General features: G+C 38.2%; 1 protein-coding gene and 3 pseudogenes across 7 annotated transcripts; 1 reads left to right on the top strand and 3 right to left on the bottom strand.

Moving 5' to 3' along the window:
* Positions 1–31,765: 31,765 nt before the first annotated feature.
* Positions 31,766–106,110, bottom strand: FABP12 (fatty acid binding protein 12). Of its 7 annotated transcripts, none has more exons than XM_035277087.3 (6): positions 45,396–45,486; positions 43,229–43,375; positions 42,181–42,352; positions 40,034–40,206; positions 37,583–37,684; positions 31,766–35,849 (listed from the first exon to the last, which is right to left on the bottom strand). In XM_035277087.3, exons 3-6 carry the CDS (start codon positions 42,251–42,253, stop codon positions 35,775–35,777), a joined length of 423 nt encoding a protein of 140 aa, XP_035132978.1. In that variant the 5' UTR covers positions 42,254–42,352; positions 43,229–43,375; positions 45,396–45,486; the 3' UTR covers positions 31,766–35,774. The 7 variants fall into 7 exon arrangements, with proteins under 7 accessions (XP_035132978.1, XP_078209751.1, XP_078209752.1 ...); XM_078353625.1 differs by having other exon boundaries at positions 42,181–42,317; XM_078353626.1 differs by having other exon boundaries at positions 42,181–42,292.
* Positions 106,111–117,776: 11,666 nt separating this feature from the next.
* LOC100393598 (calponin-2 pseudogene) lies at positions 117,777–118,242 on the top strand (annotated as a pseudogene).
* Positions 118,243–119,249: 1,007 nt separating this feature from the next.
* On the bottom strand, positions 119,250–120,648 carry LOC103788563 (magnesium transporter NIPA2 pseudogene; annotated as a pseudogene).
* A 547-nt stretch (positions 120,649–121,195) lies between these two features.
* Positions 121,196–128,414, bottom strand: LOC100393242 (inositol monophosphatase 1-like; annotated as a pseudogene).
* Positions 128,415–128,637: the final 223 nt, after the last annotated feature.

Below are 128,637 nucleotides of genomic sequence, written 5' to 3'. Positions count from 1 at the left end.
CATCACCACACCCAGCTAATTTTTCTTTTTGTATTTTTAGCATAGATTAATTCATTGTTAGATACACGTAATTACATATCCAATAAAATGCCTGAAGGAAACCATTCTTAGATGGATTAGTGAGAGTCCACCAGCATGCCTGTAAAAAACAACAAAAAAAAACTTGAAGAATATTTGTGGGCCAGTAGCATCATCTTCTATATCAGCATATGCCATGTCTGATCATCCCTGGAGAAATGGTGTAGTTGAGATTTTCTAGAAAGAACTACTGGCTCTTTTAATGAGTTCATATAAACAAAAATGGTAGTAATCTATAGTAAAGGACCTTGGTAACTTAAACAGCAATGAGAGATTTAAGATAGAGAAGGCAGTTGAGTCCACAGGAAGACATTTAATATGATCATTTGTTAAGAGTAACAAGGCTTGGCAGAGTTTCTTACCTGAAGGAATATTACCCTTAAAAGCAGCTCAATGTATATCCTAAACACATGGAACATGTTGTAGAATACTAATATTCTTACTCTGCAGAGGTCCACTAAGTTATGTCTTGTGTAGGGTAGAGAACTCTTTCTGGATGATAAGCTTTCCAGAAATTGAATGCGGAGAATGGGGTAATGGAATGAGGTAATGGAATGAGACAATGGGATAGCAGTGAAAGAAACTAAGAAGAGCTGTAAGTGCCTTTTGTACAAAACATGCTGATATCAAGAAGACTATGAAAACAAAACACTTTTAAAATGGCTTTGTATATTACTTTGGTCCCAGGCTGGTAACTAGAATGGGAACATGGATTACAAAAGAGAGACACAACTCTTTCTGGATGATAAGCTGTCCAGATGCAAATCTGCTCACAAGGCAAGAGTTAAGAGATGCAGGCTGAGCAAGGGTAATGGAATGAGACAATGGGATAGCAGTGAAAGAAACTAAGAAACAATATAGAAAGTATATAGGATGCTCCTTCCCTTTCGGAGGGGCCTACTAACTCAGAAACAAGGTGCATAGGAGACGATTTGCCTTTGACCATGAAAAGAATTCCCACAGAGGTGACTATACTTTTATTCACACCTACCCTAATACAGCATAGACATGCACACACCAGGGCAGAGTGTTTCCTTAGCGCTGTGGAAAGGGATCTTCAGTAGCCAGAGCTTTGCTTTGCTTCGACCCTAGACCCTCAGTGTTTAATAGCCCTGGCTCAGGCCGTCTGCCTTGCACTTTGCTCTCCTATGGACAGCTTCCATGGAATGCGTCCCTCTGACCTTTGCCTGTGTTTATTTCTTTTGGAGGAAATGAGAGTAATTTTTCTGACAATTTTTAAGTTGAAGAGGAAACATACCCACTCTCTGAATAATGAGGAGTAGGGACAAAGCCCTGATGAGGGGGGGTGTTTTTACAGCATGTATGTAATAGGTTAAGAAAAGGTCCATGCTAAGGCTCTCCTTTTATTTGAAACAAAATTCCTTTCTTAATGCATTATTAGTATCAGTGTTTTGGGTTTTGTTAGAATTTTAAAATGAAACTGTAATAGGAAAATCAAGCATATTTTATTTTGTTCTCTCTCTCTATGGACTAGTGGGAACATTTAAGATGAGAATTATTTTACATTTCCTACCCTAGGTTTAAGAGGCAGAGTAAAGGTAGCTCTGTACAAGTTTGTGTGCCATTTACTGCACAGTGAGCGGTCACTGATTCTTAACTCTAACTTCAGAATGGTGACAGTTTTGGAAAGAGTGAGTAAGCCATAGGCTGTGGATCAGTTATGGGGTAGTGGCTAATTATGCACTTCGGTTGTGCCTTGAAGCTTGTTGCCCAACACTTCACTTGCCCTCTTACTCATTAAAGGAACTCTTCATAAATAGTGTAGTGGGTACAAGAAGGAGCTAACAAAAGAGCTAGCAAAGCACATTCTGAATATAAAGTAGCATGCCCTACTTTGCCTTTCTCTAATAAAGCAGTCCTCATTATAAACTGACTGTAGGCCAAAGAGAACAAACCCCTAGAAAATGTCCAAGGGTGGATCACGAGGTCAAGAGATTGAGACCATCCTGGTCAATGTGGTGAAACCCCGTCTCTACTAAAAATACAAAAAAATCAGCTGGGCATGGTGGTGCGTGCCTGTAATCCCAGCTACTCGGGAGGCTGAGGCGGGAGAATTACCTGAACCCAGGAGGCGGAGGTTGCGGTGAGCCGAGATGGCGCCATTGCACTCCAGCCTGGGTAACAAGAGTGAAACTCCGTCTCAAAAAAAAAAAAAAAAAGAAAAGAAAATGTCCAAGGAGACAGACAGAAAAACACACACACACACACACACACACACACACACACACACACTTCATATTTGTTTTCTTCTTTGTATTCATGTAACATTAAGTTATTCCCCTTCTAATTCCCAGGTGTGAGGTCTCTGGGGATAGGGGATATATCTTACGCATCCTTGTATCCCCAAGGTTTATGTCTGACATGTGGTGTCTCCATCTAGCTCATTGTTGGAACAGGATAAAGTCAATCAGCTTAATTTAAAATCGCATTGAGGTATAAATGGCAGATGTACGTATTTGCATTTAAATCCTGAATGACCCCCTCCCCAATGTTGTTTGTGACAGAGTCAAGGGAAAAATTTCAGGTGTGGCCCTCCAAAGATGTGATAGGATTTAAACTGCTATTTGTTTTTATAAGAATTGTTTTCAATCCACAAGGAAGGAACATACCCTGGCTCTTCCAAACTTCTGTTCATAACCTTGTTCTTGCCAATCTCAGCCCATTTACATTTAATCTGCTTTTTAGAATAGCATACATGTGCTGTAATTTAAATTACACAAATAGAGCTAAATGCAAAGAAGACATTCAGCCATGTACTTACTAAATGCCTAGCAAGTGCCAGTCACTGTGCATGATGCTTTGGTCCAAGAATAAATAAAACAAGTGGGAAAAGGCACATGAGGACAACTATGAGGTCAAAAAATTGTAAGTTCAAAAAAAAAAAAAAAAACCACACACACACAGGATGCTATTGGAGTGAAATAGTACCTCATGCAGCCACGATCAGGGTGGACAGGATTAGCAATGACTTCCCTAAGGTCTGACATCCAAAATAAGGCTGAAAGATGGCTCAGAGTGTACTGGGTAAAGCAGGGTTCAAGAGGTACAAACTAGGTACTCTTAGCTCCCTAGTTGTACATAGGGAGAAGAGTTTATGAGGCACCTAGAGGGAGTCTGGGAAAGTGAGGGAGCTCTGCCTCATGGCAAATGGAAAAATGCTGAGTGGCAAGACTGTGTATGGGGCATTAGAGAATGAGACGGTGTTTAGAGCAAGGAGGGGCTCATAAGCTGGGCTGAACATTGTGGACCTAGTTAAAGAGCAGTATGGAATAACTGAGGAATTTTAATGAGATAGTGGCATGTTAAGATTTGAGTGTTTCCAAGATGATCTTGGCTGAAGAGTAGGAAATGGATTGACGTGGGACTGGGAAATTGGTGGAGAGATTTGAAAATAAAGTTTACTAATAAATACTTATCCAGAAGTTACCACTGAACATTTTGGTATACATTGCCCAGACTTTTTGTATATATTCATATGCTATTTTCTAAATGGCATTGTAGTCCACACTGCTTTAGAACTGACTTTTTCACTTAAAGAACATTCATAAAATGTATTTAAAATCTCTTATATATCGAGCAGTATTCTAGGTACTGAGAATACAGCTACGTACTCTTTCATTCTGTATCCATATGTATACTGGTACTATACCATTTTTTTTTTTTTTGAGAGAATTTTGCTCTTGTTTGCCCAGGCTGGAGTGCAATGGTACGGTCTTGGCTCACCACACCCTCCACCTCCAAGGTTCAAATGATTCTCCTGCCTCAGCCTCCTGAGTAGCTGGGATTACAGGCATGCACCACCATGCCTGGCTAATTTTTTTGTAATTTTTAGAGATGGGGTTTCTCCATGTTTGTTAGACTGGTCTCGAACTCTAACCTCAGGTGATCTGCCCGCCTCAGCCTCCCAAAGTGCTGGGATTACAGGCATGAGCCACCGCACCTGGCCCCCATACCATTCTTAATGGCTCAAAAGTATTCACTGATGGAATGTCTACCATATTGTATACCATATATAATCAATATTCTACAATAAAACATCTTGCTTGTTTCCAGGTTTTTTTTTTTTTTTTGCTGTGATAGAGAAAACTGCACCCCAGTGACCATCACTATGCAAATATCAAAACAGAGATTTCCAGTGATATTCTTAGGATACATTTTTGGAAATGAAAATGTTGGGTCAAATAAATAGATATTTTAAGGCTTTAAAAATGTACTGCCAACTTTCTCCCCAAAATGTTTGTACCAGTTGCTGGTCTTCTTTCATGTGGCTGTGTGTCCTAAAAAACATTCAGACTCTTTAGAATTCAAGAAATTTCAAAATATTATAGGTAGAAAATATCTTATACGTATATAGTGAAGTTAGTTTTTCATGCAAAAATGGGCCAAGGTTAGAAAAACAATAGCGACAGAGTTGTACTAGTAACCAGGTTTTCTTCTTCTTCTTTTTTTTTTTTAGACAAGGTCTCACTCCAACTGCCTGCACTGCGCTCAGGTCACTGCAGCCTTGACCTCCTGGGCTTGGGTGATCCTCCCACCTCAGCCTCCCTGAATAGCTGGTACTACAGGCACATGCCACTGCAACTGGATAATTTTTTTTTAATTTTTAGTAGATACAGGGTTTCATCATATTGTCAAAGCTGGTCTTGAACTCCTGGACTCAAGGTATCCAGGTTTTCTGAGACCATTACTCTTCATGAATCTGTGCTCCTCCTTCCAGAAAGGCTGGAACTCTTAAATCAATAAGCAAAGCAGTTTTTAATCACATCATAAACTTTATAAGAGTGTGACATTCAAATGAATTTAAGGAACATCAGATTTTAGTTCAATTTCTCTCAAGTGTCATAATTCTTCTATGATCTCATAGCACTTTGACTATCAAAACTATACGTGGTTATGTTTCTGACCTCCAGACTGTGAGCTTCTTTTCTTTTTAAATTGAGACAGAGTCTTGCTCTGTTGCCGAGGCTGGAATGCAATGGTACAATCTCAGCTCACTGCAACCTCTGCCTCCTGGGTTCAGGTGATTCTTGTGCCTCAGCCTCCTGATTAGCTGGGATTACAGGCGCACACCACCACACCCTGCCCATTTTTGTATTTTTAGTGGAGACAGGGTTTCACCATGTTGGCCAGGCTGATCTTGAACTCTTGACCTCAAGTGATCCACCCTCCTTGGCCTCCCAAAGTGATGGGATTACAGGCATGGGCCACTGGACCTTGCCTCAGACTGTGAGCTTCTTGAAGGAGGAACTGTACATTCAGAGCGTTTCTGGCAAACAGTAGGCAGAGTTTCTGGCTCATAGTAGACACTTGGGAAATAATGTTTGAGAGAGAAAGAAATGAGGAAGAGAGGAGGAGAAAGAGAAAAGGAGAAAAAAAAGTAAAGAGGAATGAGAGAGGAAGGGATAGCATATTGGGATGAAGATACATGTACCCTAATGTTGCAGGCAAAGTGAGAACTATGTGCTAGAATTAAAACACCAGATAGCAGCAGATGCTACAATAGGCACTAACTGTGATGAAATGCTGAAAAAGAAACAGAATAGGAGCAGTTCATCCAGGAACAATTTTGATTACAAGGGAACACTGAGTATTCTTGGTGAGAGGCACTTTTGCTGTGAGATTTCCCCCAGTGAACTCTGATCGAGTAAGAAACCACAAACGTCAGGCATCTGTGAAATACATTTGCCCTCTGGGTGTTAACTTCCCTCTTGACGAAAATCCTCTCTCACTGGGTGAAATGTGTATTCCTGCGTTTATTCTGTGGTTTGCCAAGATTTTTCATATCTAGATGTTATTCCTTCGTGTTGCTGATTCTATGCTATGAAGGGACTATCATTCTTTACAATTTTGTCGTTGTTTTAAAGCTTATATTCAATGGACATGAACATACCTGTGACATTTTCTTGGTTGCCTTATAAACTGTCTTATAGAATAAAAAGATCATGAGCTCTGGCATTAAGACATGTTGAAATTTGATTGCCACTATTTACTGGTTTGCGACCTTTGGCAAGCTAGTTCATTTCAGTAACACTTAGCTTTCTCATCTCTAAAATTGAAAAACAATGTTTTATCGTTATTGTTTAAATTATCAATCTTAAATGCTAAGTATTTTGCATGTTGCCTGGCATATACTTGCATATGTTCCTTAACATATACCTTACTCAGGTGGCAGCTCATATTAATAATAGTAGTAATGATAATAATATAGTCCTAGAAGACAAAATCACAAACTTGGGGTTGTGAGTCCTGGGCTGGGAAGAATTAGAAAATATTCTCTGATGCAGAATTGCCTTTCTCAGCATGATTTGTGGTCTCTCAAAACACTGAGCTTTCTTTAGCAAGGATTCTGGAGTGAAAGTTTAGTCTTGAGAGCAATCTCAGCTATAGAAACTCATACAATTCAAAATGAGTTTTCTTGATATCCATGATTCAGAACAAGAATTTTTTTTCAAGAGATAATACCATGCTAACACTCTCTTTTTTCACGGTGTAAAATTTTCTCCTCTAACTGAGAATATTTTTAATGTTTTAAAGATTAATATATACTTGATACAAAAATTCAAACTATATAGAAGAGAAAGTAATTGTTCCATTCTTCCGTGATCATAAGATTTAACAATTCCATGAATATACTTTTTAGTCCTTTTCAATACATATACAAACATACATATGGAATACGACTTTTATGAAAGACATTGGATAATATCATGAATCCCAAAAATCTGAGACAGCTCTGTTAGTTTAGAAAGCCTATTTTGCCAAGGTTGAGGATGTGTGCATGTGACACAGCCTCAGAGGTCTTGAGGACATGTGCCCAAGGTGGTCAGAGCACAGTCTGGTTTTATACATTTTAGGGAGACATGAGACATCTGTCAACATACACAAGATGATCATTGGTTTGGTCCAGAAAGGTGGGACATCTCCAACAAATGCACAGGACAACTCTAAGCAGGGAGAGGGCTTCCAGGTCATAGGTACATAAGAGACAAATGGTTGCATTCTTTTGAGTTTCTGATTAGCTTCTCCAAAGGAGGCAGTCAGATATGCGTTTGTCTCAGTGAGCAGAGGGGTGCCTTTCAATAGAATGACAGGCAGGTTTGCCCCAGAAGTTCCCAACTTCACTTTCCCCTTTAGTTTAGTGATTTGGGGGACCCAAGATTTTTCTTTCACAATATCAAGACTATGTATATATGCACTCTTCCATTACCTTCATCTTCACTTAGTAATACACGATGGTTGTCTTTTCATGTCAATGGATGTAGATATGTCTCATTTTTAAAAAAATTGCTGCCAAGTATTCCATTTACATATGTGCCACATGTTAACCAACACTCTGGCTTATCATTATTAAAAATTGTTTTAGTAAACATTCTTGTACATATATATCTTTGTCTAGTTGTATAAATATTTTTCTATAATTCATGCTAGAGGAAGAATTGATGAACCAATGGTGATATACATTTAAATGTTGACATATACTTAAAGTTTTAAGTGCCCTCCAAAGAGATCATGTTCTTTAAACTCCCCCCAATAGATGAACTATTTTTCTCTCAGAGTAACTGGCTTAAAATGGGCTTTGTTTTCAATGGGACTTATCACTTAAAATAGCCAAAATGGGCACAAAGCAAGTAGATTTAAAAAACATAAACTTGAGTACTAGACCAAGAGCCAGAAGCTTGCACAGGCCCTGGTTCACAGGAGTCAGTAGTCACTCGACACATACTTGGTGACAGACTGAGTATCTAGCTATCTATCATCAAGGACCCAGCTTGAGAAAGGGAAAAGAATTGAATGAGAAAATAAGTCACATTACATGTAAACATTAGTATTCATGGTTGTCTGCTAAAAAGTAGAAGTGTGTGAGTGAAGAATTTGAAGCAACTTCTCTTGAAAAGGCTTAAAGCAGATGATGGGACATTTTCAAATTTCAATCAGAGAGAGGTGAAGTATGCAACCTTCAATTGTTGCATATTTTCATCTGCTTCTGTAATAATGAGGCATATAAATTGCTGGGACTGTGTCTGGGTCATAACTACTTTCTCAAGACCACTCACGACCTTACAGCAGGGCATGGTGGCTCACACCTGTAATCTCAGCTACTTGGGAGTCTGATCAGGAGGATCACTTGGGCCCAGGAGTTCAAGACCAGCCTGGCCAACATAGCAAGACCCCATCTCAAAAAAAAACCCAAGAAACAAAAAACAAAACAAAACAAAAAAAAACAGACCTTATGAAGTATGATGGGGAATTTGCATCGCTCTCAATGCAGATGTTTTTTTCTCATAGTAAATATGGGAAACAGGTTTAAAATATTACATTTTTTCTGAGATTAAAAATACATTGTGATTTTCATTCTCTTTTAATGTTGATTCTCTTAAGTGTATTTATTAAAAAGTCTCCTACATGTACTAAAGACTATGCTGTATGAACAGGTTTATCAGTCAGGGACCTAGGTCGCCTAATCAAATGAAGAGCTAATCTGCAATAAATATACAACAATTAAAGGCACACTTAAATAGTACAGTACTTCCTTAAACATGGAAAACCCAGCATACAATCTGATTTAACCTTCAGGAAATCATTGTTTGTGTTTCCTAACATTATGATTTCCATGACAAAGAGTGTACCTTTGGAACTCTGTGTCCTTTTCATAACCCTCCCATGGTTCTGTGCATCATGAAGCTGCCTCCAGTCATCAGTGTTGCAGAGAGCAAGAAATTCAACCAAGAATAACTTGGTTTGCCTAAACAAAGTATCAATCATTCTTCAGAGGTATATCAATGAATATACATGCTTAAAAATTTCTGTTGATAATTGCTACTAGTGTTAAATAACAATGAATGAAAATTCTAGGTAGCAGCAGTTTCATCTAATGCAAATAAAGAGAACCTCTTGATTATTTCTGAGTAGATTAATACTGCATGTTTGTATAAAGAATCATGCATTAATTTAACATGAATTGATTTTTTTTCAAGGATTTCTCGTATGTCCTTTTTTTCTGGGGAAATAATTTAATGTTTTGGCAAAAAAATTATGGAGGTTGTAAGTTTGTATGTTGAAGCCTGTGCTTTTTCATATAATCATTGAAATTTAACTCTACATTTTTAATATTTGTGTTCCTGCTCCAAAATATTCCTTGGAATATACTTATATTCCTTAGAATTGTCTTAATTATTTATTTCTTAAATTCCAAAAGGAAGGAGTTCTGGCTTAGGGAAAATATCTAATTGGAAATGCTTTTTTCTTTGCCCTAACATGTCTGAGTTTTAGAGACTGTGTTTCTTTTCCTTTAGTGGTTTAGCCAAAGGAAAGAATCAGAATCCTTTTATAAGATTATCAGGCAAGACTGTGAGCTTAAATATTCCCAGTAATTCCAAAGTGAAATTTCCCTTTATCCAGGTCCCTCTGGGGTTTTGATTTCTAATTGCCCTGGAACTTGGAAGCAGTAATTCCAGCCCTTGCTCTTTTTCCTAGTTGTCTTGCCAAACTCTGCAAATGTAATTCTTACTTTCTCACAAATCAGACCAAGGGACATTTTCCTCACTTCTTTCTGGATGGCTTTTTTTCCCCCTTGCCCTATGACATACTTCTGAGTTCCTCTGAACTCCAGAACATGTACTAATTTATATCAAGTCGATGACACACTCTCATTTCCCTTTTCCATGTTTTTTTCTTAAGAAAATGTATTGTCTTTATTTAAAAATAACCCTTGCCACAGAAATAGTAATCCAGAGTATAACATAATTATTTCATAGCTGCAGAAATATCTGCAACATAAAACTTCAGTGAACATATACTTTTAAAAGTACTTTATTTAAATTCTTATATACTTGTCTAATATGATTTGAAAGTGCAAATGAAAAAATTTAAATACATGGAAGAAGGCATATGATAATTTTATGCATAGTATGTAGGCTTTACCTTTTGCTGTTTTTAAGTGAATTTTTCCAAAATGTTATTTTTCCTTCCTATGAAGTATAAAGCCTATTGTTGTTTATAAATGTACTACTTCTTGCTGTTCCCCTAGATTCCTTCAATTACTCAAATTTTATAATGACACCAAGAAAATAGTTTTTAAAATCACGGAATTATGCTGCTGTTATTGACCTCCAGTGAATTTTCTTTATTTTATGGGTGAGAAAATAGGGTCCCAATATGTTATTTGGTGTGTTCAGAGTCACACAGATACTGAGTTAGCCAGTTTCAAAACAGAGTTAACTTTTTATGTTCTCTTCCATACTGAAACTTCATTTTCTTAGTGTTTTTCTGTTTTTCCTAAATTATAGTCCAATGTACACTTAGTTGGCAGTTGTAATATTCACCCTCTGTACTGGACTTATTTAAGCATCTACTTAATTTTTCTCATTGTTGTTTCTTGGGCCTTCATCTATTTCCTCTGCCAGGGCCTCCACAGCAGCCAAAACTGTAAATCATAAATAATACTGCATTCCTAAAAGAAATGTAGAGAATAGCATCATCATTATCAAAGACTTTAAGAATGAAGGGATTGTGGTCCTTATCCTATTCCTATTCTGTTTACCTGTCTAGCCCCTGAAAAAACTAAATAGATCATGGCAGATGGTGAGAAAGTACCATCAACTTAACCTGATGAACTCCCTAATCTAAGCTGATGTGCCAGACGTGGTACCTTTAGTAGAATGCCAAGCACATTCGGAGACCCAGGTGAGCAGGCACTATTGGGTGGGCCTGTTATGCACATAGCAGGATCTCTAGGACACAGCACATTTGGGACTTGACCAGGAGTCTGATTAACAGCATGAGGCCAGACACGGGGGTGAGACAGCAATTTCACTCTGGATCTATTACCTAAAATGGGCACCTGCTCCCCCAAACAAGAAGAAAGCTCAATTATGAGGACCAGGACGTTAATGCCTTGGAGCCTGGGCTGTAAGATCAGAGGGCGAGATGAGGCTGTCCCTGAGTGAGGACTCAGGCAGACTTGGATTTCCCCAGGACAGGGCTTGTCCCAGAAGTGGAAGCAAGGCTAAAATGCCAGAAGGGATGGAGTGGCCTCCACCATGGGGAGGGGGACACTGAGTGACCAGGGCATAAACAGGTCAAACTACCATGCACGGTCCCGCCCTCCTTCCACTGATTTAACTTTTAAGGTCCTTTTTTTTCGGTGTATTTCTTCACACATGAATTTTATTTCAATATCTATCTTCTAGTTTTCTTTGTGAGCCTCATTGTTGACAAAGCAATTTTTAGACAGAAAAAAACACACTTTTAGCACCTCCTTTTTGCTCTCTCTGCCAATAGAAATACTGCCCAAGAAACCCCTGCAGATCATTTGTTAGTAGCAACAGCCATAACTTTTTACTTAACAACTCTTCTGAAAACTTGACATCATTTATTCATTCATTTTTTATAACCAATAATTTATTCATTCAACAAATGTTCACTAAGAGCCTACTGAATACAAAGTGCCTACTTTGAAGGCAGACAGACCTGTTGTCTAACACTGACTGGCTGTTTTTTATGGGTGGTAGCCATTTTTAACATGGTAAAAGGATTAAGTGAGATAATTCACATAACTTACAAAGCATCGAACTTTGCCACAGTAATTAGCAATCACTGAATAGCTACTATTATTACTTTTATCCTTATTTAAATATTAAGTATTAATATTAATGTGAATAAACATTAAGATAAAATAATGTTAAAACATGATTGCAGTCTGTTGTACAAAATACACTTTAAAATAAATAATGGTAATACAGAATAATAGGTGCTATGGCACAGGTACAAGATTCAGAGAGAAGAGTAATTCTACTCAAACAGGTCATAGACGCCTTCATATGATGAATCATGCTTTAGGTTAAGGTTAAAGTTGAAAAGTCTCTCGAACAGTCATGGAAAGCACGTTGCAGGTAGAGGCATTTGTTCATGCTATTTGAATCAGCACAGAAGACAAAGCTGGAGATATACAAGAGGCCAAATGACAACTGGCCTGAAATCCTTTGCAGAGGAGTCTGGATTTGGTAGGGAAAAATTATTGTGTATGCTTGAAGAGTGTTAAGCCCTAGAGAAACAAAAATTAATTCTAGTAACAATATAAAATTTGGAACTGAAATCAAATCAGGAAAAGGGAGGGATGCAAGCCAGGAAGACATTGCAGGCAAGGCTGGTGAGGGGCTGTTACAGCAGATAAGGAGGGCAAGGCGTGAATGTCTGCCTGGTTCTGTGCCTTTAAACAGCAAGATACATCAGGAAGAGCCCCACTCTGTCCCCACAGTTGTCTTCTCCAGCCTCATTCTCTCTCTGGTACTGGTGTGTATAGATGCAGTAGATGCGATATTTGGAGGAGTGCTCTGCAACTGGCCTTGGAGAGACAACAGCTGAGCCTCACAAACATTCCCTAAAATGAGGTACAGAGGCCACTTGTTTCAAAAGCACCTTGACAGCTTGTTAAAAATGCCTATTTCTAGACACCACCCAGCAATTAGAATCTCTTGAAGTTGGACATGAAATCTGCACTTTTTACAGTCTCTCAAGGGGAGACTGATGTGAAGAAGCCCTCCAAGAGGCCACTAGATAAGTCTTTCTGAAACTGCACTGATGGTCTAACCAGCTAGGGGAACTTTTAAAAAATAGCCTTTGAGATTCCATCCCTTTAGAGATCTGAAGGCCTAGGGTCGAGCAGGGAATCCTGACACAGCAAGAGTGCACCTGGGGTTGGATGCTCAGTCAGATTTGGGAGCCATTGCCCAATGTAGTCATTCTGATAAATTATCCTTCTGCTGCTTGAATACATGAAACAATTAGTTCACAAACCTTTCCTGTGTAACTACAAAGGGATACCTGAGTTATAATTTTACTGAATTGCCACAGAAAGATTTGGAAAAACAAAGAGGCTAAGATGAAAGGTCTTAATAAGCTGTGAGAAGGTCCATCTCACAATTTATTGCTATTAGGAGGTGGTCTTGAGAAGGAAGAGCTACAGATGGCCACAGCACTTCTTAACGTTGTGCACTGCAAGGTGTGCATTATGTGGCGCGCCACCTGACATGGGACAGAGAATTCCCTTGGATCTAATCACTTACATGAGGCTCTTTTCCAGCTCCTCTCTCATTTGCCTCAGAAGTCAAGGGGTTCCCTTTAACCATGTTATGCTTGTGTTTCCAGTTTAGAAAGCAAGGATCATCATCTTTCCATTGCTCATTTGCTAGGGAATGTGGAGTTAATTGAGCCTAAAAAGGATCTAACACAATCATGGACCTGCTTGGGACATGGGGGTAGGAGTTAGGGCAGAGGAAGAATTTTGGATGAAGCTGCTTACACAGATGAGAGTTATCAATTCCATGGTCATGTTTCCCAACCCTGGCTCCACATCAATGACTTAGAAAGCATAAAACCACAGCAACAAAACAGGTTGCTGGGTCTTGCATACAGTGTTAGAACCTAATGACTGCCATACAGGTTAAAATGAGATTAAGGAGTTGGGGTGGAAAATCCTACAGAAACAGAACATTATGCCAGTGAAAGTCGATCTGGCTCCACTATTTATTTTTTTCTGGTTTAATGACTCCTCCATGATTGTGCCATTCAAGATTTTTGCTCAATAAGAAACTGTTGAATGTATTGAAGGGAGATTTTACTGGTTTGTGAATGGGGATGATGAAAGGACAGTCTTGAAAAGTCTTTCAAATGAGTAATGGTAGCAGCCCAACATTTTTGCTTTAATTCACCATGATGGGACAAATAGGTAGGCTTCCAGCAAGAAACCTTTCAGAACTTGCAAATAGGAAAGAGGATGACCTCCCTTCTATGGTGAAATGTGAGCCTTCCCATAATTCCTCTTGTTTATACACATTCATGAAAAGAGAATAGCAGAATACAACTGACCGATCCCTTCTACCTCCAATGAGAACAAGAAGAGAATTAACTTTGAAGGCCAGACCTGCCAGTAATAGGGCTGCTCTCCCATTTTGCTGGGAAACTCCAGGAGGGTCTTTAAAAGATAAATGTCACTACAATCTAGATGCATTTAGTCCAGAATTATTAGGGAAGGGCCAACTCCATCCAGATAGTAGAAAAGAATTCCCTGAGAAAGTGTCACTTGAGCTAAATGTAGAAGGATGAATACATACAAGCTTGCCAGGTGGAGGAGGAGAGAAAGGGCATTGTAGGGGCCAGAAGGAAAAGAAGTGTAAGGAGGCTGGCAGAGAGGCAGGGCAAGTGCATGGGCAGAAATAAGAAAAAAACAATCTAGTGCTGAAAGTGTGCTGAAGGGTGGAGGTCAGGGAGTGAGGTGTCAGTTTTTGGGGACAGGCAATCTTATAGCTATAGGTCATGCTAAGGAGTTTGTCCCTCAGCAAGAGAGAAGTCATCAAATCTTGCCAGTGAGAAAAATTTTTTAGGAATCTGGTTGAAGTGGTTTTTGTTTGTTTGATTTTTACGGGGGGGTTGGTTTGCTTTTTTCTTTGTTTTTGAGATCAATTCTTGCTCTGTCACCCAGGCTCAATTGCAGGGGAGCAATCTTAGCTCATTGTAACCTGTACGTCCCAGGTTCAAGAAATTCTCCTGCTTCAGCCTACTGAGTAGCTGGGACTACAGACACCTGCCACCATGCCCTGCCAATTTTTGTATATTTCTAGAGTGGGGTTTCACCATGTTGGCCAGGCTGGTCTTGAACTCCTGATCTCAGGTGATCTGCTCACCCGGGCCTCCCAAAGTGCTGGGATTACAGGAGTGAGCTACTGTGCCTGGCCTGGTTAAAGTTTTAACGAGGTTAAAGTTTTAACAAGCAATTTCTAGTTACAGAGTGGTTTAAGGAGCAACTGGCAATTGTGACTAGGAGACAAAATTAGAAGGATACTAAAATAATAAAATTATTCAAAAAAAGATTTGTGCAGTGTGCAGAATGTAGTAAATGAGGTGCAATTATTGGTAATTGAAGAAAATAATGAAGACGGGGAATTAGGATGGGGATGAAGCAGGCACCAGAAGCTAAAGCGAGTTGACACACAGAGAGAGAGGTTTCTTGACTTGCAATCCTGTGATTTTTCATACTGTACTCCCTTTATTACTGCATCATAATGTGCTATCATTTGCTGTTTTTAAATAATGTATGTCTTCTTATCTCCTGCAACCACAAGACCACCACTTCTCCCTTTTCTGAAATATCATTTCCCTAAATCATTCTAACTTGCAACATTTGTAAACTAGTTTGAGATAGGATGTACTTCTCTGCTTTGAATCCAGCTTTGGATGTAGCTGTCTATCTCTCTGCATAGGATCAAAAAAAAAAAAAAGAACATTAAGTGGGGTGCTTAAGCCAAATGCGTTCTTCTGGGACTCAAATTTTTGCAGAACTTTTCAAATTCCTGGGCACTGATGGCAGGCCTCCATTTTTCAGCTGTGAAAGAAGTTTTGAAAACTAGGAAAATAGATAATGAATACCAGCAATGAGATAAATCAAATATTTGTCAACTTATCAGGATTATTCTTAACGTAGGAATATGGCACAGGATGTTCCCTGGCTGTCTGTAATATCAAAGCACCATCTCCCAAATGAGTCTCTCACTTTGGTGACCATATGAGCATCATGAAAAATGGAAATCCGAGGCCCTAATCCACCTACTGAGTCAGACTCCCTAGGGTTTTAGCTCAAAAATCTACCTGTTTAAAAATTTCTGTAGGTGATTCCTATGCAGTAAAGTTATTTTTAAAAATCACTGGACTAAAGACTTAGTCACTTAATTTAACTTCGCCAGATATTTCGTCCTTAAAATATATTTTTATCTGCAAAATGAGATAATAAAATCTAACCTCCTTAGAACCGAGAGGCTAGATCTGATGATCTCTTCCTGTACCTCAAGGTTCTAAAACCTGCCATTCAATTATTTACTTTTCTCATCAGCCACTACTGGCGATTCATTTCCATTTCCTTGTATTTACACCATCTCCTTCACCCAAATTTCCTCATAAAATCTCTTCTCTCACATAGGATTCATCCTGTCTGTGAAATTGTCCTCGAGAGTGTTCCCACTCTCGAGGACAATTTTCTCTCTTCTGCAAATCTTGAAGCATTTTTGGTCCGAGCACTCATTTGCCCAGTGCAGCAATTGCCTTGTGGTGACAGTCTTTGTTAAGTCCATGTTATGATTGCCATTGTGGAGAATAAGGACTGTCCTTGTTGATGAACGTGATGTTGACCAGTACTGGGTAAACTATCATTGCAAAACAATTTATTTTAATGTGCATGGTCAATCATTGTAAAACACATCCTCTGACAAGCCTACTATGCACAGACTTCAAGCTTAGCTTCTGATAGATTTAAACTCATAGGAGTTTGGCTTTCGTTAGCTAAATGCAGTTTAATCTCCAGTGTCTAGCTCTCTAGACTCTTTAATTAAAAAAAATTAAGCCAGGTGTAGTGGCTCATACCTGTAATCCCAGCACTTTGGGAGGCTAAGGAGTCAGGAGTTCAAGACTAGCCTGGCCAACATGGCAAGACCCAAACTCTACTGAAAAAACAGCAACAACAACAACAAAATTAGCCAGATGTGGTGGTGCATGCCTGCAATCCCAGCTACTCAGGAGGCTGAAGCACAGGAATTGCTTGAACCCAGGAGGAAGAGGTCATAGTGAGCTGAGATCAGGACACAGAACTCCAGCCTGGGGGAGAGATTGAGACTCTGTCTCAAAGGAAAAAAAAAAAAAGGAAGTATAAATTATTTCCTGAAAACAAATAAATTTTAATTGAACTAGAAAAATACCAAGTTGAAATAACCAGTCTTTGCTTACTAGGGAAATAAATATGTTTGAAAGATATAATGTCAAGCATGAAAAGAAGGAGATAGCCAGCAAGATAGACCTTCTCAGTGTGCCCTGAAAATAGATGAGAATGGAGTAGATTTTATTTTTGACATTGAAACAGGCACCATTCAATTTAACCTCCAAACAACACCTCTATTTAAATCAGCGCTATTCATTAAATTATATTGAGCATCTCTGGTCATGAGTTTCCTTGATATAGGATTGCAAGAAACAGCCCTTAGTCTTAACAAAGTCAGTATGAGAAGATGCTTAAATATTATCTAATTGTCAGCTTTAATGTCTCTGGGGTTTTTTTTAATAAAGTAATCTGTGGTTCTCTTATTTTAAACTCAAACTCTTGAACTTTAATGCATTAAGGTTTGGAATTGGAAGAAAAGTAATCTCCTGAATAGATAATTACATAGAGAATTACTGGAGAGTTTGAGCAATGTGAAGCGGTCACACAGATTGGATGACCAGCATTTTCAGAGTGACCTGTGGTGTTTCTCTGGAATTTCTCTATGCATTCAGGGAAAGCAAATGTGGCAGGCAGAAAGAAATCTCATAAATCTTTCTCAAGGATAATTTCTTTTAAGTGGTCCACCATTACCTTAACTTGACCCTTTTCCATAATTGCTCAAATGGCTGAATATTGATTAAATTTGCACTATGAATTATTATTTGATCCCGTAATAGGTTTGCTTGATCAATTACCTGATACTATTTGGATGTTCTAGAGTGTGCTCTGTAGGAAAGGAAAGCAGGAAAGGGTGGGGACTAGGAAACAAATGAGGAGCTACAAAAGCAAGTGATACGAAAAATATTCTATTGGCTATGATTTAACAAATAACTAGAAAGCAATCAAAAGGTTAGATTCAACAGCATTGTTCTCCTCGGGAGATTACTAGAATTCACCATCATAAAAGTATTGCAACCAAAAATGTGGTGATAGTTAATCCATCAAACAATAGCAAATAGATTTAAAGACAATAAATCAATGCAGGGCAACATTATAACTTTCATGGGTACTTGCAATTTTTGCCTTTATAGGTCCTTCCCACCATAATATCAATATTAAAATTATTTTTATATAATTTTAAATATTTTAAATTTCTTTTTTCTGTTAGACAAAATTTAATAGATTTGTGTGGGCTCTAGAGCATTATATTTTTTATATAAGAAAAAATTGAAACCTTATTTGACCCTAAAATTTCTTTTCTTTTGGTTTTGAAAGAAAGTAAGATTTTCAAGAGTTTCTAAAAGTATCACCGGCTATGTGTTCTCATTGTTCAACACCCACTTATTAGTGAGAATATGTGGTGTTTAGTTTTCTGTTCCTGTGTCAGTTTGCTGAGAATGATGGTTTCCAGCTTCATCCATGTCCCTGCAGAGGACATAAACTCATCCTTTTTATGGCTGCATACTATTCCATGGTGTATATGTGCCTTATTTTCTTTATCCAGTCTAACCCTGATGGGCATTTGTGTTGGTTCCAAGTCTTTGCTATTGTGAACAGTGTAGCCACCATGGCACATATATAGCTATGTAACAAACCTGCACGTTCTGCACATGTACCCCAGAACTTAATATAATTTATAAAAAAAGTATCTCCGACTATATGCACTGTGCTACTGTGCCTAGTGGATAAGTTGGCTCTGCATCAATCCAGTGGAGATCTGCCCTCCTTAGCCACCATAATTTATGTGAGTAAAACAAGTCTTTTCTATTCTGAACTCTTATTCTGTCATATGTTACCTGGTACCAAAACCCCCTCCAGGGTAGTTGCTCAGTGTTGCAAAATCAAGAGAAATTTGGGATAATATCTTCTCTATAAACCTACTTCTTACAGGATTAGTCTTTCTAACTGACAGAAAGTCCCAGATTTATTTTCTGGGACTTTATATTAACTGGAAAATTAAATTTCTTATAATTATTAACTGGAAAATTATATTTAGTTATTTAATATAAAGTTAACTTTATATTAACTGGAAAATTATATTTATAGCACTAGACTAAGACTGTTTTCCAATGTTCTCTGACTCAGGCTAGCTTGTGTGATATTCTTGTGATATTTGACTAGCGATTATATTACTCACTGACCTTAGAGACCTGTTAACATTTTCAATGATTATCATTAAGTAATCAAATTTAGTGACTCAAGTAGGATTGATTAATGGTGAAGATGATGATGATGACCATGATGATGACCACAATCTTTGTGATTTTTAAAACACAAGTTTAATTCATTAAAGAAAAGAATACGGTATATAATTTTAGTTCATTTCCTCCTCCAGATTAATATACCTGTCTCTGCTTATTATTTAATAATCTTATTTCTATCTCCCAAAGAAAGAAAAATAAAATGCTTTTCTAAATTTAAAAATACTTTACACTTATTGAGCAATGATAAAATTGAATTAAAATGGCAAGAAGAATATGACATAAAGAGCACTGAAAATCTAGAGGGTTTGACCTTTCTTCTGCCACTTAAACTGTATTTGGGAAACTGACATGCCTTTTCTGGATTAAAGAAATTGAGAAGGATGGGAGAATTCTGAAGCTCCTTCCAATGCTAAAATGGTGTAAAAAAATAAAAGGGTTATTATCCCTAATTAATCAAAGTATTTATTTCAATATTGCACTTATACATATCTATCTGGATTGCAAACTCCTTTGAAAATTCTGGTTCCTAGACTGTAATCCATACCTTCAGAGGTTCTGATTTTTAACAGGCACCCTAGAGTTGGAAAACACTAATCTAAATACTAGAAATTTTTTAAATGTTTCTATTTTGCAAGAATTCTGGACTGTGTTTTAACTAACAAAGACAATGTTGAAGGAATTAATTGTATTACAAGGTTAGTAGGAAAGCGAGGTGCTTAACTATAGGAACAATTTACAGGGCTAAGGGTGTGACCAAAGTGATAAGGTCACAGTACATGGACAGAAAACTGCTTTTAAGAAAGAGACTATAAATGCTAATGTCAATTATAGATCAACAGAGTCAGAAATAAGATTTCTGAAAAAATACTAAATCTTTCCTGTCTCAAAATTGTCTCTAAAAATTACTTTTGAGATAGGAAAGATGTTAATTTCATCAAATAGTTTGAGTTCAGAATATTTAACTACCTATTCCTCTGTACCACTTGTATTTACTGTCGAGAAGCAATATTTTTGACATTGTATCACCTTAATCATAATTATAGGTAACACTTAAATAGTTCTTACTATATACCAAGTAATGCATTAAGAGCTTTGTGTAGATTAAATAATTTAATCCTCACAACAACCTCATGAAGTGGGCATAATCGTTATCCCAGTTCTACAGCAGGACGGACTAAGGCACAGAAACGTGTGGTAAATTGATCAAAGTGGCAAAGGTTACCACCAAAGGTATGGCACCAAAGTTTTTACATATAAACCCAAGTTAAGTGTAGACCAAGTCACCGAATATTTCCACTGAGAGTTACATAATAATATGAGCATTCAATTATTCTTTCCCCTGCTCTGAATACTTGCTAAACTCTACCAAATCCTTAATTATCATCTTGCTAACTTCAAAAAACTCTGCAATTCGTACAGCCTTTTGGAATAGGCCTACCACCACCATCATGTGCCAGGCATCAAGAAAAAGGAGAAGGAGAGGAAGGGGGATAACAAAGATAAATTATGTTATCTGCTCATGCAATAAGACAAAAAAAAGGAATAAAAGGTATGCAGATTGGGAAGGAAGAAATAAAACTGGTCTCTTTGCTGATGATATAATCATCTATGTAGAATATCTAAAAGAATTAACAAAAAAACTTCTGGAACTAAAAAATAACTATAGCAGGATACAAGGTTAATACACAAAAGTGAATTCCTTTTCTATTTACCAACAATTAACAAGTAGAGTCTAAATTAGTCACACAATACCATTTATATCACCACCCCTAAAAATGAAACACTTAGATAGAAATATAGCAAAATATCTACAAGAGCCCTATGAGGGAAACTATAAAACTCCAATGAAAAAAATTAAAGGAAACTAAATAAATAAAGAGATATTTCATGCTCATGATAAGAAGACTCAATATTGTAAAGATGCTGGTTCATCCCATATGGATTTATAGATTCAATGCAATTTCAATCAAAATCCCAGTGAGTAATTTTGTACCTATTGACAACCTGATTCTGAATTTTATATGGTGATACAAAAGACCCAGAATACCCAACACAATATTGAAGGAGAAAAAGTTGCAAGACTGACATCAAGATATACTATAAAGTACAGTAATCAAGGCAGTGCAGTACTGCTGAAAGAATGGGCAAATAGATCAATGTAACAGAATAGAAAGCTCAGAAATACACCCACATAAATATAATCCTCTGACCTTTGACAAAGGAAAAAAGGCAACACAATAGAGCAAAGAGTCTTTTCAACAAATGGTGCTGAAACAACTGGACATCTACATGCGAAAAAAAAAAACAATCTAGATACAAACCCATACCCTTCACAAAAATTAAGTCAAAGTGGATTACAGACAAAAATGTAAAATGCAGAAACTATAAAACTCCTAGAAGAAAACATAGGAGAAAAATCTAGCTGATATTTTGTATGGTGATGACTTTTTTGCTATGACTTCAAAGGCACAATTCATGAAAGAAATAATTGATAAGCTGGACTTCATTAAAATCAAAAAGTGTCTGCTTTGCAGAAGACACTATCTAGAAATGAGAAGACAAGCCATAGCTTTAGATAAAATATCTGCAAACAGCATATCTGGTAAAACACTGTTACTCAAAATGTATAAATAACTCTTAAACTCAACAATGGGAAGATGAAGGACTTTAGAAAAAATTATTTAGAAAATTTACTGCAGTTGAATCATGCTGCTCCATTAATACATAGAACACAGTTGCCAGTGGCAAATATCATCACTGCTTCTAAAGCATGAAAATGTTGATGTGTGGGTTGACTAACTGGTATGTTGATCCATGAGAGGCTGCACAGAAAACCCTGTGGCCAGAAGAAACATTGTCAATGGCATGTTTCTTCTTGAGCTCTGCCCATTTGTTCTAGGTGAGGGTTCTGTATAATGTAATGCTCCTATCTCGTAGCCCTATCAACATCCCTATGGCTTCTTTCACAAGATGCCTTGCCTAGTGGCTCTCTTGAGGCCAAACGAAGCCTATAGTTTTGAAGAGTAAAAATCCCTTTTTCACATTTGCTTTTATTCCTCTGATAGACTAGACTGGCTTTGTTTTGTTCCATAGAGGTGATTTTATTAGCATTTTATTTGTGTATGTACTGTATTCTATTTGTGTATCTCCTGAATCTGAATTTGTGTATTTCCTGAATTTAAATATCAGCTGAATAGAAAACACAAGAACAACATGGAAAAAAGAATTATCTGAGGTATCAATTAAAGATGCTTTTTATTCTTAAAAAAGATGGATTATCTGTGCTCATAGAGTTGACAAATATTGACTTATATTTGTTATGACAAATTTAATTGTTCTATATTTGCATTTTCCTGTGTTTAGATTGTTAGTTTTTCATGAACAATGTGAAAGAATGCACAATATCTGTGGCAAACCACTGCATCTGCCGCAGTGGAAAGAGCATACCACACATTTAGCTCCACAGAGCTCAGTCAGGTATTTGCATTTATGAGTAGCCTGAAGTCTTCACAGTTTTGTAGTGGGGCAGAAGAGAGAAACTTCCCTGATGGTGGGAGCTACATCAATAGCTGTAGACCATGAGGCTACTTGACCATAAGACGTTGCAAAACTTAAAACTCATCCGGTGTTAGGTAACAATTGGGCCTAAAGTAGTCCTTTTCCTAGTGGCATTTGGAACTCTTGAAGATAGAAACATTTTGAAGAGCCAAAAGGGAAAATATGTCATTGGAGATCTCCTGTTAGAGGAGAAGGGGAATGAAGAACAGATTTCATGATACCTCTCAAATTATTCCTCTTTGACATGTACTAGTCTCTCCTATACACAAGGCCAATACTTAATACATGGTCCTTCTGGTCTCTAGAGTCAGTCTTTTTGAGAATAACCCACCACAATTTTACTCCCGTAATTTCTTTCTTTTATTTTTTTGAGACGGAGTTTTGCTCTTGTTACCCAGGCTGGAGTGCAATGATGTGATCTTGGCTCAACGCAACCTCCGCCTCCTGGGTTCAGGCAATTCTCCTGCCTCAGTCTCCTGAGTAGCTGGGATTACAGGCACACGCCACCATGCCCAGCTAATTTTTTGCATTTTTAGTAGAGATGTTGACCAGGATGGTCTCGATCTCTTGACCTTGTGATCCACCCACCTCGGCCTCCCAAAGTGTTGGGATTACAGGCGTGAGCCACTGCACCCGGCCCCCTAATTTCTTAAAAGATATTTTCTTCATACATTTCACCTTTGTGTCTAATAATTAGGGTCAGTATATATAAGATTTCACAGAATTTATGAGAATCTGAAAATGTATCTGCACATAAAAGAACTCTAAAGTACACCAATAAGTGAATAGATAAACAAAGTATGGTATACTTATACAAAGAAATACTACAGAGAAACAAAAAGAAATGAAGGTTGATACATATAATCATGATGACTTTAAAAAGCCAGCAAAAAAGGGGAAAACAGTGTATGATTCCATTTACATGAAACTCTAGAAAATGAAAACTAATCTATAGTGAAAGGGAGGAGATCAGAGATTGCCTTCAGATGGGGCGGGGCAAATGACAGGGGGAGTGGCATGAGGTGGGACACCAAGGGGCAGGAGGAAACTTTTGGGAGAAATGCATATGCTCAGTATCTTAATCGTGGTGATTGTTTCACAGATGTATGCATACATCACAATATATTGAAGTGTGTAATTTATATATGTGCAGTTTGTTCTATGTCAAATATATCTCAATAAAGTTATTTAACAAAGAAACTGGTCAGCTTAAAATTTGACTGGACAATAGACATCTAGAAAAAAAACAAGAGACAGAGAAATGAAAACTTAAACATTAAATGTATCAAAGCCTTCAGATAAATCTTTCTATAATAAATGATGGGGATAGTAGATAGAAATAAAGCAGTAGATGTAATATCTTTCGAGAATTCTTCGAATGCAGTCTACTTGTAAAACTAGGTAGATATAAACAAGGGCAGAAAGGGGCAAGAAAATCAATGCAACTGACAATCCTGTAAGCCTCTGCCCACAAAGAACATAAATCTAAAAGATTGGGAAATCAGAGAGATGGAAAGATTTTAAAATTTATGTAATAAAAGAAAATTAATCAGATATCAAAGCTCTATTAGGAAAAAAAAATCAGTTTTAAAGGTGATCCCTTAAACTGTACTACACAGCACCACCTTGAGGAAAACAATCAAAATACTATTTTATGTTTAATACAGCCTAAGTGATTCACTGATTTATTCATTCAGTATTTATTAATACTTAGCATTTCTAGGTATACCAGATACTGTTCTGGATGCTTGGGACAACAACAAAGCATAAATGAAAGCAACAACCCAAAATCCCTGCCCTCTTAGAGCTTAGTTGTCAAGAAAAGTAGCTTAGGTTTTAAATAATTCATGGTTGTCTGTAAATTCATTTTACAAACGTTTAAAAAATGTGGTAAGAATTTAGAGGAAGCCTTTTGTATCACAAACAAAAAATACCATTGTGATTTTTCTTTTTAAATTAGTTTTCATAGAAAGCATTTGCATAAATCAGAGTTTATTTGTAACACTCCATAATTAATTCCAAGGTTTCTCAAAAAACAAAACCAATGTAGTGGATGCTGCCTTGTACTCCCTTATCCCATGTTCAAGGTGAGGCACACGTAAGCCCAGCTGCCAGGAGTGCAGGCTTCATAAGGCTGACAGCTGTGCCCTCATCCTGGAATGATGATACCCTCTTATCAGACAGCCATTGGGTCATGGCTGCCCTCCCTCTGGGAATGTATTTAAACTTGGGCAAGGGAGCTCTTTTTAGCCAATGGCATTTCTCAATCTTCATTTCTGTCTGTGCTTCAGCCTGGATTGATTCTACTGCTGCATTTTCAAGTTCACTAATCTTTTCTTCTCTAGTTTCTAATCTGTTCTTAATCCTATCCAGCAAATGTTCATATCAGATATTGTATTTTTTTATTTCTAGGACTTTTATCTTTCATTTATCTTTTCATTATGCACAAGTTAATTAAATCCCTGAGCATTTGAGCATATTTATATGTTTTAGTTTGTGTCTGCTAATTCCATCATCTCTGTCATTTCTGGGTCTGTTTCTTTTAAGAGATTTTATTTCTGATTATAGATCTCATTTTCCTGCTTCTTGTCTTGTATAATAATTTTTGACTGGATGCATGGACATTATGACTGCAATATTATTGAGTGCTTGAATTTTGTTGTCTTCCTTCAAATAGCATTGGTCTTTGTGCTGGCAGGAATCTAAGTTACTTGCAGATAAGCTTCTCCTTCCGATGCTTGTTTTTAAGCTTTGTTAAGGTGAGCCTAATGTAGCCTTTATTCAAGGATAGTTCAGCCATAGTGCCAAGATAATACCTTTCTGGGGCCTCTTCTGAATCCCCCAGTTGAAAACTGACAATCTCCACTCTGTCCACATATTCAACAACCCTCTGCCCTGTATAAGCCCCAGGAATTGTTCCATTGACAGCCCTCTGGCCATTCTTTCCCTGGCTCCAATGAAGTTTTACTCTATGCATGCACAGCTAAGGATTTTGCCAAAAAAAAGGAAGACTAGCCATACAGATTTCTAGAGGTCTTTATTCTGCAGAATCTCTTCCTTTCAACATCTCTCCTCACCTCAGTGAGGCCACAGTGCTCTTCTTGTGACCCTACTCCCTGCGTGGGGATATGCTCCAAGGCAGAAAGGTGGGAGGATGGTGGAGGTTCACCTCCAATGTTTCACTTTCCTAAGGCATTATGATCCTCCTACATTTCCTGTTCTTCAATATCTGAAAGTAGCTGTTTCATATATTTTTTTGAGTATTCTAGCCACTTAAGAACGAGGGTAAATTGAATCTTTGTGATTGAATCATGGTTAGAATCCAGTCCCAACATTCCTCTTTATGTCATCTCTGCATGCAGGGTACAAGTATTAATACAAGTTCATTTCAGTAATGCATATCTTCCATTTTTATAACATTGTTCTTTAAGAAAATGTCTTTGAGGTTCTAACATGTGAAGGTGGTGAAGATCAGAGCTTTCATCCCTTGTCAGTCCTGGAGTAGTAGGAAAAGAAGCAGATGTTGGAATAGAGAATTGAAAAGGGATATGCCTATAACCCTCAGTGCCACAATATGCCAACTCTCTACATTTCTATATTTGTATAGGATCTGGGAATCTTAGGTCAGTAACTGTCTAGGAGACAAACCAACAACGACAACAAAAAACAAAACAAAACAAAGAGTAGTATCACAAGGGAAGAAAGTAGCTGGAATCTAGACTCAAAATGATGCAGACTTGAACTGTTCTAAGTTGGCCAAATGTTTCCAAGTAGTGGCATTCCAGGACTTGATTATTTTGAAACACATTTTAGACTCCCTTCAAGAGAACAGACAAAGATTGCCAAGTATAAGATCTAGTGTCTTCCATGTAAGAACTTCTGTGTTCCACATTTGATAAACTTGTGCTTGGTGTTCAAAGGTCACCACAACCACCACTACCAAAACTCAAGCAAACAATGAGTCCTAATACTTCACTGTAGGCATTGAAATAATATTTATAGAATTCTTGAGGCCAACTTATTTTTTATCCCTTCCCGGCCTTTAATATATACTAGAGGTAAATAATTAGGAAGATATCGAAATCGAGCAGATCATCCAATCACGGAGGAGATTGCTACAAGTGCTTAGCTTTGGAATGCATTTTTATAAGAAGAGTTGCTCTAGTTACAAACTCGTTCAAATGAAATTTTTAAAGTGAATAGAAATAATCCTGGCTTTAGCCATAATCCTAGAAGTAATGCCAAAAGCCTTACTCTTTTTTTCCCCCAAAGCCCTTTGTCCAACTACAGTGTTCCTTAGTGATAGAGAGCAAAGCCTTTACAGTGAGACGGACTGCAATCCTGGAATTACCATAAATGTCATTATTTAACTTCTCTGAGACATAAATTTCTTAATTATGAAATAAGCATGGTTTTTATCTACTAAAGTATGTTTTACTGAAAATTTTTAAAATAGCATAAGTGACCTAGTACATTGTTTGACACATCGTAGGCATTTTATAGTGTCAGAAAGGTAAAAAAAAACCACACACACACACAAATTAGAGAGATTTTAAAACAAGGAAATGTTGAAGCTGGTATTGGAGAACTAAAAAAATAACACGGAGGTAACATGAAATAACAGCAGGACTCAGCTACTACCCATATGGCTGCAGGAGCAAAAGAAAGGGATGGAGTTTTAGAATGTAAAAGCTTGGAGGAGGTGTCCCAGGAAGCTGGGACTCAGACTTAAGAAAAGAGCATGTGGCTGAGCTGGTGCTGGTACTCCTAAAGGCATATCAATAGGCTATGCAGTGACTGAGCTCATCTCATTTGTTTGTCTTCTCTTGGGAATCGCTGTTATTTTGCGTGATATCCTATGTCTTGAAGACCACTGTTTTATACGATTTGTCCATTTTTTGTTGTTTCAGATGGAAGGATAAATCTGGCCCTTTTACTCCATCTTGGCCAGAAAGGAAAGTCTGTAATGCTTTCTAAGCAAGCAAGTTAGCCACTTTTTCAAGATGAGTTAAATAGGTTCTGTCTCGTGTTGCTTAGTTTTTCAGTGCACTTATAAAATCAGGCAATTGTTTTGGCAAAGTTTAGATATGATGCCCTTTAATGCCATGCAGCTTTCTGGGACTAAGACCAAAAACTTTTAAACCACTCTTAATTCTCTCCTGCTTTCAAATCCAATCCACCAATACATTCTGTAGCTCTAGCTTAGAAAGTCTTACTATTTATTCTCCCAACTATCATCCCCACTGCAAGGCACCATCTGCACATGCCTAGGATATTGTTGGGACTTCCTAATTGAGTTACTTCTGAGTTTTTGAACGCAACAGCCCTGATTCCCTTAAACTGTACATCAGATTACATCACTCCTACCCTAAATACTTTCCAGTGGCTCCTGTTTCTCTCAGAGTAAAAGTCAAAGTTCTTGCAATGGCTAATGACACACACCATAATCTGTCTCTACTATTATCTCTCTGCATTCATCTCATGTTACTCTCGCCCTTGCTGTCTGCTCCTGCCACACTTATATCTTGTTTTTCTTCGATCACAGCATGCCCCTACCCTCAGGGTCTTTATACAGTCTCTTCCCTCTGCCTGGAATGCCCTTTCCTGAGTTATATGCCTGGCTCATTTCCTAACTGCCTTCATAGTTTTACCCAAGTGTCATATTTTCTGCTCCCATCAGCATGACCTCAACAATCTTTCTCTAGGCTGCCAGAAGCAGTAGGTTGCAGTTGCTGCAGTTAATTTCAGTTCACAGTTTTTTATTTTCTCTGAGGCAGTGCCCAGCACAAACCATCTGGAACCCTCTCCCTCTTCTTATAGGTCTCAGATCCAACCCCACGGGGTCCCTTCAGTACCACAGGAGCAGTGCCACCTCTGAGTCTAAATTCCAGCTCTTTCTGGTCACAGTGGCTTGTGCCTGTAATCCTAGCACTTTGGGAGGTTGAGGTGGGAGGATCGCTTGAAAGCCAGGTGATCAAGAATAGCCTGGGCAACATAGAGAGATCCTGTCTACACACACACACACACACACACACACACACACACACACATATTCTTGGGTGTCACCTGCTTCCTGAAGTTGCTACTTGTGTGAAATCTTAGTGTTCTTTTTATGCCACATAAATTTTTTATACCTGTAACAAATCTCCATATTAAATTCTCTCTGTTACTACATAAAATAACTAGTTTGGTTTCTAAGTCCTGACTGAACCCAGAGGGATATAGAAATTAGTACAAGAAGTTTTTAAAGATAATGTCTGAGTCCATTTCCTGTTGCTTATAACAAAATACTGAAACTGGGTAATTTTTAAAGAAAAGAGTTTTTTTGTTTTCCATTTCTTTTAATTGATATATCATAACTGTATATATTTATGGGGTACATGTAATGTTTTGATCCATGCATGTAATGTGTAATGATCAAATCAAGGTATTTAGATATCCGTCACCTCAAATACTTACCATGTCTTTCTGTTGAGAACATTCAAAATCTTCTCTTCTAGCTATTTTGAAATACACAATAAATGATTGTTAACTATTGTCACTCTACTGTGCTATCAAACATTAGAAGTTATTTCTTCTATCTAACTGTCTATTTATACCGATTAACCAACCTCTCTTCATTACCCCATTCCCTTCCCAGCCTCTGGTAACTATCATTCTACTCTCTACCTCCATGAGACAAACGTTTTGAGCTTCCACATATAAGTGAGAACATGTGATATTTGTCTTTCTGTGCCTGGCTTATTTCAGCCTATATAATGACCTTCAGTTCCATCCATGTTGCTACAAATAACCAGATTATTTTTAAAGGCTGAATAGTATTCCACTGTGCATCTATACCACATTTTCTTTATCCATTCATCCACTGATGGATATTTAGGCTGATTTCATAACTTGACTATTGTGAATAGTGCTGCATTAAACATGGGCATGCAGATATCTTTTTTATATACTGAGTTCTTTTTATTGAATATATACCCAGCAATGAGATTGATGAAATATATAGATCTATTTTTAGATCTAATATTTTCGGAAACTTCATATTATTTTTCACTATTGTAGTACTAATTTCCATTCCCACCAACAGTGCACTAGCATTCCCCCTTCTCTGCATCCTCACCAGCACCTGTTAGTTTTTGTCTTTTATATAATATACATTTTAACAGAGATAAAATGATATCTCATTGTGGTTTTATTTGCATTCCATAATAACTAGTGATGCTGAGCATTTTCGCATGTGACTATTGGCCATTTGTATGTCTTCTTTTGAGAAATGTCTATTCAGGTTGTTTGACCATTTTTAATCAGATTATTTGCTATCTTGTTGTTGAGTTGTTTGAATTCCATAGATGTGTTGTTTATTAATCCTTGATGGATGAACAGTTTGCAAATATTTTCTCCTATTCTGTGGCTTGTCTTTTCACTCTGTTGATTGGTTCCTTTGCTGTGCAGAAGGTTTTTGGCTTGATGTGATTTTATTTGTCTATTTTTGTATTTGTTGCCTGTGCTTTTGCAGTTGACCCAAAAAATCTTTGCCCAGGCCAACACATTTCTCCAATGCCTTCTTCTAGTAGTTGTATAGTGTCAGATCTTATATTTAAGGCTTTAATTCATTTTGACTTGATTTTTGTATTTGGTGAAAGAAAAGGGTCTAGTTTTTGTTTTCTGCATATGAATATACAATTTTCTCAGCACCATTTATTGAAAATACTATCCTTTCCCCACTGAATATTCTTGATGCCATTATCAGAAGTCACTTGGCTGTAAATAGTGGATTTATATCTGGGTTCTCCATTCTGTTCCATTGGTTTATGTATCTGTTTTTGAGTTACTATAATAAACTTGTAGTGTAAGTCAAATAGTGTGATGACTCTAGCTTTGTCCTTTTCTTTTTGCTCAAGATTGCTTTGGCTATTCAGGGTATTCTGTGGTTCTTACAGTTATGGAAGCTGGAAAGTTCAAGGTTATGGGATCACATATGGCAAGAGCCTTCTTCCTGGTGGGTACTCTCTGCAGAGTTCTGAGGCAGTGCAGGGCAACACATTGTGAGGGGATTAAGCATGCTAACTCAGGTCTCTCATATTCTTACAAAGCCACCATAATTCACTGATTCATTAATTCATTGATCCATGAATGGACTAATCTATTCATGAGGGCAGAACCCTCATGACCTAATCGCCTCTTAAATGCTCCACCTATCAATACTGCCACATTGGGGATTAAGTTTTAACATGAATGTTAGTGGGGACAAACTTTCAAACCAGAGCAGATGAGATTTATGGTGTAAGTTGGTTGCATCCTTGGTCTTCAAAGTAGGCATGAGCTCCTTCCTAACAGAAAATGAAGTGGAAATGGCATCACATTTAGCCTAATTATCTGTAGTACAATCTGTACAATCCTAATTATCTGTGGTACAATCTGTAGCCACAGGCAATCTGTATTGATTGTGAAGAATGTATCCTGATGGCTGTAGCACTTGTCTATTAAGGCAAGAATGGGGTGGAATGACTTCTTCTGAATGCTGTAGAGCTCTTACCCAAAGAAAATGACAAACTCATATCATTATGCTCTCAGTTTAAGTCATGTTCAGAGAAATAGAAAGCATCTGCAGGAGCCTAAAATTAATATTTTTATAATGGCATAGCTGACTTTGCTGACAATGAGATGCAAAATTTAGTTGTGTGGGGTAGAATTACAAGGTAAGTTGAATTCATGTCTTCACTAAGTTTCTCACTTGAAAACTAGGGTATTCATTGGGAAAGAGTGAAATAATGACACTTGTAATGGGGACATCCGGGTGATCATAGATGAAGCTGAATATTTGGAGCTCTAGGATCACTCTGAGCCTCTCTTGACAGTAGAAGCCAACTGCCTTTCAGTGTCTGAAAAGATTAACCTGTCTTGCTTAATGGCCTTATCTGGAGCAGTTGCCTTGCAAGAAAGTGCCTTTCTCCCTAGGACTCACTGCAACCATACATGGTTGCCACTACACCCAAAATTAGATAAGATCTCCCCATGTTCTAGGAGGACAAGGGTGAGGTCTGACTCAGGAGGAAACAAATTATACTCTAAAAGAATTTAAAGATGCTCATTTATATTGACTGAGACCGGGGTAACATCCATTGGAATGGATTCTAAGGATAGTAAACCAAGGAGAACAAACTACAACACTTAATCAGTCCAACTTTATTCATAAGACTTCATTTGCCAGAGATTATTGATTTAAGTGTTAGTTTGTGCAGCTAGCAATTTATTCTAACAATCTGTCTCTAGCAATTTACTTGATTAGTTGACACTTGGGCTCAACAGTGAACTGCTATTTAATGAGACTGAGATTCTAGAATTTCCTTGGTCTGACATAGAGAAGGAATCTGAAATCTTAAGGAAATTCGAATTTGGGAATAGTTTATCATATGCTAGGCCCAGAAGATACTTCCTTCATGGAAGTATGAGAAATAAGTGAGTGACGGGAGCACAGATGTCCTTAAAGAGCTCTGTGGTAGTTGTTGTGTAGATGGGATACCATGGCGGGAGGTGTCCCACAACACAGGTGACACATTAATCAAGATTTGGTTGTTTTCTGCCTCTTAAATCTTTAGCACCAAAAAGTAACCTTTCTGACCAGTTCAGAGCATGAGAGTTTATCTAGGGTGGATTTCTCAGGCTTCATAAGTTCAGGTTAATGGTTTTAACTACACATTTATTTATCATATTCACTATTACATAAAAAGACTCTTTTAAAAAACCTCTAATAACAATGTTCCCGATTCCTGGAGATGCATTCTGGTGTGCTTCTCCAGAAATCAAGACCTAGTTTTGAAGTCTGGCCCTGGGATTGATGAGCTGAGCAACTTTAAGGAAACCATTTAACCTATCTGAGTCTTTGTTTATACTTTTACAAATATCTCACAGAGAAAATGAGGTTATGCATAGAGAGTTTAAACACAGTGCCCAGCATTTAGTAAGACTCAACAAACAACCATTATCATTGTTATTATTTCATTTTTCCATCCCAGGTTGTCAATTGACTTTTTCAAATAAAACATTATTTCCCAAACTTATAGACAGGAAATATTCAACATTAACTCTAGTGTTTAAATAAACCTAAACATCTTCTCTTTCTTTAGTGTTTTTAAAAATTTCTGTTCTAGCAATATTTTGGCTACATCTGAATCAAATAATATGATTTTATTTAAAACCCCAAACTTTTCCCAGCTTAAAAAGAACAGGTTATGCCTCATTAGGACTAACTTCATATTTCTTAAATATCTTGACTGATGATTGATGCTTGAACTGAATTAATGCAAACTGCACTGAGGCTGTGGTGCAGGAAGACAGATGTCATGACAAGGAATGGTAGGAGTTCATTCATGCTGATATGTCTGCGCCCAATTGTAATTGTCTTGCATCCTGGACAAGGCAATTATTCACCAAGAAACTGGTTTTAGATCTTTCCCTCCAAGTAGAAACATCTGTTTAACGGCCAGGTGTATAGCTCACGCCTGTAATCCCAGCACTTTGGGAGGCTAAGGTGGGTGGATCACCTGAGGTCAGGAGTTACAGACCAGCCTGGCCAACGTGGCAAAACCTCACCTCTACTAAAAATACAAAAATAGCCAGGTGTGGTGGTGCATGCCTGTAATCCCAGCTACTCAGAGGACTGAGGCAGGAGAATTGCTTGAACCTGGGAAGTGGAAGTTGCAGTGAACTGAGATTGCACCACTGCACTCCAGTCTGACAACAGAGCAAGATTCCGGCTCAAAAACAAAAAAAGAAAAGAAAAAGAAACATTTGTTTTATAATCTGTTGCTTATACATTCCTGGAGATTAGTGCACCCATGTGACATTTTTCCTGTATATCGCTTCTCTATGGAGTTGATCAAGGGCAGCAAACATGACTTAATTCTCCTTCTATCCCCAGCTCTCATGCAGTGCCTGGTGCACAGTAGATGTGCAGCAAATCCTGAATTACAACATCACTTTGAAGCAGTGGTATGTCTTGTTTGATTTGGTTTATTTAGGTCAGTTTCCCAACCATTCCTGAGAGATACTCACTTCCATCAACCACAGTGCATTCACTGTGACTTTCTACTTTAATGATTCTCAACTGCGTAAAGGAAATGAGAAGACTGGGCATGCTGCTCACCTCTCCCAGAAATCTGCAGTTGCTGTTGTTGTATTTTTGTGGGTTGTTTTTTCAGGTGAGTACTTAAACATCCCTAGATTTTATCAGATTGTTGACAAATGAAATCATATCAACATCTATATCCAATGTCGTGCCCTTGCTCATGAAAAACTCTAGCCCTTGCAAAGTCCATCCTCCTTCCAGCCCCTGGCCCCCAGGAGTTCCTGAGAGTCATCAGGGATACCTTTCCTGTGTTCTCTTGGTATCTGCTAACTCCTGCATTGATTCTTATTGCCTACAAGAGTGTCTCCATAACCACAGCAGCAAGACACCCTAATGTGAAATCCAGGAGCACTGTTTTTTAAAGTTCCCCTAGCCACTAACCCTGGAGGTGTCAGAGCCGTGCTGGGTTCCCTTCCGATAGGGAGACTGCTTCTCTCCTGTCTTTGCAGCAAGCTGTTAACCTGGGCCAACAGTTGAGCTGCTCACATCCACATCCATCCACAGGGCCTCAGGAAAACAGTTCCTTTGGTATCTGCCTCGAATTTTCTCTCTGTCCAGTCCAAGTAGCTTGGGGTACAGATATCTTTCTATGCCGTCCATTGTCCTTTTTGTCATTTCAGTACACCAAAAAATAAACAAGCACTTCTCCCACATCTACCAGAAGACTGAGATCCCCCATATATCAGTTCAGACAAATAAACAATGACAGGTCTCAGGTTCAAATAGTAAAACTCTCTGTACTCATCTGGACTTAGCTGGCATCCTGCCACACACTTTAAGACAAATGGAAGTTTGTTATTCACTAGTAATGTGATCTCAAAGAAAACTAGTTTCCTGTGAATGTGTATGTTTGTGTTCCCTGGAGTAGCATGGGAACTTGTTTTTAATACAATTCTGGGTATCGAATGAGATGAGAAAAGTCAGGGAAAAAAATAAGGAACTCAAATCCTTGCAATGTTCCTTGAGTATCATCTAAAGCAGAGAAGCTCTCTTCAATGTAAATAAATCAGGATGAAAATGGAAACATGTAGCGTATTTAGCAGAACCAGATATAACTTTTCCAACATTAATTTAGGATCAAAACTAAATGTTAAGTCCCTTCCCTAGGATCTACCAGGCACAAAGCAACGTGTAAGGGCTGAGCCTGGACAGCTGTGTTTGAGCCACGGAACTTCTGTGCCCAGGTCTCTCTCTTTCTCTGTCCAAAGGTGATTCAGAAAAAGCCAATTTGTTGGCTGTTTGAAGATCATTCTCATTCTTGAGAACAAGAAAGAGTATAATGTAGTATTACACTTGGTTCATAATTGTACACCATGAGTCTCTTTCTACTTAACAGTTTCAATCTAATTTCCCTTTGTTATGGTTGTAAGGTCAATAACTGGGCAACATGGATTCTGGTTCTAATTCTTCCTGAAACCATCTGAGTGATAGTAACGTGTACAATTAACTGACCTGGGCCTGTTTCTCCCATCCACATAATAAGGTGTTCAGTCCATACAATTTCTGAAATCTCGCCTAAGCAAAATAGTGCATGAGATTTTGTGCTAGTAAAACGGAATATTCTCTGAGGTGGCTTTCAGTGATGTTGGTAGTGGATATGGTGTTCTCTGTCATACCAGTTTGGTATTACGATAAAATATCAATTATTGCCTTAGTTCTAGACGTGTTTCTTATCTTTTCATATACAGCTAAGGTGTACCTGTGAGGTATGCCGTATCCTATTTATTAAAAAATATTATTTTCCCAATAAAGTGAAGATTACATTGAATTTAGAAGGTGGACATAAAATGTATAATAAGAGAAAATCAACATGAAGTGCCTCTCTGAAAATATTATCCCAGCCTTGCATTGAACAGGATATATCAACCTGGATTCTCATGCTCGCCAATGCCAAAGTACTACAGATACAGGCATGTTCAACTTGGCAAGCAAAACTGTTGATGCTTCTGCAAAGAAAGACTCTCTCCTATTAACAGTCATAATATTTTACTTTGGAGTTGTATTTGAACAACCTCAGTAGTTTGGAGGACAGCCTGAGAAAGCCTTAAGAGTTTGACACTGAGTTTGAAGATACTTTCTCGTATGTTCGTGTGCAGATAACATTGTTCACGGTGCTTTCCTATAAGAAAAGAAAGGTGAGGTATTTCAGTATAGTTGGGGAAACTGACATTTACTATCCATACATACATTCCTTAATATTATTGAAAGATATCTATATAGACTATAGATAGGACCTATCTGTTAGCTGGTTTTGCCATGTTCTATATAACCTGTATATGGGAAATCATATATATGTGGTATGTATAGGGTACATATCATGTTTATGTGTTTATAAAGAAAGGTGTACAATTTGGAATTGGAAGTTTTTATTTAAATATTTTATTTTATTTTTTATTGCATTTTAGGTTTTGGGGTACATGTGCAGAACATGTAAGACAGTTGCATAGGTACACACATGGCAGTGTATTTTGCTGCCTTCTGCCCCTTCACCCACATTTGGCATTTCTCCCCATGCTATCCCTCCCCAGCTCCCCACCCCCTGCTGTCCCTCCCCTATTCCCCCCAATAGACCCCAGTGTGTTTAAATGCCAACATTGATGCATTTTTGCTGTTTTACATACTCTACATTTTCTAAATAATAATACTAGCTTACATTGATGAAGTATTTTATGGTTTTCAGGGCACTAATATACACATGATGAAATTTAATTCTCTCAGAAAACCTTTGGCAAAGACATTGTCTACATCTTAAAGGCAAGGAATCTGAATTTAATCTGAAGAGATTAAATGAATTGTCCAAAGTCATATAAGTACTGAATGGCAGGGGTGGAGATTGACATCCTTGGATTCTGAGTTTAGTGTTCTTCCTAATGAACTATAAAACCTTTCTGTGTATTGGCTAATATCATTATAAACAGCAATAAAATCAATCATCCTTAGTCTTCCCCTTGTGACTTTATCAGGAGTAACATGTATTTTTCATTGTAGAAAAAAATATCATTGTATTAAGAAATGAGGTTAGATTTTTGTAACCTACATACATATCTTGCATATTCCCTTAGAACTATTTTATATTATGTAGAACATTACGTTTTTATTCATTTTGGTGTAAGTAAGGGTTTTGGAGGAGGAAAATTATGAACACACATCCCTCTACTCTGGAGAAGTGGGGAAGATGACTTGGGAGACCATCTGAAAGGGAGCAGGATGAATTCTATAAAATACAGATTTTTCAATGAAAACAACCTGACTTCTAATCCCAGTACCACCACATTTTTCTAGTTGTATATCCTTAGGTAAGTCATGTCTGAATCTCAGATTCCTCACTGTTAAATAAGCCTTACCTTACAGGATTATTGTGGAAATTGGAGAAATAATACATGAAAATATAGGAACATGGTAGTGACATGGGTTAACTCATTCATACACCAAAAAAAAAAAAAAAAAATCACTTTAGTTTCTTATCTCTGGTTTAGAATTCCTTTTCATGTTTTTGTTTGGTGTTGAGATGGAAAAACAGTTAACTCTGGCATGGAGTAGAGGATTGGCAACAACCTCCAATCCCTGCTAAAATCTTCATTGTACAAATACATGCTTTCTTTGATTTCCTTTGCATCAAAGACTTGGACTACATAAAATTTCATTCTCTTTAGTTTTTTAGTTCCTCAATTCATACATATTTTATATAATGCTTAGGATTATACATTTATCTCATGATTTTTTTCTCATTCTTATAAACTATGAGAAAGAGATAAATGGCATTCATTTTCATTGTTTTAGAAGAAGTCATTTGAGTGATTTTACGGTAGTTGTTGCAGAAGGTAGGAAGATAGAGAAGACCAGCTCACTCACCACCACCATTTTTCCATCCACCAGCTTTCTTGTTATGGTGGTTTCTTTGCCATCCCAGTCCTGAACTTGAATCAGGGACTCATTATCTAAGGTTACTTTATTCTGAAAAAAAACAAAAACAAAAAACTAAATTCAGATCAGATTGTTTTATTTCAACACTAAAATTTTATCAGTTGCCAAATTCTTTTTAGTTGTTATAATACTCTCAGGTAGTTTTAGAATGGTGTTGACAATCCCACTTATTTTAAGATTTTGTCATCAGTAAATTTGTTGGCTAATTCTGCTGAAGAAAAAAGGTTTTATAAGAGCAAAACTGTAATAATGTTATATTGAAGAAATGTTCTTTTTTTTTTTTTGAGCCAAAGTTTCACTCTTGTCACCCAGGCTGGAGTGCAGTGGCATGATCTCGGCTCACTGCAACCTCTGACTCCCTGGTTCAAGCAGTTCTCTTGCCTCGGCCTCCCGAGTAGCTGGATTACAGGAATGCGCCACCACGCCCAAGTAATTTTTGTAGTTTTAGTAGAAATGGGGTTTCACCATGTTTGCCAGGATGGTCTCAATCTCCTGACCTTGTGATCTGCCCACCTCTGCCTCCCAAAGTGCTGGTATTATAGGCATGAACCACCACGCTCAGCCGTGAAATGTTCTTTTTATCTTTGTGTAAGCATAGTATAATCTTTTTGCATAAAGAGTTACAAATACATTTTAACTTTCAAAATAAATATGAAACTCCAGCCTGGGTAACACAGTTAGACCCCCATCTCTACAAAAAATAAATTAGCCAGGTGTGGTGACATATGCCTGTAGTCCCAGCTACTCTGAGGAGGCTGAGGTGAAAGAATCACCTGAGCCCAGGGGGTTGAAGCTGCAGTGAGCCAAGATTGAACCACCACACTCCAGCTTGGGTAACAGAGACCCTGTCTCAATAATAATAATAACACATGTGAAACTAATTCAAACTCTCATTATATGAGCTTACTTAAAGAAGGCCTCTTTCCTCTTCTTACCCCAATAATATTTTCCATTGTGTTGTTGTTGTTGTTGCTGTAAATAGGGTCTCACTCTGTCAACCAGGCTGGAATGCAGTGGTGCAATCGTGGCTCACTGCAGCTTCAACCTCCTGTGCTCCAACAATCCTCCCACCTTAGCCTCCTCAGTAGCTGGAACTATAGGCACACGCCACCATAGTGGCTAATTGCTGTATTTTGTGTAGAAGTGGGTCCTGCTATGTTGCTCAGGCTGGTCTCAGACTCCTTCCTGGCATCAAGCACTCCCCCTGCTTTGGCCTTCCAAAGTGCTTGTATTACAGGCATGAGCCACTGCACCCAACCTAGTTTTTTTATTCTACACCCAACCTAGTTTTTTTATTCTAGTAGACTTTCAAGAATTTCACATAGAAATTCATATTAAGCATTTAAGTCAAAAATTTTCTTCCATTTTATATGGCTCAAGAACTTAAATTCTCAGATTCACTTAGTAACTATTACCATGTCATGACAGTTCCTTTTATCAGGATATTACCCTACATATAGTTTAACAATTCTCTATTGAGCTAATTTATTCAAATAACAAATATTTATTGAATGACTGTTTTGACCAAGCACTGTTTCTGTGAAACAGACAGGAAATCCTGTTTTGGATGAGCTTACATTTTGGTGTAGGGAAAAAGACTGTAAACAATAAGTATAGAAGTAAATTATATATTACAAATAAATAATATATTCCTGAGATATGTGCCCCTGGGATATGAATGAAAACTCTGTGTAGCACTTTCAGGGTGAGGCAGTAAAAAGCCGAGTGTCTCTATGTCTACCTTCGTGTTGGGGAAGACCACAATTTCCGCAGGTAAAGATACAGGGTAGTTGAACCTCTTTTAACCTGGATCCCTGAGAGATTAGGAGGAGCAGATTTCCTGTTTACTCCACTACACACACACAAACTTCCCCAACACCACCTGACAGTATGGATGTACTGTAAGTTAGAAATAAATCCCCATTGTGTTAAGTCACTGCAGACTTGTGTTCATCGTTATGGTGGCATAACCTTATCTATACCAGCTAATACAAGGTTTAGTCACTATAATTCTATGTGTGAAAAACGGCTACAAAATGGATAGGGAAACATTTGTTTCTGAGAGGACCAAACAGTAATCTAGGGAAACGATTCCAAAAATGTGGTCTGCTAAGCATGTACATCAGATTGATTAAAAATGCAAATTTCAGGTGCCTACCCCAGACATCAGAGCCTCTGGGAATGGCAGTGAGCAGGAGGCATTTTTCACAAGCGTCCCAGAAGATTTGTATCTTCACATGTGACCTCCTTAGACCTATGTTTTAGACAAAGTTTCTCATAAGGACTTTAGATATGTTTGCTAGAATTGCTGACTTACCTAGAATGATTTCTGACTAATATTCTTTTGAAACATGTCTGAAAGTCTGTCGTAGGCCTCACCTTTGTTTTGTGGCCAGCTGGTGTGACTTCCTCAAACTCTTCTCCTAGTTTAAAGGAGATCTCATTATTTTTAAAGATGCTTTTGGTTTTTATTGTGATGACATCTCCATCTGTACTGATGGTAACAGTGGGTTTTGCCAAACAGCCCAGTTTCCTGCTGGCTTTTCCTATACCTGAAAACCAGATAAAAGGAATGTTATCTTTTCACATAAAGAATTACAAATACATTACATTACAATACAATACTTAAATCTGTTGTTGACTCCAAAACTCAACACTGTCTGTGTAATTCTTTGCTAACTAGGAGATATGCCAGTTGAACAGATTTAATGCTGCATGAGTTCACGTATCCCACGCAAGCAGCTCCATCATTACATGTTAAAATAGACTATCTTTGCAGAAAAAAATAATCCGTCTTTAGTTTTTGTTTAGTGATTATCCTTTTTTACTAGTTCAGTAGTTATTAATTTTGTTGACTTTTGGACCCCTTTGAAAATCTCATTAAAGCTATAAACCATCTCCCTATTTTAAAATTGTATGCACTCACATACAAACACAATACTTCGGTGTGGATTTTTCCAGATACTTAGCTCTTCACTTATATTCTTACATGTATACATATATGGGTTTGTTTCCTCAATGATGTATGTTTTTATTGTGGTAAAATATTCATAACATAAATTTACCATTTTAAGTTACAATTCAGTGGTGTTGAGTACATCACAATGTTGTACAACCATCATCATTATTTATAGGATTTTAAAAAATATAAATGTTGTGTGGGCACTGCGGCTCATGCCTGTATTCCCAACACTTTGGGAGGCCAAGGTGGGTGGATCACCCGAGGTCAGAAGTTCGAGACCAGCCTGATCAACGTGGAGAAGCCCCATCTCTATTAAAATACAAAATTAGCCAGATGTGGTGGCGCATGGCTATAATCCCAGCTACTGAGGAAGCTGAGGCAGGAGAATCGCTTGAATCCAGGAGGCGGAGATTGTGGTGAGCTGAGATCATGCCATTGCACTTCAGCCTGGGCAACAGGAGCAAAACTCTGTCTCAAAAAACAAAAAAGTTATATCTATTGTTTTTCATTTTGCTTTTCCCCTTACCTATATGTCTTGAAAATTTTCCACGTCACTACATATAGACATGTACTTTTTCATAGTATATAATATTCTACAATGTGTATAGACCAGAATTTATTTTGTCTGTCTCTCTTTTGATGAGCAATTCATTTGTTTCTATTTTTGTAATTACAAATAATTATGCAGTGAACATCCTTGTATACATAGCTCTGTGCAGCACACATAGGAGTATTTTCAGTAGAAACAGATTTACATATACTGCAATACCTAAGTTAAAATTCTAAGGGAAGATACACTGGGAAAAGTACTATAATGTAGTTCATGGAATTCATATCATAAAACATGATCACAGGATGTGACAGATTGGATAATGGTTCCTAAGGATATTCACGTCCTAATCCCTGGAACCTGTGAATGTTACCTTTACATGTTAGGGGACTTTGCAGATTTGGTTAATTTAAGGATCTTGAGATGGGGAGTTTAATCTGGATCATCAGAGCAGACCTCAAACATAATCACAAATTTCCTTTTAAGAGGGAGGAAGAGGGATGCTGTACTACAGAAGAAGAGAGAGCAGTGTGAAAATGGGAGCAAAATTTCCAGGAGTGTGTAGAGTTTTTTTTAAAAAAAAGAAAATGGAAGCAAAGTTTGGAGCATTGTCACCACATACTAAGGAGAGCCAGCAGCCAGCAGAAGCTGAAAAATAAGATCTATTCTGAAGTCTATTCTGAAGATCCCTAAAGCTTAGAGCAAATGTTTACAAAATAATCATTTTTAAAAATAGTTGTGTTTTTTTGGTTTTAAAACATTTATTAAAATCACTTGCTGTTTAGTGTAAGGTACATGCTTCTTTGTTTATGTAAATTCATTGTAATTTATATGAGGGATTATTGTCAACTCCGATGTAGTTTTGCATATAACTGTTTCTTGGTACTGAATCAATTTTTTTTCTATGTGAAAAATTAGCAAGTCCAAGATTAATAATATTTTTTACAGAGAAAGTTCTGTGCTATCAAGATGGCCATTTTTACTGGATATGATATGCAAGTAAACATAGCTCACCCAGTTCCTTCATAAAGTCTTCAAAATTTTCACAAGAAATGGACTTCCACGTTCCTTGGAGCTGGTCAACCATTCTGTCTAAGTTGAGTTGATCTCAAAGAAAAGTAGTTTCCTGTGAATGTGTATGTTTGTGTTCCCTGGAGTAGCATGGGAACTTGTTTTTAATACAATTCTGGGTATCGAATGAGATGAGAAAAGTCAGGGAAAAAATAAGGAACTCAAATCCTTGCAATGTTCCTTGAGTATCATCTAAAGCAGAGAAGCTCTCTTCAATGTAAATAAATCAGGATGAAAATGGAAACATGTAGCGTATTTAGCAGAACCAGATATAACTTTTCCAACGCTAATTTAGGGTCAAAACTAAATGTTAAGTCCCTTCCCTAGGATCTACCAGGCACAAAGCAACAACGTGTAAGGGCTGGGCTTAGACAGCTGTGTTTATGCCACAGAACTTCTGTGCCCAAGTAGAAAAAGCCAATTTGTTGGCTGTTTGAAGATCATTCTCCTTCTTGATAATTTGAACTAAAAACCAGAGAGACAGGCCGGGCATGGTGACCCATACCTGTAATCCCAGCACTTTGGGAGGCCGAGGCGGGTGGATCACGAGGTCAAGAGATCGAGACCATCCTGGTCAACATGGTGAAACCCCGTCTCTACTAAAAATACAAAAAATCAGCTGGGCATGGTAGCGCGTGCCTGTAATCCCAGCTACTCAGGAGGCTGAGGCAGGAGAATTGCCTGAACCCAGGAGGTGGAGGTTGCAGTGAGCCGAGATCGTGCCATTGCACTCCAGCCTGGGTAACAAGAGCGAAACTCCGTCTCAAAAAAACAAAAACAAACAAACAAAACAAAAAACAGAGAGACTTCATAGATGGTACTTGACATTTGAAATAAAAAGTTAAGTTTCATAAAAGCTAGAACAACCATTTTAAGTCATGTGCATAATGAATAAGAGAATGGGACAGGGAAAAAAGGAAAGAGATTGTGTTACACACATGCACGCGCGCACACACACACACATGCACACGCACACAGCCTTGTTACTGACCCTTTTCCAGGTGCCAGCCCAACTTTCCAAAAGCTTAGAGAGCTGTCATTGCCACGAGAACACCAAATATATTCTAAGTCCTCTTTAATTTTGGCTAGTTTCTGTTTCTCTCAGCCTTGACTGTAACATCTCAGTGTCCACGGATATCTGTAAGTCCAAACAGGAGCCAAGGAATATAACAGCAAATACATCAGCTAGAGAAGAGGAGACTCCAAATGCCAAGTAAAGGACAAACATACCCTTATGCACTCCATCAGCCCCTGAGGACATCATTATTAATGCTAGGCAGAGCTTGATGTCCATAGGCTGACACAAAGTTGTTAAGAAAAATTGAAGTTATGCTGGGCACGGTGGCTCACGCCTACAATCCCAGCACTTTGGGAGGCCGAGGCAGGTGGATCACGAGGTCAAGAGATCGAGACCATCCTGGTCAACGTGGTGAAACCCCGTCTCTACTAAAAATACAAAAAATCAGCTGGGCATGGTGGCGCGTGCCTGTAATCCCAGCTACTCAGGAGGCTGAGGCAGGAGAATTGTCTGAACCCAGGAGGCGGAGGTTGCAGTGAGCCAAGATCGCGCCATTGCACTCTGGCCTGGGTAACAAGAGCAAAACTCTGTCTCAAAAAAAAAAAAAAAAAAAAAGAAGAAAAACTGAAGTTATAAAATTATTTTAAGATAGGAATGGGGACATAGCATCTTATAATAATTTCCATTAAAATGTCAAATTTCCAAATTTTAACACCAAGACCAATAGTCTTACTGTTAATTACTCAACTAACATTTATGAAGCAACTAGCATTATATGCCTAATATGAGGCTAAAAATTTTATCTATACTATTGATTTAATGTTCCGGATATGGTTGGTAAAGATACCATAGTTTGGCTGTGCATGGTGGCTCACCCCTGTAATCCCAGCACTTTGAAAGGCCAAGGTGGGTGGATCATGAGGTCAGGAGTTCAAGACCAGCCTGGTCAACATGGTGAAACCCCTTCTCTACTAAAAATACAAAAAGTCGGGCATGGTGGCATACACCTGTAGTCACAGCTACTCGGGAGGCTGATGCAGGAGAATCACTTGAACCCGGAACGTGGAGGTTGCAGTGAGCTGAGATTGCACCACCACACTTCACTGCACTCCAGCCTGGGAGACAGAGTGAGACTCTGTCTCAAAAAAAACAAAACAAAACAAAACAAAACATAGTTCATTGGTTGGTTTTCCTTTCCTAAGTAATTTGTACGACTATGCTCATTCAACTTAATAGGCATGAGGCTGAAGCCAGGAAATGACCCAACATTGAGGGTAATCTGGGCACTAAAATTAGGCACTGAAGGCACTAAAATTCCCAGGATTTTTCAAGAAAATGTCGAATGTGCTGCCATTTTTGTTGGTTGTACATTGATCCCCTCCCACAAGGAAAATCATTATTGAAGATCACCTCCTTGAAGAAGATGCCATATTGGAAGCAGTGTTTTTCCCTGTTGCTGGCAGATTAGACTTGCAGAGACATTAGTGCTGAGGTGTGAGACAGAGCCCATGCACGGCTTCTATCTCTGCACTGTGGCTCCTCTGCTCATGTACCTATCACATCAGTTCAGAGACTGCCTACTGTCAGCTGGCTTAGTCATTTTGTCTTCTTGGTTGGTCAGTGATTGAACAACCTTCTGTGATTGATGCTTTCTGGTGTTCATTCATAATGAGAGCCAAAAATCTTATTATGTTCACTTCTACAGGTTCACACACATTCTTTTCCCATCAAACATTCTTGTCTGCAATTTTTCAGTCCTTCTCCTCCAGGTCCCTGACCAGCTGTTCAGACAATTCACCTCATCCATGAGTAGATATATAGTCCCATCCCAAGCCACTGTGTCCTCCACATGAAATAGGGAACAGGTGCATGACTCTGAGTTTTGTCCACTGACATGATTTTCCTTACCATTTCCTCAAGTGCCCCACCCACCACCCCAAGTGTAATGAAACCACTGTCCATTTTTAACTTGCCTCCATACCCTGAACTGACCAGTACATTAAACATGCTCAGGCTTTTCCTTCTCCTTTAACTGGTCACATGGGACCCACATACTCTCAGGGGCATGTTCTGAAGGAGGGGTGCTGGTGCTGCAGTGGTGGGTGACATGGGGACCTGCACCACCTGCTCATGCAGTTACCTTATGACTTCTGGTCTTGTTTAGGCTTGATCCCAGATGGACAATTTGATCTCTGTGGACCGCTGCTGGACATGCCTGACTTGATGACTCTGTGAGTCTGACAGAACCCGGCCATAATGGGCAGTTCCAGTTACATTGTTACTTGGTATCCTGTAGTCAAGAATTCTGTCTCTATGGTGCCTCAGTAACACATGAGGCACTCTTCTTTAATAGGTGTATAAGTCTCTGTTACAGATGGCATGATCTTTCCCCACAACCCCAGACATTGGTGCTATGATGCACACACACACACACTCACACACACACACACCATACACCATACAGGAAAACGCATATTTTCCTCTCGCCAACACCTCCAGCAGCAGAGTTTACCATCACATGACCCAAGCATCAGGGCAGTTCATATCATAGCCCTTCTTTCCTGCAGAACCTTTCCTGCTTTAAGCTCCACTCAAAGCAGGGAGACTTTCATGCCATTCAGTATACAGGCTGCACATGTATACAGGCTGCCTAAATGTGCAATATGTTGCCACTGTAAGCCAAAGAGTCCCGCAAGAATTTTGATAGGAGAGACAAAATGCAGCAATTTGTCTTTTGAAAAAGATAACCTTACATGCCCTTGGCCATGCTGGACCCCTAAAAACTTTACAAGAGTAGAAGTCGCCTCAATCACCATCAGCTTTAGCTCCCATATTCTGTGTCAAATGTGTCATACCAAAGTCTCTAGCATACTAGCCACTTCTTGTTCATCCTGATTGATAACGTGACATTGTGCCAGATGTCCAGACAGCCCAGATCTCCTCCGATTATATTATGATAAAGAGTCGGATTTAACATAGCCACAGACAAAATCAATGGCTCGTGTCTGTAATCCCAGTACTTTGGGAGGCCGGAGCAGGTGGATCACCTGAGGTCAGGAATTTGAGACCATTCTGGCCAACATGGCAAAACCCTGTCTCTACTAAAAATTACAAAAATTAGGTCATGCTCACATCTGTAATCCCAGCACTTTGGGAGGCTGAGGTGGGTGGATCATGAGGTCAGTAGTTCAAGACCAGCCTGGCCAAGGTGGTGAAACCCCGTCTCTACTAAAAATACAAAAATCAGCCAAGCATGATGGTGGGTGCCTGTAATCCTAGCTATTTGGGATACTGAGGTAGAGAACTACTTGAACCTGGGAGGTGGAGGTTGCACTAACCCAAGATCATGCCACTGCACTCCAGCCTGGGCAACAAGAGTGAGACTCCAACTCAAAAAAAAAAAAAGTGTAAATATATCATTGTCTGTTTCATGTAAATGCAAATCATTTCTGATCTTTCTGAATTGAGGTAGGAAAGAATGCCAAATATGGTCTGACTCAACACCATGTACCTGACACTGTATCAATCTCCACTATCCAAGATAACACATCAAGTACAGTAGCCACCATTGGAGTTATTGGTTGATTTTTCCCTAGGCTAGAACTACTCTAAGATTCATTTGGATTTTGCAGTGATTAGACTCATGAATTAAATGGTGTTATGATATGAACCACCACCTTCTGCAGTCTTAAAATCCTTTTGACTAGCCCCAATTTCTGCTATTTCTCACTCCTCCCCTGCCACTAAATACACAATTTTTTATTCACCACCGTATCTAGGGCTGAAGAAAGGACAGCAGTGAAGAAGGTGGGAGTGTGAGGGTGCAGTTTCAGAAGCTTCCATTTTGCCTTCCCCGTTATACTAATTCTTGTTTGGTTAGAATGAGAAAGGTGGCGCTTAACTCTGGCAGCCAAGGATGTCAGTCCCAATTACGCATTCAGGGCCTAGGGAAATGACTACTGGAGGAATCCACAGACCTACCAGACCCACTGAGACCTAGACTTTGGCCAAAGTTCTGTTTATTACCTAGCTGCTGCATGCCTTCACTCTAACATGATGATTTGGAACTCTGAATCAACTCAGACCCAAGGCTATAAGAATACCTGGGTAGTCCTCTTTTCTCATTGCATATTTTTTCAAGTAAATAATAACAGATCTCTTTGGAGGAAAATGAGGAAAATTAACAGTTTATGATATTTCAGGGTTCTTCCTTCTGTGGGCTTGTCACCTATTGAGCCAATGGTTTCTGGGTCTGAAAATTGTCTCAGATCTGGAATCTGGACAATGGATCATGACTTTCTATTGGGGTGACCATCCTTAGTCTGCTGCCCATCCATTCTTGCCTTCTTTTGAATGTATATATAAAGCAGCACCCTGGTTGGCTATCCATCTATTTTTGCCTCTATGGATTCAATGTTATTTTAATCATCTCCATAATGCCTTTCAGGTCAAACACTCTTAGCCATGCCTTCAACCTTGCCCTATTTTATGGTAAAGTACAATCAATCCCCTGGTTTCTGGCAGTAAAGTGCTGCCATCTGGCCCAGGTTGTTTCAAATTCTCTTCATCTGCATTGCTACCAATGAGCTGAACTCTGACAATCCAACGAGAGCAGCCACCAAAACTCTTAGTGATGCTGTGTCCCCTCTCACCAGCGCAACCTTGATGGTCTGGTAAACATAAAACATCTTCTGGATTCTCTTATGGAATGTACTTAGCTGACTGCTCGTCTGACATGTATACATATACATATGCACACACATACTTTTTCTTTCTATAGAAAAGTATTGTGACTATATTTATCCATAACAGAAGTACAGGTCTCATAACTTTCCTACACAGTAAGAGAGGAAAGCCCCACCACCCGAGATCTTCCAGCCTTTTGGGATATTAAACTTGAGTTATTTCAGCAAAGCAATTTGAAGGGTATTGGAGCTGGATGAGACAGAGTGGGTGCTCTGCAGATATTGGTGTGCAAGGAGAACTCAGGCCTTACTCATTTACAACTAATTCAATAAACACTTGAGTGTCTACTAAAGGAAAGATCCCTAGGATAGGTCTTTCCCACTACTGAGCATATAATGGGGATTGAAAGAGACATCCAAAATGTCTCCAACTCTGTAAAAAAGAATATGAAACTACACTCAATTCCTTAGTGTTTCCATGTGGATATCTAGCGATGTAGTAGATAGCTGGAGAACAAACTGATTTTATATCATGGTTTGGCAAACTATAACTCATATACTAAATCCAGCTCCCACGTGTAGATAAAGTTTTATTAGAACACAACCACACTTATTCCTGTACATATTATCTATGGTTGCTTTTGTATTATGATAGTGAGACTGAGTAGTTATGACAAATACCATATGACCATCAAAGCCTGAAATATTTATTATCTGGCTCTTTACAGAAAAAGTATTGTCAACCCCTGTTTTAGAGTCTCAAGTGTGAGTTTTTAAAACTGGGGATAATAACTTAAAAACTACTATAGGCTTTCTTTTCTTGGGATAGAAGAATCGTGGATACCATTTTTCATTTAAAAGACTTTTCATCGAAAGACATTTTTATAATTATGTCATGAATATTCCCAACAGAAAAATTAAAATAAGGAGCCACGCTCTGGCATTTTATAAAAGTAATGAGATGGTTATCAGTCAAATATACGTGGAATATTTTTTAAATTACTCGAGTGCTGTAAGGCAGAAAAATACAAGAATCAAAAATTAATTGTGTAGGGAAATTGAGGAAAGAAACCTAGTTTAATAAGCTTTCCTGCTATCTGCTTTTTCCTGAGTCTAAACTCAAGTGATTAATGAGCCTGTCAGATTATAAAGTTTCTTCAGAAATAGCCCTCACTCTCTGTAAGATTCTTCTACTTTTTTCATCACCTTAGCGATGTTAAGCCTTCAAGGTTTCCATGTGGTTCTAATGCACTTGGATTAAAAACATGCTGCAAGGAAAAAAAAAATTAGTAACTTTTTAAAGTAAAATTTATTGAAAATAGAGAAAGTTTACTAGAAAAATTTAAGTGCTGTGGCAAACAAAAAATAGCTACCTAAATATCTGCATGATTCTCTTCTTATATAGGGCGGGTTTTGTAGTAAGGATGTTAAGGGAACTGGGTCAGCTCTTAGTATTTTCTGACTAAGAACGTCAGGAAACTTGGCCATTCATGAGGCTCAGGGTGTTTCTGCCTTGGTGCTACAACTCAAATGCACAACTGGAGGTGGGCAGCAGCCAGGAAGCTGAACTGAATGGCTGGGATGAGGCACATGGTTTTCCAAGAAAGGAGTAACATGGCACTGCTCCATGTCAACGTTCTTCACACACTTGACCAACATTTTTTAATAGGGTTGGGAATTGTGTTAGACCATTTTTGTGTTGCTATAAAGGAATACTTGAGACTGGTTACTTATAAAGAAAAGAGGCTGAATTGGCTCATGGTTCTGCAGACTGTACAGAAAGTGTGGTGCCAGCATCTGCTTCTGGTGAGGGCCTTAGGGAGCTTACAATCATGGCAGAAAGCAAATGGGGAGCTGGTGTATCACATGGCAAGAGCTAGAGCAAGAGACATGGGGAGGTGCCACACTGTTTTAAACAACCAGATCTTGTGTGAACTCTGAGCAAGAACTTACTCATTATTATAAGGGCAGCACCAAGCCATTCATGAAGAATCTGCCCCCATCATCTAAACACCTCCCACCAGCCACCACCTCCAACCCATTATTACATCCCAACATGAGATTTGGAGGATGTAAGCACCCAAACTATATCTGAAATTGTAATGGGTTGAACTGTGTCCCCTGCAAAAGAGATGGTCAAGCCTTAACCCCAGTACTGTACTTGTGAACGTGACCTTCTTTAGAAATGGGACCTTTGCAGATGTTAATTAAAGATCTCAGGATGAGATTGTATTGGATTTAGGCAAACTCTAAATTCAATATCATATGTTCTTATAAAGGATGGAGAAGGAGATTTAAGACACATGGAGACAAAGGAAAAGGTCACATGAAGATAGAAATTGAAGAGCTGCCATAAGCCGAGGGACACCATGGCTTGCCAGCAACCACCAGAGGCTGGAAGGGAGGCATGGAAAAGATTTTCCTCAGAGCCTTCTAGAAACTGCCAACACCTTGGTTTCTACCTCTGGCCTCCAAATCTGCAGAATACGTTTCTGTTGTTTTAAGTCTCTAAGTGTGGCAATTTGTTGTGGCAGCCACAGGAAAGTAATACAAAGAAAAACCTCATTTTAAAGAATCTTAGGGATCTTTATGTTTTATTTTAATTTTTATTACTTTTTAATATATTTATTGTTTTTGAGATGGAGTCTCACTCTGTCACCCAAGCAGGAGTGCAATGGTGCAATATCAGCTTACTGCAAACTCCCCCTCCTGGGTTCAAGAGATTCTCAAACCTCAGCCTCCCAAGTAGCTGGGATTACAGGTGTGCACCACCACACCCAGCTAATTTTTGTATTTTTGATAGAGATGTAGTTTTACCATGTTCATCAGGCTGGTCTTGAACTCCTGACCTCAAGGAATCCACCCACCTCGCCTTCCAAAGTGCTGAGATTACAGGCATGAGCCGCCACATCTGGCCACCTTTATGTTTTAAATAAAGAGTTTATTTTATTATGTAAAATACTATTTAAACTTATTTGAAATTGTTATACAGAATTGTTTTTTGTCAGTTAAAAGTGTGATGAAAAATGATTTTCATCATATTCACCAAAATAAAGATAATTTTTATAAGTAATGGTAATTACTATAAAGGAATAAAAGGCTGTATAATAACAGTTAATACTATATAGTAAAATTATATAAATTAAATTTTTCTGAAGTTCATGTAAGGAAAACATTTTTCTTACTTCTTTAGTTTTATTTTTTACGTTTCCCTCCTGCATCACCCCCTCCCACCAATTTTCTTTTGGAATCTTTGTAATCATACAACTTCTTTTGCGTAAATATTGAAGGATTTAAGATTTAGACAATAAAATAACTTAGTTGATGCTGGTAAATAGTACTATGCTATGCCTTAGTCTGTTTTAGAATTTCAGCAGACTGCTCACTGAAGGCTGGTCTTGGGGTTGAGTGCTGACCTGCTGGTGCTGTCTGCTTCTGAGCAACCATGTGACTCAGACAAATCAAAATAATAGAGAGACTTCCTGGAGGGATGAATAAAGACAGCAAGGTCAGACCCAGGCAGCCTGAAGGCCTGTGATTCAGACCCTGCTGGGTTCCCAGGCTCTCCCATCCTTTGCTTCCTACAGCTGGAGCTGCTGGGACCCCAGCTGCTGCCTGAGCACTTGCCCCCAGGCCCTTGGCCAATTACACTTTAATCAGATTATTGCAGGGTAGCAGTAACCTCATGGTTCTCAAGCCTGACTTGCGTTTGTAAAAATGCCAACTCCTATGAGTTGGCATAGGCCAGAATTGCCAAGGACAAAGCCTGGGAATGTATATTTCTAAAATTATTCCCAGGCAATTCTGACTCAAGTCTAAGGCTCCGCAATTAAGAACAAATTCTAAAGGAGTGGTTCTCAAAGCCTGGCCTTTGGACTAGGCAACATTACCATCCCAAAGAACTTTTTAGAAATGCACATTCTTGGGCCCAATCCCAGACCTGATGAATCAGAAACTCTGAAAAAAGAGCCCAGATTTGATAGGAGCTCCAAGTGACTCTGAGGCATGCTCAAATTTGAGAATCATTGACCACAGTTAGACTCACATCCAAAGAACAGAGTATGAAAAGGGAAAAATAATAACTTTAGTCACCTGGCAAATATCACATTAACCACGGGATCAGTAATATCCCCAGCATATAGTTATGCTGACATCACATACCCTCTGCTAGGATGCAATAAGAAGGCATTTCACTTCTGTGGCCTTCCTTAACACCCATAACCCAAATTTAATCTTCGTGTAATCTCAGATATATGAGGAGAAAATTGAGGGACATTCTGCAAAATACTCTTCAAACTGTCAAGGTCATGAGTCATAACAAACACCTGGGAAACTGTCACAGATTTGAGGGAACTAAGGAAACATGATCAACGCAATGTGGGGTCCCGAATTGGATCCTGGAACAGAAAGAAATGTTCGTAGAACAAATGGAAAAATCCAAATAAAGTCTGTAATTTAGTTGCTAGTATTGTAGCTTTGTTCTCTTAGTGATTTTGACAAATACACATTAGATGTTAACATTAGGGGAAGCAGGATAAAGGGAGTGTAGGAGCTCTGTACTGTATTTGCAACTTCTCTGTAAACCTAAAATTATTTCAAACTTTCAAAACAAATATAAAAAAACACACAAAGTGTGTTTCACAGATCTGCAGTATCTGCCTCACCTGGAAGCTCGTTATTCTTGCAGATGATCAGAACAAACTCCAGATTTACTGAATTAAAATCTGGATTTTTCAAAAGATTTCTTTGGTGAATTAAATATACAATAAAACTTGAGAAGCCCTGCTGTTTACCATCAGCCTGGTGATGAACATTAGCTCAATCTTGTCTGGACCTAAACTATGTATCGATTTTGATTATTGAGCATCTGTGTACTTTTGAAACCCCACCCCCAACACTCAGTTTGCAAAGTAGCTCTGACTGCTAAGCTTCTGAGCAATTCCCTTGGCCTCAGTCCTTGCATGGTAACACCCCTCTTGAGGCTCAGACCATATCTTGTGTTTGCGAGACATTTTCTTATTTAACCGAGTGGAGTTTTGCCTTTGATCCCTAACTCTGTGCCTGTGGACTTGCTACCTGCCACAGGGTTCCCGCTTGCTGACAGTCGACCTGCCTGGTATTTTAAGTACTGCCTTCTAGAAGTCTCCATGTGTCTCCCATGCTGACTAGCACTGAGATTTCCATCTATTGTCACTATAACCTCAGATGCTGTGCTTTACTTGCCAGATCCAACCATGCCTTGGAAGTATCCAGAGATGGGACAGCATGTAGAAAATACTTCCAAATCAACAGCTCTACAAATAGGACCAGACTTCCAGGAGTCCCAGTGCTTACCAAAAAAAAGAAGAAAAAGAAAATCTTTCAATAGGATCGGAGCTCAGAGGCAATGGCTAGGAGCCAATGGAGGTCTGGGAATAAAACCAGAAAGGCAAACGATTTCCTCTAGGGCCAGACTTTCTTTATTTTATGTCAGTGGAGTCTCAAACAAGAACGTACTGATTCTGTAAAGACAATTTGCTAATGGAGTGTTAAAATCCCAGCTAAAAGGGAAACCTCCCAGGAGCTGTTGGCCTTGATCTTCTTCTCCTGGGGAAAGGGAATGACATGAAATGCTGAAAGTTAAACCTCAAGAGAACTTATTCTTAAAAATCAAGAGAACTTACTCCTTAAAAATATTCCTGGCTCAGTCTGTCATAAGGGAGCCTGGAGGTTCTTCCTTTATATAAGGTAACACTGGGCACTCACCTTGGGGCATCTTGGCAGCTATCATCTTTGGGAAACATTGTCTGAACAGGACCATGGCACAGGGATTTTCCAGGGAACAGGAAGACCAGCACTCAAATGATTTGGGAGCAATTGAGGCAACCCTACAATGACCCGAAAGCTAGAACCAACTTGGTGAGAGGACATAGGGAGAAGGTTATGAGATTCCACATCTCTCTGAGTCATGAATGAGCTCTGGATGGGCAGGATACTCCCAGAAGTAGAGCTGCATGGATAACCAACATGCAACTCTCCAGGAGTGCAGAGTGTACTCAAGTTGCGGCAATCTTCAGACAAGCCTTTGGGTCACTAATCCATACTTACGCATGCACCCATTTCTAACTTTTATATGTCTGATTTCTAATCTCCTCTTTTGAAAAGATCTAATCTCGTTGCTGATGAACTGAGAAAAGATTTTCCCACATTTTGAGCAGAATAGAGATGAGATTAATACCTTTCACAACATCGATGATTAAAACAGTTGTAAAATTTGGTGAGTCAGGAGAGCTGGCAGGGGTGGGAAGTGATGAGGACAAAGGCTACATGAGAGCGTTGACCCCTTGCTGCTTTGGAAAAGGCAACCTGTGCTCTAAGACCTGACCTCAGTGAAAACTGTAGGAAGAAAGTCCACTGTTCTATCAAAAGTCTTATGAAATATTCTGATATAATCTCCCAATTAGGAACTTTAAGCTTAACATTTTGACACTTTGGAATCTAAAAACTACAATGAAATATCCAGTAGTAAAAGACATTGTCATTGAAGGCAGAACACTTCCTTCTCTGGCTTTGTGATCATACATGTGCTTATGAAACTAACTAACTTCAGGCTAGGCAGTACGTGAGTAATTTATTCCTCCCATATTCACATCAACTGTGAAATCTAAACTGAATGATGACATTCCAGAAACAATTGCACATGATAATTCTTCAGCAGGTTTGGGCAATGGAGAGTAGCTGTCATAAGAGACTACGTCATCTCACGCTATTTTAATGATTATGGCTCCACTGGAAGGAACACAAGGTGGAAAACTGGTTTAGTGCCTGGGCTCTGGTTCAAGTCAAAGTGAAGATGATGAGCAAGCACTGCTTTAAAATTCAGTTAGGAGATTACTTGTAACAGATGAGAAATTATGTTTCAGAGATCCTAAAACCAACACTGACAATTCTGAAAACAAGTGAGATGTCCTCATTAATCTATAGGTATGTAAAACTATCTACACCCTGATCACTAATATGAAAAATTGAATAACAAAATGACTGACATGAAGTGCATTCAGTGGTTAATGGTGATGGTCTTAGATGGTGAGGTTATAGGTACATTGTTTTTCTTTCCATTTTTCGATAATTTCAATGTATCTAAATTGTTATATAGTTAGAGGAATAAATTCTGTCCTAAAAAATATGTTCAATGAAGACTTGTGAAGCTGATAGGATTTAGTAGTTTATATCAGAAATTATTATAAAGTTCCCTCCAAATGGTACCAGGCAGAAAATGGGGCATCCAAAAGCAGTTTTATAGGAAAGAGAGAGAGAGAGAGGTGTATTTTCAATAGTCTACAGGATAATACGTTTACAGTGTCTAACAGAAAGTTAGTTAAATAGATATAGAGCACAGGAAATAAAGACCTGGATCACAAAAATCTGTGGTGGTCTGAAGTAGGTAAGTTAATCCTAGGTTACAGTGTAATGTAAGAGGAGCAGGAACTACGGGAAACTATGGGGAAAATAACACATAAGGAGGCATCAGAATAACAAATGAGGGCAACTGAAAAGGGAAGAGTTTATTAGATTCCTAGGACTGTTGTAACAAATTACCATTAACTAGGTTGCTTCTGACAACAGCAATGTGTTCTCTGGAAGTTCTATAGGGTACTCTAGACGTTCTGGAGGGTATAAGTCTGAAAACAGGATGTTGGCTAGGACATGCTCCCTCTGAATTTTCTCGTGGAAAATTTATCCTTGCCTCTTCCAGCTTCTGGTGGTTCCAGTTTCCCTTGCATGTGGCTGCATCATTTTATCTCCGTCTCCATCTTCACATTGCTTTCTCCTCTTTTATTTCTTATAAGGAAACTTGTCATTGGATTTAAGGCTTAAATCACACTCCTAGGTTCCTCCCATTAGAATGTGGACATATGTTTTTGAGAGTAACCATTCAACCTATTACAGATGGAGAGTGACCAATTGTGAGAACTATAAGGAACAAGGTTTCTCTTAATATCTTTGCAGGGGTCAGGCAATGAGAATTTCTGCAGTTAAAAAGAAAAAAAAGCCTGCTTAATTTTGAGTAACAGACCTCTCTCCAAATGCACTTGGCACTCTCTTCTCTCAACATAAATACAAAGATGAATAAGACCCTATCCCTGCCCTCATGGAGTCCAGTAGGAGAGAGAAGTATGTAATCAAAGTAACTGTGATGCACTGTTCAACCGCTAAAATAGAAAAATACCTGAAGTATAATGGAAGCCCAGTGAGAGGTAAACATAATTTTCTGCAGGATCAAAGAAGAGTTTGCTGAGTGTAAACTCTGATTTAAAAATGATATTGTATAATTCCAGAAGAGGTTTTATGGCCAATGGCTCAGAGGTCAGGAAGTACTTAAAGAGTGTTTAGGAAACTGAGAGGTTGGGTAACTGTTTTCTTTTCTTTTCTTTTTTTGAGACAGAGTTTCATTCTTGTTTCCCAGGCTGGAGTGCAATGGTGCAGTCTTGGCTGACTGCAACCTCTGCCTCTCAGGTTCAAGTGATTCTCCTGCCTTAGCCTCCCAAGTAGCTGGGATTACAAGTACCCACCACCACACCTGGCTAGAGGTTGGGTAATTCTTGGACATAAGTGAAAAAGAGATTGTGGCAGAGACTGGGACTGTCAGCAGAACATAAAGGTTCTCCATTCTAATCTAGATCTAGAAAACTAAAGGGAGTCCCTGGAAAGCAAGGGGATTCTTTCAAATAGAGAGGGACATGATTGGATTTCTGTTTCAGAAAGATTACATTATGTGGATGATTGATTAAAATGACAACTGGAGTCTGAGAGACTAATCAGTGTAAATAATGCAGCATTTTAAAAATGAATTCATTAAAAAATAGTCCAATGAAAGAGCTGGAACTAGTCCAGCTTTTTGAAAAGATTCGTGGTCAAATATGTTGAAAATGGATGAAAGCTATAAAGAATCCTGCAGTTTCATTTTCTATTTCAATAAGGGCCTGCTTAACTATATGCACTTTTCTCCAAGTGCATTCAACACTCACCCTCACAATGTAAAAAGACGACCCCCATTATTTCTCTTTTCTTTTTGAACTGTTAAAAAGTTTTTTCTAATTACTTTGAAAACTGGTCTTCTATTTTCCAAGATTCCAAATACTGTTTTAAATAGTTTTTGGACTTACACAAAAGACTATATTATAGGGATCTTGTAATCCCAATCCAGAGACTCATTCAGGCTCCCTCATTCTTTCCACGTGTTCCTTATCTCTAGCTTCAAGTTCATGGGCTGAATCAATCCACTTGGGAATCTTCTCTAGAAAGAAAGTTGTAGGTCCACTCTCTACCTGAATGCAGCCCACTCTCATCCCTGGAGTTATTCCTTTAGTCTGGATACACAGTGAGTAATATCAAGATCTCACAATTTAGTGGAAGATTGAAATGTCATGAATATCCTAGGGTTCTTGCTTTGCACCTCCATCAATTAATGACTTCAACATACACTGTCCCCTGTAAAAAGTTACTGTACTTAGTGGGGGTATGTGTAGATAATTTTTTGGAATGACAATTGTTCTTAGAAGTAGCCTAATCCTTTTACTTGTGTCTCTGTTATCAAGCCAGTCAAACATGGCCTGCTTTCTGCCAATCAATTTCAAAAAAGAGATGAAAACCTGAAACTGTTGTTTATGACACTGGTTTTTCTTTTCTTTACAAAACTAATACAGTAAATGTAGCAATGGAGTTTAGTTTTTTGACATTATAGGAATCTTAATTGTTGTGTTATAAATTTCAAAATATAATTTAAGGTTTAATTTATATAGTAGCCCTACATACATATTTTCCTGTGTCATTTTTTTCATCCAAGCAAACTTCTGTGAGAAAATGTCAACCGGTAAACCTTTCACGTTTTGTTTCGATGTTTTCGCTGTTACTGAATCAAGTTAGCCCAACACAGAGAGCTGTCTGTCTTCACACGCTCACCTCAAGCCACAGAACACCCAGGTTTCTTTTGAAGCTAGGCCCTGGGAGTAGAGCATTTCTCCTCAGGCTGTTATTACTTGCTCAAGCAGGTTCCTAAGAGTTCTTTGCAAAAACTCACTTGCTCCTTTTATGTTTATTTTTTGAGTAACATGAGGAAGAAAGAAAGGAAAAAAGTCAGAAGTTCCCATGCTTACAGTGAGAGAGAAGAAAAAAAGAAGTTGAACAGCTAGTGACAATTTAGAAATAAAAGTAGCCCTTCACCAACTCAGAGTCCTGACACATAAACCAAGTTTAATTCAACATTGTGTATGTCAAAGTGTGTTTCACCAAACTACGTGTGTTTGTGTGTTCACAGGCACACCACAGGCAAATGTGGAGTTCACACATACACACTACAGGCAAATGAAGGGACAATTCAAAAGTGTGCTCCTCTCTTCGTTCCCCTATTTAGTCCTAGCATTGTACAATGAACTCTAAGGTCTCTGATAGTCCATGAAAATCAAGCATGTTATTGCAAGTAAGGTTTGGGACCAAATTAGTTCATTTGATCACATTCCAGTTTCTTAATTACTTCATTGAGAAATTTCACATAAACTATAACTGCTCTTCTTTTTAGCGGGTACTGGCAGAAATATAGCATAAATAATTGCGACATATCCTGTGATTAATATTTACTGTTTTATCTCTGCTCCAGAGTGGGACAATGGAATCCACAAAGCCAACAATTAAAATGAGACATTATCATGTTTTAGTCCCAGATAATGTATCATTTAATTTTTCATAACTCATTCATTCAATACACATTTCACATGTATGTAAGTTTTTGTGCTCACAGAATTCTTTGCCAGTGTCAGAAATAAGATGACGACACCAATTCTGAAGGAGGAGTTCACTTTTGATGAGCATCTGCTATGTGACAAATAACTGGTCATCTTGTTTATTCTTCAAAACCATCATTACTATAAGTATTGTTATTCCCATTTTATAAATATGATGAACTGAGGCTTACAGAAGTCAAAGAACTTTTACAGAATTCATATAGACAAGAAAATGGTCAAATATTTGACCCACTACACATCTGGTACCGCCCTAGGTACCCAGGATACACCATGATACCAAAAGGACAAAAATTCTTTTCTCTCATCTCTTTTCACAGAACTATGATTCTCAGTCCTGGTTGAGAATACACTGGAATCACCTAAAGAACTTCTAAAACATGCCAGTGGCCAGTGTCTACCCTGGTAATTAAATCAGAATCTCTAGAAATGAAATCTGAGCATAAGGATTTTTAAAAACCCACTAAATGATTCTAAAGTGAATCCAGGATAGAGAATCTTTTTATGTATTAGGTTATGCAGTATACCAGGTCAGTACTCTCAAAACACACTGTACAGAAATGCATACAAATAGAATACACTTAGCAAACTGTTTTAAGGGGATATAAAAGGAAATTTAAAGTTGTGTGAGATATATTCAAAGTGTTGGAGTTTACAAAAGGAAAAATTACTTTTGGATTGGGATGAGATCATGCAAGTATAACTTTTTAAATAAAGGGAATGTCGGGAGGCCACTTGAATGTAGGATATACTGTTGACTAGAGAAATGTTTCTCAAACTTTTCTACCTATCAGAATCATTAAACTTGGTAAAATGCAGATACCCAGGCCCTGTGTTACTCCCACAAGTTTGGGCCTCTATTCTTTGCTAGCTGTAATGATTACAACACACACTGCAGTCTGGTAATCATCAGGAGAGAATTTTGAAGACATTCTTGGCAGATAAGAAAGTGGTTTTTACTGGGGGACAAAGAAAGGCTAGAGTGAGTATGGTGTGGATGGTGTGGGGGTAGGGCTGAAAATGTTAAAGAAATAATAGAAATAGAAGATGTGATAATTAATTTTATGCATCAACGTAGCTGGGCCACAGTGCCTAGATACTTGGTCAAATATTATTCTGACTGTTTCTGTGAAAACACTTTTTGGATGAGATTAACACTTAAACAGACTTTAAGTAAAGCAGATTACCCTCCACAATGAGGATGAGCCTTATCCAATTAGTTGAAGATCTTAATAGAACAAACACTGACCTCTCCCAAGCAAGAAGGAATTGTCAGCAAACTGCCTTTAGGTTTTGGATTATAACCCTTTCCTGGGTCTCCACTGCCAGCTTAACCTGAAGATTTTGAACTTGTACCTCCATGATTATGTGAGCCAGTTAATCTCTCTCTCTTTCCCCTTTACACAGACACACACACACACACATGCACATGCACATGCACACCCTGGTTGGTTCTATTTCTCTGGAAATCCCTAACGGAGAAGGAGAAATTAGAAAAATGACAGAATATATTGACAGAAGGCCTTGATGGACACAGTAAAGAGCATGGTCTTCATGTGATTGGAACTCCGGCAGTTTTCAGGTAAACCAGGGGAGCCTTCAGAGTACAGATGTTGCCTTTGGCACTTACAGAAAGAGCAAACACTGGTATATAGCATGAGTCAATCCCAGCTGTGCTTTTCTTTTTAAAACTGGCACCACAGAAAGAGAAGCAGCTATGTAGAATATGTAATTTACTAGAACAGGATTGAAAAATTTGTTAAACTGTGAGTTTTCTTCATTGTTATGGCAAAGAACCACTAATATATTCACAGGGATGAAATAGAAGTGAAATAGGGTACTAAAGAATGAGGCTGTAGATTTCAAATCCTTGACACAGGTCCCAACCTCATGATCTGCTGTCATTTTGTGAGATGTTAAATCTGTACTTTGTGATGCAGTAACCATGAAAAATTGCCTAGTGTTCTAAAAAATAAATCAGGTTAGACTTCAAATAATTTAAACAAAGAACACTAGAAATTTATAACCTACATTCCTCACTTTATTTTTAAAATGTTTGCTCACATACAACTTGTGTTCTGAAATAGTGCCACTAGAAAGACAGGAAAAGCTGCTGAACATGAATTTGTTTTAAAAAAAAGTGTTGTTAAAATCATCTATGCTTCTTATACTGTGTTATAGCTATGTAGTTAAGCAAATTTTCTCTGTTCTAGACCTGTAAAGAGTTTCTTATTAATTTGCCTAAAATCTGTCCATTTTCTTTCCAGTATTCTATACTAGGCTGTGTTGAGATGCTACTTCATTCATTCATATACCCACTTATCTTATTCAGCATTTATTAAAGAAATGTGTATTGAGTACCTACCCTTAATCCCACATAGTGGCAGCTATTGGGAATACAGTATTGATCAAGACAAAAGATATAACCTTGTTCTCATTATAGTCTTATAATATTTTTAAATGATGTCTCAAAATGAAATGGTAAATAAAATAAGGAGAAATGTTCCAAATGATACCAACCCAGTGACCTGGTGAAACTACATTGGCTTTGCAAAGATGTTGAGGTTTTCTTTGTTGGTGCCTGATTTCTAGAAACTTCATGGAGCAGAACTTTCAAGAGTAGAGATTCTAATAGACATAAAATTCTTTTCCAGGAGACTTTCAATGTGAAGTAGTTTAAAGCTTTCCTCCTTCCTCACTTCCCCAACCTCTCCTCTCTTTCATTGAATTAGTATGTTTGAATCTCTACTAACAACAAGGTTGGGTAAGGGTCTGGTGAGTGAAAACACAGTCTCTCCACTCCTAGAGCTTATAGTAAAGTAGAAGAATAAGGAAGGAATTTTTTTAAGTCATGCAAATCAATGTAAACTCTATTAAAAGTATGATATTGAAGGGTACATATAGAAATAACAGATGGAGCTCACTTAGTCTGGAGATTCAGAAAAATTGCCAAACATAGGTACCTTTATTTCTATTTACAGAAAATTATTAAGTTCTACTTATGCAATTGCTCAGTTCACTTAGTCTCAATCAATGTCAGGAATGATATGATTCTTTTGTCTGAAATGCTTTTAAAAAGGTCTGCTATTAAATATCCTAGAACAGGTTACTTTTCTTATTTGTATGGCCAGACAACTATTAAATAACTGTGAGGATGGTTAATTTTCCTTCCTAGTGGGTAAGCAGTATCTGAGTTGACAATGGATTCCCCCATCCGGCAAAAATAGACACAACCAGAGCACTCTCTGCTATAATAACATAAAATCTCCCTTCTGGATGTAGAAATCCAAGCAATTGCTATTTAATCATTACATATATTTGTCTTATGGGCTACAGAAATGGCTCTTTTTAGGATAACACAGAGAACTGAAATACTGACTCCTGAGGTTCATTTCTAGACATGTTGATAGGTTTATTTAACTGTGTTTTAGAAACTCTCTAAGAAATTCTAATGTGAAGCTCTGATTTAAAGTAACAGTGTAACAGGTAACAGTGATCTCACATCTCAGGTCACTGTTATTCTAAATGTGACCTATATTCTCTGTTGTATGGAACAGCCTTGCCTATTATTCTCAAAGTTTGGCACTCTACAAGTGTTTTGACTCCAGAAGGAGAGGTCCCAGCACTCTCAGAATAAGAAGCATTCTATGCCAATTACATGTTGTTGATCATCACTGGTTAATACATTTCAGAGATGAAAAACTTGTTTTATAAAAAGTCTCGAGGCAGGGAATGTTTAGAATACAATATGAAAAACTATGTGTGGGTTTGAAATGTATCTAAAGACTGAACCTCATGACATAAAGTGTAGTGGGGATGTATATTGAAGCATATTTAGCTCAACAGACATTTAAATCAAAACAAAAACATTCAGTTACAGTAATTATAAAGTTTGAACAGGAATGCTGAGAAAAATTTCTAACCAAATTCAACTAGACTTAAACTATAGTAATGATACTTAAGGCTACACTGTGATGTGTGTGTGTGTCATGCTGGACCCCTAGTGGTATCAATAGGGATGGGACTGTGTTAGAATGGCCTAATAGTTCTGGGTGTCTGCTGCTTCACATGTTCATCTCATTCATTCATTCATGTATTAATCATTCGTTCATGTAATAAATTTTTAAGGGTCTAGTCTGGGTCCCATACTGTGCTAGCTCCTGGGATGTGGCAGAGAACAAGGCAAACCAGGTCCGTATAATACAATGCTTATCATCTGATTTGGACCACAGACAAGCAGACAAGCAACAGCAGGAATCTGTGACTAACTGAAGCAGAGGTCTGACATGGGGCGTGAAGGAAGCTCAACACAGGGGCAATCACCAAACTACGGGTTGCAGAAAGGGCTTCCCTGAGAAAGTGACATTTAAGCAGTAACTTGAAGAATGAATAGGAACAGTAAGAAAAAGAAAAATGTGGGGAAGCCAATTCCAAGCAGAAAGAACAACAATTTCAAATGCACAGGGTCGGGGAAAGAGAACAACGTCCTTTAGCGCAGTTAGAAGAAGTTCAGTATAATAGGAGCAGGTAGTGCCAAAGTGGTAAGTGTTACAACTGGAAACCAGAAAGGAAGAAGGGTCAGGTCACAAATGCTTAAAAGAGATTAACACTCAGGCTACTGTATGGCAAGTGAGTTGGAGACGAGATGAAGAGACTTGTTAGACTGTCAATGGAAATAAGAGTGCTTGGAAGTAGGGTAATGACAGTGAGGTAAAGAAAACTGGATGCATTTGTGAGAAATTTAAGAAGAATTAAGAGCACCAATGCTTCATTTAAATTCCACAGAGGACAGTAGATTTTTTTGGTTTATTGTGTTCACTGACAAAATCTCAAATGCTTTGAGCAGGGCCTGGTACACAGTAGAAGATGGTGAATATAGAGTAGGTAACTTATAAGAATGGATTAAGAATATTATCCAGGTTGTGGGCTTGGGGAAACTGGTAAGCTAGTGGTTCCATTTACTGAGACAGGAAACAAAAGAGGGGAAGTTTAGGGGAGCAATGAGACCAGTCATGTTTTAGACATGTTTTGTTTGACAAAACTTTGAAACATGGAAATGTGAAGCAGAGAGTGTGAACTCAGGAGAAAGTTCTGGGCTTGGGATTTGTGAATCTTTAAAGTAATTTGAACTTCATCAATGGAATATTTAATGTAATCATGGTGGAGATGGCTATGTAAGGTATGCAGAGGAAAAAGAGAAGAGGAGCTAAGATGTACCTGAGGAACACTGACATTTAAGTGGCCGAGAGAAGCGATTTCTCTCTTTCTCCAGAAACCGATTTCCCACCTTCTTCATAATGAGCCACTAGACCTATCTCTTCCAGGAGCTCTTATTTTATTAACCTTGACTCAAGCAGAGAGAACATTTATATCTATAATTTCTCAAAATCCCTTGGTGTTCTAAAATTTATGGCTAGTGATCACTTCTTCATTTTCTACCTTAAATCTTGTTTTCAACCTCACAAACATTTTGGAGTAAGGCACAGTGCCATCGAACCAATTTATACTATGTTTTCACTTGATATGGTAAAGTCATAGTCATCCAATTTAATTGTAGTTATTATCATATTTTTCTGCAGAGCAGAATTATCAGATTCAGAAAGGGAAGAGCCTAGAGAAAGCACCTAGTTGTGCTTTTGTTTTACACAGGGAATCTGTACGTATTCAAGATTATTTAGCAGCAAAATGGAGATTCAAACACAGATTTTCTAGCTTGCAGTTCAGGCTTTTCCCACTATGCCACCCTGTGTCTCATACTTTTATATATTCTAGTTTCTGTGCTTATTTAGATTAAAACCCCTTGAAGTCAAGACCACATCACTTTTGTACTGTTTCTTCATCCTCCGTATACCTAGTACAGTGCTCAGATATACAGAAGGGGGCAAGGAGCCCTGGAGCTGATATTCTGGATGCTACAAAGTCACTGTTAAAAATGATTGTACAATTTCCTTGCAACATAGCAATGGTTTCTTTCACTCATGTAACAGTGTCAAAGATGCAGGCACACAGAAAATCTAAAGGGATTTTAAATCCTTAAGGTGTCACATTCCTTCAGCTCCAGTTAGGAAGACTTCTTAACTAACCTATCCTGTAGGCTAAATCCAATCCCTTCCACTTGCAACCACACAGTGTATCAAAATTAAGTATTATTTTAAAAATCAGTAACACATGCATATAATGCCAGTTTATGATGCAGCTATCGTGAGGGTGTCATTCTCTTTGCTCAGTTGTGCAAGACACCTGAATTTATCAAAGACATAAAACATAATGGCAAGAAAGTGTTGGGATATACAAACATTACCGTCTGTATTTTCGGACTGCATATTAAAATAACAATAGAAGCCACATCGGAAGGCCTACTATATGCAAAGCTCTGTACTAGATGCCTTGCATACATAAATTTATTTCAATCCCCTCAAAAACTGTGAGGTGCAGAAACCAAGAATCAGAGATTGTGGGGGATTTTCCTAAGGATACACAGTCTCTAAATGGCAGAGTCAGGATTTGAACTCAGATCTCTCTAATTCCAAATCCATTCCCCTCTCATTATGATACATTGAAATAACTGAAATTCAGCCTTCTGTGGATCTCTCAATAATAGTAAGGAATATTATTATTTTTTCTACAGGAGCCACATTCTACTTGTGTAGAGGCTGCGACAGTAACCAACTCATCCTGCCCTACTCACATTACTGCATCTTCAGGGATTGGCAACCATCAGCCAAGTCACTGGCTGCGGGGAAGAACCAGAAGCCACCTTGAACTATGATCTAAGACAGGGTGTTCAATCTTTTGGCTTCCATGGGCCACAGTGAAGGAATTGTCTTGGGCTGCACATAAAGTATACTAACACTAACGATAACTGATGCACTTTAAAAAATCACAAACACACAAATCTCATAATGCTTTAAGAAAGTTTATGAATTTGTGTTGGGCCTCATTCAAAGCCATCCCAGGTTTTATATGGCCCTGGGCCACCAGTTGAATAATCTTGATCTGTGATAAAGTGGTTCTGGCCCTCAGCCTAAATTTCTCTCATTAGTGTTGGAATGAGGTCAGGGCACACACTTTCATGTTTTCTTCCTACAAATTACTTGGATGAGAAATTTCCCTCTCAAAATACTAAAAAACTGAAGAGGAAAACAGCTACTTCACCCTTAATTCTGATCAAAAAGAGAAATTTGTGCACTAAAAGGCAGTCACATGTTCCTTGGGAAAGAAACAATCATATGATCTTTATTTAATTATACAGATAATAAAACTACAAATCAGTTTAGTCAAAATATATTTACTTATCCTCTGTTCTGCACCAGACATTGTTCTAGGAGCAGGAGAGGACAAGACAAAGGCCTGCAGCCTCAGATTGCTGATATTTCTACATACAGAGAAAAATAGGCAAACATTAAAAATTCAATGCTTATCCTAGAGTTTATAAAATCTGACTTTAATTATTTGTAGAAATTTTTAAAACCCAAAGTCCTAATACAAGACAAATGGTTCCGATTTTTCTTTGAGCTTTTAAAAAAATTTACAATAAGATATTTTGAAAATGGAAACCTGGTTTTAAAGTGAAAATGTATTCAGTGACTAATGAAACTTCCATGGGAACAGTGGAAAGAATACTGTCACAAAGGATAGTTGCCATCTTTTGGTTGTTACTTAAAGTCTTGAATATATTAGAAAATGTATTACAATTTTAAAATCAGATTCTTTGTTACTTTGTATCACTTTAATTAAGGCAACACCCTATTCTATAGAGAAAATACAGCTATTCTGTTCATCTCAGCTTGGAATAAAGTTTAAATTGCATTTTTAATGAAAAATTTAAAGAAGAGAACATGGAACAAAATTTAAAGTATTCAGGAAAATAATTTCATTCCTAGAGACACTAGAGAAGAAAGTTAACTCGAGTGACCAAAGACTCCAGATGTTCTAGTTGTTGTTTTTTTTTTCTTTTTAGAAAGTAGATAAATTTAGTTTGTGGAAAATTGCTAGAATGAATTCTTGAATATAGTTTGTGAGCATGTAGGAAATGAAATGGTGACTTTTAGGGGATCATGGATATCTTAATAACAAACTATGCTTTTTTAGTGAGCAGAACAAAATGTGCCACAAATACAGTGCTTGATATTTATAAGTCATTTTCCAAAATCTTTCACAATATCTATATAAACAAGATTTTTTTAATTGTATATATAACACTATAGTTAGCAAATTTTATTCCTGGTTCCACAGTAACACTGATCAGTGGTTGGATGGAAAGCCGGAAGGATGCTTTGTGTCTGCCCTGTTTAACATTTCTACAAGCGATTTGCTGAAGACACAGAGGGCATGTTATTGAATGTGCAGATGCACAAAGTTTAGGGTAAAAGTTAATGTGTTTGAAAAGAAAGGTTATATTAAAAATATCAATCACTGACTGGAACAATTGGAAAGGACATACTTGTCTGGGTACATGGACAGAAAACTCATTACCATGGTGGCCTTTTCATCGGGTTTGGTAGGGCCAGAATCCAAAACTCATTAAGTGCCTCTTTTCATAGCATAATAGCAATTCATTAATTATTTTCATTGTCTAGAAAGGACTAGACTAGAAAAATAATAATTATTGTCATTGTCTATCTAGAAAGGACTAACTTTAATGGTAAAAGATAGGCTTTTTGTCATCATTTTCTTCAAATGAATAAAAATATAAATTATTAAAGTAGGAAAATATCCCATAGAAATAATGTAATTTAGCTTTTTTTTAAAATAAAAAATCTTTTATAACATCCTACGTATTTGGCTAATCAAGCCTTTTTTGTTTTTGTTTTGTTTGTATAGTGCTGAAACAGTGCCTGGAACTTAATCACTCAAAAAGTATTTGTTGATTGAATGATTTTATGGAAGGGAAGTGCACACCTTTCTTTTTCTTTTCTTTTCTTTTTTTTTTTTTTTTTTTTGAGATGGAATCTCCATCTGTCACCCAGGCTGAAGTGCAGAGGCATGAACTTGCCTCACTGCAACCTACGCCTCCCGGGTTCAAGTCATGCTTTTGCCTCGGCCTCCTGAGTAGCTGGGATTACAAGTGTACACCACCATTCCTGGCTAATTTTTGTATTTTTAGTAGAGTCAGGGTTTCACCATGTTGGCCAGGCTAGTCTCGAACACATGACCTCAGGTGATCCACTTGCCTCTGCCTCCCAAAGTGCTGGGATTACAGGGGTGAGCCACTGCACCAGGCTAAGCTGACACCTTACTTAAGTACCACATTTCATTTCTAGAAGCTACTAATTTCTGAAATAGTCTTCCTCATTCTGAGTAAAACCCATTTTTCTGTAACTCTTTACTTATAAGACACAATTATGCTCTCTGATATGAACAAAGTAAATCTAGCTTTCTTCTAAATTTTTTAAGACAGCTGACATTTTCCCTTCAAGTATTTGTTATTTTTTCCAGGTAGAAGTTAACTAACTCCTGAACCTTCTTCATACAACATTGTTTTTTAACTTTTAATCGTTGTTATCATTTTCCTCTGAATGTGGGTTAAATTTTCAAGGATTTTCTTAAAATGTGGTGCCCTGAACTAAAGAGCTCTTGAGATGGAAGTTGAACATGATAGCACATTATTGTAAGATATTAGGTTTCATAGACAGCTATAGAAGTAGTAATTATTTCAGTCTGAAATCAATTAAAATCTTTAAGTGTTTTCTTAAACTACAGGGAACTACTAGCCAACATCTGAGTCAAACATGTTAACTTTTTTTAAAGGCAAAATTATACTTTCATTTTGTTTTCTATAGTGAGTCTTTCATTTTCTTATTTTCTTAGCAGGAAGATAAAAATGAAGCATTTATTATAAGAAAATGCTTTTCATTTTGTAAAATAATTTAAATTTGGTTTTAAAATCTCATATGTGACTAATCAGATAACACTGGTTTTTCTCTGTGTTCAGTCCTGAGCTTTCAAAGCCACACCCTGGTACTCATGGCCTTGGCCCTCCCTGGGCAGGAAGCCTGTGGAGGCCCTAGGTCAGCATGGGCACTTGGTGAGGGAAGTGCAGGAGTCCAGCTAGGCAAGAGGCCTCTGGAGCACAGAAGAGCCAGATTGCCCAAGTTTCCCTCTAGGCCAAACAGACACAAAGATTGCATGAGTATTATTAATGGCCAATAGGGAACCTTGCTTCTTTACTGTGTGCTCTGAAAGGAGGAAGAATGCTAGGATTTTTCCCTGGGAGGGAGAAAAGAGCACGTCAGGACACATTCCTCCCAGTCCTCGTAACATACTGAGTCTGGAATGAATATAAGTCATAGGAAATCTCTTCCATAGGGACCTAAGAGAGTACATAGCAATTAGAATAAGAATTCTGTTCATTCATCCTCAGGTAACAAATTTTGAGCAATTTGCAGGTCTAGGAAAGATAACAGTAGACATGAGAAAGACCCAGTCTACACTTGCAGGAGCCCCCTCCTCCACTTTTCCTGCACCACAGTGAGCCTGCCCTGCCTGCCCACTTTCCCTTCCAGGATGCTGCAGGCCCTGAGCCTGCTCCACGTGAAGGCAGTCGTGGCCAAACAAAACCAGTCTGCCCTCAGCAATCACACAGCTGAGATACTCTTGGCATTTAAGTGCATAGATGTTGGATAGGGGCTAAGCAGTGGCTCATGCCTGCAATCCCAGCACTTTGGGAGACCGAGGCAGGTGGATCACGAGGGCAGGAGTTTGAGACCAGCCTGACCAACATGGTGAAACTCCATCTCTACTAAAAATACAAAAATTAGCCAGGCATGGTGGCGCACACCTGTAATCTCAGCTGCTAAAGAGGCTGAGGTAGGAGAATCACTTTAACTCGGGAGGCAGAAGTTGCAGTGAGCCGAGACTCTAGGCTGGGTGACATGGTGAGACTCCAACTCAAAAAAAAAAAAGAAGTTGGATGAGTACTTCCAAGGGAAGGACAGAGGAGGACCTACCAACCTACTAGTGACAGGGAAATCTTTCTAAGGTACTGATAATTCCACTCCACCTCCAAACTTACACACTACACTCAGCCAAACACAAACTTGATCTGAGAAGACTCTTTCTCCTTAGAAGAGAGGCTAGCTACCACATCTTGTTCTCTGAGCATTCCCCTTTGGAGTCTTATCCCAAATTTCATCCATTTCAAGCCCCTTATCAATGTATTCCTTTAAACACCTAACAGTTCTCATCCTGAGAGGAATTCCAGTGACAAAATTTTCTGCATTCCAAAGAGGAACACAATTTTGCAAGTCTAGACCATGCATGCTGTTTGCTTCAAAGTAGCATTCCCAATGATGTTTTATGCCCCCCCGAGTTGTTAAGATATAAACAGCTTTTCTGAGGCAAATAAAACAAGGGTCTTGAAGAGTGGTACCTTGAAAAATACCCTGCTGGCCAACTGATCAAATATGAGATTGTCTAAGGCTAGATCTTACGTTCTTTTCATTTAGGGGTCTAGGCTCCACTTCCTTTTCTAGGCCAGGATGATCAGGGACTGGTCCAGATGGAGCCAACAGTGACATGATAGAAATGAGCTCTTTCCTTACCTGCTTTGCCATGTAGCTTTTGACCCTTGCCGTGAGTCTAGCTTTCTGCAACTATAACAAATCTGGAATGGCAGATCCTTGATCTACACTTTTCTGAGACCTCCAACGATGAGCCGTCCCCAGGAATATTGGCTAACTCTTTGCAAAAATTTCAGTGTCCAATGCTCTGTTTCTAAGAGTTCAAGAAAGATCTGGGTAAATGTTGCAACACTACTGGTCTCTAGACTGGGGAGAGATTCAACCCACTGGATATAAAAAGAGGCTATAATTTGTCTGCAGGATGAAGTGACCAACCTCTAGAGTCTAGTTCAGGAGGAAGAAATTTAATTTCTGAACTACTGAACCATAATTCACAAGCAGAAAGGATTTCCACATAGTTCAAACCATTCTTTGTAGGAATGTAATGTTCAAATATCACTATATGGAAAAATAATATGTTCTGTTTATTTATTTATTCTTTCTGTTCTTCCATCCTCATCCCCAGTCAAGCCAAAATCTTTTATTCTGAATTCATTTTGAGAAAAAATATTAAAATATTTTCCCAACAAAATAGTTCCTCACCATTCCCTCAGATATATTCACATATGGCTGTTGCAATGGTCTCTAGGTACAATGAGATAAAGACTTACAATAAAGAATGCCAACTGAAGGAAATGAACAAGTAACTAACCAGGCATCGTTGCCCTCCACTGCCCTCCCCCTTGGCAGATAATCACTCCTATTCTCTATTTTCCTCATACCTTTCTATGCTAAGGTGACAAGATTTGGAGAGACTTACCCTACCACCAAACTCAAGAGAAGACGCTGGAACAAAGCTCTAAACTTACAAATTGAAGAAAAAATTTAAATGCAACACCATCTTTAAATTTCTCATCTTATTTTCCTTTCTTTTTTTTTTCCCCCTACTTTTTGTGAACAAATAGCCTTGTTTTATTTGACTCAGAAAAAGTTGTTTTGCATTCTAATACTGGAAAGGCTATCCCCAGCCAGACAAAACACATTAGTGTATTGTATTCAGCCAGAGGAACGCTTTGCAAGTCTAGACCATATGTGCAAATTCCTTCATATTTTTAAAAATCTTATCTCTTTCTTCCAGGTTCCTCGAGAACTCTGTAGAAGACCCTGAATTAAATTTCATTAGAATCGTTATCTCATTTAATGTCCTCAGCAACAAGTAAGAGAAATGGTATCTCCATTTTATAGAAACAGACTACAGAGAGATTGAGTTCCCCCAAGAGCACACAAGCTGGTAGGTGGCGGAGCTAGGCAAGCATGCTGTGACTCTGAAGTCCATGCTCTTAATCCTTAGGCTGCACTGCTTCTAGGTAGTAAATGAGGAAAGCAAAAGTAACCTCCTTATTGAACTAACATTTGGCTGCTATATCTTCAGGATGCTACCGTGGCCTGAGGAGCCATGATGCTGTAGGGCAAAGGAGGGAGGGTGACCTGAAGACTCTTCCTTCTCCTCCTCCCACTCTATGTTTGTATCATGTCTTTTCTGAGAATCTCTCATTCTCTTTTCCCAGCCTCTAGAAGCACCAGGATTTGGTGGAAAACTAGCAGAACTTTTTCTTCCTAATCTAAAGAAAAAATTCTGCTAGTTTTCCACTAAATCCTGTTGCTTCTAGAGGCTGGGAAAAGGGAATGAGAGATTCTCAGAAGACATGATACAAACATAGAGTGGGAGGAGGAGAAGGAAGAGTGTTCAGTGTCTATTTCAGTGTCTATTTTTGATCATTGTGAGTGTTTAGGTCAGTTCTAATTGTTCTCAGTTTCAAATCCCTAAAACAGAGTAATTATCTCCTATTCTTTCTGAAACAATAAAATGATCACAGTGTATATGAAAGTACTTCATAAATGGGAAAATAATCTATATAATAGATTGGTTCAAGCTTAAATTTGAAAAGTTGAGAACCAACTAGCAAAATTCAAGTGGTATAAACTGATTTTTTTTCTCTTCAAGTATTGTACCAAAGGTTCTAAAATGCATTGGTGATATGGGAGGTGGAGTAAAATGGCCAAATAGAAGCCTGCACCCATTATTCTCCCTGCAGAAACACTAAATCGAACAACTATCCATACATAAAGTATTTTCATAAGAAGCAAAAATCAGGTGAGTGATCACAGTACTTGGTTTTAACTTCACTGAGATTTAATATCACTGAGAGAGGCACTGAAGAGGGGAGGAAAGACAGTCTTGAATCACCAATGGCACAGAGATGGTATCTGTGTGCATGGGGGAGGGAGGGCACAGTGATTGTGGAACTTTGCATTAAAACTCAGTGCTGCCCTGTCAAAGCAGAAAGCAACAGTGGAAGAACTCAGTTGGCGTCCACAGAGGGAGAACTGAGGCCAGCCCTAGCCAGAGGTGAATTATCCATCCCAGTGTTTAGAACCTGAGTTCCAACTAGCCCCATCACTGTGGGCCAAAGTGCTCTGGGCTCCTAAATAAACTTAGAGGCCAGTCTAGACCACAAGGACTACAAGTCCCAGGAAAGTCCTGGTGCAGTGCTGACTGGAGCAGGTGAACTTAGGGCAGAGGTGACCTAGTGAGATACTCGTCAGGGCCTCCAGAGGAGCGCTTGTGTCATGCCTCTTCCAATGCCAGGCAGTACAGCTCCCAGCCCCAGAAGGGATTCTTTCCATTTGAGGAGGGGAGAGGGAAGAATAAAGAAAACTTTGTCTTGCAACTTGGATACCAGTTCAGCCACAGTAGGATAGGGCAGCAGGCAAAGTTCTGAGGTACCTATCCCAGGTGCTAGCTCCCAGATTTACCCTGGACTAGAAGGGAACCTGCTGCCTTTAAGGGAAGGACCCATTTCTGGCAGGATTCATCACCTGCTGACTAAAGAGCCCTGAATAATCAGCAGTGGTACCCAGGCGGTATCACCATGGTCCGTGAGTGAGACTCAGAGATGTGCTGGCTTCAGGGGTGACTCCAGTCTTTTCTCACCTTGGGTGGCTATGGGGAGGGGCCCCTTCTGCTTGAGAAAAAAAGAGGGAAAAGTAAAGGGACTTTGTCTTGCAGCTTACCTGCCAGCTTGGCCACAGTAGGGTCAAGGACCAAGTGTGATCTTAGGGTTCCCAATTCTAGACCATGGCTCTTGGATGACGTTTCTGAACCTGCTCTGGGCCAGTCAGGAGCTCACTGGCCTGAAGGGAGATGCCAGAGTTTCACCTCGGCCATTTACCACAGCCTGACTGAAGAGCCCTTGGGCCTTGAATGAACATCAGTGGTAGCCAGGCAGTACTCACTGTAGGCCTGGGGCAGTGGTGGCCACAAAGAGAGACTCCCTTGCTTATAGAAAGGGAAAGAGTGAGAATAACTTCGTCTTGTGGCTTGAATGCCAGCTTAGCTGCAGTAGAATAGAGCACCAGGTAGATTCCTAAGGTTTCTGACTCTAGGCCCTGGCTTCTGAATAGCATCTCTGGACCTGCACAAGATCCGGTGAACTTACTTACCTGAGGAGAGGATGCAAGCCTGGTTGGCTTCACAATCTCTGATCTTAGAGCCCTTGGGCCTTGAGCCTTGAGCAAGTGTAAGTGGTAGACAGGCAGCGATTACAGCAGGACTTCAGTGAGACCCAGTGCTGTGCAAGCTTCAGGTCAGACGCAGCAGAAGCCCAGTGGGGGTGGCCACAGCAGTGCTTGTGTCACCCCTCCCCCAGCTCCAGGCAGCTCAGCACACAGTGAGGTACTTTGTTTGACAGAAATTAAGGAGAGAAGACCAGTCTCTGCCTGCTAATTCAGAGAATTCTTCTATATCTTATCCAAGACCACCAAGGTGGTACCTCTAGGAGTCTGCAATAGCCACAGCATGACTGGGCTTGTGATGCCCCTAATGCAGATACCGCTACAGTGACCAAACACTTAGATCACAGCACCCAAGTCTCTTTGAATATCTAAAAAGCCTTTCCAAGAAGGACGGGTACAAACAAGCCCAGACTGCAAAGACTATAATAAATACCTAATTCTCCAATGCCCAGACACTGACAAGCATCCACAAACATCAAGACCATCCAGGAAAATATGAGCTCACCAAATGAACTAAATAAGGCACAAGTAGCCACTCCTGGAGAGACAGAGATATATTATCTTTCAGATAAATAGGAAGTAGTAATTTTGAGGAAACAATGAAATTCAAGATAACACAGAGAAAAAATTCATAATCTTATCAGATAAATTTAACAAGGAAATTAAAATCATTAAAAAGAATCAAGCAGAAATTTTGAAGTTGAAAAATGCAACTGACATATTGAAGAGTGCATGTGAGCCTTTTAGCAGAACTGATAAAGCAGAAGAATTAGTGATCTTGAAGACAGGCTTTTGAAAATAAACATTCAGCAGAGAAATAAGGAAGAAGAATAAAACTGAAAGAAACACACCCACAAGATCTAGAAAATATCCTCAAAATGGTAAATCTAAGAATTATTGGCCTTAAAGAGTAGAGACTTTAAAGAGTGGAAGGTAGAAAGTTTATTCAAAAGGATAATGACCAAACTTCCCAAACGTAGAGAAAGATATCAATATTTTAGTACAAGATAGTTATAGGACACCAAGCAGATTTAACCCAAATATGACTACCTCAAGACATGTAATAATCAAACTCCAAAAGATCCAAGATAAATAAAGGATGTTAAAAGTGGCAAAAGAAAAGAAATAACACACAATGGAACTCCAATACATCTAAAAGACTTCTCAGTGGACATCTTACAACACCAGGAGAGAGTGGCATGAAATATATAAGTGCTGAAAGGAAAAAAAAACAAAAACTTTTATCCTAGAATAGTACATCCACAAAAATATCCTTCAAACATGAAGGAGAAATAAAGACTTAGCCAAATAAACAAAGGCTAAGGGAATTCATCAACCACAACTGTTCTACAAGAAATGCAGAAGGGAGTTCTTTAATCTGAAAGAAAAGGAAATTAATGAGCAATAAGAAATCACCTGAAGGTACAAAACTCACTGGTAATAGAAAGTACAAAGAAAAACACAGATATTATAGAATATTGTAATTGTGATGTGTAAACTCCTCATATCTTGAGAGGAAAAACTGAAAGATGAACTAAGAAAAAAATAAAACATCATTTCAAGAGATAGACTATACAATAAGATAAAAATAAAAGAAACAAAATATTCAAAAGTACAAAGACAAATGTAAAGTGTAGTTTGTATCCATTTTCTCTTCACTTGTTAGTTTGTTTATGCAATCAGTGCTAAGTTGTCATCAGTTTAAAATCGTGGGTTATAAGATGTTATTTTCAAGCCTAATGGTAACTTCAAATCAAAAAATGTAACAACAGATGCACAGAAAATAAAAAGCAAGAAATAAAAACATACAACCATAGAAAATCACCTTCACCAAAAGGAAGACAGAAAGAAAAAAGAAAAGGAAAGAAAAGAAGAAAAGAAAAGACAAAACTGCAAAATAACTAGGAAACAAATAACAAACTGACAGTAGTTAAGACTTTACTTATGAATAATAACATTGAATGTAAATGGACTAAGCTCTCCAATCAAAAGAAGTAGACTGGCTGGGTGGATTTAAAAGCAGGATCCAATTATCTATTGCCTTCAGGAGACACATTTCACCCATAATAACACAGAGTGAAAATAAAGAGATGTAAAAAAAAAAATTTCATACCAGTAAAAACCAAAAAAGAGCAGGAAAAGCTATAATCATATCACACAAAATATATTTTAGGAAAAAACTACAACAAGAGACAAAAAGATCACTGTATAATGATAAGGGGGCCAATTCAGCAAAAAGATTTAACATTTTTAATATATACACACCCAACAGTGGAACATCCAGATATATAAAGCAGTTATTTTTGAGCTAAAGAGAGAAATAGACTCAGTATTATGATACAGTAATGGCTGGAGAATTTAATATCCCATATTCAGCATTAGACAGAGCATCCAGACAGAAAAATCAGCAAAGAAACATTGAACTTAATCTGCACTGTAGACCAAATGTACCTAACAGATATTTACAGAACTTTTCATCCAATGGCTGCAGAATACACATTCTTCCTCAGCACATGGATCATTCTCTGGAATAAACCATAAGTTAGATCATAAAACAAGTCTTTAAAATTTCAAAAAAAAATGGAAAGTATGTGAAGTTTCTTCTCTGACCACAATGGAATAACAAGAGGAATTTGGGGAACTATAAAAACATATAGAAATTAAACAATATGTTTTGAATGACCAGGAGGTCAATGTGAAGAAATTAAGAAGAAAATTTAAAAACTTCTTGAAACAAATGATAATGAAAGGACAACATACCAAAACCTTTGGGATACAGAAAAAGCATTACTAAGAGGAAAGTTTATCAGTATAAGCGCCCACATCAAAGAACAAGAAAAACTTCAAATATACAACCTGATTATGCATCTTAAAGAATTAGAAAAGCAAGAGCAAACCAAATCCAAAATTAGTAGAAGAAAAGAATTAATAAAGATCAGAGCAGTAATAAATGATATTGAAATGAAGAATACAAAAGATCAATAAAAAGAAAAGTTGGTTTTTTGAAAAGATTAATAAAATCAACAAACCTTTAGTCAGACTAAGAAAAAATGGAAGAAGACCCAATAAATAAAATCAGAGATTAAACAGGAGACATTACAACTGATGCCACAAAAACTCAAAGGATCATTAGTGGCTACTATAAGCAACCATATGCCAATAAATTGGAAAATCTAGAGGAAATGAATAATTTCCTAAACACATACAGCCTACCAAGATTGAACCATAAGGAAATCCAAAACCTGAACAGACCAGTAACAGGTAGAAGATAGAAGCCATAATAAAAAGTCTTCCAGCAAAAAATGCCATCAGTTACCTGATGGCTTCACTGTGAATTCTACCAAACATTTAAAGAACTACTACTAATCCTACTCAAACTATTCCAAAAATAGAGGAAAAGGGAATACTTTCAAACTCATTCTACAAGGCCAGTATTATCTTATACCTAAATCACACAAAGATATATCAAAAAAAGAAAAATGCAGGCCAATATCTCTGATGGGCATTCACGTAAAAGTCCTCAACAAAATACTATTGAACCAAATTTAACAATACATTTAAAAAATCATGATAACCAAGTGTGATTTATCCTAGGGATGCAAGAATGGCTCAACATATGCAAATCAATCAATGTGGCACAGCCTATTGACTGACAGAAAGAAGGACAAAAACCATATAGTCATTTCAACTGATGCTAAAAAATGATTTAATCAAATTCAAAATCCCTTTATGACTAAAAAAAAAAAAAAAAGCCCTCAAAAAGCCATGTATAGAAAATATCTCAACATGCTAAAAGCCATATAAGACAGACCCACAGCTAGTATCAAACTGAATGAAAAATAACTGAAAGGTTTTACTCTAAGCTCTGGAAAGTGACAAAGAAGTGAAGAAAAAAGAACTCTTGTATACTGTTGGTGGGAATGTAAATTAGTACAGCCACTATGGAGAACAGTATGGAGGTTCTTCAAAAAAGGTAAAAATAGAACTACCATATGATGCAGCAACCCCAGTGCTAGGTAAATGCCCAAAAGAGAAGAAATCATTATATCAGAGATATCTGCACTCCCATGTTTATTGCAGTTCTATCCACAATTGCCAGTTTGGAAGCAATCCAAGTGTCTGTCAGTGCATAAATGGATAAAGAAAATGTATATATACACAATGGAATACTATTCAGCCATAAAAAAGAATAAGATCCCTCATTTGTAGCAACATGGATGGAAGTGGAGTGCATTGTGTTAAGTGAAATAAGCCAGGCACAGAGGACAAATTTTGCATTTTCTCACTTATTCTTGGGAGCTAAAATTTAAAGCAACTGAACTCATAGAGATTGAGACTAGTTTGATCATTTCCAAAAACTAGGAAGGGAGGTGGTGGATGGGTGGGGGATTGGGGATGGTTATGGGTACAGAAATATAGTCAGATAGGATGAATAAGATCTAGTATTTGATAGCACAACAGGGTGACTACAGTAAACAATAATTTATTGTAAATTTCAGAATGATGAAAAGAATATAATTGGATTGTTTGTAACACAAAAAAAGATAAATGTTTCATGTGATGGATATCCCATTAGCCCAGATGTGATAATTATATACTGTACACCTGAATCAAAATCTCATGTACCCCATAAATATATGCACCTGATATATACCCACAAAAAAATTTTCAAAAAGTATTGGTGTTTAAAATGTTAATTTAATCAGAGAGGTCTTTCATAGAAACCAAGATCATTGTCAAACCAGTTTTTTTACATTGTGGTTTATTGTATGGTTTTGTATTGTAGCCAGATTAAACAGTGATGAGGTTCAGTGGAAACACCCAGCTTTTCAACACCGTAGCTACAAGAGCTGGCATTTAGAAGAAACAGATTGATTCTGCACTGTTCTTAAGGGAGCAGGTGACTTAGCAATTCCATCTCCATTTCTTCCGTGGTTTGAGTTGAGCACAAAAAGAGAGCAAAGTCTGAGGTTATACTTTCTTTAGTCTGTATCTCTTATCAAAATGAAAAGAACAAACTGAAGAGACTGCAAACAGAGTACGTCCTCACTCTAAGATTGAATAAGCAGTTTTAAACTCTGACAGCCCACTCAGAGGGCCCAATTTATTCCAAAAAGTTTTGGGAATGAAATAGGTTCTTCACCTTTGTTTTTAAACCAGCAGCCTCTTAGTTAGTCATAAAAACATTCCCTCCAGGTAATAGCTATCGTTTTCTTTAATATTATTGTTATGGGCTCTTTGGGCCAGAAACCTGTGGCTGGTGGTGCCTTTGCTCGAGTTTTGCTCAGGCCCACCAGCCTGGCAGCCTGCCCTCAGTTCATGCTACTGGCCTGAATCCCAAGCCTCTAAGGTAGACTGGTGTCAGGCATGGAGCTGCAAGGAGCATGGGGTCTGGCCACTGTGCAGTCAGGCACTCCAGCTGCTGCCATGGGGTGAGCAGCTCTAGGTGCCAGCATTGGTGCCAGCTTTCTGCAAGGCTGAAGCTGGACCAGGTGCAAGCAGCTTCCCCAGCTAGCACCAGGGGATGTGGTGGCACCCAGAAGCCTGGAGATGCCAGGACCAGCAAGCAGCTTCCCCAGCTAGCACCAGGGAATCTGGTGGCACTCAGAAGCCTGGAGATGCCAGGACCCACAGGGACCCAAAGAGGGAATCACAGCCCTGGCTCAGGGAGCTCCCAGGTCTGGGCTCCCAAAAGGGCTGCTGCTCTTCTCTCCTTCTTTTTGCTTACATTGTGGCAAGCAAAGGGCGTGTTTCAGCCCTGTTTGTGTTATAGCAGCTCTTTAAGCCTTACCATTCAGCAGGTTCCAAGTTCTTGTTCTGCGACCAAGAAGAATGAATCATGCAGACAACTGAAGGGTGAACAAGGCAAAGAGGAGCTTTATTGAGTAATAGAACAGTTCAGAGAATCCTGTAGTGGGCAGATCCTCTTCATAGCCAGGGTGTCCCGACAAGTGTTCAGTTCATAGCAGAGAGGGAAGCTCCTCTCTGCAGGCAGGTTGTCCCAAGTTTTCAGTTCTCAGCAGAGAGGGTACCTCCTCTCTGCAGCTGGTTGTCCCATTGTCTGCAGTTCTTGGCAGAGAGGAGGCCCTAGATTGGCTGGCTCCTCTCTGCAGGCAGGTTGTCCCATCGTCTGCAGCTCTCAGCAGAGAGGGTAGTTCCAAACTCCCTTGTATTATTCTTATGCCTTTGCATCCTCATAGCTTAGCTCCCACGTATCAGTGAGAACATACAATGTTTGGTTTTCCATTCCTGAGTTACTTCACTTACAGTAATAGTCTCCAATCTCATCCCTCAGGTCACTGCAAATGCTGCTAATTCATTCCTTCTATGGCTGAGTAGTATTTCATCATATATACTATAGTTTCCCTACCCACTCATCAATTAATGGGCATTTGGGTTGATTCCACGATTTTGCAATTGTAAATTGGACTGCTATAAACATGCATGTGCAAGAATCTTCTTTAAATAATGACTATTTTTTCCCCTAGGTAGATATCCAGTAATGGGATTGCTGAATCAAATGGCAGTTCTACTTTTAGTTCTTTAAGGGATCTCCACACTGTTTTCCATAGTGGCTGTACTAGTTTACATTCCCACTAGCAGTGTAGATGTGTTCCATGATCACCACATTCATGCCAACATCTACTGTTTTTTTATTATGGTCATTCTTGCAGGAGTGAGGTGGTATTGCATTGTGGTATTGATTTGCATTTCCCTGATCGTTAGTGATGTTGAGCATTGTTTCATATGTTTGTTGGCCATTTGTATATCTTCTTTTGAGGACTGTCTATTCATGTCCTTAGCCCACTTTTTTATGGGATTTTTTTTTCTTACTGATTTGTTTGAGTTCATTGTAGAATCTGAATATTATTCCTTTGTCAGATGTATAGGTTATGAACATTTTCTCCCACAAAGTGAGTTGTCTGTTTACTGCTGACTGCTTCTTTTGCCCAAGAAAAGCTCCTTGGATTCTTGGTGAACCCAAAAGCAAACGCAATAAAAACAAAGATAAATAGTTGAAATCCTTGCCTAGCCAATATCTAGAGTGTTTCTCCAATGTTATCTTCTAGAATTTTTACAGTTTCCGTTCTTACATTTAAGTCCGTAATCCATCTTGAATTGATTTTTTGTATAAAGTGAGAGATGAGGATTCAGTTTCATTCTCCTACATGTGGCTTGCCAATTATTTCAGCACCATTTGTTGTAAAGGATGTCCTTTTCCCACTTTATGTTTTTGTTTGCTTTGCCAAAGATTAGTTGCCTGTAAGCGTTTGGGTTTATTTCTGGGTTCTCTATTCTGTTCCATTGGTCCATGTGCCTTTATTTATTTATTTATTTACTTACTTATTTATTTTATTGCATTTTAGGTTTGGGGGTACATGTGCAGAACATGCAAGATAGTTGCATAGGTACACATGTGGCAGTGTGATTTGCTGCCTTCCTCCCCTTAACCCACATCTGGCATTTCTCCCCATGCTATCCCTCCCCAGCTCCCCTCCCCTGCTGTCCCTCCTCTATTCCCCCCAATAGACCCCACTGTGTAGTGCTCCCCTCCCTGTGTCCATATGTTCTCATTGTTCATCACCCACCTATGAGTGAGGACATGAGGTATTTCATTTTCTGTTCTTGTGTCAGTTTGCCGAGAATGATGTTCTCCAGATTCATCCATGTCCCTACAAAAAACACAAGCTCATCGTTTTTGATTGCTGCATAATATTGTGCCACATTTGGTGTCTATGTGCCACATTATCCCAGTCCAGTCTATCATCGATGGGCATTTGGGTTGGTTCCAGGTCTTTGCTATTGTAAACAGTGCTGCAATGAACATTCATGTGTGCATGTGTGCTTATAGTAGAACGATTTATAGTCCTTTGGATATATACCCAGTAATGGGATTGCTGGGTCAAATGGAATTTCTATTTCTGGGTCCTTGAGGAATCACCACACTGTCTTCCACAATGGTTGAACTAATTTACATTCCCACCAACAGTGTAAAAGTGTTTCTTTTTCTCCACATCCTCTCCAGCATCTGTTGTCTCCAGATTTTTTAATGATTGCCATTCTAACTGGCGTGAGATGGTATCTCAATGTAGTTTTGATTTGCATTTCTCTAACGACCAGTGATGATGAGCATTTTTTCATATGTTTGTCGGCCTCGTGTATGTCTTCTTTTGTAAAGTGTCTGTTCATATCCTTTGCCCAGTTTTGAATGGGCTTGTTTTTTTTTTCTCTTGTAAATCTGTTTGAGTTCTTTGTAAATTCTGGATATCAGCCCTTTGTCAGAGGGGTAAACTGCAAAAAATTTTTCCCATTCTGTTGGTTGTCAATTCACTCTAATGACTGTTTCTTTTGCCATGCAGAAGCTGTGGAGTTTGATTAGGTCCCATTTGTCTATTTTGGCTTTTGTTGCCAATGCTTTTGGTGTTTTGGTCATGAAGTTCTTGCCTACTCCTATGTCCTAAATGGTTTTGTCTAGATTTTCTTCTAGGGTTTTTATGGTGCCAGGTCTTATGTTTAAGTCTTTAATCCATCTGGAGTTAATTTTAGTGTAAGGTGTCAGGAAGGGGTACAGTTTCTACTTTCTGCACATGGCTAGCCAGTTTTCCCAACACCATTTATTAAATAGGATATCCTTTCCTCATTGCTTGTTTTTGTCAGGTTTATCAAAGATTGTATAGTTGTAGATATGTTGTGTTGCCTCTGATGCCTCTGTTTTGTTCCATTGGTCTATATCTCTGTTTTGGTATCAGTACCATGCTGTTTTGATTATGGTAGCCTTGTAGTATAGTTTGAAGTCCAGTCGTGTGATGCCTCCTGCTGTGTTCTTTTTGCTTAGAATTGGCTTGGCTATGCAGACTCTCTTTTGGTTCCATATGAAGTTTAAGGCAGTTTTTTCCAGTTCTGTGAAGAAAGTCATTGGTAGCTTGATTGGAATAGCGTTGAGTCTGTAAATTACTTTGGGTGGTATGGCCATTTTCACAGTACTGATTCTTCCTAACCATGAACATGGAATGTTTCTCCATCTGTTTGTGTCCTCTCTTATTTCGTTGAGCAGTGGTTTGCAGTTCTCTTTGAAGAGGTCCTTTACATTCCTTGTTAGTTGTATTCCTATGTATTTTATTCTCTTTGTAGCAACTGTGAGTGGCAGTTCATTCTTGATTTGGCTCTCTTTCAGTCTGTTATTGGTGTATAGGAATGCTTGTAATTTTTGCACATTGATTTTGTATCCTGAGACTTTGCTGAAGTTGCTTACCAGTTTCAGGAGTTTTTGGGCTGAGACGATGGGGTCTTCTAGCTATACTATCATGTCGTCTGCAAATAGATACAATTTGGCTTTCTCCTTTCCTATTTGAATACCCGTTATTTCTTTTTCTTGCCTGGTTGCTCTGGCTAGAACTTCCAGTACTATATTGAATAGGAGTGGTGAGAGAGGGCATCCTTGTCTAGTGCCGGATTTCAAAGGGAATGCTTCCAGTTTTTGCCCATTCAGTATGATATTGGCTGTTGGTTTGTCATAAATAGCTTTTATTACTTTGAGATACATTCCATCGATACCGAGTTTATTGAGGGTTTTAGCATAAAGGGCTGTTGAATTTTGTCAAAGGCCTTCTCTGCGTCAATTGAGATAATCATGTGGTTTTTGTTTTTGGTTCTGTTTATGTGGCAAATTATGTTTATAGACTTGCATATGTTAAACCAGCCTTGCATCCCTGGGATAAATCCGACTTGATCATGATGGATAAGTTTTTGATGTGCTGTTGCAATCGGCTTGCCAGTATTTTATTGAAGATTTTTGCATCTATTTTCATCATGGATATTGGCCTGAATTTTTCTTGTCTTGTTGAGTCTCTGCCGGGTTTTGGTATCAGAATGATGTTGATCTCATAAAATGATTTGGGAAGGATTCCCTCTTTTTGGATTATTTGGAATAGTTTCAGAAGGAATGGTACCAGCTCCTCTTTGTGTGTCTGGTAGAATTCGGCTATGAACCCATCTGGACCTGGGCTTTTTTTGTGTGGTAGGCTCTTAATTGCTGCCTCAACTTCTGCCCTTGTTATTGGTCTATTCAGTTTCAGATTCCTCCTGGTTTAGGCTTGGGAGGACACAAGTGTCCAGGAATTTATCCATTTCTTCAAGGTTTGCTAGTTTATGTGCATAGAGTTGTTTGTAATACTCTCTGATGATGGTTTGAATTTCCATGGAATCTGTGGTGATTTCCCCTTTATTGTTTTTTATTGCATCTATTTGGTTATTCTGTCTTTTCTTTTTTATCAATCTGGCTACTGGTCTGTCTATTTTGTTGATCTTTTCAAAAAACCAGCTCTTGGATTTATTGATTTTTTGCAGGTTTTTTTTTGTGTGTGTGTGTGTGTCTCAATCTCCTTCAGTTCAGCTCTGATCTTAATTATTTCTTGTCTTCCTCTAGGTTTTGAGTTTTTTTGATCTTGCTCCTCTAGCTCTTTCAATTTTGACAATACAGTGTCAATTTTGGATCTCTCCACTCTTCTCATATGGGCACTTATTGCTTTATATTTTCCTTTAGAGACTGCTTTAAATTTGTCCCAGAGATTCTGGTATGTTGTGTCTTCATTGTCATTGGTTTTGAAGAACTTCTTTATTTCTGCCTTCATTTCATTGTTTATCCAGTCAACATTCAAGAGCCAGTTGTTCAGTTTCCATGAAGCTGTGCAGTTCTGAGTTCATTTCTGAATTCTGAGTTCTAACTTGATTGCACTATGGTCTGAGAGACTGTTTGTTATGATTTCAGTTGTTTTGCATTTGCTGAGGAGTGCTTTACTTCCAATTATGTGGTCAATTTTAGAGTAGGTGTGATGTGGTGCTGAGAAGAATGTATATTCTGTGGATTTGGGGTGGAGAGTTCTGTAAATGTCTATCAGGTTTGCTTGTTCCAGGTCTTAGTTCAAGTCCTGGATATCCTTGTTAATTTTCTGTCTGGTTGATCTGTCTAATATTGACAGTGGGGTGTTAAAGTCTTCCACTATTATTGTGTGGGAGTCTAAGTCTCTTTGTAAGTCATTAAGAACTTGCCTTATATATCTGGGTGCTCCTGTATTGGGTCTATATATATTTAGGATTGTTAGCTCTTCTTGTTGTATCGATCCTTTTACCGTTATGTAATGTCCTTCTTTGTCTCTTTTGATCTTTGTTGCTTTACAGTCTATTTTATAAGAGATGAGAATTGCAACTCCTGCTTTTTTTTGCTCTCCATTTGCTTGGTAAATTTTCCTCCATCCCTTTATTTTGAGCCTTTGTGTATCCTTGCATGTGAGATGGGTTTCCTGGATACAGCACACCGATGGGTTTTGGCTTTTTATCCAATTTGCTAGTCTGTGTCTTTTGATTGGTGCATTTAGCCCATTTACATTTAGGGTTAATAATGTTATGTGAGATTTTGATACTGCCATTTTGATGCTAGCTGGCTGTTTTGCCCATTAGTTGATGCAGATTCTTCATTTTGTTGATGCTCTTTAGCATTTGGTATGTTTTTGGAATGGCTGGTACGTGTTGTTCCTTTCTATGTGTAGTGCCTCTTTTAGGAGCTTTTGTAAAGCAGGCCTGGTGGTGACAAAATCTCTGAGTACTTTCTTGTTTGCAAAAGATTTTATTTTTCCTTCACTTATGAAGCTCAGTTTGGCTGGATATGAAATTCTGGGTTGAAAGTTCTTTTCTTTAAGGATGTTGAATATTGGCCCCCACTCTCTTCTGGCTTGTAGGGTTTCTGCCAAGAGATCTGCTGTGAGTCTGATGGGCTTCCCTTTGTGGGTGACCCGATCTTTCTCTCTGGCTGCCCTAAGCATTTTCTTCTTCATTTCGACCCTGGTGAATCTGACGATTATGTGCCTGGGGGTTGCTCTTCTTGCGGAATATCTTTGTGGTGTTCTCTGTATTTCCTGGATTTGAATATTGGCCTGCCTTGCTAGGTTGGGGAAATTTTCCTGGATAATATCCTGAAGAGTATTTTCCGGCTTGGATTCATTCTCTTTGTCACATTCAAGTACACCTATCAAACGTAGATTAGGTCTCTTCACAGAGTCCCACATTTCTTGGAGACTTTGTTCATTTCTTTTTGCACTTTTTTCTCTAATCTTGCTTTTTTGTTTTATTTCATTGAGTTGGTCTTCGACCTCTGATATCCTCTCTTCTGCTTGGTCAATTTGGCTGTTGAGACTTGTGCATGCTTCGCAAAGTTCTCATGTTGTGTTTTTCAGCTCCATCAATTCACTCATATTCCTGTCTAAATTGTCCATTCTTGTTATCATTTCCTCAAATCTTTTTTCAAGGTTCTTAGTTTTTTTGCATTGAGTTAGAACATGTTCTTTTAGCTCACGAAAGTTTCTCACTACCCACCTTCTGAAGTCTGATTCTGTCATTTCATCACACTCATTCTCCATCCAGCTTTGTTCCTTTGCTGGTGAGGGGTTGTGGTCCTTTGTAAGAGGCGAGGTGTTCCAGTTTTGGGTATTTTCCTCCTTTTTGCGTTGGTTTCTTCCCATCTTTGTGGATTTATCCACCTGTCATCTGAGTAGTTGCTGACTTTCCAACTGGGTCTCTGAGTGGCCATCCAGATTGTTGATGATGAAGTATTTCTGTTTCTTAGTTTTTCTTCTGACAGTCTAGCCCCTCCACTGTATGACTGCTGAGGTCCACTCCAAGCCCTGCTTGCCTGGGGAATACCTGTAGCAGCTGGGGAACATTGAGGGTTGCTACCAGTTTCTTCTTCTGCTATCTTTGTCCCAGAATGATGCCCACCAAATGTCAGTCTGATCAGTCCTTTGTGAAGTGACTCTTTGGATATATGGGGGTGAGGGAGCTGCTTGAGGAGACAGTCTGTACTTTATAGAGCTCAGTGCTGAGCTGTGAGCTCCATTGTTCTTTCAGGGCTGCTAGGCAGATATGTTTAAGTCTGCTGCAGCAGAACTCATAAAGCCCCTTTATTTCCTCAGGTGCTCTGTCCTGGGGAGTTAGGGCTTTATTTATGAGTATCCGTTGCACTGTCCTGCCCAGCAAGGAGGCAGTCTAGTCACTGCCTGCCTGCTGAGGCTATGCTGAGCTGCTCTGGGCTCTGCCCTGCTGTCGTGGGCTCCGCCCTGCTGCTGTGTGTAATTCCCTGTAGTCCTGTTTATGTGGGTGTGGTTAGAACTGCTGTGGCAATGGTGGCCTGCCTCTTTAATGGCGGACTCTCTCTGTTATGGCAGGTTGCCTCGGCAACTGCAGGCTGCGTCAGCAATGGCAGAGTACTTCCATAGGGGTGGAGCGCCTCGGTAATGGCGGACGCCCCTCCCCCACCGAGCTGCACCATCCTGGGTTCGGCTATGTTTGCCATGAAACTCTCAACCCCAAGCATTTCCAATTGCTGTTTTGTTTGTTTTTGTGGGGGTTCAACCCGCCAAGCCTGACCACCTGGCTCCCTGCCTCAGAGCCGTTTTTTATTTTTAAGTTGAATGGTTGACTCTCTCTCCCAGGTGTTCCAGTCGCCTGCTGAAAGGGCGCCGGGATCTGTGTGATTTCCCGTGCAGTGACCCACTGTGCCGGCTGAAACAATGTCGCTGCCCGGGAGTCTCCTGGCCTGACTTACTGTTTAAGCCCCGTTTAATCAGATGTATGTGCTAATCTGCCTTCCCAAATCTCAAATTGCCAGTTTAACAGGGCAACCAGATCAGTGTATTTTGTACAGAGTGCCACTGCACTGCAGTGCTAGCCGAAACAGCTGCGCCAGTTGAAACAGCTGTGCCAGGCAAAGCAGCCACGCTGGTGGCCCATGGGGCTGCTACACCTGGGAATCTCCTGGTCTGTGGGCAATAAAGATCCGTCTGAAAATGCAGCATCCACTCACCCTCTGCGCTTTCACTGGGAGCTGCAATCCTGAGTTGCTCCTATAGCGCCATCTTCTCTGGAAAGCGCCTTACTTATTTATTTGAGACAGAGTCTCACCCTGTCACCAGGCTGGAGTGCAATGGCACCATCTTGGATCACTGCAACCTCCACCTCCCCAGTTCAAGTGATTCTCCTACCTCAGCCTTCTGAGGGGCTGGGATTATAGACATGCACCACTATGCTCAGCTCATCTTTTGTATATTTAATAGAGGCGGGATTTCATGATGTTGACCAGGCTGGTTTCGAACTCCTGATCTTGTGGTCTGCCTGCCTCAGCCTCCTAAAGTTCTGGGATTACAGGCGTGAGCCACTACGCCTGGCCTGCTTTTGCAAAATTTTTATTTCTGTTTTAAAGTTCCCAGCCCTTTCCATCTTTCAGAAAATTTATTAAATTCTCTAATTCTTTTATAGCCCACCTTCCTGTCTACCCACATTACCATCATTTTACTGAGTTATCTGAAGGTCGAAACAAATGTTTCTGTTTATTTCCCATTTGAACAAAAACTATGCCATGGTTTTTTTGCTGCTGGATATCTCAGGTAGTGCTTGAAGAACTTTTTCTGCAAAGTGCCTGAGAGTAAATATTATAGGCTAAGCAGGCCATATGCTACCTATGACGACTACTCAAGTCTGTCACTGAATAGCAAAAGCAGCCATGGGGAGTACCTAAATGAATAGGCATGACTTTTGTATATGAAACCTTGCGTATGAACAGCAGGCTAGGTTTTTCCTGTCAGCCATAGTTTGTTGAGCCATGATTTTAAGACATGAAGAACTTTCTTGATAATGGCTATTAGATTTATATGCTTTCTAAAAAAATAATAAATAATAATAATCAATTCCCGTGAGCCTACATAGAAGAGGGCAGAAGCAAGGGAGTCCCAGAGACTGGTACAGTGATATATTGTACCTGACACCTAACTTACTTATTAACTGCTCATTGATTTACTTTGCCTTATCATTATTATTGAACCCAGTGTTCTCTACCAGGGGTCTCCAACCCCCAGGCTGTGAACCAGTACTCGTCCACAGGTCTGCAGCCTGTTAGGAAGGGAACCACACAGCAGGAGGTACGCAGCAAGCCAGGAAGCATTACTGCCTGAGCTCCTCCTCCTGTCAGATCAGTGACAGAATTAGATTCTTAGATTCTCATGACAGCCTGAACCCTACTGCACATGTGAGGAATTTAAGCTGCATGCTCCTTATCAGAATCTAACTAATTCCTGATGAAATCACTACTCCCTGACCCCCATCCATGGAAAAATTGTCTTTCACAAAATTGGTTTCTGGTGCCAAAAAGGTTGGGGACTGCTCTATATAGCTAATCAGAAGCCTTTATTTAAAAACAAAAATATCTTAACTGATAGGAAAGCACATATATTTGCAAATTATAATGATGAACTAATCCATATATCATCCCCTAAATCTACTCTAATTATGAGAAACCCTCTTAGCCAATCCTCTGCCAATTCAACATTAAAGACCCTGAATTCCCAAACTGTAAACTACCATTTATACTTAATTCTTTTCTTCTCATATTTTAATTTTACACTTAAGTATTTTATGCAGTTAACGTGGCTTAACTATTCAAAGCAAGACACTGAAAATGTTTAGATGGGTCCGCACAACCCTAAAAACAGATAAATTTGGCCTTGGCCTTTCTATTAGCTGTTAGTAAGATTACACATGGAAGCATCCCTGCCCCAGTGAAAATGCCCTCTAGATCACTAGGATCAAAAGGAGCAGGTATCAAGCATGCACAAATGCAGCTCAAAACACTTTGCTAAACCACACCCCAACGAGAAACAGTAGCAATAAATCTTCAGTAATAAACGAAAGTTTAACTAAGCTATACTGATATCTAGGTTTGGTCAATTTTGTGCCAGCCACTACCCTTAAGATTAACCCAAGCAAGCAGTGAACGATCCAAGATGGCCGATCGCTAACATCTCGGGATTGCAGCTCCCAGAGAAAGCTCAGACAAGGAGAGGATGCCACACTTTCAGACAAATTTTGGTCGCTCACGGAACAGAAGATTCCCAGTGGAGGAGCTCCACGGGTTGCCAGCGCAACTCTTGTGGCCGGTGCAGCGGTTTCGCCGGCACCTCAGCGCGGCAGCTCTTGGTGCAGAATAAACGGGACTGGTTCCCCTTCTGACCGAGGTTTGGAGGAGCCACATGGGTAGCCACCGCAACTCTTGTGGCCGGTGCAGTGGTTGTGCCGGCACCTCAGTGCAGCAGCTCTTGGTGCAGAGTAAACGGGACTGGTTCCCCTTCTGACCAAGGTTTGGAGCTCCAGGAAGGCAGAGTCGCCTATTACGGACTCAAGAAGGAAGCCAAACTGGAGATTCCCAGGCAGAAAAGCACCGTCAGTCTTAATGCCACTGTTTTGGTCGGTGCGGTGGGTTGCTCATATTTCGGCCCTGGGAATTAACAACTTGGATGTCCACTCAGAGACCTAATTTGAAAGTTGGTAATTACAAAGACGACAGGTGGATAAATTTACAATGATGGGAAGAAACCAGTGTAAAAAGGCTGAGAATACTCAAAATCAGAACGCCTTTCCCTCTAAAGAGGATCACAGTTCCTCATCAACAAGGGAACAAGACTTGATGGAGAACAAGCGCATCCCATTAACAGAATCAGGTTTCCAAAGATGGATAATAAGAAACTTCTGTGAGTTAAAAGAACATGTTGCAGCCCAATGTAAAGAAACTAAGAACTTTGAAAAAAGGTTTGACGAAATCCTAATGAGAATAGACAACTTAGAGAGGATATAAGTGAATTAATGGAACTGAAGACTACAATGCAGGAACTCTGAGAAGTATGCACAGGTTTAAACACTCGAATTGTTCAAGCAGAAGAAAGGATATCAGAGGCAGAAGTCCAACTTAATGAAATAAAACAAGAAGGCAAGATTAGAGAAAAAAAGATAAAAAGGAATGAGCAAAGTCTCCAAGAAATGTGGGACTATGTGAAAAGACCAAATTTACATTTGATAGGTGTACCTGAATGCAACGGAGAGAATGAATCCAAAGTGGAAAATATTCTTCAGGATATTATTCAGGAAAATTTTCCTAAACTAGCAAAGCAGGACAATATTCAACCCCAGGTACTACAGAGAACACCACAAAGATATTCCTCAAGAAGAGCAACCCCAAGGCACATAATTGTTAGATTCACCAGGGTTGAAACGAAGGAGAAATTACTAAGGGCAGCCAGAGAGAAAGGTCAGGTTAATTACAAAGGGAAGCCTATCAGACTTACAGCAGATCTCTCAGCAGAAACTCTACAAGCCAGAAGAGAGTGGGGGCCAATATTCAACATCCTTAAAGAACAGAACTTTCATTCCAGAATTTCATATCCAGCCAAACTAAGCTTCACAACTGAAGGAAAAAGAAAATCTTTTATGAACATGCAAGTACTCAGAGATTTTATTACCACCAGGCCTGCTTTACAAGAGTTTCTGAAAGAAGCATTACACATAGAAAGAAACAACCAGTATTAGCCTTTCTAAAAATATACCAAAAAGTAAAGAGCATCAACATAAAGAATTTACATCAACGAATGGATAAAACAGCCAGTTAACATCAAATGGCAGTAATTCTAAATTTAAATTGACTAAATCCCCCAATCAAAAGATACAGCCAAAACCCAACAGCATGTTACATCCAGACCCATTTCACTTGCAAGGATACACAAAGACTCAAAACAAAGGGATGGAGAAAGATTTACCAACCAAATGGAGAGCAAAAATAAATGAATAAATAAAAAGCAGGAGTTGCAATTCTCGTATCTGATAAAATAGATCTTAAAAAGCAACAAAGATATAGTTGTAAAAGGATCAATGCAACAAGAAGAGCTACTGATTCTAACACCCAGATACATAAGACCTATAAAAAGACTTAGACTCAACGAGACAGAAAATTAATAAGGATATCAAGGACTCGAACTCAGATCCGGAACAAGTAAACTTAATAAATATTTATAGAGCCCTCCACTTTAAATATACAAAATATACATTCTTGTCAATATCACATTACACATACTCATAGGTTTAAATGAAACATTGATTGGCCATTATTAATACCCATTTTTTTAGAATAAAGCAACATTTCCCTTCTCTCTCCCTCTTTTTCTTCCTCTTTCTTCCTCTCCTTCACTCCTTTTTTTTTCTTTCCTTCTCTCAAAAAAAGAAAAAAAAAGAAATCAACTTGTAGACCTCTAGAGGTCGGCAATGTCTCTCTCATTGCTCGATTTCCTTCCTTCCCTTCTCTCCCTCCCTCCCTCCCTCCCTTCCTGCCTTCCTCCTTTCCAAAAAAAAAAAAAAAAAAAATTAACCCAAGCTAATAGAACTTGGAGTAAAGAATGTTTAAGATCTGCCTTCAACTAATATTTGGAGACTTTCTTGGCAAAAAATACATAGCTGAAAGACTAATGACTTTCCTCTTAATTTCTAGCCTTTACTTATGATTTGACTTGAATGATGTAACAATAGTGATAAAATCTCAAATCAGAAGCATAAAAAATATCCCATTTTCAATGCCGTATTTATAAGACTAGCACTCAAAGGGGGTCTTGACATTTGTTTCCCAATGAATAATTCATATAAAATATTCATGTATGTTTCTCCAAATTTAATTTGTAATATATAATATTTTCACACAACTAAAAATGCATGCATATAGTAAAAGGTCTTCTCCCACTCTAGTTCTCAATCAAGTATTTTTTCTTATAGGAAATCAAAATTTTGAGGGCCTCGAGTATATTTCCAGAGGTGTTCTATGTTATATATAACACACACAGACGTACACATATTATACTATGTGTACTGTTCTGCACCTTAATTTTTTCACTTAATATACCTTAGACAATATATATTGGACATCACTCCATAAATATGTAAATTGTTTCCTTTTTTCTCTCTTTGAGATGGAGTCTCGCACTTTTGCCTAAGATGGAGTGCAGTGGTGCAATCTTGGCTCACTGCAACTTCCACCTTTTGGGTTCAAGCGATTCTCCTGCCTCAGCTTCCCGAATAGCTGGGACTACAGGTGCATGCCACTACACATGGCTCATTTTTTGTATCTTCAGTAGAGATGTGGTTTCACCATGTTAGTCAAGATGGTCTCTATCTCCTGACCTCGTGATCCGCCCACCTCAGCCTCCCAAAGTACTTTACAGCATGAGCCACCACGCCAAGCCTCCTTTTTTATACAGAATAGCCATTTAACATTCAGCTAAATGGATATGCTGTTAATATAACCCAGGGTATGTTCCACTAACAAACAATCCCCAAATTTCAGTGGCTTAAAACCACAAAATTTTATTTTTGGCTAGTGCTGTATGTTTCTCATGAGTTGACCAGGAGTTCTGTTCCATGTCTACATCAGTAAGCCATCCAGGCAAATGCAGCAAGCTTTATCTAGTCATTTTAGCAGTAGGAAAGAGAATTTTAGAGAGACTTATACTAAAATTAAATGATTCCATTTAAAAGTGGCAGAACTTATTTCTGTTTATGGCATTGGACAAAAGGGTTAGATGGCCATATACCACCTGAATAGAATGAGAAAATGCTGAAAATATTTAGGCATCCCTAATAACCAGAGGGTCTATCATACCTTTAAAAACAGTTTTTTACTGATGATCCTTTAACCATTTTCAATTATTTGTGCACATGTAATTTTGCACATGTGCATGTATCTATAGGATATATTCCTGGAAGTAGAATTTTGCATGCATCTTTACAGGTCTACCTGTGGCACACAGCACACCAGGAATTTAGTTTCTCTGCTTGACATACACTGAACACAGATTATTAAAATTATGTATTTATTTTTGAGGTGGGATATGAAAGCAAAAAGGTATTTCAGTGGAGGTATTTTCTTCAAAGATCTTAGGGATATGTTTTATAATTTTGATTTGACTAAATGTATTGGATAAGGAATATTATGTTTCTTGGCCTTTAGCTGCTTTAATATATTTAGTTATTATATGTATCTTCCAGAAATCTTCCAACGGCTGGGTGCAGTGGCTCATGTCTGTAATCCCAGCACTTCGGGAGGCCGAGGAGAGCAGATCACTTGAGGTCAGGAGTTCCAGACCAGCCTGTCCAACAGGGTGAAACCTCACCTCTACTAAAAATAGAAAAAATTAGCTGGGCATGGTGGTACGTGCCTGTAATTCCAGCTACTTAGGAGGCTGAGGTAGAGAACTGCTTGAACTCGGGAGGTGGAGGTTGCAGTGAGCCAAGATTGCACCACTGTACTCCAGCCCGGGCGACAAAGTGAAAAGATAAAATGAAAATGAAGTCTTCTAGGGACACAACTGATTATAGCTATATTCTCTGAGCTGGAATAGGAAACAAGAGTAGCTACAATATTTTATGTTTAAATCTCATTACTGATATTCTTACAATTACTTTTAAATTTCAGTTAAGGCAGGATCGCAGTCCTGGATGTTGCACTAAGGCTAGGATTAGAAGATGGAATCCTCTAATTATTTGTTTTTACTGTATTTCCCAACAGACCCATGGAAGGTTGATTGTGGTATATTAAAATATGGTTCTATGACTACATTAGTTTGGGAAGCATCAGGTTAAACATCAGTGAACTTTTTAGCCACAGGACTTTTCACGGCCTCGTTTAATATAAGTTGAGAAACTAAATTTCCAATGTAAGAATACACCAGATGGTTCCTCAGATTTATTTCACCATAGGGCTAATGTTTTATGAGCTTCTATCTAGAGAGCCTAATTCTCAAAAGAATATATTTAGAGAAATACTGGTTTATAGTACTAAAACCATAATTTGACAAGTAGTAATTGAGCATGAATTATATTTTAGCCCTAGTTATTCCTTCTGCGATGACAGAAAAGTAGGCCAAAGTCCTTGTTTCAAGTGGTCTGCAAGCTTTTGGGAAATAATAACACAAAAAATACAAGTCACTTCTATGTATACAGAACATAAATGAGAATCTGCCTGAAACAAATGAATTATTTAATTTTCAATAGATTCTGACATACGTATTCAAGTTTCTGTTTTGGTGTCCATTCTCCATTTCATTTGTAAGGAAGTAAATTACTTAGCACAAGAGAAAAACTTTTTTTTTGCCAGTCTAAAGTGTTCCTCCATTAAACTCTAAGGAAACAAATTTTATCTCAGTTGATTCATGGCTTTAATTTTACTGTTTCCATGTTTTACTCACAGCAGTGAATAATATAACTGCCTGACTAGAGAGGAGGTATCTTATGGTTACGACAACTGAAGACCCACCACCAAAATAAGGAAAAAAAGACGATCTCTATACAAGAGTTTCAAATTAAAATATGTAAGTGTTTTGGACATTTTAATTTTTTTATTTTCTCAACAATGTCATAAATATTTAGATTGACAAATATGATCTGAGAAAAATCATCACATAAAAATCCCCTTAAAGCAAATGTCATTTTGATGCAATTAATTCTTGATTCCTCTTTGGCACCTGCTAAGCTTCTTTTAGATGAAAAAAGTATATTCTTGCTGGCATGTTACTGGTGTAATGTCCTCAAACATGTTAATATTATTCATGATTTTGTTCTTAAGTACATTTTGACTGAATTGAGTTCGGATATTTTAAAAAATGACTTTGACAAATAAATGTTTTGAAGGGATGTTTCTTGAGATACTTCTTTGATGATGTAAAGTCAAGGTTTAACCATATTTCTTTCAGCAATGATTGAAAAATGGGTTTTTGTTCTTAAAAATGTCTATTTTATTTGCATTTATTCTCTTTCTTTTTTACCTAATGAAACAAAAAGTAACAGTGGGTTCTTATGAGCTATTTTACGAAGGAACTTTGAGTTCTTTTCTGAGAAAAAAATGATATGTACGCATACTGGTTTAAAATTTGTAAAACACAATGTATACACCTACTTTTCACTTGGTACTTGCCAGAAAGAGAAAAGCCTGACAATTGTCCCTATATTGTTGCATTTTACCTGATGGTCAACAGCTGTCAGCTCCTGTGGAGTCCCATCAATCACCTCAACAAATATACACCTGACAATCCACCTCTTAAACGCATCTGTCCAAGTCCCTACTGATACTAAAATTAGAAAGAAAGACTTAACTTGTTTGTAACTTTTTAGGTTCTAGTTACAAACGCGTAATTTATTAAAGATTTTTAAAATCTTATTTTGGTGCCACTTTATTTGCCTAATTTATTATTTGAAATAGAAACTAATACAATTATATGCCTTTAAATGATCTCCACTTAACTTTTGTAAGTTTTACTCTAAGCCATAACATCTTTGCTTTGAATATATTGTCAACAAAATGAGTTCATTAAATAAAACTCTTCTATTAATTAAAAAGGTCATTGGTCTGCTCAAGTAACTGCTTTATCATTCTCTACACAGGATAAACATTCAATATGTTGGTTAAAATACAGACTTATAACAAATGCACAAAAGTAAAGAAAAACTAGCAACTAGTCTTCTTTAGTTGTTTTAAGATACATTCCATGGACAAAGCATGTACTTTTTTTTTTTTTTGAGACGGAGTTTCGCTCTTGTTACCCAGGCTGGAATGCAATAGCACTATCTCAGCTCACCGCAACCTCCGCCTCCTGGGTTCAGGCAATTCTCCTGCCTCAGCCTCCTGAGTAGCTGGGACTACAGGCACATGCCACCATGCCCAGCTAATTTTTGTGTTATTAGTAGAGATGGGTTTCACCTTATTGACCAGGATGGTCTCGATCTCCTGACCTCATGATCCACCCGCCTCGGCCTCCCAAAGTGCTAGGATTACAGGCATGAGACACCGTGCCCAGCCCTAAAGCATGTACTTTCTACATGAGAATCCAGATTTTGGTCACAGTCCCCTTGGAGTTTTTCATTGTTCCCCCGAAAAGCAAAGTTCTTTCAATGTCTCTCAGCTGCTCCCAATTTCTCCTTGCAACAGGTCTTTCTGCCCATATTTTGTTCATCCAGAAAGGGAAGCTATGGTGAGGCAAGAGTCTTGAGTAAAATATACAACAGAATAATTTATAAATATAATAAATTCAGTTTTATTCTTCCCATTGTGTAAGACTTGGAATAGACTGAGAACTTTTTCCTGCTTCGCTAACATTTTTTATCCAAGCTGTTTTATCCTGGAGGTTTCTCTTACTCTCAGGAGAGAAATAGTAGGACTTTGCTTTTTACTGCATGGCCTAAAAGCATGACCTAGAGGTGGATGTGTTCGTCTCAGGCCCTCCTGGGCCGCATTGCCCAAGTGACACAGGCTTCTGTATTATGTATTTAGATCAGATGTGTGAAAATATATTTAAATAAAAGAAGTTCATAAATATGCATTGAAAAAAAAAAGCATGGCCTGTAGCAAGTCTCTAAAACAAGGGCAAGAGAAATCAACAGAATTGGGAAAGGATTGAGGAGGTGTTGATGTTCAAGAGTGGTAGAACCCCCAGAGTCTGTTGCTATGTAGAAGTCCTAAACTCTAATCGAAGTGCCAATAAGAATGCAACGAAAGCTGGAAAGAAGGAAGAGCCCACTCTTTAAGGCTCTTATTTATGCCTTTGCTCAGCCCATTGGGGTCGATGCTGCTCAATCACAAGGCTTGGAAAGTGACGACTTTGACCGTAATGTCTTTTCCCTAATATTCTTACCTGTGGAAACACTCTGCTGTTCCAAAAGTCTGATTTGACCCTCAGGAAGGGGAAGGAGTTCCCCACCACATACTAAGATTGAATTTCTTAGCAACCTGGGTGAGATAAAGCCCGGAACCAGATTTAACTTCATTTGAACAAATGAAAGAATGTAACATTTCTACTTCCCTAAACAGATACAATGACAAAAAGATCTTCTCAATGACACATTATAGTCAAGTTTTTGAATGTCAAAGACAGAGAATTCTAAAAACAGCAAGAGAAAAGCACTTATAAAAGAACACCCGTCAGATTAAAAGTGGGTTTCCAAGCAGAAACTTTACAGGACTGGAGAAAGTTAGGTAATATATTCAAAATGCAGAAAGAATAAGAGTTAGCCACAGATTCCATACCCAGCAAAGTTATTTTTTTTTATAAATAAAGGAGAAATAAAGTCTTTTTTAAACAAGCGAAAGCTGAGAGAATTTATCACAGTTAAACTGACTACAAGAAATGCTTAAGGGGTCCTACACCTAGAAATGAAGCAGTAAACCAACCATCATGAAAACACGCGAAAATATAAAAACAACTGGTAAAGCAAACACACAAACAAGGAAGAGGGAAAGCTCAAATGTTACCAATACAGAAAACCACCAAGCCACACTAATAAACAAGAAGAGAGAAAGAAATAATAAGTAAAATAACCTTAAATTAATTAATAAAATGAAGAAATAAGCACCATCATGTCAATAATAACCTTGAATGTTAACAGATTAAATACCCACCTAAAAGAAATAAATTGGCTAACTGGATTTTTTTAGTGACCCAACCATAAGCTACCTACAAGAAACTCATCTCACATGTAAAGACACATGTAGGCTAAAAGTAAACAGATTGAAAACGATACTCTATTGAAACTGAAACCACAAGCAAGCAGAAATAGCTATAATTATATCAAATAAAATAGACTTTAAGTCAAAAATAGTAAAAAGAGACAAAGAAAGTCATGATATAATGATAAAGATATCAATTCAGCAAGAGATTGCAACAATTCTAAACATAAATGCACCATGCACTGAGGATCCAGATATATATAGCAAATATTACTAGATTTAAAGGCATAGAGAGACTGTAATACAATAATAGTTGGGCACTGTGATACCCCATTCTCAGCATGAAACAGATTATCTAGAAAGAAACTTAACAAAGAAATACTGGATTTAAACTGAACATTAGATCAAATTAACCTAAAAGACATTGACAGAACATTTCATTCAGCAATTACAGAATACATATTCTTGTCAGCACATGGAATATTCTGCAAGATAGACCACATGTTAGGATACAAAACAAGTCTCAGGAAATTTTTAAAAATCAAAATTATATCAAGCACCTTCTCAGACTACAATGTATAAAACTAGAAATCCATAAAAAGAGAAACATTGAAACTATACAAATATATGAAAATTAAACAACAGACTCCGGAAAGACCACTGGGTCAAGGAAGAAATTCATGAAGAAATCAAAAGTCTTGAATCAAATGAAAATCAGAACACAATGAATCAAAACCTAGGAGATACAACAAAAGCAGTGCCAAGAGGGAAGTTTATAATAGCAATAAGCAGAAATATTTCAAATAAACAATCTAACAATGCACCTCAAGGTACTAGAAAAGCAAGAAGAAACCAAACCCAAAATTCATAGAAGGAAAGAAATAACAAAGATCAGAGCAGAACTGAACAAAACAGAGACAAAGGATCAACAAAACACAAAGTTTGTTATTTCAAAAGATAAATGAAATTGATAAAGTATTTGTTAGACCAATAAAAAAAAAAGTCCAAATGAACATAATCAAAGTGAAAAAGGAGACATTACAACTGATATCACAAAAATAAAAGAGATCATCAGAGATTACTATGAACAACTACACACTAAAAAACTGGAAAGCCTGGAGGAAATGAATAAATTCCTGGACATATACAACCTACCACGACTGAGTCAGGAAGAAATAGAAAACTTGGACTGACCAATAACAAGTAATAAGATCAAGGTAATAGGCTGAGTGCAGTGGCTCATGCCTGTAATCCCAGGACTTTGGGAGGCCAAGGCAGGCAGATCATGAGGTCAAGAGATTGAGACTATCCTGGCCAACATAGCAAAATCCTGTCTCTACTAAAAATAGAAAAAAATATATATAAAAATAGCTGGGTGTAGTGGCACACACCTCTAGTCCCAGCTACTTGAGAGGCTGAGGCAGGAGAATCACTTGAACCTGGGAGGTGGAGGTTGCAGTGAGCTGAGATTGCACCACTGCACTCCGTGTACTCTAGCCTGGCAACTGGGTGAGGCAAAAAAAAAAAAAAGCCAGATTAAGGTAATAATAAAAAGTCTCCCAACAAAGAAACATCCAGGAATTGATCACTTCACGGCTGAATTCCACCAAATATTTAAAGAAAAACTAACACCTATTTTCCTCAAACTTTTCCAAAATTGAAGAGAAAGGAATTCTCCCTAACTCATTCTATGAGGCCAGTATAACCCTGACACCAAAACCAGACAAGGACACAGCAAAAACAGAAAACCTACAGGACAATGCTACTGATGAATGTGGATGCAAAAATTCTCCACAAAATATTATCAAACTGTGTCCAACAGCCCATCAAAAAAATAATACACCATAATCAAGTGGATTTATTCCAGGGATACAAAGGTGGTTCAACTACACAAATCAGTCAATGTGATACATCATATCAATAGGCTGAAGGACAAAAACCATATAATTGTCTCAATGGACAAAGAAAAAGCATTTGAAAAAATTCAATATCCCAGGGAGTGGCATCAGTAAGTTGGCTGACTAGAGAAGCCTAGAATTCTTCCCCCAACATGAAAGGACCAAGCCAATGAATAAACAGCTAAGATTTGACTGGACTGTCAAAGGGATGGTGTTAGAGTGCAGGAGATGAATGGAGATGCACCTGTGCTGATTGGAAGTCTAAAAGAGCAGTATGTAGGCAGCCTCTGCAGCTCTATCTTCCCCACCTAGATCAGACTGGCCTGGACTCAGAAGGGACTTTCCATTGTAGTTAAAAGGTAAGTAAGCAAAAGGTTCTTACCAGCCACCATTGCCATTGCAGATACCTACAGTTTTTACAACAGGTAAATTCCACAGTTCTCACAATTTCTGAGCCCAGTTTGAGGAGTTGCTGGGAATTCGCACAGCTGCATTGCTTTAGATTAGGAACACAACATGTGACTTCCCACTCCTGACCAATCCCCTGTGAGCCAAGCTGTTATAGATATCGCTTTGATATATTGATTTCCTTTCTTTGGGATATATACTCAGAAGTGTAATTGCTGGATTGTATGGTGATTTTATTTTTAGTGTTTCTGAGGAATCTCCATACTGTTCTTCATAGTGGATATTCTAATTTACATTCCCACCCACAGTGTACATACAAGTGTTCCTCTTTCTCCATTTCTTCACCAGCGTTTATTATATAATAATCTTTTTGATGAAGACTATTTTAACTGGTATGAGATGACATCTATTGTGGTTTTGATTTACATTTCTCTGATGGTTAGTGGTGTTGAGCACCTTTTCATATACCTGTTGGCCATTTGTTTGTCTTCTTTTGAGAAATATCTATTCAGATCTTTTGGTTATAAATCCCTTGTCAGATAGATAGTTAGCAAATATTTTCTTCGATTCTGTGAATTGTCTCTTCACTTTGTTGATTGTTTCTTTCGTTATACAGAAGCTTTTCAGCTTGATGTTATATCATTTGTCAGTTTTACATTTTGTTTCCCATGTTTTTGAGGTCATACCCCCAAAAATCTGCCAAGACCAAAGTCTTGGAACATACCCTCAATCTTTTTTTCTAGTTGTTTCATAGATTCGAGTCTTAGATGCAAGTCTTTAATGCATTGTGATTTGTCTTGTTTTTGTGTATAGTGAGAGATAGGGTTCTAGGTTTATTCTTCTGCGTATAGTTACCCAGTTCTACCAGCACTGTTTATTAAAATGACTGTTTTTTCCCTATTGTACATTCTTAGCATCTTCATTGAAAATGAGTTGGCTGTAAATATCTGGATTTATATTTGAATTCTCTATTCTGTTCTATTGGTATGTGTCTGTTTTTATGCCGGTCTCATGCTCATTTGGTTACTATAGCTTTATGTTAACATTTGAAGTCAGGTAGTGTGATGCTTTCAGCTTTGTTCTTTTTGCTCAAAATTGCTTTACCTATTAAGAGTCTTTTGTGGTTCCACGTGCATTTTAGGATTTTTTATCTAGTTCTGTGAAGAATATCATTGACATTTTTACAGGAATGTCAATGAATCTGTATAAATTGCTTTGAGTATTATATTCACGATATTGATTCTTCTAATCCATGAGCATGAAAAAACTTCCCATTTTTTGTGTGTTCTCTTCAATTTCCGCCATCACTGTTTTATTGTTTGTTTGTTTGTATAGATCACTCACCTCTTTGATTAAATTGATTCCTATGTATTTTAGGTTCTTTTTTTCTTTCCAACTTTTAGGGTCAAGGAATACACGTGCAAGTTTGCTACATGAGTAAATTACATGTTGTGAGTGTTTGGTGTACAAATACTTTTGTAACCCAGATAATCAGCATAATACTCAATAAATAGTTTTCCATTTCTCACCCTCTTCCCACCCTCCACCCTCAAGTATACCCCAGTGTCTATTGATCCCTTCTTTGTATCTATGTGTACTCAATGTTTAGCTCCCATTTATAAGTGAGAACATGCGGTATTTGGTTTTCTGTGTTAATTCACTTACAATAATGGCCTCCAGCTCCATCCATTTTGCTGCAAAGGACATGACCCCATTCTTTTTTATAGCTGTGTAGTATTCTATGATGTATATGTACCACAGTTTCTTTATTTATCCCACTGTTGATGGGCATCTAGGTTAATTCCAGGTCTTTGTTATTATGAATAGTGCTTCAATGAACATATGCATGCATGTGTCTTTATGACAGAACAATTTATATTCCCTTAGTTATATACTAAGTTATGGTATTGCTGAGTCAAATAGCAGTTCTATTTTAAGTTCTTTCAGAAATCTTCAGGTTGCTTTCCACAATGGCTGCACTAATTTACATTCCAACCAGCAGTGTATATGTGTTCCCTTTTCTCCACAATCTCACAAGAATCTGTCATTCTCCACATTTTTATAATAGCCATTCTAATGGCTGTGAGATAGTGTCTCACTGTGGTCATGAGTTGCATTTCCCTAATGACTAGTGATAGTGAAACTTTTTTCCTGTGCTTGTTGCCCACCTGTATGTCTTCTTTTCAAAAGTGTCTGTTGATGTCTTTTGCTCACTTTTTAATGGGGTTATTTGCTTTTTGGTTGTTGATTTGTTTGCATGCAAACATTTTTTCCCATTCTTGGTTGTGTGTTTACTCTGTTGATAGCTTCTTTTAATGTGCAGATGCTTTTTAATTTAATTAAGTTCCACTTAACAATTTTTGTTTTTGTTGTAATTGCTTTTGGAGTCCTTGTCATGAAGTCTTTGGCAGGGCTGATGTCCAGAATAGTATTTCCTAGGTTTTCTTCTTGGATTTTTGTAGTTTTGGGTTTGACATGTAAGTCTTTACTCTCTTGAGTTAATTTCTATATATGGTAAAAAGCAAGGGCCATTTCAATCCTCTGTATATGGCTAGCCAGTTATCACAGCACCATTTATTGAATAGGGTGTCCTTTCCCCACTGCTTGTTATTGTTGGCTTTGTCAAAAATTAGATGATTGTAGGTGTGAGGCTTTATTTCTTTGTTCTCACTTGTTTCATTGGTCTATGTGTCTGTTTTTAAACAAGTACTATGCTGTTTTAGTAACTGTAGCCTTGTAGTATAGTTTGAAATTGGGTATTGTGATTCTCCTAGTTTTGTACTTTTCCTTTAAGATTTATTTGACTATTCAGACTCTTTTTTAGTTCCAAATAAATTTGGTAATTTTTTTGAATTTTGTGAAAAAATGCCATTGATAGTGTGATAGAAATAGCATTGAATCTGTAAATAGCTTTTGGCAGTATGGCCATTTTAACAATATTGATTCTTCTTATCAAGGAGCATGGAATGTTTTTCCATTTGTTTGTCTTATCTCTAATTTCTCTGAACAGCGTTTTGTAATTCTCATTGTACAAATATTTCACTTCCCTGGTTAGTTGTGTTTGTGGATATTTTATTCTTCTTTTTTTTTTCTATTTTGAAGCCACAAAAGCATTAATAGCATTTCTATACACCAATAATGTCCAAACTGAGAGCCAAGAGAACTTGATTTGGCTCTCAGCTTGGACATTATTGGTGTATAGAAATGCTACTAATTTTCATACATTAATTTTGTATCCTGAAACTTTGGTGAAGTTGCTTATCAGATCTAGAAGCCTGTAATAGTCAGGGTTCTCTAGAGGGACAGAACTAATAGGTTAGATGTATATATAAATAAAGGGGACTTTATTAAGGAGTACTGACTTACACAATTACAAGGTGAAGTCCCAAAATATGTCGTCTTTAAGCTGAGGAGTAAGAAAGCCAGTTTGAGTCCCAAAACATCAAAAGTAGGGAAGCTGACAGTGCAGCCTTCAGTCAGTGTTTGAAGGTTCAAGAGTCCAAAAGCTGAAGAACTTGTAGTGTGATGTTCAAAATCAAGAAGTATCCAACATGAGAGAAAGATGTAGGCTGGAAGACTAAGCCAGTCCAGTTTTTCCAAGTTCCTCTGCCTGCTTTTATCCTAGCCTCTCTGGTAGCTGATTAGATGATGCCCACCCAGTTTGAGGGTATGTCTGCCTCTCCCACTCCACTGATTCAAATGTTAATCTCCTTTGGTAACGTCCTCACAGACACACCCAGGAATGATACTTTGCATCCTTCAGTCCAATCAAATTGACTCCCAATATTAACCATCACAGAGCCTTTGGGCAGAGATTGGGATTTTCTAGGTATAGAATCATATTGTCTGTGAAAAGAAATAGTTTGACTTCCTCCCTTTCTATTTGGACGCCTGTTATTTCTTTCTCTTGACTGATTGCTCTGGCTACGATTTCTGGTATTTTATATTCTTTGTAGCTATTACAAATGGGATTGTTTACTTCATTTCTTTTTCAGATTGTTCATTGTTGGTGTATATAAATACTACTAATTTTTGTGTGTTAATTTTGTATACTGCAACTTTACAGAATTATTAGTTCTAACCATTTTGTTTTTGGTGAAGTCATTATGTCTTTCTAAGAATAAGATAATGCTGTCTGTGAATAAGGCTAATTTGACTTTTTCTTTTATAGTTTGGATGCCCCTTTATTACTTTCTCTTGCCTAATTTCTCTGGCCAGGACTTCCAATATTGTGTTGAATAAAACTGGGGAAAGTAGGCATTCTAGTATTATTTCAAATCTTACAGGAAAGGCCTTAAATGTTTCCCCACTCAGTACAATAACAGACCCTTTAAAGAGAAAGGATTTGGAGATATAGGTATGCTGCAAACACCACAGAAAGGAAAGCAAAGAGATGATGGCATCAGAGAAAAGCCATATGAATATCCCAGCTGGGGGTTGGCAGCGGATGTGTCCAAACTTAGAAGTGAATCAGGAGAGCTTTAAAGGCTAAAACCCGCTTCAACAGGGCATGTTGGAGCCACAGCCCATTCCTAAGCATAGCACCCAAGATCAGCAACTATAGACCAAGCAGGTGATTGCCACATCACTCAGGTTGCATAGATAGGGATATATTCATGCATTTCAAGATGCTGAAGGAACCAGCAACTAGAAGAGGAAAAAGGGAAAGCTCCATAAGGAGCAAATCATGTCTCCTTCCCAAAGGAGAAAGACTGGGACTGGATAGTTGGATCTTGCCAAAGTCACGGGGAAAATCTTCAAATTAAATTTTGTGAGTTAATTTTTTAAAATGAACAGAAATGAATCCTTTAAAATGAAACAAACCCTGGCAGGGTTGCTCATGCCTGTGATTCCAGCACTTTGGGATATCAAAGATGAAGGATTGTTTGAGCCTAGGACTAGCCTGGGCAACATAGTGAGACCCAGTCTCCACAAGAAATTTTAAAAATTACCCTTCTCCTTTCTACAACAGTCTCTCTAGCTGGCAAAAACACAGGGGATCCATTATCTTCACCTCCCAGAAACGACAAACAGCCCTGACCCTCCCTCTGACCCCACTCCTAACCTGGCAGTTCCTAAGACAGCAGGTCACCCAATTCGCTTTCCCCCTATTTAAGGAGAATAAGAAAGATTGACAAGTCCCTGCTTAAGCAGACATTTTAAAAATAAGTATCTATTTCCCTCTCTTTCAGACAGCACCACGCCTTGTGAAGATTCTTTTGGCACCTCCAGCTCTTTGGCTTCCTGGGAGCAAACATCTCTCTCTCCGTGCCAACTGTACCTTCTAAGACAGGCTGCCTTAAACACTCTCTGCAGGAAGGCATCGAGTACCCAGAGAAGACAGCTGACTCTGAGTGGTCTCTCTCTAGTTAGCCTTTAGGGAAATAGTTGGCCTTAAACATAAATGCTTTCTTGAATTTAAAATTTAAACCATGAAATGACTTTCATTTATAGCTTTGAGCCACTGAAATTCCAACATGAAAAATTCCAAACAACATTCTATTATGTACGCATATACAATAAGTTCAAAAGGCATTTCTAAAATTGTTCTAATTGTGAGAACAAAATCTCAGTTTAAGCAATAGAGTGTCCTACCTGAGAATTCCAAGAAAAGAACCTGCATGTTATGCAGAGGCAGCACTCGCCAATGAGTCCCCAGAGGTTAGAGGATTTCCAGGCTCTGTTAGAGGATTAGTGTTCTATTTATGCTTCCTGTCTCACCATTTCAACATATGCTCAACATTGGTTTTTACAGGGACCATTTATACTTTACAAACTATATCCAAGAATAAGAGACAAAGAAATTGTAATGAAATGCAAAATATTATGATTCTCAAATTGTCTGAATTGAGCCTTCAAGAGAGCATGCAAAAAAGGAATATTGGCTTTCATTCCTAAAACAATCAAGTGATAATATTTTTAAAGCATCATAATTTGAATGCCCAAAGATTTTTTTTAAATATTCAGCTTTACTTATTTTGCTTTTTTTTGCTAATAAAATAAAAATGATTTATTTAATGTTTATTCTTCTTTTACAAAGTTTGAATGACTGTAGGAATCACATTTTGATAATTTTTTTTGATTACTACTTGATATGATCTGAGACTATTATTTATTTATTTGTTTGTTTATTTAGAGATGGGGTCTTGTTGTGCACCAAGGCTGGAGTGCAGTGGTGTGATCTCGGCTCACTGCAAACTCCGCCTCCTAGGTTCAGGTGATTCTCCTGCCTCAGTCTCCCAAGTAGCTGGGACTACAGGTGTGTGCTACCAAGCCTGACTAATTTTGTATTTTTAGTAGAAATGGGGTTTCACCATATCGGCCAGGCCAGTCTTAAACACATGACCTCAGGTGATCTGCCTGCCTCGACCTCCCAAAGTGCTGGGATTACAGGTGTGAGCCACTGAGTCTGGCCTGAGACAATTTATTTTAACCATCTACTTAAATAGAAATGTGCAGGACAGGTCATTAGTTCTAATCATTATTTCATCAACTCATCATTTTAAAGCAGTTTCATCTGCACTTGAAGAAAGCTGTCTCACGTTAAGTAACAGACTCCCTCTAGTGGATCAAGATGAGAGGAGCAGACTGAGTATTTTTGGGTTTTGTTTTGGATTCCCCAAAAACCAGACTTGGTTGGGTTCAATTTATCAAGGCTCCAGGAAGCAGTGTGTGAACTTCTTTGTTGTTTCATTTCATGTGCATTGTTGCCTTTTATTTCCATCATGGTTCTCTTCATCCTTAAAGTTATTTGGCCAATAAATATTTATTGGATGCCTGCGATGTGTCAGGCATGTTTCCATGCACTGGAGATATAGCCGTGAGTGAAGAAAACAATTTGAAATCCTGTCTTTGGGAAACTTAAAACAATATCAGATTATAATAATCATGTGCTTTCTACATGCCAGATTATGTTCTTAGTGGTTTGCGATTATTATTGAACGGAGTCTTCCCAACAACCACGTTTGAAAAGTGAGAAGCTAAGAAACTTGGCCAATGATGGACCAGAACACCTCAGGAACTTCTCTGGCCATCCGGCCAGTTACAGACAACCCAAAAATTCTGAGTGGCCCTGTCTTGATTTTCACTTGATTTCACTTTTTTTTCATTGTCTGTCTTCTCCAACTAACATCATTATAACCCTAGCACCTGAAACTTGCCACTGGGTTCTCCAGAAACACTTGGCTAAGATGATTTAAGAATAATAAGATAAATGAGCAGAGAGTCAAACTCTGGACTGACACCAAAGCCCTTCTCACCAATGTCTCTACTACCTGCATCAGTGTCCAGAAAGCAGAAAGCAACCACTTTCTGGAAGGCTCAGTTGAATCATTTCAGAGCTCTATGTCGGCTCCCTTTTCTTAAGGAGTGGGTGAAGAAAATGCGTCTAATAAGATCTGATTCTGTAGAAGATCTTAAAATCTTTAGGCCTTTTCCTGTTTGGAAAAAAAAAATGCACCTCTCTGCCAGTGCTCATTTAGTTTTACATAAACGTGCTCTTTGAGGCTGAAGCAAATTCGACTGATTTTCAATGTAGACATAAAATGTGAAAATTGTTCTTCAAATTATTTCTAAACAGAACTGACATGAGAACTCTCTGAAATCATCAGAATTGTCTATTTTGGAAAACTTGGATTTATCAAGTGAATCTTTGACCAACAACTGTTCGAGAACAATAGTAGGAATACCACATTTTTTAGGATTTGACATTTTCAGTGATCGAGAATTACTATATTTTGTAAATGAAAATACCACCTCTGAAAACAGAATGCTGTAAATAGAATGATGGATTTTGTTTCCAAAGTCACTGTACCAGAGAGATGTGAAAATAATAAAAGTGAGATACTTCCTGGAAGTTATCTAGGAGTAAATGCAGCTGCTAGCGCCACTGGCAAGTAGTCTTAGGGAGACAGGGAAGGAGGTTAAACAGGTTCTTATTTGCCAACTCTCCTGGGTTTTACCATTACAAGAAACAGGGATAAGTCAAAGTGTCTTCACTCTTGGAGGAATGTATTCACCTGAAAGGACCTATTCTGCTTTTGGCAGCTATCAAAAATGACAATCAGAGAGGGACAGATTCAAAACCCACTAGGGATATCATCTACAGGAATTTGGCAATGATTAGGGAGACGGCGATGCAGGACCAGATGTGGAAATTCGTTCTTTTGGGGACATGATGAACTTTAAGCAAGTATAGGAAATCCGGGTAGAGATGGCCAGAGGGCAGCTCTAAGAGCCACCTGAGTTTGGAAATGGAGAATTAAAAAGATTAAGAGTTGTCTGCTAAAAGGTAATAGTTGACATTGTGGAAGAGGTAACTGCATAAAGGCAGAAGGTTAAGATAATTTATAAACAATTATCTTTAGAGGATCTTAGTGTGGATCCATCCTATTGAAGAAAGATTGATCAAGGAAGTTGTCATATGAGCTGGGCAGAAAGGAGTTGCCCTTGAGGTTGCAGGGTCAAGATTGCACCACTTGCACTGCAGCCTAGGCGAGAGAGCCAGACCTTGTCTCCAAAAAAAAAAAAAAAGTGAGGAACCCTTTTAAAGCATGTTGAGAAAGTATTTTTTGAATGGGTGACGGGCCTTTTAATCTTTCAGGAATACATATAAGCATAAGTAGTTAGTTTGTATGCGGAAGGTGTATGAAACTCAAAGTTGCTGATACCCACTTCTTTGTCTTCAGCGAGGGCTGTCACTGCATCTAGCATGGCTCTGATGAGACACTGCAGCGTTCCTCATGGCAGAGCACACTGCCTTCTGACACACTGTATTACGCTACCAAAAACAACAATCAGGGATTTAACAAAATGTGGTTGTTAAATCAATTTTATATTATTACTTTTTAATCTTCTAAGTATTTGTCACAGGACTTTAAAACCATATATGTCCCTCCCATTCTTTGTCTTCTTTTGGCTTAATAGTTGTTAAAACATTTTTTATAATTAGTGCCTGTACATTTGATTGCAGACAAATTGGTGATGCTTCTAAACTGTAACTATAAATCTCTAGAATTCTGTGAATTTCAACATTATTTGAAGTAGTTCTTCACTTATATATACATGTGTTGTAAATATGTAAAATACTTTTAGCTTAGGAAGTGTTCCAAAATACAAACTACTCCCAGTTTGATATCAGTGAGTTTGAATTATGACAAAATGTTGACAACGTTGTGTTTAATTTTATATAACAAGCTTATTAAATACATTTTGGTGGAAAAAAAATAAATGAGCTGCTCTTGCATGTGCAGCAAAACCTGCTGTGAGTAGAACCTACTGCCGATGTAAAGGAGCCCATTTGCATGGTACCATTTTGTTACTTTATAGTAGTTATTTCATCTATCATTATATGCTCTGTACCATTATTCGCCAGTAACCAAGTAACTTAAGAGTGTAATAGCTATCAGTCAAATCTATTAACCTTTCCTTGTGTGTTTAAAAGTCATTAGCAGCATTCTGGCCAATTGCAGAATAGTAAATATTGAAAGAGTTATCTTGCCATTTTAAGTGTTTTCTGGCTAGAATAAATATTTGCTTAGGTTGTAGCACTGCCTGGATAATCACGGTAAAAAGGCAGGATCAACCTCCAGTGCTGAAACAAGGAGGAGAAATTAGCAGGGACAGGAACAAGTTTTATGGTGGACTTCTCTTAACCTACTCTTTAGGTTTGTATTTTAAAGGGGAATTATCATTGTCTGCTCACATTACACAAGGCATTAGTAAAGCTAAGCAAAAAAAGCAAATAAAAAAAGGTTATTTTAGGACAACAGTTTAAAACACACATGCGCATGCACACGAGCACGTGATGATCCTGAATATTGCCAATCAAGAGGCCCAGCCTGATATTCAAACTTCATTAAATTCACAGAGGTGCTTCTTCCCTCCTTGTTAAGCTTTTTCTGTACATGGAGTTTTGAAAGATACGCTTGTCAATTGATTCTTCACAGTTTTTTCTTCATTTCACCCTGATTGTTTTCTCCACAGTCAAATTATGATGATAACTGACAACCAGCTTCTTACTGAGAGAGGTCAAGATATCAGTTTCAGGTGGGATAAAGTGCTTTCAGAGTCGCTATTTTTATTTTATATGTAAAAACTTCCTTGATAAACCTTTCTCCAAGAGGTGAGATCTACACTAAGTCGATTCTCTGAGGATTCCTCTGATTTCTGATGTCTGATTCCATCTTTCTGCTTTACTGTGAATACCTCCTGTCCTGCAGTGTTAACTCTCACCTCTCAGCAGACAACTGTCAGTCTTTCTAATTCTCCTTCCCACACTCAGTTGATGATTCCAGCTGCCCTCTGGGTATCTCTACCTTGATTTCCTACTCTTACTTGAAGCTCAACATGAGCCAAGAAGAACTCATCCCCAAATCTGCTCCTGCATCACCATCTCCCTCTTACATCTCCATCCAGCTGTGCAATCTAAGGCAACCATGTCACCTCGGTGAAGCTCAGTCAACTCATCTACAAATAAGGCTGAATTATTAGATGATCTTTGATCCTGTGTAAGATGCATATAACTCAGTGATGATATTTCCAAAAGGAAAAAAGAAACAGTAGGCAATAAAGTATGTGTTATTCAAAACTAACAGATTTTGTTGAACAACCAAAGTTACGATCTTTAGTGCAAACAACTACAATAAAGGTTAGAGAAATGCCATTTAGTATAGTGTTAACTATTAAAAGTGTTAACTATTTAAAGACCTCAAAACTCTAGCTTTGCTTAAAAATGTAAACATAAAAGTAAGGATAAATATTTGCTTTTAATTTCTTCATTTATGAAACTGTGATTACAGAACGGCTCTGAGGTTTGGAGAGTAACAGTGGCATGCTGATTTTGAAACTCCTCATTATGCATATGAAAAATAAAATCATAAGGAGGACAAATGAAACCCACATGACCTGTTCTTTCAGCACTTCTAGGAATCAGAAAACGCAAATCTGAAACTACCTGTAAGTACAAGAGCAAACAAATTAATTCTAACAGAATAGAGGAGAAGAGGCAGAAAAGACTTTGTGAGGAAGAGCAGGGAGAAGCTGAGGACCCAAAGGGAACACCGAAAAAACCACCCTCAGAAAAGAATAAGTCAGACAATAAATACAAAAACACTGAGCACAGATCAGCACTTGGTAAGGCACAGTCCAGCTGCCTCAAAGAAACTGTGATTCTGGAGGAGAATCAAGTAAGACAGAAGAGATGGTACCTCTTGGAGACCAAGAAGTGAAGGAAAAGTTGAAACTAAGAGTGAAAAATTAAGGATCCTACCGAAATCAATGATAAACAAGACAAGCCAACCCTGCCTACCGCCACCACTCAACAGATATTATAAAGGAAACTGCACAGAAGGGCAGGACTGACAAAATACAGAGCTGAACCAAGGAGCCCTGATAATCAAATGAATCAAAACAGGAAAAAGTAGAAACATCCACATAAACCTACTGCAAAGCATCAGACATTGCTAATAAAAATGGGTTTCTTTTTGTTCAGAAGTCTCTCAAGAAAACCAACAATGTGAACCATGAGAACACATGGATGCAGGGAGGGGAACATCACACACCAGGGCCTATGAGGGGATGGTGGCAAGGGGAGGGAAAGCATTAGGACAAATAGCTAATGCATGCAGGGCTTAAAACCTAGATGATGGGTTGATAGGTGCAGCAAACCACCATGGCACAGGTATACCTACGTGACAAAACTGCACATTCAGCACACGTAACCCAGAACTTAAAGTAAAATAAAAATTTTTTTAAATTGCTGCTATAACACATCAATAGGAAATAAAAAACAGCATTCTATCTTTTACAACAACAACACAAAAACAATGAAGCAGAAGAAATCTGAAAAATCAATACAATCTGAATTAAATATCCTCAAACAAATACTTCTGGCTGTGAATATGAAAAAAAATTGTTAGGTCAGAAATACAGAGACCAATAGCAGAAATGAACCTAAAAATTAAATTAAAAAAAAAAGATAAGTGAACTCAGGAAAGAAATGGGAAGAAAATGAAGAATAAATTACAAGGTGCCCAAAGGGGACAGATGCAAAAAGAACTTAAAGGAAATCAGGAAGACACAAGGAGATGGAATATTTGTACTGGTGTCTCTGAAGAAGAAAATGATAACCAAAGTACAGTAATATTTAAAACTATATCTCAATAAAATTTTCCATAAGTAAAGAAGATATGTACCTACACACTAAATAGAAAATTGATACAGAATAAGCAATTCTAAGATATCCTTGTAAAACTATTAGTTAAGACTTCAGGATCATGGTAACGGAAAGAATGAATTTGTATGTGAGAAGACATGAGTTCCGGGGTCAGGGGTGAATGCTAGGGTTTGGGTGTTCATATCCTCCGAAGGTTATGTTGAAATTTAATCTCCAGTAGCAGTATTGAGAGGTGGGGCCTTTAAGAGAAGATTGGGTTACATGGGCTCTGCCTTTGTGAATGGATTAATCCATTCATGAATTAGTAGTTCATTGAGTTATTATGGGAATATGACATATTGTGTTATCATGGTAATACATCTTTATAAGAACAGGAAGAGAGACCTGAGCACCCACACTCTGCCTTCCTGCCATGTGATGCCCTGAGCTACCTCAGAACTCTACAAAGAGTCCTCACCAGAAAGAAGGCCCTTACCTAATGCAGCCCCTCGACCTTCAACTTCTCAGAAATAAATTCTTTTTCTTTACACATTACCCAGTTTCAGGTATTCTGTTATAAGAATCAGAAAACAGACTGAGACAACCTCTTTTTGTGAAAAGTTAAGAATTCAACTCTTGGGTGATACAGGAGCTACAACAAATTATAGAAGTCATGAAATATACTTATTATAATGAAAACAATAAATACCTGAATGTATGGAAGACATTAAAAGCAGTGATCAGATAAAATTTCATAGCCTAAAACCTAATATTTTCTACAAAAGGGAAAAAAGAAAACAAAATGAACAAAAAGAAAGTACAAGGATGAAAACAATAAGGTAGAAAAGAGAAAAACAGTACATAAATCAAAATCCTGGTTTTGAAAAAATAAAACCAATAAACCACTATATAACGAGACTAAAAACGTGAACAAAGTAAAAAAGCACAAATACACAAAATAAGAAGTGCAAGGGGGAAACAATTATTGATAGGGAGAAGCCAGAAATTGTTTATAAAATTCTACCTTGCAGACCTCTATGCAAATAATTTGAAAACTTAAAGGAAATGAGTAATTTCTTAGGCTATGGAAATGTTCCAGATAAAAGTGGACTAAAGAAACATGACATCTAAATGTAACGCCGACCCTAAACTGAATCCTGCACCAGTGGAAGGCAAATGGTATAAAAGACATTATTAGATCTACTGACAAAACTGACAAGACCGAATATGGATGGCAGATTAGACAAAAAGTAAGTTTGTGAGGTCAATTGTACTATTGTTATAGAAAAAAAAAATTCTTGAACCCAGGAGGTGGGCGTTGCAGTGAGCCAAGATCATGTAATTGCACTCCAGCCTGGACATCAAGGGCAAAACTCCATCTCATAAATAAATAAATAAATAAATAAATAAATAAATAAATAAATAAATAAATAAATTCCTATTCTTAAAGAGCCATGGTATATATACCATACCCTAAAAATGATTAGGAGAAAAAAAATGTCTCTGTACACTCACTCACACACATATAAAGAGAGGACAAGAAAGAATAAATGATAAAGCAAATGGAGTAAAATATTCACAATAGGCAAATCAAGAAAAAAAGGCAATTGCTCTTTGTACTATTTTATTTCCACAACTTTTTTATGTTTGAAATTATTTTCAAAGGAAACATTTCAAAACTACATTACAAAATTAGAATTATGGTACTAATCTCATTTCTATTAATAAATATTTCATTTCTAAAAGAATATGTATTATTTTAAAATGTTAAATGATCTAGAACTTTAGGTGGAAAATGAAAAGAGCTTACCCATGGATGGAAATGCAGGAAAGTTTCTCCATATTGAAAAGAATAGTTCTTATAATTTCTGGGGTTCTGCAGTGGTCCAGCTTGGTCACCAAGAGTGATTTGGTAACATCTGAAAAGGAAATGTTTTAAATAATCACTAGATTTTAATAATTAGAATTCCAAAAAAAATGACACTTTTATTCAGAAGAAAATATAACATTTTTATCCCTCTTGCCGGTTTTATCAAATTCATTTCTAAGTTTTTAAATATTAAAACTGATACACTTATTATTTCCAAGTCAGCTCTTAATAAGCATCAAAAAGTGTTCAGCTCCTTAGACCATTTTCCCAAAAGTACAGAATAGAACTAATTTGCCTGCAGGCATGATACGTATAGTGAGAAACAAGCAAATATCTTAAACACAAAAAAAGTACAAGTTAGAAACTAAATTCAAGAGGAAGTTTGTATGTAGATTTGAAAGAAAACAAAAGTCGAAATTACATGGTAGCACTTCTCTGATACCCATTTACAAGGCAGACATATTATCCAGGGCTTTTCGATTTTCCTCTGAAACATCCTGGCTGAAGCTCAGGACACACTCAACACCTCACGCTTCACCTTCTCCCATCAGACAAAATGTATGTTCACCAGGTGTTGTCCTGAGCATTTTGTAACTGTTGTACTACTTTTTAAAATTAAACTTAATTTTAAGTTCCAGAGTACATGTGCAGGATGTGAAGGTTTGTTACATAGGTAAACGTGTGCCATGGTGGTTTGCTGCACCTATCAACCCGTCATCTAGGTTATTAAGCCCAGCATGCATTAACTATTTTTCCTGATGGTCTTCCTCCCCCAACCTCACCCCCCGATGGTGTGTGTTGTTCCCCTCCCTGTGTCCCCGTGTTCTCATTGTTCAGCTCCCATTTACAAGTGAGAACATGCGATGTTTGGTTTTCTGTTCCTGCATAAGTTTGCTGATATAATGGCTTCCAGCTCTATCCATGTCCCTACAAAGGACATGATCTCATTCCTTTTTATGCCTGCATAGTATTCCATAGTGTATACATACCACATTTTCTTTATTCAGTCTATCATTGAAGGGCATTTGAGTTGATTCCATGTCTTGGTTATGGTGAATAGTGCTGCAGTGAACATAGATGTGCATGTATCTTTGTAATAGAATAATTTATATTCCTTTGAGTATATACCCAGTAATGAGATTGCAGGGTCAAATGGTATTTCTGGTTCTTGGTCATTGAGGAATCATCACACTGTCTTCCACAATGGTTGAACTAATTAACATTCCCACCAACAATGTAAAAGCATTCCAATTTCTCCACAACCTTGCCAGCATCTGCTATTTCTTGACTTTTTAATAATTGCCATTCTGACTAGTATGAATGGGATCTCACTGTGGTTTTGATTTACATTTCTTTAATAGTAATGTTGTGACTTTTTCACTGTTTATAGGCCTCATGAATGTCTTTTTTGAGAAGTGTCTATGTCCTTTTCCCACTTTTTCATGGGGTTGTTTTATTCTTGTAAATTTGTTTAAGTTCCTTGTAGATGCTGAATATTAGACCTTTTTCAGATGGATAGATTGCAAAAACTTTGTCTTACTCTGTAGGCTACCTGTGCGCTCTGATGATAGTTTCTTTTACTGTGCAGAAGCTCTTTAGTTTAATTAGATCCCATTTTGCTTCTGTTGCAATTGCTTTTGACGACTTTGTCATGAAATCTTTGCCTGTGCCTTGTTCTGAATGGTATTACCTAGATTTTCTTCTAGGATTTTTACAGTTTTGGTATTTACATTTGTCTTTAATCCATCTGGAGTCAATTTTTGTATAAGGCATAAGGGATCTAGCTTCAATTTTCTACATATGGCTAGCCAGTTTGCCCAGCTTTTATTAAATAGGGAATCCTTTCCCCATTGCTTGTTTTTGTCAGGGTTGTTGAAGATCAGCTGGTTGTAGATGTGCAGTCTTAGTTCTGAGTTCTTTATTCTGTTCCATTGGTCTATGTGTCTGTTTGTACCAGTGCCATATCGTTTTGGTTATTGTAGACTTCTAGTATAATTTGAAGTCCAGCAGCATGATGCCTTTAGCTTTATTCTTTTTGCTTAGGATTGTCTTGGCTATATATGCCCTTTTTTGGTTCCATGTGAATTTTAAAATAGTTTCTTCCAAATCTGTGAAGAATGTCAATGGTAGTTTCATGGGAATAGCATTGAATCTATAAATTACTTTGGGCAGTATGGTCATTTTAATGATATTGATTCTTCCTATCCATGAGCATGGAATGTTTTTCCATTTGTTTGTGTCCTCTCTGATTTCCTTGAGCAGTGGTTTGTAGTTCTCTTTGAAGGGGTCCTTCCCTTCCCTTGACAGCTGTATTCCTAGGTATTTTATTCTTTTTGTTGTACTACTTTTAATAGTTATATAATTTAATACTCTGTAAAGTGAAGCATGATTATGCAAAGGAAAAGAGTTGTTTCTATGAAAGCTATTACATTCCTCTGGTTCATACCTATTTCTGTTAGCTTGTGATTTACCTTACCTATTTTATATAGATTATATTTATATATAAATATATATTCTATTATAATTTTATATAAAACATCATCATATTATATTTTATTATAATAGGTAAGGTAAATCACAGGATAATTTTGTTTTTCTTTTTTTAAGTCAAAAAGCCTGATATGGTCAGGGATTAATGGAGTGGGGATGACAAATAAATGTACATTTCAGATTTTCATCACTAATGAAAAAATAAAGCATTTCCATAGACTTAAAACTGTCATTTTAGACAGTTTTAGATTTTAGAGAAGGATTCAAAATGTAAAATACCTCTACAATAATACAATGTTAATAGAAATTAGTCATGCACTGAGGTCAGTTTAGTGACCTACCATCGTTTAAATTTTTAAAAAGTAATTTCTTAGTTCAAATTAGTGAAACCTTTAAGAAGATTGTCTTTAAAGATTATTATTTGAGAACAGTGTTTTTTTCAGACACATTCTGATATTCAAATTCACTTTATAACAGAATTACAGGTTAACCTTTTAATTACATCTTTCTTAAAAATCTGTCAGAATTCCATTTCTTCAGGAAATATTTTCACTGTGTTGTTTGATTCCACAGGTTAAGATTTTTTCATTATTAAGAACGTCTTACATATTAGAGAGACTGCCATTCACTGCTTTTTTTGTCTTTCAAAGAGACACAGGTAGACTTGCTAAACTAAAGCTGACACCTTTAAAGGCATGGAACAATATCTCCACCATTATTATTGTAAAGCCACTCAAAAGTACCAATGACATCATCAATGAGCATATCTTGCCACTCCTTGAAAAACAATAGCTAACCATCCAGTCCTGATGAGCTCCAGGCAGTTCAACAAGAGCCCCTCCGCCGAGGTCAATAATTGGCTCCTTTCCAAATATGACCCCCAGAAGGAGGCAGAGCTCTGCAGTTGGATCTAGGGACTCGCCAGCCACTCCATGGGTCCTGACTTCCAAAAGTGCCTGAAGGACAGGATTATCTTATACACACTCATGAACAAGCTACAGCTGGGCTCATTCCCCAAGATCAATCACTCCATGCAGAACTGGCACCAGCTAGAAAACCTCTCCAACTTCATCAAGGCCATGGTCAGCTACAGCATGAACCCCGTTGACCTGTTTGAGGTCAATGACCTGTTTGAAGGTGGGAACGTGATGCAGGTGAGATGTCTCTTCTTGCACTGGCAGGGAACGCCAAGACTAAGGGGCTGCAGAGCACGGTGGACATTGCACCAAGTACTTGGAAAAGCAGAAGCAGAACTTCAATGATGCCACCATGTAGGGTGAGGGTTCCTGCTGGCACGTCCAGGCTGTGGGCTGAGCTGAGCTGGAGAGAAAGACCTGGGCTTGGAGGGAACTGGTCCCCAAAGGGTTTTGTTTGCCTTACCTCTTCCCCCTTTTGTTACCAGATCAGTTTGTGGTTTCTGTACCCGCAAAAGTTTCAGGAAGTATTAACAAAAGAAATATACATTTTTTTCCCCCCGAGGAATGGGTGGGGACAGTGGAGAGAGTGCTGGGAAATGAGTCTCCTGGGAAAGGGGGCTTGGCCACAATGCTATATATCTCAGCCTCCCAAGTGGCTGGATCTCCCTAGGACCCTCAGACCAACAAGAGATCTCAGACCCTCAGACCTGCCCTGGGGCCCGGTGGGGAAAGTGAGGCCTGTACAAGGAAGTGGAATTCCAAGTTGTTGGGGCTAGGCCTGACCTTGTCTCCATGCTAAGCACCCCCAACGGTGGCCTCAGTAGGTTTTTTTAGTTGTTGTTGTTGCCCAGGCTGGAGTGTAGTGGAGTCATCTTGGCTCACTGCACCTTCACCTCCTAGGTTCAAGGAATTCTCCTGCCTCAGCCTCCAAGTATCTGGGACTGCAGGTGCTCCACCACGCCTGGCGAATTTTTGTATTTTTAGTAGAGACAGGTTTCGCTATGGTGGCCAGGCTGGTCTCGAATTCCTGGCCTCAGATGATCCACCGGCCTTGGCCTCCCCAAGTGCTTAGATTTTAGGTATGAGCCACCATACCCAGCCTCTCAGTAGGTTTTAAGGAGCCCCTAGGCCTCTTTCTTCCCTTCGAGGCCTGACAGCTATACTGCTCCATCTCTGCCTGCTACACACCCCGCCAAGTACTTTACAGGGACCCCCCACCCAGTGCCCTGCTCCATGAAATAATGTGAAATACAATTGTGGACCAAATGCAATAAAACCTCTGTAAGAAAAAAAATAGCTGAACAACTTTAAAAACAGATAGAATGGTGAAGGATAGGTGGTAAAAAATATATAATATATTGGATATTACCTATTCATATTACTTAAAAACAGATAGGTGGTAAAGAATATGTAATATATTGGAGTCATGATGGAAGTGTCCAGTATATCCAGGGCCCAATTTAAGTAACTAATCTATGTGTTTGCACAAGTGATGAAGCTTAGCAGCAGAATACGGGAGGGGATGGGGCAGTGCAGGCTTTCCAGCAAACAGCTCTCTGACAGCACTGCCTAGGCTCTTAACCCAGGAGACTGAAAATGTGCCGAAGACAGAGCAGATTGTTACATACACAAGATTATTGTCCATGGTGGGGACCCAACAGGAAGATTAATATCATGGCCATTATGATCACAAGTGTTGCAAAGTCCATGAAACCTGGATCACCTAGCTGTGAGATATTTTAGTTAGTTTCGATATCCTCTTTGTTTGGAGGATGAGTGATCATAACTGTAGATCCTCAAATACTTGCCAAACAACCAATTTTCCCATAAAGATTCTATCTTTTTTTAGAAAGTATGAAGAAAGAATGGCACTTACTAGAATGCTGAGAGGTCTTGGTGAAGTCACCAGTGTGGCCGGTGCAAACCCACATGCAGGTAAGTTGGCCACCTCGCCAACTCCCGTTGACAGCAGTCCAGCCTACTACAATCATTCTTTAGGATTTGCGTGGCCACCTTGACCTGGTCTCCTGGTGCCTTCTATGGCAAATCGCAGAATCCTTTTTCCTGCCCCAAATCAAACTTCCTTCAATGAAAATGCTGGCGCTCATAGCCAATCCCAGACCAATATAAAAGTCGTATTTCCACACCCCTGGCTCATTTTCTTACCTAAAAAGTTCCTGTGAACCACATCGATCACAGAACAGAGAAACTGCCAGTACTGGAGGCAGAATAATGCAGTTTTCCAGTAGTTTGAAAATAGGACATCAGTGTGAATGTCCTTGAAGAAATGAGTTGCTTTGCTATGTCAGACATGGTCTTGCTCTGCTCTCACTCTCTGTAACTGAAGGACAATCACAGCTGGGAGAGTAAGTTTAATTTGGTCTCTTATGAAAAAAAAGGCTAGAGGAGGCTAGGTATGATTTACCCTCTCTTTTCTCATAAATATTAACCCTTTCTTCCCATTTAAAGTTTTAAGCCCTGGCACAGTAGCTCCAGCCTGAAAGGAAAGAGCAGTGACCTCACCCCAGTCCACAGGCCAGCCTCCCAGCTTTCTTTCCGTGATCTGGCACTGGGTACCATGGCTCACACCTGCAAACAGACTGCCAGGACCAGCGCTGGCCATTGGTGGGAGGTGCGAGCATTCCCTGCGACAGCCTTGTGCAGCTTCCTCCTCCAAGCAGGAACGCCAAAGGAGAATCTGCCCCAGGACCTCTGGCCCTGCCTCCTTCAGTTCTAAGATGCATATTTTTTCACATGTTAACATCTCAAAAACTAGGATGCCTCATCCAATCTTTGGGATCTTAGGATTCAATAAAAAGAAAATGGCCTACAACTCTGCTCTCAAATGAAGTGCTTGAGGATAAAAATTAAATAAAAATCTAGGAAGATTCTGAACTCAGATTGCTTTGCAAGTATCTTTAAGTTCTTGCTGAACTTAAAAGAATCTCAAAAGTGCAAATGTTGGATGTAGTTTATGGAAGAAAGGTAACTTGAAACTTCAATCATCTGTGAGAAAGAAGAAAAAAAAATACTTTTTATCTGTGGAATACCAACCCCTTTAAATTACCAGGCTCAGAGGGACATTTAAATTACACCAGTAGTCAGTCTCACTCCCCTTGAGCTAAATAATTGCCTCTTGAAGCCACTTACTATGCAGGCTCTAGATTAACTGATGCCAAGTAACCATAAAATGCCATATGCTCTATAGTTCAACAATGTATAGCCAATAACTAATTAATGTGATATCAGTAAACCAAAGAGAACTCCTGAAAAACATTAGAAATCTCCTCTTCTGATTTATCCTTTTTTCTTTAAAAACTTGAGCCTCTCTTTAGTTCTCCGTGACACTCTCCAAGGCAACTTGAAAGTGCGTCCAGGGCTGCAGACCTCAACCTTGACCCAAATAAACTCTCCACATTAATTTTTGCCTGAGCTTTCTCCTAAAGGTCAACAGTTGTCACAGAGGAAGAAGACTTCAAATACCAATCATCCAGCTCATATAAAATGTATGTGTATCATTTTAAGTGATTCCAGCTTTAATTGACTTTTTTCCCCAAATTACTTTTTAAAAATTTATTCATATATTTAGAGATGGACTTTTGCTCTTATTGTCCAGGCATTCTATTTTCAAAGGTGAACACGTGTCCTGTGTGAGGATTTCTACCCTCTCTTACATTCTCTGAAAAACTGCTCCATCAACTAATTGCTCTCTCTTCTCTTGAATTTTTCTTCTCATACCTTCTCACCAAGTTTCTGCCTCCCTTATAAAACTTTCAAAATGTTATTCCCTCCTTTTACCTTTACTGCCAATGAGTAGTCTACATTTTGCATCTCCTATGCTCCTCTTAATACATTACAATTTGGCTTCTGCCCTGGTCACTTATTCTTCTGAAAGTCCCGCAGAGAATATTAATGAACTTTCCTGACCAAATGTATTGTCTGAAGAATTGGAGACTGCTGGCCATCATCAACACTTATTTAGTATTTAATTCAGTACCTGCATGTTTCCAAAATTACTCTTTCTTTTCTACCTCACTCACCAGATCATCTTAGAGTCACTATTTTAGAACCTCTGCCTCACCCTGAAAAGTCAGGTACCCCAGGATTTTCTTCCTCCTCCCACTGCTTCCATTTCCCTTGTAGGTCTCCATATTCATACAAGTTGGCCTTTCCAGTCCACAAATGCAACTCACAATAATTTTGGCTCCCATTGACTCCATAATCATAGATAAACACATATACTTTAGAACCTAGCCTTGCAGAATTTCTATCAAGGAGGTCAAAATCACTCATTTCCTGATCACCTCCCATTGTTTCCCCACAAACCTTCAAGTTTAATTGTAAAAACACATCCCAGGCTGGACACAGTGGCTCACACCTGTAATCTCAGCATTTTGGGAGGCTGAGGCGGGCAGATCACCTGAGGTCAGGAGTTCGAGACCAACCTAGCCAACATGGTGAAACTCTGTGTCTACTAAAAATACAAAAATTAGCCAGGCATGGTGGCAGGTGCCTGTAATCCCAGCTATTCAGGAGGCTGAGGCAGGAGAATCACTTGAACCCAGGAGGCGGAGGTTGCAGTGAGCCACGATCTCACCATTGCACTCCAGCCTGGCAGAGAAGAGCAAGACTGAGTCAAAACAAACAAACAAAAAAATCCCAATTTTGGCATTTCCTTGGCTCTTCTCACTGCCTCTGCTTAGTTCAGAATCACCCAGTATAATCTCTACATTGCTAGAATTATCTCTCATTTTCAAATTCAAACTCTCTACTGGTTCTCAATTACCTAGAAACCGAAACTAAATTTTCTTCCATAGACTGGCCACCATGCCTCACAGTAAGACCAGAGTAACTTCTGTCCCGGCCACTTGCAGTGCTTCCCTCTCCATGAACATCTCACCATTCCCCACACACATCATGGTCTTCAACTTCTCCAAGCTGCTCTTCAGATTAAAACACTTTCCTTTTTATTTTCCCCCATTTGGCAAAGCCCTAATTTTCTAAGGGCCAACTCACATGACCAACTTCTAAGACCCCTTCTGTTATAAAGATTTTCCCAATCCACTCTCTATAGAATTAGTGACATCCTGTGTTCCCACAATATTTTTTGTCATGGTTCCACCACATATCATCTTTACCTGTTCACACATCCAACTTTGTGCTGTGCTGTGACTTCAATGGCGGGACCAGCACACAGCCCAGGGCTGATTAGATACTGAATACTCACTTAGCTCCTTCTGGACATTCTCACAATTATTACAACCCTCAGGTTAGGCCTCCATTTCTACTAATTTGTGTTTTATTTTCAGAAATTTATTTAGCATTTTGTGTATAGGTTGATCGAACCTATCAAAAATTCCCTGAAGACAGGGATGTAAGATAATAGCAAACATCTTTACTGCTTAACCAAACAAACAGTCAAACAGCAAGGAACTGCAATAGCTATGGATTTTACTCTACTGGGCTTTTGATGCAAGTATTCAGTAATGTGTCAATTTCATAATACACTTTCTATTTTCAAACCATACATTCGCCCTTGCTAATTCTTGGTCTTTAAAGGGCTCTTTTCACTGATACCTATTATAGCCTTCCCAACTTAAATCCCACCTTTTCCATGAAGCATTTTAGATCACATATAAACTATCCCATCTGACTGTATCGTACATATAATGGTGGCTAAATACTGAACTGTCTTTCAGTTACTTGTGTGCATTTCCTCCTTACAATCCCTGCTTCTCAGAAAACATTAAATTTTCTTCAATGGAAATGCATCATGAACATTTTAACAGTCCTGTAGCTTATATTCCAAATAATGCAGTTATATGAATTGAAAGTAAAGACAAATCTGAATTTATTATGGAGATACATTGACTCTTTCTAAGAAAATGAAAGCAAGGCATTTAATCAACTATGCATTTAAAACAACATACCTTCTTATTTACAACAAAACCAATCGAAACAGCTACAAAAGGAAATCTTAAAAAAGACAAAACGCAAATTTACCAAGATAGAAGTTATCGTTAATACAGTCACTAAAATGCATTTTTTCATCATGTAAGTACTCATAAACTTTCTATAAACAGTCTTATCCCTCCTTCCCACAATATCTAAGATGCAGAACACTGTATATTATATACAACTCTTTGTGTAAATAGGAAGGAAGGGGACATATTATATATACGTACATGCATTCACACAAGATACTCCTACAGACATGAAACATCTCTGAAAGGATTCATAAGAAACAGATAGCAATGGCCACCTGAGAGATGGATCCTAAGAAACTGGGGACAGAAGTGGCAAGGGTACCTTCTACTGTATGCCATTTCCTTTCTTTTGAATACCAAATCCCATAAGCTAATGACTATGTGAAAATATCTTTTCAAAAAGTAAAAGTAAATTTAAAAAAATTAAAGTGAATTGTTAAGACGAGTCCATTTTCATCATTTTTCCTGCAGCCTGGAGCCTTGGTAGACACAGGTTCTGCATTGTACAGAATTGCTGTTACTTGTCTCTACTCCAGTACCGCACCTGGAACTTCACATCTGAAAAGTAAACTGTTCACCATTATTTTTATGGTTGCATGACAGTTTGAATACATAGGTTGAAATTTCTGACTCACTAGAGAGTCAAGATCAAGGCAAAATACGGTCAACATAACTACTAAAAATAAAAACCTCTAAATATGTGAGTTTTTATTTTAACAAAAATAGAATCCAACTCTACACATTGTATCATACAATCTTCTCTTACAATATATCATAAGCATCCTTCCACATTTAAAAGATATAACACTATCATATACATGTTCTAAAGTCTATAAAACTTTATAGATTTTAATGATTCTGTACATAGTACAGATGTGTACAACTTCATGGCAACTTCAAAAGTAACTAATAGGCTGGGTATAGTGGCCCAAGCCTATAATCTCAGCACTTTGGGAAGCCAAGATGGGAGAATTGCTTGAGGCCAGGGTTTGAGACCAGCCTGAGCAACATAGTGAGACTCCATCTCTACAAAAATAAGTAAGTAGACTAGCTTGGTGTGGTTGCTTGTGCCTGTAGTTCCAGCTACTTGGGAAGCTAAGGCAGGAGCATTCTTTCAGCCCAGGAGTTTGAGGCTGCAGTGAGCCATGATCTTGCCACTGCACTCCAGCCTGGATGACAGAGTGTGACCCTGTCTTAAACAAAATAAGAAAAAGAAAAAGAAAATTGAAAAGTAACACATGGAATCCCACCATAGTTGGCTACTCAGTTTAACTCACATGGGCAATTCCATCAGGTTTTCTTCTAGTGATTTCATATACTTACTCTGTGCCAGGCCTATACTTACACTGTGCCAAGAACTTACTAAGTTCTTACATGAATGGACCACTCACAGAGTCCCATCAATAAACACTTCTATTAGATAGGTAACATTAATATGGCTATTTTACAAATTTTTTTAAAACTGAGGCTTAAAAAAGATTAACTAACTTGACCAAAGTCAAAGTCACAAAGTCAATTAAAAAACACAAAATGCAAGTCCAAGTCTGTTGATCCTAACACCCCTCCAATTTTTAACCCTGTTTTCTCTCCTGGACTGAACTCATTCTGTATTGGCAGCAATACTGACTTGAATAGTGACCTCGTTAGTTTCATCAATCTCAAAGAAGCACGGTTGTTTGCTTCCATTTCTACATGGCTCCAAGAGTGAGAAAAGAAGGTGAACAGGGTACTCTACTCCTCAAGGAAAGGTCACACCATCATTATTTCTTCACCTCCATATCCAGTGTGAAATCTGCATAATACTTTTCGCTCTACTCACTTTAGATACCCTTTGTTAGAATAAAGATGCATAAACAAAGTACATAATTCTCTATAATGTGTATGTTCCTGCACAGAGTACTCTAAAGGGCTATTCAGGTAATATACAAACAGCAATTATATTAAAATGTTTAAAACATACCTATGTACAAAGTTAGTTGTTCCATCAATAGGGTCAATGATCCATGTGGGGTTGTCGGTTAAGACACTTTTCTCCCTGGCTGCCACAGATTCCTCACCAATGAAACTAAAAGCAAGAAGGACACACTCCTATTCTATTAACAACAATTTCCAAACCATGACATTTCCTTAGCTACACAGTTTTGTATAAAATATAATAGAAGTCTGCACTCTACTTTTCCATTGTTGCTTCTTTGTCCCTATAAAGCCTGATAACAGGATAACAGCGAGGGGGAAGCTTTATTTATTCACTGAGAGCCAAGTCGTGAAAAATTACCGAATTCAAAATTTTAAAATGTGGCCAGGCATAGTGGCTCATGCCTATAATCCCAGCACTTTGGGAGGCTGAGGCGAAGGGGAATCACCTGAGGTCAGGAGTTCAAGACCAGCCTGATCAATATGGTGAAACCCCGTCTCTACTAAAAATACAAAAATTAGCTGGGTGTGGTGGTGGACACCAGTAGTCCCAGTTACTTGGGAAGCTGAGACAGGAGAATTGCTTGAACCCAGGAGGTGGAGGTTGCAGTGAGCTGAGATCATGCCACTGCAATCCTGCCTGGGTGAAAGAGCAAGACTCTGTCTCTAAACAAACAAACAAATTCTAAAATGTAATACCAGAGTACGTAATGGCACAGACTTGTGCAGTGCGTGCGCATGCGTGCACACACACACACACGCACACACACACCCTAGACAAGAGGATTTGCGGCAGATGAGAAATCATTAAGGAAATGCCGTGATTTAAAAAATAGGTCCAGACACTCTCTAATACTACTCCCATCAAGAGGCAAACCTAATACCCCTTGCCTTGAGTGTGAACTATGCTTGGTAACTTGTTTCTGATTCAATCTTATGGAAATCCCATAAATCGTTCTAGAATTCACTGGTTTTCTTCTTTCCTATTTTATTTTATATTATTTTTCTTCATTTAAAACTGAACTGTCTTAATAATAACTATCATCATCTTCATTTATCTCTTTTTCTCTTAGCTATAAATCTTTGTATTTGGAAGAAAAATACTTAGTCACGGCTTTAAACACTTTTTCTTCTCAACAGCTAAAAACACCAGGAATGGCCAATAACATGACTAGGAAGAAGTCCAGAATTACAGTGCTAACAATTTAGGATGATAATAATGTTTCTGTTAAATTTCTGTGCCTGTAAGAGCCCTAATTTCAGGACTTTCTCTCAGATTTCTAGAGCTACTCCCACTCTACCATATAAAGAAGTTTACGATACAGAGAATGAATTTGAACTTTTAAATCAGTCCAACAGCGGACGTTTGTCACGTTAGCTTCTCAGCACCCAACCATTCCTTTTACTATGAAGGAATCCAAATACTCCTCTTTCCTACTTTCTGTCAGCTGGAGCATGCGCAAAGCACCTAAGCTTAGAAACCTCTTATTCCTGCCTAGGATTTAATCCTTTTTTTTTAATTATTATACTTTAAGTTCTGGGGTACATGTGCAGATTATGCAGGATTAATCCTTTTTTTAATTATTATACTTTAAGTTCTGGGGTACATGTGCAGATTATGCAGGATTGTTACGTAGGTATACACATGCCATGGTTGTCTATTTGCAGACCACATGTTTGTATATTTAGAAGACCCCATTGTCTCGGCCCAAAATCTCCTTAAGATAATAAGCAACTACAGCAAAGTCTCAGGATACAAAATCAATGTGAAAAAATCACAAGCATTCGTATATACCAATAGCAGGATTTGTAATCTTAAACTAATGAGGCAATGATATAAGGTAAGTTAGAAAGTATTCAGAACCTCCCACCCATGGTTCTGGCCCAAGGAGCCCACACCCTCAACATAAATCCCTCATAAATCCCTTTTCAGCTTGAACTAACTAAAGCCAATTTCTGTGTCTAAAATCAAAATGTTTGCCTAGTAGAAGTGACTCCAACTTAGATTTCATTTTATCATTTGAAATGAAAATAGGAAATACCTGTGAGATGGATACTTTTCCTTTATGGACGAGATAAACATTTTTTTCAACTTTTTGGTCAGTAGCAGTTACCAGATCAACCAGAGAACTTTTCAGCAAAACATTCATTTCAGTTTTAAGAGCATCACGAACCATCTAAAAAGGATTTTTAGAAGACAAATAGAAAAGCATAAGTAATTTTAAATCGAACAAAAGGTAAAATACAAAAATGGTTTAAAACATTCAATTTGACTTTAAATGACATTCCTTAAAGATATTCTTAAAGAATTTCTTACAAAAATGTCTCTAACATAAGCCTGCAATAATTGTGACCTTTTAGGTACAGAATTATATAATCTAACATGCTATTTTAGCTGCATAACTGTCATCACAAGACATTTAATGATATAAAATTCAAGTACTCACTGTAAAGTGTTTAGTAAAAGGAAAACAAATGCAGACTGATCAAAATACATGTTTTATTTAATAAGGCAACCACACACTGTTCACACACATCACATTACGGCTGACAAAGCTTTTCATACCTCTCCAGCTTGTCTTGCTAGGGTTACTGCATAATCCATGCATTTCTGCCAAGGATCAGCCATCTTCTGAAAATATTTAACACATGTCAGCACATAGTAGTTAGAAGTCTCTAAAAGTCTTAATTATAGAATAGCTTTTTCACCAAAATATCTTAATTAGCAATAGACTTTCATTTCCAATTTATCCCTCTGCCTTATTCCAGAGTTCAATTTTTTCCCCAAGATTTACTCCTAGACCAATTAAAGAAATTTTTTACCTGATTACTTCACTGCTAATGCAGAAATA

This window comes from Callithrix jacchus, chromosome 16 (assembly GCF_049354715.1).
Source record: "Callithrix jacchus isolate 240 chromosome 16, calJac240_pri, whole genome shotgun sequence".
Taxonomy (NCBI): domain Eukaryota; kingdom Metazoa; phylum Chordata; class Mammalia; order Primates; family Cebidae; genus Callithrix; species Callithrix jacchus.
Note: the sequence above shows the minus strand (reverse complement) of the source record. Positions and strands in the feature narration are given on the sequence as shown.

Coding starts and splice junctions, on each gene's coding strand:
- FABP12 (XM_035277087.3), bottom strand. CDS start 42,253: ATGGTTGACCAGCTCCAAGGAACGTGGAAGTCCATTTCTTGTGAAAAT. Junction 40,207..42,180: donor AGACTTTATGAAGGAACTGG/GTGAGCTATGTT, acceptor TCTGGTTTTCAG/GTATAGGAAAAGCCAGCAGG. Junction 37,685..40,033: donor CAGCTGGCCACAAAACAAAG/GTGAGGCCTACG, acceptor GTTTTTTTTCAG/AATAAAGTAACCTTAGATAA.